General features: G+C 44.5%; 2 protein-coding genes across 3 annotated transcripts; one reads left to right on the plus strand and one right to left on the minus strand.

Annotated features, from left to right (window-relative positions):
* Nucleotides 1-17,115: 17,115 nt before the first annotated feature.
* On the minus strand, nucleotides 17,116-57,502 carry CSDC2 (cold shock domain containing C2). 2 transcript variants are annotated; one of them, XM_056523848.1, is made up of 4 exons: nucleotides 57,391-57,502; nucleotides 38,738-38,949; nucleotides 34,567-34,689; nucleotides 17,116-18,174 (listed from the first exon to the last, which is right to left on the minus strand). In XM_056523848.1, the coding sequence occupies exons 2-4, from the start codon at nucleotides 38,905-38,907 to the stop codon at nucleotides 18,012-18,014; spliced, it is 456 nt and encodes a 151-aa protein (XP_056379823.1). In that variant the 5' UTR covers nucleotides 38,908-38,949; nucleotides 57,391-57,502; the 3' UTR covers nucleotides 17,116-18,011. The 2 variants fall into 2 exon arrangements, with proteins under 2 accessions (XP_056379823.1, XP_056379824.1); XM_056523849.1 differs by lacking the exon at nucleotides 57,391-57,502 and adding an exon at nucleotides 57,221-57,369.
* A 12,842-nt stretch (nucleotides 57,503-70,344) lies between these two features.
* On the plus strand, nucleotides 70,345-100,853 carry POLR3H (RNA polymerase III subunit H). Its single transcript, XM_056523850.1, has 7 exons — nucleotides 70,345-70,440; nucleotides 75,646-75,774; nucleotides 78,736-78,832; nucleotides 91,799-91,885; nucleotides 96,256-96,319; nucleotides 97,882-98,089; nucleotides 100,556-100,853. The coding sequence occupies exons 2-7, from the start codon at nucleotides 75,664-75,666 to the stop codon at nucleotides 100,607-100,609; spliced, it is 621 nt and encodes a 206-aa protein (XP_056379825.1). The 5' UTR covers nucleotides 70,345-70,440; nucleotides 75,646-75,663; the 3' UTR covers nucleotides 100,610-100,853.
* Nucleotides 100,854-117,747: the final 16,894 nt, after the last annotated feature.

The raw sequence follows: 117,747 nt of genomic DNA on the forward strand, positions 1-117,747 counted from the left end.
CACAATCCAGAGAAGGAGAGTCACAAGTGTGAACTGATCCCATCGGAATCACGAAGCATGCGCCAAGCAGACATAAAGAAATGCCGGTATCACATATCCGCGGATCCCATCCTAATAAGGGTAAGTAAATGGGACAATCGCACAGGTAACTCACTTCACACAATGGGCGGTCTCTCTTACCTTCAAACAGCAAGTCAACCCCTACGCCGTTTCACACTTAATGCTTCATCATCATACTCCCTGATGAAGCATTAAAGGGATATTCCAGGAATTTTTTTTATTTGACTGTGCTACAGGGGCTGTAAAGTTAGTGTAGTTCATAATAATGTGTGTGACGGTTTTCTCACAATTCTTATGTGATCTTCACCCCCCATACAAAATGACTGCTGTCTCAGATTTTTCCCAGCTTGCAATGCGGCCGAGATCTGACTCACTAGTCATCTAATGACAGGGAGCCGGTCTGCTTCAATGGGTGGGGCGATCGCTTGGTGGGAGAGAGATCAATCTGCAACTAATGCAACAGCTGTAGGCACCCTGATTGAAAACCACAGGTCTTTTGAATGGATGCAGCTCATTTATGTTTCAATGGGTGGAGCGGCTGATGTGTGGGAGGGAGGAAAAGGGAATTGTGGGATTTGTAGTCAAAAAAAGAAAAGTCAAACAGGAAATACCACTAGTAGTGGAAGTCATCTTATAGACAGAATTCATTACTAAGCTGGGGCTTAGCGTTAACCCCCCGTACCCACCGCCACAAAGGTGTCGGAGAGAGAGCCGGTACCAACAGGCCCGGAGCATCAAATATGGCACTCCTGGGCCTAGGCGGTAACAGGCTGGCGTTATTTAGGCTGGGGAGCACCAGTAACAATGGTCCTCACCCACCCTAGTAATGTCAGGCTGTTGCTGCTTGGTTGGTATCTGGCTGTGAATAAAAATAAGGGGAACTCTATGCATTTTTCTTTTATTATTTAATTATTTATGGAAAAAAAAAACAACTCAAAGTGTTCCCCATAATTTTCATTCTCAGCCAAATATCAACCAAGCAGCAACAGCCTAACGTTACCAGGGTGGGCGAGGACCATTGTTACGGGCCCTCCCCAGCCTAAGTAACGACAGCCTGTTACCGCCTAGGCCCAGGAGCACCATATTTGACGCTCCAGACCTGTTGGTACCGGCTCTTCCCGGTACCCCTGTGGTGGTGGGTAACGGGGTAGTAATTGGGGGTTAGTGCTAGCTCTTCGTGGTTCTAACGCTAAGCCCTGGCTTAGTAATGGATTCTGTCCATAAGACTGCTTCCACTACTAAGCCTGTCAAGTAAATAAAATAAAAAAACATGTTTAAAAAACTTTTATTCCAAAAAATATTCCCTCACAAGCCCTCGTTGACCATTTTATTAAAATTTGAAAAAAATTAAATAAAACACTGGTCATCATCGTCGCCATCTAACACACTCCCCCCATGCCGTACAACTACAATTCCCAGCATGTGTAGAAGTGTTGTGTGGACAGGAGATGTGCGGGCGGATGACAAGCTTGTCACCCTCCTGTACATCTCCTACCTGCTTGTCCCACCATGCCTTTGAAAATGAAAGTTAAAAAAAAGTTGCACAAAAAGTCTCTCCAACGACTTTTTGCACAGCTTTGCTCCCCGACCACCCGCTCGCTAGTTGTTGCAGGAGTACAACTCCCAGCATACCCTTACAGTGAGGACATGCTGGGAGTTGTTGTCCAAACACCTTGCAGGCAGGTGGTAGAGGTGAGTGGGTGCCGGGGAGCGAAGCTGTGCAAAAAGTTTCACAAAAAAGTCTTACATGCGACTTTTTGTGTGACTTTTTGAAAATGCTGTCATAGGCAAGTTTGTAAGCCAGGTCTGACCTTGCTTACACTTGTGACTTTTTGAAGGGGGTTTGCGACTTTTATTTGCCTACGTGTGACAATCGGAATGATAAATCCTGGACCACTGCAAAGTAAAAACTGAAAAGTGCTTCAGTAGGGCAGATTGGTATTTTTTATTTTTTTTGCTTAACCACAAAAGTCGTACAAAAAATTGCTTAGGCGCACGTGCAACTTTTTGTGCAACCTTTGTAAGCAGAAAAAGCTGCTTAAATCCTTTTATAAACCTCCCTTGATGTCTTTGTATTGCAATAGATGTCTCAGTGTCCATTGTTAGGCTATTCGAACAGAGAGTAGGTAACCTTCTAAAACTAGTGAGACCTGCAGTATAAATGTGCCGCATATAGAGGCACAATCTGCCGATTTTACCTGTCACCATGAAAATGCTATCTAACATATTGACATCATGTTATAGAGCAGGAACAGATTGATATGTCTTTATGGGAAAAGATTTAACGTAGTAACATATTGATTAAAATCCCTGCTCCTTCTATTCTTAGGAGTCCAATGATAGTGTCACTCAATAATAGGACCGCCCTCTTGACTCCTACTTCCTAATGAGGTCGTACAGCCCTAATCTCCACCCAGGTCCCTGTTTATATGGACTCTGTGCCCTAGATAGGGGCCCCCAACTGGGTGATGGTCCCTTCCTACCTAAGTGCAAGGAAGAGGAATAGGAAAGAAAGAAGACTGAAGGTCAACAAAGCAGGGTCAGTACCAGAATGTCTTGTCATGGTCCAGCAAACAGAGGGATTGTATGAGTCAGTTTAATAAAAAAAATTTTTTTATATCGTCCCAGAGTGACAAAGAAGCGTAGCCCTGATTCTGCTATGCCCTGGGGGCCGCAATGTCTCTCTCCACTGAAGTCCCACCTGTTCCTCCTGGTGATTGACACACAGCACTTACCTGACTGCGGTAGACCCTAAGTAGTTTGCCCACACATGTACTGTCAATGTGTACAACAGCACACGTGGTTTTCCTGCAAGTTGTTCTGAACCTCTCAGACTCACTGCGCCTGCTTCACAGTAGCTAATGGCAGAAAGCTTGCTCGTAGCCTTTAGTTAACGCTCTTCTCTGTGTAATATACACTGCTCAAAAAAATAAAGGGAACACTTAATCAACACAATGTAACTCCAAGTCAATCACACTTCTGTGAAATCACACTGTCCACTCAGGAAGCAACACTGATTGACAATCAATTTCACATGATGTTGTGCAAATGGAACAGACAACAGGTGGAAATTATAGGCAATTACCAAGACCCCCCCCACAATAAAGGAGTGGTTCCACTAGTAAATCCTGTAGTATGAACCTAGCCTTACTATGATGTCAAGTGTTTGCCATAGTAATACAAAGAAATTAGTTTTATTGCATTTTTATTTATTGCCAACAATGAACAGTAAAACAGACAGACATGAGTTTAGATGCAAACATGTGGATTTAACCATTGTTTAAAAAAAAAAAAAAAAATAGCCATTTTACAAGAGACATCAGCATACGCCATCAGTATTTCAATTAGGATCTAGGACGGTTCTATTTCCTTGTTATAAGATGCAATTACTGTATATACTAACAATAACAAATAGAAACAAAAGTGCCTTAAAAAATTTGAAAATGTACTTTTAAACAAAAAAGACAAAACACAAAAAAAAACAGAAGTCAGATCCACAATTGGAGTTTGGTATTAGATATATATATATTTTGTTTATCTTTCAATTTTAAAAGATTTGACTTTTAATAGATTATATTTACAGAAAGTGCAGTCCTATTGGCCATTCCTTTTAGAATTTCACTAATGATGCCCCCTGAGGAAGCCATTTGATTTGTACGTAGGGGTAGGTGGTATGGTGTTCCCGATGACATGCATGATCCTGTTTTACTATTCTAATTTTCTTGCATGCCATGTTATCCTTTCTTTATGACCCTCTTATGTGTCCTTTTAGCCTTGTCAGTGTTTGGTATTGTCCACATGTTGCCAGGCCTTTATTCCTATTTAAACTCTGCTTGGATATGGACCTTACTGGTTCTTGTAAATGTATTGCATGTACCTCTGGGATGTAGACCCTTTTCTTTCTGCACCTCTGTATCCCTAGTGCCAAACTCTCCATGTTTGTATTCATTCTGTATGTTTTTAATGATCTATTTGCACAATAAAGTATTGACTATTTTCTATGGTAGCTGGTGCCTGATGTTTGGTGTTTATTTTAAACTGCCACTAAGCCCAAACACCCCAAAAACCGCCAAAGATGAGTGAAAAAACTCCAGAGGGAAAAACATCAAGTGGGTTTGGCGTTTCATTAACATCTGGCCAATGCGTTAATTTTTTTACCAAAAAATGCAGTGCAGTATTTGTGAAGTTTTTGGTGGCATTTTTTGCAAAACAAAAAGATAACAAGTGGAAACCTAGCCTAACAGTAGCATTCCAGTAGTACTTACTGCGTTTGGCCATCCACAACACAACCGCATTGTGTGTTTTCACTCTAAATAAGAATTAGGATTATAATATTTTATATACGATTTTGAAAGTTTGTGCTTTGTGAATTACTGGTAAAAAATACAACAGATGGCAACGTTTGCTGCAACAGAAATTGCATATGTGTTCTATATGTGTGTTCTATAAAGGGCTTTGTATTGACTTTTCTTTTTCTAAAATTTTTTTAGATTTTTTTTGTCTTTCAGTTTTTTTGTTCTTAGCTTTGGGCCACCCAAAGGGAGTAGGCTTCATTGTTGATTACAGTCACCCTATGGGCTCGTTCACACTGTTGTGCTCGGGTAAAAGGAGCTCCACCGGCCAGTCTGTCGGAAAGATAGGAGTTAAGCAGAGAAAAAAAAATACTTATTTTTCTATTATTTTTTTCCACTCATCTCCGGTAAAATACCCAATCCCTGACGGACCCCATTTTATCAATGGGATCTGTTGGGACCCGGTGGTGTCAGTTGTGGTGCTAGAACGGGAGGGTGCATAGTGGCAGTATGTATGTATGTATGTATGTATGTATGTATTTGCCAAGTCTGAAACTTGTGGGAAATTGAGAATGAATTAGATTTGTTTTCAATTGACTCACTCGTCTCTAATGGCAGCTTTATCGTCTCATGAAGTATATGATCAGTACACACTAATGTATTTTTGTGCATTATTCTTTCCTGTGCTTTTTGACAATTGTAGAACAAGAAAGCAAGAATAAGCAAATCTCTAAAATCTGATTTAAAGAGTACCCATCATCAACCAATATTTTCTAAAGTAACTCAGATTATATTCTCTAACTACTCCTAACACCCCTCTTTCCCTTAAGATTTAAAAAAAAAAAAAAAGCTTTAAAAAGCTGTGTATCATGTGTTTTCCTTTTCTCACATTGTGTGAGCTCCCGGCAGGAGAAAGTGGGCGTTCCCCAGCAGGCGCGACATCACTTAAGCCTGAGAGAGCTGTGCCTCGCCATGCCCTGCGCGCACTTCCTGAGTTTGGTCTCCTGCCAGGCCGTAAGGAGACCAAACTAACTGTTTGACTTGTGGCAGGAAACAGAACAGAGCCACCTAGTGGCCGTTTTTTCAATCACATGAAAAACATATAAAGGTTGAGAACTTCACAGCAAGTAAATATCAAAGTGTCTTATAATTACATAAGGAACAATATATTAAAAGTTTAGTTTGGTGACAGGTACTCTTTAATTTTAGGACTATAGTACAAACTACCCAGTCCAAAAACATGCAAAATGTCTACATATTACGGGGTGATAGTGATCATACTGTAATGTTGAGCCCTAAATTAGTGGCTAAGAATCACACCTGTACACAATACCCCTTTACTTGTAGAGTAGCCTAAATAATAGACTCCAGATAGATCAACTAGATACAAAACATGGAGCTATTCAAAAAATTGTGAATAAAAAATATATAAATCTTTATTGTATAAAAATCACAAAGTAAAAATGATACACAATTAAAAAAGGAGGAAATCGACACAGAAAGGCGGCAAACCTGGGACATATTTGTGCTTACAGCGTAAGTAACGTGCAAGAAGTGCTGGCACAGGGAGAGATGATGTGTGTAACTGCTGAGTTTGTACATTACTACAGGCTCAAGTCCAACCAAAGAGACAAAGAGCTGGGTAAGGTTGCAATATCTAATCTAAGGGTACGTTCAGACGAGCGGATTTTCCGTGCGTATTTCGCTGCAGATCCACCGCTGAAGGACCTCTATATGCTGCCTTTACATGTGCCTGCTCGGACAGGCAATACGTCACTACGAGCAGACACACTGCGATGTGAGAGTTGTCGCACGCATGACAGTATACTTGCACATCGCGGCAGCTCTCGGTCTAGCTTATAGAGCAGGGGGAGCGGCCGCGATGTGTGTGAGTACACCGCGCATACGCAGCGACTCGCACATCGCTTCAGTGTGTCTGCACGTAGCCGCGTATATTGCCACTCCGAGCAGGCTTATGTAAAGGCACCATACAGAGGTCCTTCAGCAGCGGATCCGCAGCGTGAAATAGGCTGTAAATCCGCTCGTCTGAACGTACCCTAAGGTAGAGAAACACAGCAGTGTGTAGTCAAACTACTGGATACATACCACAGTGCAGAGTAGCTACCACAAGTCCCAGGAAGCCGCCACCCCTACACGGGTTTCGATCTGCTGACCTTCTTCCGGGGGTCTTTTTTAATTGTGTGTAATTTTAACTTTGTGATTTTGTATACAATAAAGATTTATATATTTTTTATTCACAATTTTTTGAGAAGCTCTGTTTTTTGTATCTATGTTTTCTACTACAGTATGAATATGTGTAATACTTTGTATCTGGTTACTACTAAGTAGTTTTTAGGCTATGTTTACACAGTTTAAAATGAATAGAAAAATAGGTCTATAAATAGGAATAAAGTACATCCTTATTTTTTATCTAATAATGTGCACAATGAAAGCATATGGAAAAGTCAGTGCACACATCATTTGGAATCTAACTTTGGAATAATTTTTTTTAAATTTTTTTTTATAAACAGTGTGTGCACTGACAATCCCTTTCCCATAGTCTTTCATTGGGCACATTATAAGATATAAAAATACAGATGCATTTTATTCCTATTTTACGGATGTATTTTGCTATTTATTTTATGATGTGTGAACATAGCCTTAATGTACAGAGTTAGAATTTTTTGTTTTTGTTGTGTTTTAAAATTTTTTTTTAACTAAATAGTTTTAGAAATTTTAGTGTTATGCCTTCTGGTCAAGTTGATATAAACAATCTTTAGCGCTAAGGACTAATCAGTAAGATGATATTATAGGGGCTCTCCAGTCACTGTTTGGGTGCTTTCACACTACGATTGTAGTGTATGGTTGCTGGATCCGGTTGGGAGGGGCGAAAACCGTCCGCTCCCGTATCCCAGCCGGATCCATCCCGCACCCCTTTCATTTCAATGAGCCGACCGGAGTCAAACGCTGTCTCCAGTTGTCTCATTTTTGACCCGTATGCAGTTTTCTGACCGGACCTAAAACCGTGGCATACCACGGTTCTAGGTCCGGTCAGAAAACCGTGTTCGGGGAAAAATGAGACAACCGGAGACAGCGTTTGACTCCAGTTGGCTCATTGAAATGAATGGGGTTCGGGACGGATCCTGCTGGGATACGGGAGCGGACGGTTTTCCCCCCTCCCAACAGGATCCAGCAACCGTACACTACAATCGTAGTGTGAAAGCACCCTTATACGGGTTGTCATAGACTACAGAACCAGACTGGTGATAGGCTGCTCCAGAATACACCACCAGACTTCTGTTATGTAGGACTCTACATTCCGCACATTTGCTTGTTCCACCAGGCTAGGACATGCACAGTCTTCATACACAATGTATTTTCGAGTGGAATCTGCAGAAATCATGAAAACATTCATTGTTTCTGCGTATGCAGAAATTGGAATTTCCACAGCATGTGCACATGCAGCAGAATCCCATTGAATTCAATGAGACTCTGCTGCAGCGGAATTTCTGAGTGGAATAGTTCAGCAGAATTCCACTCAGAAATTCTGCCGTGTGAACATAGCCTTAAAGGGGTACTCCAGTGCCCCAGCATTCTGAAAATTTTGGTCATAAACTTCGGAGCTGGAGGCAGTGATCGTGACTTCATTGCCACGCCCCCTCGTGACACCACATCACGCCCCTTCTATTCATGCCTATGGGAGGGGGCGTGTTTACCGACACGCTCCCTCCCACAGACATGAATGGAGGGGGCATGATGTGACATCACAAGGGGAGTTTCCATGATGTCACGACCACTGCCGCAGGAACCCGGTGTTTGCTTACAACGGTGGGTGCTGTAAGAGATTGCGGGGAGCCTCAGCAGCGGGACCTCCACAATCAGACATCTTATCCACTATCATTTGGTTAGGGGATAAGATGTCTAGCAGCGGAGTACCCCTTTAAGCTGACTGAGCTGCTTCAACCTTTAAACAAAATAAACCTCTCCCATAATGAGGAATAAATGTATATGTCATATGACTTTTGCTATAGGTATTTTCTATTTTTATAAATGATGTAATATAACAGTGAGTAATGGAAAACCTCAGAGCCTTGCCACATGCAGAATATACAATATTCACTATCTATCCATGTAATGCATGCATAACACACGTACAATAGATGATTTAAAAAAAAAAAAAGAATTTCTGCATTCATATTTTTTGTTGCGCTTTTCATGGATTTCATAAAAGACTCCACAGAGAAAACACTCAAGCTAACAAACGGTGCTTATACCGTATATACTCGAGTAAAAGCCGACCCGAATATAAGTCAAGGCCCCTAATCTCACCCCAAAAACCCAGGAAAAGTTATTGACTTGACTATAAGCCTAGGGTGGAAAATACATCAACCCCCCCCCCCCCAATGTAATCATCAAGACCCCTGTCATTATCCCCCCCACCACCCTTAATCATCACTGCCTGTCAATCCCTTCATCAGTGGTCTTCAACCTGCGGACCTCTCGATGTTGCAAAACTACAACTCCCAGCATGCCCGGACAGCCATCGGCTGTCCGGGCATGCTGGGAGTTGTAGTTTTGAAACCTCTGGAGGTCAGCAGGTTGAAGACCACTGCGGCCTTCATCATCATCCAGACCCCCCTTTTGTTTTGTACTCACCTCCCCTCGGCGGGAAGGAAGGGTGAGCTGGTCCGGGCCATCTATGCTGCAGGGACCGTCCGGTGGGGATGGTTAGTCGTTCCGGGCTGTCCATTTTCACCGGGGGGCCTCTTCTCCGCGCTTCGGGCCTGCCCCGGACTAGTGACGTTGCCTTGACGATGATGTACAGGAACGTTCATGCGCAACGTCCCTGTGCGTCGTCGTCAAGGCAAGCCCGGGTCTACTAACCCTCCCCACCGGACGGTCCCAGCAGCATAGATGGCCCGGACCAGCTCACCCTTCATTCCCGCCGAGGGGAGGTGAGTAGAAAACTAAAGGGGGGGGGGGTCTGGATGATGAAGAAGGCCGCTGTGGTCTTCAACCTGCGGACCTCCAGAGGTTTAAAAACTACAACACCCAGCATGCCCGGACAGCCATCTGGGAGTTGTAAACCACGGGGAAGGGATTGACAGGCGGGGAGTTCACTCGAGTATAAGCCGAGGGGGGCTTATACTCGAGTATATACGGTAGGTGTTTATGATGTAAAAATTACCCTGGTGGTAACCTCACAAAACCCCAAATATCTTATCACTTCTTTGCTTTGCAGCAAAAAAAAACAAACACATAAAACCTCCCTGTTATGTGCTTAACAAATCTGACCTAAATGCAGCAGGAGTCCCCAGCCTTAAAGTGTCACTTCCACTCCACTTACTGATCTGACATGAGCCGGGGAGAGAGAAGCCGGGAGAACACTGTGTGGTACAGTTACCAACGCAACGATTCAATGCCTGAAGAGTCTCAGAATAGGACCCATACATAAAACTCCTTAAGTCTCCTTGAACTCTACCCCCTGCCACGTTCCTTGTGGAGAATGTTAGTGATAATGTCATTTCTGATCACAGTTCTGTTCTGACGTCCGCAACAGAATCAAACTGGCCCCACTGACTTTCAATGGGGTCTGCTTGGGTACTATTGTGGCTTCTATTGTATTGATATCACAAAAATCATTAAAGGGAACACTTAAATTTGGTGAAACGGGCAACAGAGGCCAACAATATACCTGCCGCAACACCCCATCCAACCACTGCTGTGGTCACCACAGTGGTCAGTGATTGGCAGAGCAGCTACTTCCTTGACATCACCAGGAGGTGGTGAGCAGCAGGGAGTGGGCACTATTACATTGTTAGTGATAGGGAATTAAGGAGGGTAAGAACAGGTATAAATATTTTTTTAGCCTGATTTAGAAGTAAAAAGATATCACCAGGCAACATGTTTATGCAGATCATACACAATAGATAAAAGTTGGCCAAACCCACCGATTTTGGTAGTACAGGCCAACCATTTAAAGGCGTGTATTCCAGCCCTTAAACCTTATCCACCAGATAGGGAATACGTGTCTGATCGGGAAGGGTCCAACCTCTGGGACCCCCCTGAGGTCTCCAGAATGAAGCTCCAATTCTCCATGCTGAATGGAATGGTCAATGGCACGCTCTTCGTTCATTGTCATTCGTTGTCAGAGTCAGAGTTCCTATATGTGTATATATCAGGCAATTAGATTTTAAATACCCAATCCTATTGTTCTTGCTGCCAGAGGTGTCTGGCAGTTGCTTTCTTCCATTCTTTTCTTTTATAGTGGTTATGTTACTGTTGAAAGTTATCCCACATCCACAGACAGGACATGGGCTAATTGTCCAATCATATTGGTCTTGATTCGACAATTGCACCACCTCCCATAGAGACAGGGCTGGTGCAAGGATTTTTGCCACCCTAGGCAAAAGCTAATTTTACCGCCACTTGACTCCGCCCATTGGCCCACCCTTTGATGCGCCCCACCTTACTACTGGGTACACAGACTGTAACAAGCCCCCTCCTCATGAAATTAGCTTACTACTTGGGTGAAACACTGTAACAAACCTCTTAATGCTGCTGGCTGAGCGGGTGGTTTGGATGCTGGTTGTCTAACTTTCTTGTGGCAGGCAGAGCGGCATCCCCCCCCCCCCCATTCGAGAGGGCGCTCTAGGTGGCTGCCTATTTTGCCTATAGGCAGAGCCAGCCCTGCATAGAGAATTAATAAAGCAGAGGTGCATACACATAACTGCTTTTCCGTTCTGACAAGAGACTTGGATCACTGGGGGTCCCAGAGGTCAGACCTCCTGCGATCACTTATCTCTTATCCTGTGGATATGGGACAACTTCTAATGGTGGGATAACCCTTCTAATGTTCACTTCTGATCAATAAGGCAAAGTTGTCCTAATTTCTGAATACAGTGGTCCCTCAACATACGATGGTAATCCGTTCCAAATGGACCATCCTTTGTTGAAACCATCGTATGTTGAGGGATCCGTGCAATGTAAAGTATAGGACAGTGGTCTACAACCTGCGGACCTCCAGATGTTGCAAAACTACAACACCCAGCCGTTGGCTGTCCGGGCATGTTGGGAGTTGTAGTTTTGCAACATCTGGAGGTCCGCAGGTTGAAGACCACTGGTATTAAAGGTTATACTGACGTGTCCCCGCCGCTCCGGACCGTCACCGCTGCTCTGGATGTCACCTTCCATCGCTGTCGCCGCGTCCCCGGGGTGTCCCCGATGCTCTGGCAAGGTCTCTGCTTCTCCGGCATCCTCGCTCTCCGTCGCCGCCATCACGTCGCTGCGCACGCCGCTCCTATTGGATGACGGGACGGCGTGCGCAGCGACGTGATGACGATGATGGAGAGCACCGACGATGCAGGGGATCCCGAAGAGGACGTGCCGGAGCCCGAGGACAGGTAAGTGATCGTCAGCGGACCACACGGGGCACCGTAAACGGCTATCCGGTGGCAGCTGAAGCAGTCTGTGCGATGGCCCCGACCTACAAAAGCATCGTATGTTGATGCTGCCTTCAACATGCGATGGCCTCGTATGTTGAGATGATCGTATGTCGGGGTCATCGTAGGACGGGGGGTCACTGTAATGGTAACATACATACATACATACATACCAACTAGAATGGCTTTTGGACAGTTAACAGAAGTGTATAGGGTTTTAGGAAGCCATAAGCAGATACAAGGAATTAGGAATGTATTTAGACCCTTTTAACTTATTTCACATTCTGTTATGTTTTGGTAATGTTTTGACCTTGTGCTAAAAGTCTTTGCTCTGGCTCCTCCCATTTCTCTTGATCATCTCTGAGATGCTTCTACACCTTGAATGGCGTCACCTGTGGTAAATTTAGATTATTGGACAGGATTTGGAAAAACACGCCCTGTCTATATAAGGTCTCACAGCTGACAATGTATATCAGAGCAAATACTAAGCCAAGGGGAAAGAACTGCATCAGAGACAGTATTGTGCAGAAGTGGTGCCCATACTTTTGTTGCTGTTCAGGATTATGTAGAAGCGCAGATCTGGAGATGGGTCTCTTCCTAGAGCTGGCTGCCCCACTAAATATGGTAATTGGGGGAGAAAAGCCATTGCAAGAGAAAGATGACCAACAACCTAATGGTCACTCTGATTTAGTTCCAAAGATCCTGTGTGCAAATGGGCAAAACTTTCAGAAAGTCAACCATCAATGCAGTCTCCACCAATCTGGGCTTTATGGCAGAGTGGCCAGCAAGAAGCCTTTCCTCGGTAAGAAACAGATGAACGCAGACTATAGTTTTTCAAAAAGAGGCACCACAACCACCACGCCCCCTCCCATAGGCTTGCATTTAGGGGGTGGGGTGTGACGGCACAAGGGGGCAGAGTTGTGATGTCACAATACTGCGGCCGTGTGGTCGTGAGGCTTCAGACACGGAACCTCCAACGCTGCGTGTAGCTGAGACAGGTGCGTGCTGCATGAGAGATGGTGGGGGATCTTTTGGATAGGGGATAAGATGTCTTAGGGCCGGAGTACCCCTTTAAGGAAAGTTGAATGGAGAGAGATAATTTTAATAAAAATGTCCACCTTCCAACAGAACAATGGCCCTAAGCAAACAACCGCAACAAGGCCGCAACATGTGAAGAGAGTGAAAGGGTCTGAAGACTTTCCAAATGCACCATATGAAGGTTGTAATAAGAAAGAATTGGATTACACCAGTTAGACATTTTTTTCAGTCCACCGGCCATTCGTGGGAACTAATTATATTCCTTATTATTATAGTCTTCTTTATCAGGTTCAAAACATTGGTATGTCCAATACAATAGTTCACATTTACGAATAAGCAATAAACAGCTACTGTGGAACAAATATGTAGAAACACATTAGGAATTGGTCGTAAGACTGCAGTATATTCACACAATGTTCTTGTGTATTTTTGGAGGGAATGTATTGTGAACTAAAATATGCATGAAATCTGTCCATAAACTGCTTCCAATTGATTTCAGTGGGAAAAAATGCAGCACAGTTCATACAGCAAATATTTTTATGCCACATAGGAAGTGAAAGATTCCTTCTTTGACACGTATTTTGTGGGGTATCCGTTATAAATATATGCCAAAATACACAAGCGTGTTGACAATATGGGAGATTTATCAAAACCTGTGTAGAGAAAGAGTTGTGGTGTCCCGGTACCGTATTGCATACCGTACCTAAAGTAGAGGTCCCCAAAGTCAGAGTAACTACGTTCAGGTAGGGTTCCTCAGGTGGGACGGCCCCTAGTCGCCTCTCCTAAAGTCTATCTTTAATAATAATAAATGTATATATTTAATAATTGTATATATTCTATAGTAAAGAATAGTACTTATCTTGTTTGGCGTTGCAGGACCTTCTGTCATGTGACCATGCTAGTAACCTCTATGGTATGTTGTAGGACCTTAGGAGGTACTCGGGTCACGTGTTACCCACAAATCTCTGTAATGGTGATTGACATCCGTTTGGACCAATTAGCGTTAGTCCAGCCCCTGCCCATATAAGGGAGCTGCGTCCAATTATCGCTCTCTTGGGTTGCTGCTCTCGTGGATGCCGGACTAACAGGATGGTGCTACACAACTTTCAAAGACACGCTAGGCCTCAAAACCTCCGGCCTCATCGGAACCAAAACCGTGAGTTCAAATCTAAATCCCCTCTATTGCTAGCGTGACTACTGGACTGCAACTAACCCCTAAATCCAGTGGAGCAAGGCATAGTACTAAAAGACTCTTAATGCTAAAGTCCCAACCTTTGTCAATCTCCAAGGAAAGCTGTTGTTATGCTCAGAGACTGTTGTGTTATTGAAGCTTGCAGAAAACCTTCAGTAAAAGTTAATGCTGTTTCAGAAACTCTCCAGTTGTGGACAAACTATTCTTCTTTTCTACCTCTCTATCGCTCTTGGGAAGGGTGGTCGGTAGGAAAAGCGTTATTGAGGAACCCACACCCTGGCGTCACGAATAGCGAGGGTTAACAAGCACCCTTTCATTACTGCACAGGTACACTCCCCATACCCTACACCCCCCAGGCTATCACAGAGTGGTGCAGTTGCCCATAGCAACCAATCAGATTTTAAAGAGGCCTGTGAAATATGAAAGAAGCCATCTGATTGGTTGCTATGGGCAACTGCAACACTGTTTCTCTATACAGGTTTTGATAAATCTCCCCCAAGATGCTCTAACACGTGTGGATTTTTGACACATTTTTCTTGAAACCAGCATTGTATTTTTAAAATACCTTTAGAGTAGGATCACATGTTGCGCATCCGCAACGTATTTGACCCTGCAGATGCACTTCTGATCTTCCCTAGACTGTGCCTCTTGCATTGCCTGTGTGGCCTGCATTGTCTGCTCGTAGCAGCAATGCGTTGCTACGAGCAGACACATAGGGATCTGCGAGTCACACGTGCATGCACAGTTTACTCACAGACATCGCGTTTAGAGTAGAGTTTAGAGAGCAGGGGGAGCGGCCGCGATGTCTGTGAGTAAACTGTACATGCACGTGTGACTCGCAGATCCCTGTGTGTCGGATTACTGCTATGTGCAGGGGTCAAGTCCTGGGAAATTTCCACTCAAGGGCTGGTCCTCCATAATGGAAACAGTGTTCCTGCTGTGGAAAAAGTGCAGGAACTCAGTTCCCACATGTTCCTGCAGGACTTGAGCCCTGGCTACGTGTGACCTTACCCTTAGAGCATGCTGTCCCTTTTAGTTTTAACTTTTTCTTGAATTATGTTATGTTAATTTATGTTGCATTATTCTTTTACCAATACTCAAGCATCATGTCCCTTTATGATGGTATCTTGTCCTTTTATCTCTACAGCATTATTTTCCAAAAAGAGTGCCTCCAGCTGTTGCAACTCTACAAATCTCAGCATGCCCAAACAGCCAAAGGCTGTCCGGGCATGCTGGGAGTTGTAGTTTTGCAAAAGCTGCTGGCACCCTGGTTGGGAACCACAGCTCTACGGTATGCAGTCTTGAGGCTCAAAAAACATGCTATCATCCCCTCCTACATGGAAGAAAGACAAGACCAGCATATGGGACTGCTTTATTGTATTTGTAGAAGGTTTTGACTTATATTGCTCATAGTGTTAGTAAAATAAGCATCAATTACTTCCATTTCATACACATAATTCATTTTACTTTTGCAAACAAACTTCAACTGATCTTCAACATCTTCAAGAAAAAAAATACATAGGGAAACATGGCAAGGGTGGCATGCATTTCATTATTGCAATGTCTGATAGAATTAAAGGCCATGGACACCTTTGAATGCTTTGTACTTATTATGATACAAAACCGTTTTCTCCATAGGTTTTTGTTAAAAATTTTGCTCAGTTTCTCTTCTACAGCTACTATGCTTTTACATATAGTGCTGGCTGCCGTGTCCTGCTGTCATTGAAATCCATCAGAAGAGTTACTTGATGGCTCAGACTCCAGCCCTTATCTCTCCTCTCCTGAACAACCTTCTAAGCTGTTTTATAACAGCATCAAACTTGTTCAGGAGAGTAAAGATAGGGGCTGGAGACTGAACCATTAAGTAGCTCTTCTGATACATTTTTACTAAAAACTCGGCATCCAGCACTATATGTAAAAAAACAAAGAAGCTGTAGAAAAGAAACAGAGCACAATTTTTAATAAAGACCTATAAAAAATGTTTTGTCCCATAATAAGTATAAAACAAAAATACAAAAAAAAGCTGCCAAAGATGCCCATATCCTTTAAATATTGTCTATCCATTTGCAAACATTTTGAAAACCTATTTGATGAATATTGTTTTATTTATACTGACTCCTGTGTTTTTGTATGAATTAACTGTTGTAGTAAAAAAGTGTTTTATGACAGGTTGCTATATATCATTGGTAGATCTCAATGGTTTTGTTTATTTTGTTCAATAAATCCACACCAGGGCTAGGACACTCAGTCTTTCTCAAGACCAACCAAAATAGCTAAAATTTAACAACTTTTATTATATCCAGTTAAAACCTATATTTACTATAAAATGGATACAGAGTCATCGGTCTACAATACATAAAGACTCAAAACAGGGTAGATTCCCTCCAGGGTCGATCCCCTATTAGGGGATCGACCCTGGAGGGAATCTACCCTGTTTTGAGTCTTTATGTATTGTAGACCGATGACTCTGTATCCATTTTATAGTAAATATAGGTTTTAACTGGATATAATAAAAGTTGTAAAATTTTAGCTATTTTGGTTGGTCTTGAGTTAGTAATTAGCTAAATTGGATTCATGTTCCATATATCAGTGATTTGTTGACACTCAGTCTTTCTATGGCCTTGTTCACACAATCGAATTTCTGAGCAGAATCCGGTGGAAAAATTCTGGAAACATTGTCATAGAAATTCAAATTCTGGCCTCCGCAGAAAGAATTGATATGTCAATTATTTCGGCGGAATCGGCACGGATATGCATTGCCATCTTTGAGGATGGCAGATTTCTAAGCAGTCCTAGTGCCGACGATGAGTCTGCGCCTGCCCGGATATTCCGCAAAAATTATGCGCTGTGAACATCGTTTATAGGTACAACAATGTACCCATAATATGCTCGAGTGAAACTGGCCCCAGGGAACATGTTGAACTAGGCTTTTTCTATAGAACTTGATGTTATATGCAGTATATCTCTAATAGGGCTACACTGGTGGTACGTCACAGATAGCAGTGCAGAACAGACCTGCTAAAACAACTGCACCATGGAAGTGACTGTGATGGATGAATTGCATTATTAATGAACATATACAAACCTCATATCAAGCAAAACAAATGTATTCAAATCTAATCGAGCTAGAATAATAAAAGATGGAAAAAAAATCATTGCTTTCAATACAAAACAGTGCACAATACTACAAGAATTAAGGCACTCACACACAAAAATTTATAAAAGAAAATCACAATAATATACTTTCAACAGTATTAAAACTGACAGGAATATACTGAAATCTGGAAGCAGGTCATATTCACATCAGCTATTAATATAAATGCTCAATTATCCCTCCACCAACATAGTCAAGGGTAGTGTGCATGAAGCCCAAAAATAATAAACAGATGTGGAACAGGTCATTTGTAGTTACAGCGATGCATTACGAAATCGTAAAATACAAATGTCAACATAGCAAGTGTGACTCAATGATACAAAATCTAGAAATGCAGCCATTGTTAAGGTTTTCAGACCAGAAGTCCTAAGAGCCATTGAAAGCTCTTAAAAAGCACAGAACCCCTATAAAGAGTGCGAAAAGACTGGCTCGGAATTAGAGTGAAAACTCAGATATTTAACATTTCACTGAAAGACAAAAATGGCCAAAAAAAGGTCACAAAAGAGTGAAAAACACATGACAACATGTCAGTCCTACTGCTATAGAATGCTATATGCGGAAAAACGGAAGAATCCTGATAATAAATCGGTGGAAATCCAACTCAATGACATGGATGTTAGTACAAGTGACAAGCCGGGGAATTTATAACAGATCTTAAGGACAGCTTGAGCCAGTGTGTAGTCCTCATCTTCATCAATAAAGAAAAATATCCCCGCAGGACTGGCTCAATCTTTCCAGAAGATCTGGACTCTTGGAGAAGTAGACTCCGGGTCAATATGGCAGTTTTATGTCTCTGTTTGGTCCCCACCACCTATAGAAAGCTTTGATAAATTCTAAGAGCTGATGATCTGTCCTGACCAGGTCTCATGTTTTGTGTGAGGAGAGAGGTGAGTCAGGATGACTTCCACGGCTTGAAATTTCTGGTTCTTGGGCGGGATCGGGCACATCTTGTACGTTACCTCATCTCCTTCTACAGGCACGTATTCCCCCTCAATGCTGTAATAAGTAAAAAAAAAAAAGTATTAAGATTACATAAGAGCCCATTTGATAAAATGCAATACTTGTCCTCAAGCTGTTTTTCACAACATAAAAAAGAGGAAAAAACACAGTTTGCCATGCTGTCTATTCTTTGTTTTTGGCTCCAAAGTAAGCTTTAAAGGGTACCTCTCATCAAAAAAACTTTTGATATATTATAGATTAATGTATGCAGAATAACTTCACAATTGCATGTTATTAAAAAATCTGCTTCGTTCTATTTAATTTTCCACTTTGAAGAAATGACCACTAGGGGTCTCCCTACCAGTCCTGGCAGCAAGCATTTCAGACTCATGCTGGAGTCCTAAACACTACGAGCTGCCAGTCTGCTTTGTTCACAAAGGAGAACACTCAGAGCTGCCAGCCTGCTTTGTTCACAGTCTGTTTGGCTGTGAACAAAGCAGGCTGGCAGCTCTGAGTGTTTAGGACTCCAGCATGAGTCAGAAATGCTTGCTGACAGGACTGATCGGGAAAAATACAATAGAAAGAAGCATATTTTTCATTAACATGCTATTGGAAAGTTATTCAACATTCATTCATCTAAAATATATCAAAAGTTTATTTGATGAGAGGTCCCCTTTAAATGGGGCATCTTCTGTTGGGATTCTGGTGAATAAAGCCCTTTATTGCACCAAGGCCTATGTCTACTGCTGGTATTTAGTTTGGCTAATATTATCTACTGTACCTTCCATCTCACCTCCATACTGGGGATATGGCTGAGGTATGTCCTTGTGCTATGCTATCTTGGGTTGAGCTGCTCGTATCTACAGATCTGGTATGTACCACAAAGTTAATGATTCGTTCTTGACTTTACTGATATCTCCTTTTATCTACATTCATGACATACTTTTTACAGACTACTTTCAATACTATATCACGTAATAACGGCTGCAGTGTTAAAGGGGTTTTTCCATGAAAAACCACTAGTTATCATGTGTCTCCCTAGGAATTAAAACAGCAAAAGCCGAATACTTATGTCCCCCCGCTGCAGCTATCATCTTCTGAGATCCGCTCCTGTGTTGTTCTTTCTTTTTCTGGATATGTCACGTTCCCCCACCAACTCTGCTCTGTGGTTGGCTGAGTAGAGAGTTGGTTGTCACCGGAAGAAGGAAGAACAAAACAAGAGCATAGACCGGAAGGTATGACGGCCACAGTGTTAGGGTATTGGGTGAGGTAAATATGCTCTAGGGAAGTGGTCTTCAACCTGCGCACCTCCAGATGTTGCAAAACTACAACTCCCAGCATGCCCGGACAGCCGTTGGCTGTCCGGGCATGCTGGGAGTTGAAGTTTTGCAACATCTGGAGGGCCACAGAATGAGACCACTGCTACATCTGGTGCTTGGTTCCAGTCTGGGATATCCAGTGGTTCTAATGTGAGTTTTTCACATTCTGTAAGCCGGAGCCATTGTGAAACACTTGCCAGTGAAAATAATCAATAACCTAAAAGGGTAGAGTAAGCATTAGGTAATGTGTTTATCTCTCAGAACATCCAAAAACAAGGTTTCAGTCTTCTGCATTTTTCAACATCTTGAGGAGGTATCTGGAAAGATTTTTATAGCTGTTCCTTCATACGTAAGAAATGAGGACTCTATATCTAGCCAATTGGCACATCACATCTTAGAATAGCAAATTGAAGACAGCTCACCCAGATAGGAACACCACCTGTGCGCGGACCCGCCGGGCCCGCCTCCGGCCTCTCAAGCAGCAATCTCGGAAAAAGGAAAATTGTCCAGCATTCGGGTGAAGTCCAACAGGGTATAACTTTATTTAGGTTTGCACATACACGATTAAAATACTCTGACGCGTTTCACGCTTTCGCTCTATGACTAAGCGCAAAAGCGTGAAACGCATCAGAGTATTTTAATCGTGTATGTGCAAGCCTAAATAAAGTTATACCCTGTTGGACTTCACCCGAATGCTGGACAATTTTCCTGTTTCCGAGAACACATCTTAGAATGGTTCATTTGGTTTGAATGGGAGCCAAAAAGATATGTAAATGAATCCAAGGTGATATCATTAGTTTTGTCAGCAAAGCATTGAGTAGAAAACCCCGATTCCACCAACATTAGAGCATCATAGGCCACAGATTGCTGCCGAATGGATTCTAGAACTTCCATTCTATGTCTCTTCCTGTCTCACATTCTGCTTGATCTCCCACAGGTTCTACAGCAAATGGTTGATGCTTCTGTGAGGATAGAGACTAATCTAAAGTATAAGAGACTGTCAATCCTCAGACATGACTTAAAGGGGTTATCCAGGAATAGAAAAACAGAGCTAACTTCTGTTAACCTCTTAAGGATGCAGGGCGTACCTGTACGCCCTGCTCCCGCGATATAACGGGTCGTCATATCAGGTCCTTCCCGACTGCTAAAGGTAGCCGGGACCCGTGGCTAATACCGAACATCACTGATCGCGGTGATGTCTGGTATTAACCCCTTAGTCGAAAATGTAAAAAAATACATTCCAGCAGCTCAGTCGGGCTGATTGGGAGCACTGCTTTGAAACCGTGGTGTCCCGATCAGCTGAGGACACACGAGGAGGGTACCTACCTTCCTCCTCGGCCTCCGATCAGCGATTGATTGCTACAAGCCTGAGATCCAGGCTTGAACAATCAACCGCCAATAACACTGATCAATCCAATGCTATGGCATAGCATTGATCAGTGCCTGCAGTCAGTAGTCCCCTATGGGGGCTATAACATTGCAAAAAAGGTGAAAAAAAAGATGATTTAACCCCCTTCCCTAATAAAAGTTTGAATCACCCCCCCTTTTCCCATTTAAAAAAAAAACTGTGTAAAAAAATAATAAATGTGGTTTGGGGTGTGAGATGCAGGGCAGATGGAATTACCCTAGGGGCAGATGGCATTCATCCCTTGTATTCGTGACACCAGGGCGTGGTTTATCCTCAATACCACCCGAAGGTATACTGCTGGATCCTGGGCTACGCACGGGGGCAATAATGACTCCGACGCCAAGTTAAGGACAACAGTAGCTTCACTGAGTGACAGATGGTACAGTCTATACAGTGTAGCCAGGCCCACGGAGGGGACCAGTGACTCAAGAGACCTTAAGGGCTTGCTGGGACTTGCAGTAGAACGGGACAATTTAGTGCAGGCCACACTAACTTGACAGATTACTTGGACTTGACTGACTTGTGACTGACAATGCTGTGACTGTGGCTTACTTGTAGCTTGTGGCTGCAGACTTGACTTGAGGCCTCCTATGACTCCAGACCCACTCTTAGACTTGACTGAACTGGACCTCAGCAACAAGCGCTCTAACCTCCAAAAGAGTGAGCAGAAGCTCCAACCAGGCCTTATATGGTGGAGGCTCTGATGGGGTCCCATTGGTCACCCCTAGGTCACCTGGTCACTGATACCTCCTGGGTAATAATCACATGACAACTCACATGTTAAACCGTCTTAAAGTAACAACACTTTCTTCACACATTACACAGTATAATACATGGTAAACATATGTATATGTGGGATCAAGTGCAAGGGGGGCCCAGGGGACACTGAAGGGAGGCTGCCTGACAGGGCAGCAAGGGTACGGAGTAAAATCTCCCGTACTGGGCCACCACAAACTGCCCCTCTTAAGCACAGCCCATCCTCAGCACCCAGTCCTGGAGGGCGGACGACCGGAAGCGGCCACTGAGGCCTAGTGACAACAGTTCCTGGGGCATATGTTCAAAATGTCCTCCACAGGTCTGATTATGGAAAACAAAACAGAAAAGAGTCCATGTAGCACTTTACAAAAAACGTCCATACATGCTCATGGCGATGTCAAAACTTAAACATGTGGGATTCATTACCCTTGTAACTGCAACTTCAACACAATTACAACACTTGAACACATTTGTGTGGATTGGGCTGCCGGAGGCTATCTACCCAATGCCTTAGCTGCTGGGGCCCCTCGGCACTAACCACTTCTCCCCAGAACTTGATAGGTAATTTTATACTATACAATGAATTCTACTATACTATTACCTTTCTATACTGTACTCTGTCACTATTCGTGTCTTATACCTCAGGGGAACCCTCTGGCCAGTAGAGTACCCTGCACACATGGACAGGAAGAAATGGTAGACATAGATACTGTCACGATGCCGGCTGGCAGGTAGTGGACCCTCTGTGCCAGAGAGGGATTGGCGTGGACCGTGCTAGTGGACCGGTTCTAAGCCACTACTGGTTTTCACCAGAGCCCGCCGCAAAGCGGGATGGTCTTGCTGCGGCGGTAGTGACCAGGTCGTATCCACTAGCAACGGCTCACCTCTCTGGCTGCTGAAGATAGGCGCGGTACAAGGGAGTAGGCAGAAGCAAGGTCGGACGTAGCAGAAGGTCGGGGCAGGCAGCAAGGATCGTAGTCAGGGGCAACGGCAGAAGGTCTGGAAACACAGGCAAGGAACACACAAGGAACGCTTTCACTGGCACTAAGGCAACAAGATCCGGCAAGGGAGTGCAAGGGAAGTGAGGTAATATAGGGAAGTGCACAGGTGAAAACCCTAATTGGAACCACTGCGCCAATCAGCGGCGCAGTGGCCCTTTAAATCGCAGAGACCCGGCGCGCGCGCGCCCTAGGGAGCGGGGCCGCGCGCGCCGGGACAGAACAGACGGGGAGCGAGTCAGGTAGGGGAGCCGGGGTGCGCATCGCGAGCGGGCGCTACCCGCATCGCGAATCGCATCCCGGCTGGCAGCGGGATCGCAGCGCCCCGGGTCAGAGGACGTGACCGGAGCGCTGCAGCGGAGGGAGTGAAGCGAGCGCTCCGGGGAGGAGCGGGGACCCGGAGCGCTCGGCGTAACAGTACCCCCCCCCTTGGGTCTCCCCCTCTTCTTGGAGCCTGAGAACCTGAGGAGCAGACTTTTGTCAAGGATGTTGTCCTCAGGTTCCCAGGATCTCTCTTCAGGACCACAACCCTCCCAGTCTACTAAAAAAAATTTTTTCCCTCTGACCTTTTTGGCAGCCAAAATTTCCTTGACCGAGAAGACGTCCGAGGAGCCGGAAACAGGAGTGGGAGGAACAGATTTGGGAGAAAAACGGTTGAGGATGAGTGGTTTGAGAAGAGAGACGTGAAAGGCATTAGGGATACGAAGAGAAGGAGGAAGAAGAAGTTTATAAGAGACAGGATTAATTTGACACAAAATTTTGAAAGGACCAAGATAGCGTGGTCCCAACTTGTAGCTAGGGACACGGAAGCGGACATATTTAGCGGAGAGCCATACCTTGTCTCCAGGGGAAAAAACGGGGGGAGCTCTTCTTTTCTTATCCGCGAACCTCTTCATGCGTGAAGAAGCCTGTAAGAGAGAATTTTGGGTCTCTCTCCATATAATGGAAAGGTCACGAGAAATTTCATCCACAGCGGGCAGACCAGAGGGCAAGGGGGTAGGGAGGGGGGGAAGAGGGTGACGGCCGTACACCACGAAAAATGGGGATTTGGAGGAAGATTCAGAGACCCTGAAGTTATACGAGAATTCGGCCCATGGAAGGAGATCTGCCCAGTCATCCTGGCGGGAGGAAACAAAATGTCGCAAATAATCACCCAGGATCTGGTTAATTCTTTCTACTTGTCCATTGGACTGGGGATGATATGCAGAGGAAAAATTTAATTTAATCTTGAGTTGTTTACAGAGAGCCCTCCAGAATTTAGACACGAATTGGACCCCTCTATCCGAGACAATCTGCGTAGGCAACCCGTGAAGACGAAAAATGTGTACAAAAAATTGTTTAGCCAACTGAGGCGCAGAAGGAAGACCAGGAAGAGGGATGAAATGTGCCATTTTGGAGAATCGATCAACGACCACCCAAATAACGGTGTTGCCACGGGAAGGGGGTAAATCAGTAATAAAATCCATACCAATCAGAGACCAAGGCTGTTCGGGGACAGGCAGAGGATGAAGAAAACCAGCGGGCTTCTGGCGAGGAGTCTTATCCCGGGCACAGATAGTGCAGGCTCGCACAAAGTCCCCAACATCCGTCTCCAGAGTCGGCCACCAATAGAAGCGGGAGATGAGTTGCACAGATTTCTTGATGCCCGCATGACCTGCGAGATGGGAGGAGTGACCCCATTTGAGGATTCCGAGGCGTTGGCGTGGAGAAACAAAGGTCTTTCCTGGAGGAGTCTGCCTGATGGAGGCAGGAGAAGTGGAGATCAGGCAGTCAGGTGGAATGATGTGTTGCGGAGGGAGATCAACTTCTGAGGCATCCGAGGAACGAGAGAGAGCATCGGCCCTAATGTTCTTATCGGCAGGACGAAAGTGAATCTCAAAATTAAATCGGGCAAAGAACAGAGACCACCGGGCCTGGCGAGGATTCAGCCGTTGGGCAGACTGGAGGTAGGAGAGGTTCTTGTGGTCGGTGTAGATAATAACAGGAAATCTTGATCCCTCCAGCAGATGCCTCCATTCCTCAAGTGCTAATTTAATGGCTAGAAGCTCTCGATCCCCGATGGAGTAGTTCCTCTCCGCTGGAGAGAAGGTCCTAGAGAAAAATCCACAAGTGACAGCATGCCCGGAAGAATTTTTTTGTAGAAGAACAGCTCCAGCTCCCACTGAGGAGGCATCAACCTCCAATAGGAAGGGTTTGGAAGGGTCAGGTCTGGAGAGCACGGGAGCCGAAGAAAAGGCAGACTTGAGTCGTTTAAAGGAGTCTTCTGCTTGAGGAGGCCAGGACTTGGGATCAGCATTTTTTTTGGTTAAAGCCACGATAGGAGCCACAATGGTAGAAAAATGTGGAATAAATTGCCTGTAATAATTGGCGAACCCCAAAAAGCGTTGGATAGCACGGAGTCCGGAGGGGCGTGGCCAATCTAAGACGGCAGAGAGTTTGTCTGGATCCATCTGTAGTCCCTGGCCAGAGACCAAATATCCTAGAAAAGGAAGAGATTGGCATTCAAACAGACATTTCTCAATTTTGGCATAGAGTTGGTTGTCACGAAGTCTCTGAAGAACCATACGGACATGCTGGCGGTGTTCTTCTAGATTGGCAGAAAAAATTAGGATATCGTCCAGATATACAACAACACAGGAGTATAACAGATCACGAAAAATTTCATTGACAAAGTCTTGGAAGACGGCAGGGGCATTGCACAGTCCAAAGGGCATGACCAGATACTCAAAGTGTCCATCTCTGGTGTTAAATGCCGTTTTCCACTCGTCCCCCTCTCTGATGCGGATGAGGTTATAGGCGCCTCTTAAGTCCAATTTAGTGAAGATGTGGGCACCTTGGAGGCGATCAAAGAGTTCAGAGATGAGGGGTAAGGGGTAGCGGTTCTTAACCGTGATTTTATTAAGACCGCGGTAGTCAATGCAAGGACGTAGGGAGCCATCTTTTTTGGACACAAAGAAAAATCCGGCTCCGGCAGGAGAGGAGGATTTACGGATAAAGCCCTTTTTTAGATTCTCCTGGACGTATTCGGACATGGCAAGAGTCTCTGGGGCAGAGAGAGGATAAATTCTGCCCCGGGGTGGAGTAGTACCCGGGAGGAGGTCGATAGGGCAATCATAAGGCCTGTGAGGAGGTAGAGTCTCAGCTTGTTTTTTGCAGAAAACATCCGCGAAGTCCATATAGGCCTTAGGGAGACCGGTTACTGGAGGAACCACAGAGTTACGGCAAGGGTTACTGGGAACCGGTTTTAGACAGTTCTTGGAACAAGAGGACCCCCAACTCTTGATCTCCCCAGTGGACCAATCCAGGGTTGGGGAATGAAGTTGAAGCCAGGGAAGTCCAAGGAGAATCTCCGAGGTGCAATTAGGGAGGACCAAAAGTTCAATCCTCTCATGATGAGATCCGATGCTCATAAGAAGGGGCTCCGTGCGGAAACGTATGGTACAGTCCAATCTTTCATTATTTACACAATTGATGTAGAGGGGTCTGGCGAGACTGGTCACCGGGATGTTGAACCTGTTGACGAGAGAGGCCAAAATAAAATTTCCTGCAGATCCAGAGTCCAAGAAGGCCACTGTAGAGAAGGAGAAGGCAGAGGCAGACATCCGCACAGGCACAGTAAGACGTGGAGAAGCAGAGTAGACATCAAGGACTGTCTCACCTTTGTGCGGAGTCAGCGTACGTCTTTCCAGGCGGGGAGGACGGATAGGACAATCCCTCAGGAAGTGTTCGGTACTAGCACAGTACAGGCAGAGGTTCTCCATACGGCGTCGTGTCCTCTCTTGAGGTGTCAGGCGAGACCGGTCGACCTGCATAGCCTCCACGGCGGGAGGCACAGGAACAGATTGCAGGGGACCAGAGGAGAGAGGAGCCGAGGAGACGAAACGCCTCGTGCGAACAGAGTCCATATCTTGGCGGAGTTCCTGACGCCTTTCAGAAAAACGCATGTCAATGCGAGTGGCTAGGTGAATAAGTTCATGTAGATTAGCAGGAATTTCTCGTGCGGCCAGAACATCTTTAATGTTGCTGGATAGGCCTTTTTTGAAGGTCGCGCAGAGGGCCTCATTATTCCAGGACAATTCTGAAGCAAGTGTACGGAATTGTACGGCATACTCGCCAACGGAAGAATTACCCTGGACCAGGTTCAACAGGGCAGTCTCAGCAGAAGAGGCTCGGGCAGGTTCCTCAAAGACACTTCGGATTTCCGAGAAGAAGGAGTGTACAGAGGCAGTGACGGGGTCATTGCGGTCCCAGAGCGGTGTGGCCCATGACAGGGCTTTTCCGGACAGAAGACTGACTACGAAAGCCACCTTAGACCTTTCAGTGGGAAACAGGTCCGACATCATCTCCAGATGCAGGGAACATTGGGAAAGAAAGCCACGGCAAAACTTAGAGTCCCCATCAAATTTATCCGGCAAGGATAAGCGTATCCCAGGAGCGGCCACTCGCTGCGGAGGAGGTGCAAGAGCTGGCGGAGGAGATGACTGCTGAAGCTGTGGTAGCAACTGTTGTAGCATAACGGTCAGTTGAGACAGCTGTTGGCCTTGTTGCGCTATCTGTTGTGACTGCTGGGCGACCACCGTGGTGAGGTCAGCGACAACTGGCAGAGGAACTTCAGCGGGATCCATGGCCGGATCTACTGTCACGATGCCGGCTGGCAGGTAGTGGACCCTCTGTGCCAGAGAGGGATTGGCGTGGACCGTGCTAGTGGACCGGTTCTAAGCCACTACTGGTTTTCACCAGAGCCCGCCGCAAAGCGGGATGGTCTTGCTGCGGCGGTAGTGACCAGGTCGTATCCACTAGCAACGGCTCACCTCTCTGGCTGCTGAAGATAGGCGCGGTACAAGGGAGTAGGCAGAAGCAAGGTCGGACGTAGCAGAAGGTCGGGGCAGGCAGCAAGGATCGTAGTCAGGGGCAACGGCAGAAGGTCTGGAAACACAGGCAAGGAACACACAAGGAACGCTTTCACTGGCACTAAGGCAACAAGATCCGGCAAGGGAGTGCAAGGGAAGTGAGGTAATATAGGGAAGTGCACAGGTGAAAACCCTAATTGGAACCACTGCGCCAATCAGCGGCGCAGTGGCCCTTTAAATCGCAGAGACCCGGCGCGCGCGCGCCCTAGGGAGCGGGGCCGCGCGCGCCGGGACAGAACAGACGGGGAGCGAGTCAGGTAGGGGAGCCGGGGTGCGCATCGCGAGCGGGCGCTACCCGCATCGCGAATCGCATCCCGGCTGGCAGCGGGATCGCAGCGCCCCGGGTCAGAGGACGTGACCGGAGCGCTGCAGCGGAGGGAGTGAAGCGAGCGCTCCGGGGAGGAGCGGGGACCCGGAGCGCTCGGCGTAACAGATACACTTGATGTTGGTGAACTGGGAGTATACATTTTGCTACAGTCCTAATCTAGACATTACATATGGCTAGACTAAATTAGTTATATTTAGACTGACTATGTGGTACAACTTTATACAATATACTGTGACTTACTCTTTGTACCTAGCTGGTATTTGTCCTTGTGTCGACCTTTGGGACCTGCGCAACACCACCTCTGGAGAGTCTGGAACTCTTGCGTCTTCTGGAGCTCTTGGAACTTCTGGAGCTCTGGCTGGCTCTTCCTCAGTGAACTCAGGAGCTGGTATGAGTTCAGGACTAAAGGAACCGGAGTCGCTGGCAGCTGTGCTGGAGAGGCTGGTGACAGAGTTTGTACTTGGGAGACTGGCGTATAGGCTAGAGCCAACGGTGACAAGACTGGGACTGGTGTAGAGACTAGTGTGGGTTGAATCAGCCCCGGGGTTGGTGAGACACAGAAGATCACAGGCTGACTTAGAAATAACATGGGGAAATCCATAGAGGGGTGGATTCCCTCACCTGGGATGTACTCCCTCGCCGGTCTAACAGCTGGAGGAGGTGGTGCTGGGAGCACTGGTAGATCTTCTTTCAGACATAACTTGATCCAGACATAACTTGCGGTTTATGCCCAGGCTTTTGTACCTCATATACATCAGATTCCGGATAAGGTACGGCCGTTACCGTGTGCGGTTCTGTCTCCTAAATAGAGTCTAACTTGTGGGTCCATGGAAACTTCCGCAGCCAGACTTTATCACCCAACTCAAGTTGTTTGGCAGAGGCATGACAGTTATAGTCCTCCTGTTGTCTCTGCTGGGCCTCGCCCATCTTCTTGCTGACAATTTCCTTGGCCTCTAGGATTCTTCTCTGGTGGTCGGAGACCCACTCCAGGTAGGCTTGCAGAGAGTTGTTGAATGGGCTTGGCGCCCAAATGTTTGGTCTTTAGGCAGCTGCCCATGTCACCCCATCATCATATAGAAAGGGGTGTACCCCGTAGAACTATTAGTGATCTCCAATAGTTCGGGCAGCAGTCAGGGCCACTCTTCTTGTCTCGTTTCAGAGGCTGCTCGCAACATGTGGATAAAGATTTGATTGATGCATTCTCAGAGCCCGTTCCCCTGGTGGTGGTAAGCAGTAGTCCGGAGTTTCTTGCAGGCAAGGAATTGACACAGCTCTTGGAAATGTGGGGCCTCGAAGGCCTTTCCACGGTCCGTTAGGACAGACTCCGGACACCCAAGGGTTTGCACCCGTATGCAATAGAACATCTGGGCTGATGTCTTGGCTATGAGGTCTTTAATGGGTACAACGACAACTCATTTGGAGTAGTGATCCCCCATGGTGAGAGCATAAGTGTACCCGGACCGGGTAGGAGATAATTTGACATGGTCTAGCGCAACCAACTGGTTAGGCCTTTCACTCTGGATGGAATGGAGGGGTGCTCTTGCGTCCTTCCGCACATTCTTGGTGACATTACAGACTGCACATTCACTGCATAACATTCCGATCCAATAGAATCGTCGCCTGACAGAAGCTTTGGTCTTGTGGACTCCAAAGTGTCCCGACTGATCATGGTATGCTGTAACATACTGCGCTCTGGCCACAGACGCCGGCCGTGAGCGCAGGGTCCCCGTGCCCCCGCCCGCATGCGAATCCCGGCCCGTCTCTTACATCACTCCACTCCTGCAGCTGCTTCCTCTCAGCCCCGGCGTGCGCGACCCCATCCCCTAGGGTGCGCGCGCCAGAGCTTTGAAATTTAAAGCACCAGTGTGCCCATAAATAGTGAATTCACCTGTCACCATGTTATAAGTTATTTGCACCTCCCACGCCCCCCTGCCGGATCTTCAGTGCTTATTGCCTAAGAGAAAGCGTTCCCATTGCCTGTTTTGCCTACCTGTGATTCCTGAACTTCCTGCTACGTTTTTTTACTCCGAACCTTTGCCGCCTGCCTAGACCTTCTGCTACATTGATTACGCCTCTGCCTCATCCTCCGGTACCCGGCTTTGCCCAGTTACCTGTGTGGTCGAGCCGTGTCGGGGGTAGCGACCTGGGTGTCGCCTGCCGCAGCAAATCCATCCTGCTTTGCGGCGGGCTCTGGTGAAGACCAGCGGCACCTTAGACTCTGCTCCCCAATACGGTCCGAGTCATCAGCCACACAGGTAGAGGATCCACAGCCAGTTTCGTGACAGCCCGCATTTCGGTACAACAGTCCTTTGTGCACAAACAGTCGCTTCCTCTGTCCTCTGTAGAAAATAAATCTTTCAAAATAACCCACAAAGAAACATACACAACACTCTTAGTAAATCAGGGCCAATGAATCACTTCTCAAAGGTGGGTAAATTAACACACATGACAGTCATTTCTGAAATTGCACCAAATTTATAGCCCGACTTGCGACTTTTTGAAAATTTGGTGCAGTTAAAAAGCCACCCATGAAAAAAAGGAGTAAAAAAAAAAACACATACCACAGCCATTAAAGGGGTACTCCACTGCCCCAGTGTCCGGAACATTTAGTTCTGAATGCTGGGTACGGGCTCCGGGGTCGTGACGTCACACCACGTCCCCTCAATGCAAGTCTATGGGAGGGGGCGTGGTGTGACGTCACGCCCCCTCCCATGGACTTGCATTGAGGGGGTGTGACATCATGGCCCCGCACCCAGCGTTCTGAACTAAACTTTCCGGACGCTGGGGCAGTGGAATACCCCTTTAATCGTAAATACCCCCCTGTGTCTCCACACAATCCTGTCTCTGTTTTTTATCTGATAGACATTGTCAGCTGTGGGACCTTATATAAACATGGTTGTCTCTTTCAAAATAATCTTAATTTAAAGGGGTACTCCGGTGAAAATCTTTTTTCTTTTAAATCAACTGGTGGCAGAAAGTTAAACATATTTGTAAATTACTTCTATTAAAAAAACTTAATCCTTACTGTACTTATTAGCTGCTGAATACTACAGAGGAAATTCTTTTTGGAATGCAATCTGATGACATCACGAGCACAGTTCTCTCTGCTGACGTTATTATAATAATAATAATACTTTATTTATTGTTGCCCTTAGTGGGATTTGAACCCAAGTCCCCAGCACTGCAAGGCAGCAGTGCTAACCACTGAGCCACCATGCTGCCCTTAGCATATATCCGCTATGCATGGACAGAGATGCATGGACAGAGATGTCAGCAGAGAGCACTGTGATGTCATCTGTGTTCCCAAAAGAAAGGAATTTCCTCTGTAGCATTTAGCAGCTAATAAGTACTGGAAGGATTAAGATTTTTTTAATAGAAATAATTTACAAATATTTTTAACTTTCTGCCACCAATTGATTTAAAAGAAAAAAGGTTTTCACCGGAGTACCCCTTTAACAAAGATGATCAAGAGTAATGAGAGTCCCCCAGAACGAAATTTCATGTGTCATAGCAAAAGGATCTGAAAACTTATGGAAATGCAAAATTTTCATTTTTCCTTTTTAATAAATTTGCCAAAAATTTTAGATTCCATTTTAACAATTAGTGCAGAATGATGGGGGAACACTTTTTTTTTGTTGTTTTAGCAGAAAACCTCTATGTTACAAAATGTAAGAAAAGGGAAAGAGTTTGTAGATTTTCTGAATGCATTTCATGCGCCTCAGTGAGATCTAGCAACAAATTTGCAAAGATTATTTTGGATTCTTACTAGATTTACATGTGAGATGCAGGTTTTTGCAAGCAGCTATTAAATGCCTGTGGGTCTTTTATTGATAATAAGCAGTTTGATTAGGTAATGAGTTATAAGTAGACAGCTACAAACCTAAAGAACATTTGAATGCGGTTTCCAATTTCCAATTACATGATGTTATTCTAGCTGCATGGCCTCATGAATTTTAATTTAAGGGGGTCCCAGGACCACTGGGATGTCAATATATTGGTGTTAAAGAGTACCTATCATAAAATAAACTTTCTCTACCCCCCCCCCCCCCCCAGCTGTCCCTGACACTCTCTGACACTATCCCTGGTTTTATTTTCGCTCCATACAGCTTAAAAATAATTTTAAAGGGGTACTCCGCTGCTCAGCATTTGGAACAAACTGTTCCGAACGCTGGAGCCGGCGCTGGGAGCTTGTGATGTCATAGCACCGCCCCTCAATGCAAATCTATGGGAGGGGGCGTGACGGCTCTTCTGCTCATGCTGCCTGCCGTCTGTGTGAGAGGAAGGGGGCGTGGCCCGGTAGACCTGACGTCACATGAATCCTCACTGGGCTAACTTACGCCCTTCTTCCTCTATGCTGCATTCCCTCTCGGGAGCGCGCATAGAGGCTTAGCAGAGGGCAGGCACGGCAGCTCTGAATCTCCTCCTCCCTGTTATGAGCTTCACATGCCATACACAAAGGAGAGAGATCGGAGAACAGAGCTGCCCTGCCCTGCAGCTATAAACCAATACAAGCAATGGTGGGTGCATTATCCAAATGCTTATTTAAATATAAGAAATACAAATTTTCATCACTCACTATATAAGTTACAAAATAGAAGGGGTGCAATATATAAAAGCAGCCCAGTATAAATGTGTATATGATAGAAACGCAGCTCTCTGTACGGGCCGCTCGTGCTGCACTGGGGTTGCATGCATCGGGATGGAGGAGAAGGGTAAAGCAGGAGAAGGGGGAGATACAGGGGGCGGCATATTTAAATTAGGCGCGCGCTGCGCATGCACGAGCACTGCACGTGCTCTCTGCCTGTTTCATATACAGGCAGAGACCAAGCAGCAGCGCGAACATGATTTCCTCTGATGGGACCACTGCCTGGCCTAGCAGTGGTCCGAACGGTGGTCCAAACATGCTGTATGTGAGGGGTCCAAAAGGCATCCTGGACCCAGTAGGGAGACACCTAGTGGCCAGGATTTCACAGGTGAAAAAAAAGTGTTACAACTACATTTTTTATGAAACAAATATATTAGAAACATTTTTAGTTTTTAGTAAACATATAAAAAGTTTACTTTAATGAGAGTGCCCATTTAAGGTACTAAGGCCCTTTATTGTCACTTTCAAAATTTCTTAAAACATATGGTTAACATAAAAACCTGATTTCAACAATAGCTCATTAATGAATGACACAATTCCGTTAACACACATTGGAGGCCAGTTCTGCCACTTAGATCAGGGGTGTGTAAAGCTTCGTTCACATGGCCGTTGTCTCCCGTCCCGATAATCTCCCGTCATTGCTGCTAAACGGACCATACTAACAAATAGATGCAAATTTGTGCAAAAGGATGCCATTAAGTGGCATCCTGTTGCATCAGTTTTTAATCAATTTATTTTCCGTTTTCATTATTGTCCGGCTACTTCCTGGTTCCTCACACCTCTTCTGAGCATGCTCAGAAGTAATAACAGACCAAAACGGATTGGTAAAAACGGGTGCAAACGGAGACATTGAAGGCTCATCCGTTTTCAATCCATTACCCATAGACTTCAATGTTAAATTTATAATATCAGTTTCTATTCCGTTATTTTTAACGGGAGAAAAGATACTACATGCAATGTATTTTCCCCATCAAAAAAAAAGAAGGGAACAGGAAGCAAATGGGTGCAAACAGGTGATAAAGGACTGTAAAAAAATCCCATTGACATCAATGGGATTCTTTTAAAGCCATTTGCAACCCGTTTGAAAAATTCAAACGGGTTGTAAACAGGCTTCTTTTAATGTCAATGTGAACGAGCCCTAAGCGGGTAAGATGGAGGATGGACTGGAAAACAAGGTAATACAATCATTGAGGGGAGGTAAAAATACTTATGGGGTTTTCCAGTGGAATACATTTTTTTTTTAAATGGTCCATACTGGACTACAAAACCTAAAAAAGCAGAACTCACGGCACTAATCCCTGCTGCTTCCATTCTGACAGAGTTGTGTCCTCTCTGATCTCACCTTGACACAATAAATGTATTTTCAGCCAGCAGGTCATCTCCATGGCCAGTGACTGACTGAGCATTTTCTTTGTGTCAAGACAGGGACCAGGAAGTGGGCATCAGTGTTGACCCAGGAACTTTTGGAACATTGGTAGCAGGGGGTTAGTGAGGTGGGTACTGGGTATTGTTTGTTTGTTTTTCTTAACCCATTTTGTCTCTTTTTTTTTTAATTATTCAACCGGCCGACCCTTGGCCATTGCTGAACTAAATTTAAAGGGGTACTCCGCCCCTAGACATCTTATCCCCTATCCAAAGGATAGAGGATAAGATGTCAGATCGCGGGGGTCCCGCCACTGGGGACCCCCGGGATCTTGGCTGCAGCACCCACCTGTTGCGGCTTCCGGAAACGCTGGAGGCTTCGGCTCCTGATCCCAGTGACGGGAGATAATGACGTCACAACTCCGCCCCCGTGGGACGTCACGCCCACCCCTCAATGCAAGTCTATGGGAGGGGGCGGAGTCGTGACGTCACGATCTCCCGTCACCGTGGTCGTGAGGCGTTAGGATGAGAGCCTCCAGCACTGCCGGAAGCCGCAACAGGTGGATGCTGCAGCCAAGATCCCGGGGGTCCCCAGTGGCAGGACCCCCGCGATCTGACATCATATCCCCTATCCTTTCGATAGGGGATAAGATGTCTAGGAGCGGAGTACCCCTTTAAGATATAATACATAGTGCTACGTTGCATAAATATGAGAGGACTTACTCCGAAATGTGTACAAATATATCTTCTGTTCCCGTCTCAGGAGTAATGAACCCATGACCCTGGGAGCGGGAGAACTGCTTGCAGACGCCCTTGTAGATCGGTCCTTGCGAAGCTCTTGCAGTGCTGATGAGAACAAAGGTATATAGGGTTAACACTGTCCTACTATTGGGATAGGCCAAAAGGACAAGCTCACAAGAAATTTTTGCCTTTCATATACTGGTCTTGTTTTCTCGTAGTTCTTTCCAGTCTGACCACAGTGCTCTCTGGTGACACCTCTGTCCATGTCAGGAACTGTCCAGAGCAGCAGAGGTTTTCTATGGGGATTCGCTTGTATTCTGGACAGTTCCCGACATGGACAGAAGTGTAAGCAGAGAGACTGAAAACAACCACTCAACTTCCTCTGAAGCATCCCGCAGCTGATAAGTACTGGAAGGATTAAGATTGTTTAATAGAAGTCGATTACAAATCTATTTAACTTTCTGGCACCAGTTGAAAAAAAATAGTTTTCAGTTGATATTCTGTACTGTTTTTATTTGTCTTGTTAGTTTTAAATTCTCAAAACATTAGCAAAAATGTAACTAAATATCAGCAAATCTCAATATTTTAAAATACAGATCCCCACGAGGATACCAACGTGACCTGAAGTTTGCTGAACTGATAAAATTTATGCTTTCCTTCCTTTTCAGTGTCAAGTAAAGAAATGTATGTTTACAAGTTTTAACCTGTTATTTGTACATCAGCATTCTGACATGATTTCACAATATCCTTGGAATCCAGGGGCAGCCGAGAGCTGGGGAAGCTTTGTGTCTGTTACACTCTGGGTACATGGACGATTTTTTATTTATAAAATGTTATAAATTATTTATTTATTTTATAATGTAGTTTGCATTCACATGTGGCAATATTCTGCGTTTTTCTTCTTTGGTAAATGACTTTGATAGCCGGATTTTACACTGTAATATTTAGGATTTCCAGTCTTATGTCTTTAGAAACATACAACAGTTTTGCAACCTAAGGCAACTTTCACACTATATACCGTATTTTTCGCCCTATAAGACGCTCCGGCATATAAGACGCACCCAATTTTAAATGAGGAAAATCTAGAATACAATGTAAAGTATAGGTCACAGTGATCTTCAACTAGCGGACCTCCAGATGTTGCAAAACTACAACTCCCAGCATGCCCGGACAGCCGTTGGCTGTCCGGGCATGCCGGGAGTTGTAGTTTTGCAACATCTGGTAGTCCGCAGGTTGAAGACCACTGGTATAGGAGGTAATACTCACGTGTCCCCGCCGCTCCGGACCCGTCACCGCTCGTCCCCGCTGCCCTGGATGTCGCCCTCCATCGCTGTCGCCGCGTCCCCGTCGCTCTGGAACGTCTCTGCTGCCCGGTATCCTCGCTCTCCATCGCCGTCATCACGTCGCTACGCACACCGCTCCTATTGGATGACGGGGCGGCGTGCGCGACGTCGTGATGATGACGAAGGAGAGCGCCGGCCATGAAGGGGATCCCGGCACGGAGCAGACACCGAGGAGGCAGGTAAGGTCCCTCCCGGTGCAGCCGGGTTAGTGTCACTTTCGCTTCAGACGCGGCGGTCAGCTTTGATCGCCGCGTCTGAAGGGTTAATACAGGGCATTACCACGATCGGTGATGTCCTGTATTAACCGCGGGTCCCGGCCGTTGATGGCCGCAGGGACCGCCGCCATAGGTGTGTATTCACTGTATAAAACGCACCAACTTTTCTCCCCCAGTTTTGGGGAAGAAAAAGTGCGTCTTATACGGCAAAAAATACGGTAAATATATAAAGCTCCGTTACAAACGGACGTTAAAGGGGTACTCCATTGGCCACCGTTCGGGAGTAAATTTTCTGAATGCTGCGGGGGTCGGCCACTCTCCTAGTGACATCACAGCCACACCCCCTCAATGCAAGTCTATGGGAGGGGGCTTGATGGCCACCACTCCCCCTCCCTTAGACTTGCATTGAGGGGGCGTGGCCGTGATATCACAAGGGGCTTGGCCAACCCCCGCAGCGCGAAAAAAGCATTCGGAACATTTACTTCCAAACGTTGGCCAGTGGAGTACCCCTTTAAGGCTCTCTTTTTTTTCCGGCCATTAACGTCCGTTATTGTAACGGAGCCTAACGGGCTTAGAGTATGGGAATCTCTAATGCCCGTTATTGTGCCTGTTATTCCGCCGGAGAATAGTGGGTGAAAAAAACATTCCAAGCACAATTTTTTCTTCCGCTATCTTCCAACAGATCCGCTACTGATGGGCAGTAGCAGGAACTTTTTATAGTGTGAAAGTAACCTTAGTCTGTTTTTGCCCATATAAACCAATCACAGCTCAGCTCTCATTGTTACGGAGCTTGTAAAGATTCATTAACATTTTATATTTATAGGTAGAGGGGTGAAAAAAACTGCAACTGTGCCATTTGGTTTAAGATATGCACTGTTCACTGTATGGCACTAATAACATATTAAAGGTGTACTCCACTGCTCAGCGATTGGAACGGCGGAGAACACCTTTAAAGGGGTATTCCAGGAAAAAACTTTTTTTATATATATATCATCTGGCTCCAGAAAGTTAAACAGATTTGTAAATTACTTCTATTAAAAAATCTTAATTCTTTCAGTACTTATGAGCTTCTGAAGTTAAGGTTGTTCTTTTCTGTCTAAATCCTCTCTGATGACACCTGTCTCGGGAAACGCCCAGTTTAGAAGCAAATCCCCATTGCAAACCTCTTCTAAACTGGGCGTTTCCCGAGACAGGTGTCATCAGAGAGCACTTAGACAGAAAAGAACAACCTTAATTTCAGAAGCTCATAAGTACTGAAAGGATTAAGATTTTTTAATAGAAGTAATTTACAAATCTGTTTAACTTTCTGGAGCCAGTTGATATACATATAGAAAAGTTTTTTCCTGGATAACCCCTTTAAGTTCATCCTACAGTTATAGTTTTTCATTACTTTTTTATACGTCTCACAAGGAGATTTGAACTTGTGACTACATTTATACTACACTGTATTACTACTCTATTACGTTATACAGATTTAGACATACACTAGGTGACGCTAGCCTAGGTGGCTTATAAAGTCAAATCTACTAATACCGTGCAATCACATCATGAGGATACAGTTGAGGCAAATGAGGAGACCACTTAGGCTACGTATGTATCTGCCGCTGCCCATAGGTTGGCCACACTTTGATTTTGGGGGATCATTGAACCATATATGGTGTATAGTGGCCTCCTGATTTTCCCAAGTCACAGTAGAGAAGGATCAGGTGTGTTGGATTTTAACTGCGCCATCCTTTTGTTCTCGAGTATATAAGTTGCCACCAGGGGAGTCTGACATTGGCACATCAGCATTGGCTAAGCAAAAAGTGCAAGTGTATGGGGGGGATCAAAAGAGAGTTAACTATCTTATGCAAATGTCCAGCTTATAGGGTTTAGCAGCTGGAATCAGAGTTATGGCTGATCCCTGCTGTTGCTGTAGATTGCTGACTGTATATTACATCCAACAACCAATAGTGATAGCAAAGGCACACTGATGCATGAAAAGATGTATTGGTCATAGTAGAACATTTTACTTTTCATGCATTTTGCATGTCTAATGGTTTTCAGTAATAAATTAAAGGGGTATTCCAGGAAAAAACTTTTTTTTTTATTTTTATATCAACTGGCTCGAGAAAGTTAAACAGATTTGTAAATTACTTCTACTAAAAAATCTTAAAATCTTAATCCTTCCAATAATTATGAGCTGCTGAAGTTGAGTTGTTGTTGCTTTCTGTCTGGCAACAGTGCTCTCTGCTGACATCTCTGTCTGTGAGAGCCTTTAGACAGAAAAGAACAACTCAACTCCAGCAGCTCATTAGTAGCATTAAGGATTAATATTTTTTAATAGAAGCAATTTATAAATCTGTTTACATTTCTGGAGCCAGTTGACATATATATATATATATATATATATATATATATATATATATATATATATATATATATATAAGGTTTTCCCTGGATAAACCACTTTAAGAGAGGGTAAGTGCTGGACTTTTCATTCTGGAAGTACTCTACTATGAGCAGTTGTTTTTTTACTTATCTGTATATACTGATTTTAGACAATGAGGGCCAAATAAACAAAATAGTTACAGCCATACACTACTGATTACTTACGCTGAATATGTACGAGTTCTCTTAGTTGGTAGAGGACTGGGCAGATCTCCAAGAAAAAGGTGACTCCTCTCCCAGAGTCGGCTCCCTTCTCTGTGAAATGGGTATGATGGAGTTACTGGTGACTTCGGGGATTGAATTGGTTGCGTTGGTGTAGTGGGGTCAGAAGACATGTCTGCGCCTATCAAGATGAATGACCGACTACTTGTCTGTATCTAAAAAAAAAAAAGAAATAATTAAGGTGAAATAAAATGTTACTATAATGTTACTATAAACACCATTGTATGTATGATATAGAGCAGTGGTCTTCAACCTGCGGACCTCCAGATGTTGCAAAACTACAACTCCCAGCATGCTCGGACAGCCAACGGCTGTCCGGGCATGCTGGGAGTTGTAGTTTTGTAACATCTGGAGGTCCGCAGGTTGAAGACCACTGATGTAGAGTATAATCAGCTGAGTCATAGTTCTGGTTTTTAAAGGGTACCTCTCATCAACAAAAAAACTTTTGATATATTATAGATTAATGTATGCAGAATAACTTTACAATTGCATGTTATTAAAAAATATGCTTCTTTCTATTTAATTTTCCACTTTGAAGAAATGACCACTAGGGGTCTCCCTACCAGTCCTGGCAGCAAGCATTTCTGACTCATGCTGGAGTCCTAAACACTACGAGCTGCCAGTCTGCTTTGTTCACAAAGGAGAACACTCAGAGCTGCCAGCCTGCTTTGTTCACAGCCTGTTTGGCTGTGAACAAAGCAGGCTGGCAGCTCTGAGTGTTTAGGACTCCAGCATGAGTCAGAAATGCTTGTTGACAGGACTGATCGGGAAAAATACAATAGAAAGAAGCATATTTTTCATTAACATGCTATTGGAAAGTTATTCAACATTCATTAATCTAAAATATATCCAAAGTTTATTTGATGAGAGGTACCCTTTAAAACATTGAGAGGTGAACACCGCCTGGCTTTAGGTTATACAGAAGCCTTTGAAAAGATATTAGCTGGATGATGATTTCACTCCCAGTCTCCAATCAGTTGGCCATTCAGTGTATATTGCTTATAAATAACATATTTCAACATATACAATTCTGAAAGCAATAAAAAAACAAATACCTTTTTGGAAAATCCCATAGTACAGAGATGAATTCCTTAAAGGGGTTGTGCAGCGAAAAGTAACTTATCCCCTTTCCATAGGATTCTCTATGTGAGCGCCAAAGAGACCCGGCACTCCCATAAAAATTAATGGAGCGAGTGCCGTCCCCAGCACGCGCTCTTCTCAGAAAGATGGGGCCCATTCAGGAGTTTGTGGAGGGTACCAGCGGTCGGACCCCCCTGCAATCAGACACTTATAAGTTACTTTTCGTTGCACATCCCCTTTAAAGGGGCATTCCAGCGTTTGGGGTTGGTAAGTATGTCTTTTTTATACTTTAAAAAGAAGCTTGAGATCCTTTATACATTACAGATTGGATCATTTACACAGTAAGTGGCCATGTAAAAATTTGGGAGAAATGTGTTAGGGTCTAGTAAACTACTAAAGCTAGGTCCTAACTCACGCACAGTGTGATTTTTATTTATCTATAAAAAATTTCTATATTGCATTCATTGTAAAGACATAGGCCCTCATTTACTATTGCAAACCCGACATGTCTTGTCGGGTTGTGCGCCAGTTTCGGGCCCATTGCGCCTGAAATTCTGTCTGCGCATGAATTTGCGCCTGAAATTGCGCCTGAATTGAAAAAACCCCAACTAACTCTCCATTTTGCTAAGAAAACCCGAAAAAGGGGCATGGTCGTCAGGAAATGGGGGTGTGGTCACAGAAAAGGGGCGTGTCCCCGACATTTTCACAAAAACCCAACATATTTACTAAGGTTTCCACATAAAATGTGGTGGATTTGAGCTGAGGAAAACCCGACAGATCAGAGCAGGTGTAAAAAAAAAGTGTAGGGAAAGTGGAAAATGTAGGGAAACCTTAGTAAATACCGTGGAAAATAAATTGTAGGGAATTAAAACCCACAAAGAAACCTACACAACACTCTTAGTAAATAAGGGCCATAACTATTTTACTATCATGTATTCTCCCCAGTAAGGCTCTGTCCTTTTCTGCATCACAGCTCAATTACAAACCTCCATCACAGATTCTGTTGTTTTCGATGGGAAAATAGCCCTGCAGTTAACTCTGTTTTTCCGTCAAAATGAAGGACACCTTGGCAGAACCCAACCAGTGCCCTACAACAGTGGCAACCACCCAATGACTTATAAAGTGATTGGGTGGTTTCCACTGTTGTACGTTGTGAGACACAATAAACACTGTGTAGTGGGTTCCAAACCACAACACTGATCTAAATTTTAGTTTCCATTACAGGACATATATATAAGCACATGGCAACACAAAAACCTTGACACATTGAATCAAAGAACTCCCATCTAATTTAGTTACATTGGTGGTGGTCCATTTGCTGGGACCTATGCTGATCCCAAGAATAGGGACATAATTGTCCCGAGAATAAATGATGAGGACTGCAACTGCGCAGCCACCAGGCCATTTATTCTCTATGGGACCATAGAGCATTTCCGAGCGGTAAATGTTCAGTGGCCCCATTCTTGGAGCAGTCATTTCAAAATTGGGTTGAATGCAGGGCTTGGGGATGAAGAAGCGGGGGGGGGGGGGGGGGCTTGGTGGAGTTAATATGAGGCTAAGGGGGTGTTAGGCTAAAAAAAAAAAGTGTGAATCAGGCTGGTGGGGGGTGAGGCTGAGGGGGTGTTGGGCTAAAAGAGGTGTGAATCAGGTTGGGGGTGAATATGAGGCTAGGAGGCTGATAGGCTCAAGGTGGTGTGAATAAGGTTGAGGGAGTGTTAGGCTAAAGGGATGTGAATCAGGCTGGGAGGGTGAGTATGAGGCTGAGAACGTGGTTAGCTTAAAGGGGTACTGCGGTGGAAAAAAATGTTTCATATCAACTGGTGCCATAAAGTTAACAGATTTAAATTATTACTTCTATTAAGAGATCTTAACCCTTCCAGTAATTATCAGCTGCTGTATACTACAGAGGAAGTTGAGTAATTCATTTCAGTCTGACCACAGTGCTCTCTGCTGACACCTCTGTTCATGTCAGGAACTGTACAAAGCAGAATAGGTTTGCTATGGTGATTTGCTCTGGACAGTTCCTGACATAGACAGAGGTGTCAGCAGAGGGCACTGTGGTCAAACTGAAAAGAACAACTCAACTTCCTGTGGAGCATACAGCAGCTGATAAGTACTGGAAGGATTAATATTTTTTAATAGAAGTCATTTACAAATCTGTTTAACTTTCTGGAACCAGTTAATTTGAAAAAAAATAAAAAAAATGGTTCTCCACCGGAGTACCCCTTTGAGGGGTGTGAATCAGGCTGGGGGCTGAATATGAGGCTAAAGAGGTATTAGGCTAAAGGGAGTGTGAATCAGGCTAGGAGGTAATTATCAGTCTGAGGAGGTGTTAGGCTAAAGGTGGTGTGAATTAGACTGAGGGAGTGTTACACTTAAGGGGGTGTAAATCAGGCTGGGTGGGTGAGTATGAGGCTGAGAGTGTGGAAAGCTTAAGGGGTGTAAATCAAACTGGGGGCTGAATATGAGGCTCAAGAGGTATTAGGCTAAAGGGGTGTGAATCATGCTGAGGGAGTGTTCCTCTAAAGGGGGTGTAAATGGGTGTAAATATGAGACTGAGAATGTGTTAGGCTAAAGGGGTGTGAATCAGGCTGGGAGGGTGAGTATGAGGCTGAGAATGTGGTAAGCTTAAGGGGTGTGAATCAGACTGGGAGCTCAATATGAGTCTGAGGGGGTGTTACATTAAAGGGGATGTTAGGCTAAAGTGGGTGTGAATCAAGCTGGGGGGTATCTATGAGACAGAGGAGGTGTTAGGCTAAAGATCAAGTTAAGGTGGTGTGAATATGAGGCTGAGAAGGCATAAATCAGCCACACCCTTCCAAGATCCCCAACCCCTTGCCCCCGAACCCCCGAGCCCCGCATTCCCAGTTTCTGCCCATTTGACTTTTTAAGAAAACTAGATAGTCAAGCAAGTAGTAACATTCCTATATCTCAAAACTATTGAATGGGGGGCATAGTAAGAAAATAAAAATAGCTGGGAATCATTAAACCCAAGACTTTATAATGACCACAAGTCCACTATATTACTATGCTATAAGAGCAACGATAAGAAAGAGTCTAAGCAGTCTTTTTTGTAGATACCCAATCTTCTGAAATGCTATTATCTGCTTACACTTCATTACCTTCCTAACCTTTTATATAGCATCTTCTCCAGGTTTCATAATCCAGTTTGTGCTGACCGTGTTTGTTTTTGCGCAGGGCTACACGATATGCTGTGTACGTAAAACCAAATCTTAAAGGTATGCATGTGTACACATATATATACAAAGGTCTTGCAGTTTCCATATGTATTTTGCCAAGTCCTTCTGGCAATGTACATATTACACTCCGATTTTTACATAAAAGGTTGTGTGAACACATAAGCTGCAAAGCTTAAGCAAGTTGCCACATGTGAGTCATTTCGGAATAATGTTTACTCTTCAAACCCTATAAGCATCCTATGTGAGATCTAGAATTCAAGAGTTACAAAATCCAGTAATATCATTCCAATATTACATACAAAGTAATGTGGTGTCCCGGTACCGTATTTTATAGGTTACCTGTATAGAGGTCCCCATAGTCAGAGTCCCTAGGACGTCGGGGTCCCTCTTTTGTATTTTTCCCCTTGTCACTTCACACTTAGTCGATGACTATATAGCAGTTCTTATCAATATAAATAGACGTATAAGTATAAATATGGATATATTTAGTTATCTACCTGTTCGGAGCGTAGCAGGACCTGTGATTAGGTTAGAACTCTATGGTTTTGCTTTAGGACCTTTGGAGGTTCCCGTGACGTATGCACCCACAATGCACTGTAACGGTGAGTGACAGTCGTTACAGACCAATCCAAAACGGCCGGCCCCTGCCCATATAAGGGACCTGCGCCATCTTGATCCCTCTCTTGAGTTGCTGACTCTGGAAGAGGTAGGACCTCCGCAGCTTACAAGACGATTTACTAGGCCAAAGCCTTGCGGCCTCGGCCTCTAACATAGCGGATAGACTAAGCAATTCCCCGCTACTCACCGCAAGATCACTGGACCTAATTACTCCCCTAAATCCAGCGGATCTCTGCTATACAATCCTTAAGAAGCTAAATTGAGCTTATCTGATCCCAACCGACTGTCAATCGCTGCTCAGCTATATCTATAGAGACTCTGTTATCTGGACTGTTACTATTACTTCATGTACAGAAATTCTTCAGTAAAAGTTCCAGCAAGTTTTCAGTTAACAGCGGTTGTGGACAATTCTTTATTTTCTGCATCACCTATTGCTCTTGGGAAGGGTGGCAATAGGCCTATCAAGAAACACAACATTTAACCCTCACCCTGGCGTCACGAGTGACAAGTGTTAACAGCGCCCTTAAAGGGGTATTCCAGGCAAAAACTTTTTTTTATATATCCACTGGCTCCGGAAAGTTAAACAGATTTGTAAATTACTTCTATTAAAAAATCTTAATCCTTCCAATACTTATTAGCTTCTGAAGTTTTCTGGCTAACTGCTCAATGATGATGTCACGTCCCGGGAGCTGTGCATGATGGGAGAATATCCCCATAGGAACTGCACAGCTCCCGGGACGTGAGTCATCAGAAAGCAGTTAGACAGGAAACAGCAACTCAACTTCAGAAGCTAATAACTATTGGAAGGATTAAGATTTTTTAATAGAAGTAATTTACAAATCTGTTTAACTTTCCGGAGCCAGTTGATATATAAAAAAAAGTTTTGCCCTGGAATACCCCTTTAACTATCCTGGACAGAAACACCCTAATTACCCTACACTCCCACAAGACAGACTCCTCTCATCCGCCACCACAGTAAGCTATGGGATGCATTTTAAAGAGCCTCTTGAAAGGCTATTCGCCAGTATTTCCACACCAGTGTGCCTCCAGCTGTTGCAAGACTACAACTCCCAGCATGCCTGGACAGCCTTTGGCTGTCCGGGCATGCTGGAAGTTGTAGTTTTGCAACAGCTGGAGGCCCACTGGTTGGGAACACTGTTATATACTATTGCATTGCATTTAGTATATCATATTACTGTTACTGTTTTGTGTCTATGGCCCCTATGGAGACCTATGTGTCTCCATGGTTACAGACTACAAAGTAAGTAGTCTGATCCTGCATACATAAGCCACTACTTTTTGCTAACCTACCAATGTATGTTAGTAAGTAGGGACAGACAGGAGGGGATATAAGTAGAGGATCAGAGTGCCCAGGTTTAGTTGGTAAGTCTGTAAACGCGACAAAGTATAGGCTCGCCTGAAGCTGTTAAATCTATCAGTAAAATTTTATTTTTAAAGGGTACCTCTCATCAAAAAAACTTTTGATATATTATAGATGAATGTATGCAGAATAACTTTACAATTGCATGTTATTAAAAAATATGCTTCTTTCTATTTAATTTTCCACTTTGAAGAAATGACCACTAGGGGTCTCCCTACCAGTCCTGGCAGCAAGCATTTCAGACTCATGCTGGAGTCCTAAACACTACGAGCTGCCAGTCTGCTTTGTTCACAAAGGAGAACACTCAGAGCTGCCAGCCTGCTTTGTTCACAGCCTGTTTGGCTGTGAACAAAGCAGGCTGGCAGCTCTGAGTGTTTAGGACTCCAGCATGAGTCAGAAATGCTTGCTGACAGGACTGATCGGGAAAAATACAATAGGAAGAAGCATATTTTTCATTAACATGCTATTGGAAAGTTATTCAACATTCATTCATCTAAAATATATCAAAAGTTTATTTGATGAGAGGTACCCTTTAATGAACAGAAAATGGCTGCAAAAGTCGATTCTTTAATAATCAATCTCAAACATCTCGATAAATTCATGTTACAAGATTTTTACTACTGGTTATGTATAGATAAAGCCTTAAAGGGGTACTCCGGTGGAAAACTTTTTTTATTTTTTTTTATTTTTTTTTCAAATCAACTGGTGCCAGAAAGTTAAACAGATTTGTAAATGACTTCTATTAAAAAAATCTTAATCCTTCCAGTACTTATTAGCGGTTGAATACTACAGAGGAAATTCTTTTCTTTTTGGAGCACAGAGCTCTCTGCTGACATCACGAGCACAGTGCTCTCTGCTGACACCTCTGTCCATTTTAAAAACTGTCCAGAGTAGGAGAAAATCCTCATAGCAAACATATGCTGCTCTGGACAGTTCCTAAAATGGACAGAGATGTCAGCAGAGAGCCCTGTGCTCATGATGTCAGCAGAGAGCTCTGTGTTAAAAAAAAAAAAAAAAAAAGAATTTCCTCTGTAATATTCAGCAGCTAATAAGTACTGGAAGGATTAAGATTTTTTTTTTAATAGAGGTAATTTACAAATCTGTTTAACTTTCTGGCACCAGTTGATTTAAAAAAAAAAAGAAGTTTTCCACTGGAGTACCCCTTTAACTAATCTTTCCTGATCTTCCTATACACATGTATGTTCGGCTTGGTCAAGCATGCACAGACCTCTGAACATGAAGAGAGGAACAACTGCAAGCATACAGCTTTATCAATGGAAAAATACAGATTTGTAAATTACTTCTATTTAAAAATCTTAATCCTTCTACTACTTATCAGCTGCTGTGTGCTCCAGAGGAAGTTGTGTAGTTTTTTCCAGTCTGAGCACAGTGCTCTCTGCTGCTACCTCTGTCCATGTCAGGAACTGTCCACAGCAGAAGATGTTCATTATGGGCATTTTCTCCTGTTCTGGACAGAGGTGGAAGCAGAGAGCACTGTGGTCAGACTGGAAAGAACTACACAACTACACAGCTGCTGTAGTGTACAGCAGCTGATAGGTACTGGAAGGATTAAGATTTTTAAATAGAAGTCATTCACAAATCTCTATAACTTTCTGGCACTAGTTGATTTGAAATTTTTTTTTTCCCACCGGAGTACCCCTTTAAAGCATTATCCCAAGATTAAAACTTATCCTAGGATAGGAGGTAAGCATCTGATGGGTTGTGGGTTTGACTGCTAAGATCCCAACTAGAGATGAGCGAACTTACAGTAAATTCAATTCGTCACAAACTTCTCGGCTCGGCAGTTGATGACTTATCCTGCATAAATTAGTTCAGCTTTCCGGTGCTCCCGTGGGCTGGAAAAGGTGGATACAGTCCTAGGAGACTCTTTCCGAGGACTGTATCCACCTTTTCCAGCCCACCAGAACACCTGAAAGCTGAACTAATTTATGCAGGAAAAGTCATCAACTGCCGAGCCGAGAAGTTCGTGACGAATCGAATTTACTGTAAATTCGCTCATCTCTAATCCCAAACGATCATGAGAATAGGTGTCCCTTATTCCCCAAATGAAGCAGCACTGCGCATGTTCCATTCAATCGCTAGGATCGCCGCGCAGAGCACTCTGTGGAGCTACAAGGGGAAGACCCACTTTCTGGCACCAGTTGATTTGAAAACATTTCTTTTCCTCTGGATTAACCCTTTAAGGTTCTTGGAATGTCTCAATAAAAAAAATTTAAAACAAAAGGGCTTAGTCCTTAGTAAAAAAAAAGATAAAAAATAAAAATAAAAACAAGCCGGTCTAGGCAGCACAAATTCTACAGGGAAAACAATTGCCATTGTTCCCAAATGAAACACAGCTAGCTATTCAATGCGACAGGGTATTTAATGTAAGCAAAACTCTGTCTTAATGTCATTATCATAACAATAACAGTAATATAGTTCTAAATATATCTGCAGATATACAGAAAATCTAAGAGAACCCCCTTGTTCATGTCTCTTATTGAGCCCATTGTGTAAACATCCACAGAAACAAATCACAGGGCTTCTTTGGCGGAATTATTTTTTTCCAATCAACCGGTGCCAGAAAGTTAAACAGAATTGTAAATGACACTAGACACACACTAGAGTACCCCTTAACTTGACCATGAGAGATGAGCGAACTTACAGTAAATTCGATTCGTCACGAACTTCTCGGCTCGGCAGTTGATGACTTTTCCTGCATAAATTAGTTCAGCTTTCCGGTGCTCCGGTGGGCTGGAAAAGGTGGATACAGTCCTAGGAGACTCTTTCCTAGGACTGTATCCACCTTTTCCAGCCCACCGGAGCACCTGAAGGCTGAACTAATTTACGCAGGAAAAGTCATCAACCGCCGAGCCGAGAAGTTCGTGACGAATCGAATTTACTGTAAGTTCGCTCATCTCTATTGACCATTTCAAAATACAAATCGTCAGCCATTCTTTAGTTGATTTACTTTAGTACATTGTGTCATTGTCTTCTTGCATCACACAATGTCTCTGAAGTTTGAGGTTAAAGGAGAACTTATCCTAAGGATAGGGTATAAATGTCAGATCACGCGGGGTTACGGTTGCCACCTGGCCGGTATTTTACTGGCATAGCCAGTATTTTGGCCACCCTAAATACAGGCAATGCAATGGCCGGCATTTTTCCAACCAATCCTCCAACTCCCGGAATGTTGCACCATAACCTATACCAGTGTTTCCCAAGCAGGAGTGCCTCCAGCTGTTGCAAAACTACAATTCTCAGCATGCCCGGACAGCCGTTGGCTCTCCGGGCATGCTGTGAGTTGTAGTTTTGCAACAGCTGGAGGCACCCCTGCTTGAAATACACTGACCTATACTATATGCCACTATGTTGTCCAACATGCTGGGAGTCGTAGTTTTGAAACAGCTGGAGGCACCCCTGCTTGAAATACACTGACCTATACTATATACTACTATGTTGTCCAACATGCTGGGAGTCGTAGTTTTGAAACAGCTGGAGGCACCCCTGGTTGGGAAACACTGACCTATACTATATACTACTATATAGTCCTACATGCTGGGAGTTGTAGTTTCCATTTGGGGCAGCTGCTCAGCCACAGGCTGTATCAGGGCATGCTGGGAGTTGTAGTTGGTAACTAACTGCAACTCCCGAATATGATATAAAAAAAAACAATTAAAAAGTCACATCAAAACAAAAATGGTTCTGTTAAAAACTACAGATCGGGGCGAAAAAAAAGAGCCCCATACAGGCCGTATACGGAGAAATAAAAAGGTTATAGGGGTCAGAATAGGACAAAGTTTCCCCCTGCATGTGTGTGTATCCTGTGATGTCACGCATATATAATTAATTATGCAAATTAGCATGGCCGTTATTTTTTGGCAAGAAAGGTGGCAACCCTACGTGTGGTCCGACCGGTCCCCCCCACACACACCTCCTGTACAGGGCCGAGGATCTCCTCCTGAATGAGGCGTTTTAACCACTGTATGAAGCAGCGGCTGACACGCTCAATGCAGCTCTATGGGAGAGCCGAAGATTTGCGAGGGCAGCACTCTGGCTCTCCCATAGAGATGCACCGAGGGGCTTGTCGGCCTTCACTTTGTGCGGTAGTCGAAACGCCTTATTTTGGAGGAGAGCCCGGGCCCCGTACAGGACATCGCAAGGGGTCCCACTGGTCGGACCCCGAGCAATCTGACACTTAGGATAGGGGATACGTTTTGCTATCCCAGAGTTCTCCTTTAAAGGAAATCTGTCACCAGTGTCACCAGCACTAACCTGTCGGTATGGTCAGGTAGTGCAGGTGACACTGATGACAACGGTACTTACCTTGTCCCGTTCCGTGCAGTCGTTCTTTGGTAATCTTCTCCGGTAGCTTCAGCTCCGGGCCCGGCTTGGAGCATGGGCGGAGCTTAGTGACGTCACCGCTGCTGCTCCCTGCTGGGTCCCGCTGCTAGAGAACAGCAGAGGTGACGTCACTACTCTCCGCCCGTTCCCCAAGCCGGGCCCGGAGCTGAAGATACCAGAGAAGATTACCGGAGATTCCCTGCACGGAACGGGACAAGGTAAGTACCGTTTTCATCAGTGTCACCTGCACGACCTGTCGGTACCAACAGGTTGATGCAGGTGACACTGGTGACAGATTTCCTTTAAATGAGTACTCCGGTGAAAACCTTTTTTCTTTTAAATCAACTGGTGCCAGAAAGTTAAACAGATTTGTAAATGACTTCTATTAAAAAAAATCTTAATCCTTCCTGTACTTATTAGCTGCTGAATACTACAGAGGAAATTATTTTCTTTTTGGAATTCTCTCTGATGACATCATGAGCACAGTGCTCTTTGCTGACGTCATTATAATAATAATAATAATAATAATAACTCTTTATTTATTGTTGTCCTTAGTGGGATTTGAACCCAAGTCCCCAGCACTGCAAGGCACTGAGCCACCATGCTGCCCTTAGCATTCATCTGCTATGCACAGTTGCTAAAATGGACAGAGATGTCAGCAGAGAGCACTGTGGTCGTGATGTCATCAGTGTTCCAAATAGAAAGGAATTTTCTCTGTAGCATTCAGCAGCTAATAAGTACTGGAAGGATTAAGATTTTTTAATAGAAGTCATTTACAAATAGGTTTAACTTTCTGGCACCAGTCGATTTAAAAGAAAAAAGGTTTTCCCCGGAGTACCCCTTTAAGGACTGCTGCTCTGACATTCTCCTATAATATGTTTTGATACACATTGGGGGACATGTATCAAAGATTTTACCCCTGTCTTGTGTGTATTTTTTTGCGCAAATTTTTGCGCAAGCCCTTTTTTTGCGCAATTTTTTTGCGCACGTTTTGGTAGAGCCTGTCCTCCAGATGTGGCTGAATCAGGGTACCTTGGAGTGACATCTATAGTACACATGGATTTATTAACTGCGTACTTTTTTTTTACACCAAAATTTTGCCGCAAGAGCTGTTTTTTTTGCGCAAATATAAACCATCTTGGACTAAATGTAGCAAAATGCTCTAAATCATTGATTCTATTTTCCAAAGAGTGGATTGAGGAGATTACTATATTTACCCGCAATTTATGAAGCTCATTGCGCTTGATTGATAAATTTAGCGCTTCTGCACATAATTTAGAATTTGGGAAAAGGGGTAAAATGCTTCTACCATACACAAATAATGATACATGTCCCCCATTGTTCTCTCAATGATCGCAAAGCATCCATCCTCTGAGGCAGCCAAGAAGCCCAAAACCACAATGCTTCCTCCATTATGCTTCACAGTCAGGATGACATAATGGTGTTGATGTTGGACTCCTCTCCCCAAACTCTGTACTACTGACAGGTCAGCTTTAGTCTGGTACCCTCTTCTGCGGTGGTAGGAACAGTCCAAATACACAATGGATTGATGTCCCCCAATCCTTTAGTTTTTCTTTTATTAGCCTTTTCCAGCTTCGTGTGCCTCTATGACATGTCTTCTAAGGTTGTTTGCATAAAGTCAAGACTCATACTGACCAGTCTTTTTTTTGTGAAGAATAGATTTGTCATTATTCGGGCTTTGTGTGCCTTTGGGCCAAGCACATGTAAACCCCCCATTTTACATCTCATCTCTTAACTGAAACATTTTGGCACAGGCGTAATGAGTGAGTGAGGCCGATGCCAAAGTAGGAACCCTCACCGTGCCTGCGCTGCAATGCAAATCAATGGCAAATGTGTGGTGTTTGAATAGGCCTTGGTGTTGTACACAGTCCTGCCTGTATTTCAACGAACAACTGAGGGGGGAATAAAAGAGGCGTTGAGTCTCCAACCTGCGGACCTCCAGATGTTGCAAAACTACAACTCCCAGCATGCCCGGACAGCCAACGGCTGTCCGGGCATGCTGGGAGTTGTAGTTTTGCCACATCTGGAGGTCCGCAGGTTGGAGACCACTGCTCTAGACCCCAGCAGACCCTATCCAACGCCTCTTTGACAATTGCACTCTATATATATATATATCTAAATGTGCATTAAAAAATAAAAAATTAAAGCCACAAATGCTCCATACAAAGGTATGGGTGGTATCATTTTATTGCAAACTGCTTAAAGGGGTTATCCAGGAAAAAACTTTTTTTTATATATCAACTGGCTCCAGAAAGTTAAACAGATTTGTAAATTACTTCTATTAAAAAATCTTAATCCTTTCAGTACTTCTGAGCTTCTGAAGTTAAGGTTGTTCTTTTCTGTCTAAGTGCTCTCTGATGACACGTGTCTCGGGAACCGCCCAGTTTAGAAGAGGTTTGCTATGGGAATTTGCTTCTAAACTGGGCGGTTCCCGAGACAGGTGTCATCAGAGAGCACTTAGACAGAAAAGAACAACCTTAACTTCAGAAGCTCATAAGTACTGAAAGGATTAAGATTTTTTAATAGAAGTAATTTACAAATCTGTTTAACTATCCGGAACCAGTTGATATATATATATATATAAAAAAAGTTTTTTCCTGGAATACCCCTTTAAAGTCATTGGCAGTTTTTCATGTGACAGATTCATTTTAAATGGGCACTGTCAGATTAAAAAACTTTTTATATGTTGTACATCTTGGCAAAATATTAGCTTCCTAGTATACTTATCTATAATAGAAAAAAAGAGCACTAGGGGTCCCCATACCATCCAGGACATAATCCTGTCCAGCTGAATCATCATCTTTGTCCAAGCTGAAGTGCAGGCTGGAAACCGAGATGAGGAGTTTACAGAGCAGCCTGCAGTGATTAAATGAAGAGACCAAGTACAGCAGACTCAGGGAGGAAGGGAATCTATGGTTAGAGAGGGTGGGCTTAGTGCCTGCCTCGGACATGCCCCTTCCTGAGCAGTGGATGTCAGAATGAATGAACAGCAGAACAGAGGGATTTGTGAGCCAAATACTGAAGATAGACACATAAAAAGACATGTAAAGAATCTGCATGACCTAGTGAGTAACATATAAAAGCATTAGGGTTGGGGTCCATTTGTTGGGATCCCCACCAATCATGAAATTGGAGATCCCTTGTCCTACACCAAGCTTTGTAGCACGGTACAGTCTATAGAGGATTCATTACAAGATGACTTGGATAGACTAAGTGTCTGGGCATCCACTTGGCAAATGAGGTTCAATGTGGATAAAAGTAAAGTTATGCATCTGGGTACTAAAAACCTGTGTGCACCCTATGTCTTAGGGGGGTTATGGGTTAGGAAAAGCAAAGAGAAATAAACACCAGACCTTTCTGTCCTGGGGGCAAAATAAGACGTTATTTGCTATGGGGTCCCCTTTATTCTATGTACACCACTATAGGATTCATTGCTATAATCACTCTTTAGGTCAGTGTTTCTCGACCAGGATGCCTCCAGCTGTTGCAAAACTACAACTCCCAGCATGCCCGGACAGCCGAAGGCTGTCCGGGCATGCTGGGAGTTGTAGTTTTGCAGCAGCTGGAGGCATCCTGGTTGAGAAACATTAACCTAAAGAGTGATTGAGGATTACACCCAGTATAGCCGTCGGCTGTCCGGGCATGCTGGGAGTTGTAGTTTAGCAACAGCTGGAGGCACCCTTGTTTGAAAAAACAGCTTCAGGTCCTAATGTGTAAGCACCATACATCATCTCTGTAAGAACAGCAGCACGTTTATCCATTACCAGCAGGATGCTCTTCTACACGTTATCATGTTGGGGACGTCCCTATAATTCAGTGAACACTATACACAGTTCTGCACAAGGTGTTTATCTTATTTATACCAAACTGTTGTTACATGAATCATCTGCCCTTCAAACAGGGGGCAAAGCATTAAAGGGGTATTCCAGTGAAAAACATTTTTTTTTCCATCAACTGTCTCCAGAAAGTTAAACAGATTTGTAAATTACTTCTATTAAAAAATCTTAATCCTTTCAGTACTTATGAGCTGCTGAAGTTGAGTTGTTATTTTCTGTCTAAGTGCTCTCTGCTGACACCTGTCTCGGGAACTGTCCAGAGTAAAAGCAAATCCCCATAGCAAACCTCTTCTACTCTGTGCAGTTCCCGAGATAAGCAGAGATGTCAGCAGAGAGCACTGTTGCCAGACAGAAAAGAACAACTCAACTTCAGCAGCTGATAATTATTGGAAGGATTACGATTTTTTAATAGAAGTAATTTACAAATCTGTTTAACTTTCTGGAGCCAGTTGATATATAAAAAAAAAGTTTTTGCATGGAATACCCCTTTAAAAGTAACCACAGCCCGCAGAACTAAATTTTGAGGCCTGCACCAGGGATGTGTAATTTGTATCGCCTGACGCCCAGGACATGCAGTTCCGGGCGTCCGGCAGGTGATTTCTTCAGGCATTTAGCCCTGCTTTGGGCAAGCAGATCTAAATGCCGGAAGACTTTACACAAGACTTCACTGGACGCATCTCCGTCCCCTGTGTGTGTATCTGGCCGGTCCTCATCTGCATATACACTGCCACCAGTACACACATAACCCCCCATCCCCCCTCCCTTCATCTGCACCCGCAATCAAAATCCCTCCGCCCCATATAATAGAGCCAATTACCTTCACTTACTCTGCCCTTGTGTGTCTGTGTGTGTGTCGGACGGGGGGGGGGGGGGGGGGGGGGCGACACAGTGATACCTAATGTGGGGAATCTGTGCTACCTAATGTGGGGAAACTACTACCTAACATGGGGAATCTATGTTGCCTAATTTGGGGAAATTGTGATACCTAATGTAAAGAAAGTATACTACCTAATGTGGGAATCTATGCTACCTAATGTGGGAATCTATGCTACCTAATGTGGGAATCTATGCTACCTAATGTGGGGAATCTATGCTACCTAATGTGGGGAATCTATGCTACCTAATGTGGGGAATATATGCTACCTAATGTGGGGAATCTGTGCTACCTAATGTGGGGAAACTACTACCTAACATGGGGAATCTATGTTGCCTAATTTGGGGAAATTGTGATACCTAATGTGAAGAAAGTATACTACCTAATGTGGGAATCTATGCTACCTAATGTGAGAATCTATGCTACCAAATGTGGGAATCTATGCTACCTAATGTGGGGAATCTATGCTACCTAATGTGGGGAATCTATGCTACCTAATGTGGGGAATCTATGCTACCTAATGTGGGGAAACTACTACCTAACATGGAGAATCTATGTTGCCTAATGTAGGGAATCTGTGATGCCTAATGTGAAGAAAGTATACTACCTAATGTGGGAATCTATGCTACCTAAAGTGGGGAATCTATGCTACCTAATGTGGGGAATCTATGCTACCTAATGTGGGGAATCTATGCTACCTAATGTAGGAAATTGATGCTACCTAATGTGGGGAATCTATGCTACCTAACGTGGGGAAACTATACTACCTAATGTGGGAATCTATGCTACCTAATGTGGGGAAACTATGCTACCTTCCTAATGTGGGGAAACTGCTACCTACCTAATGCCCCCCCCCCCAGCAGTAGCAACCCATCATCTCATGCTATTACCACAGGGGGGTACGGGGGAAAGGGGGGGGGGGTGTTGCTGCTGGATGATGCAGTGCTACTGATGGGGGGGGGTGTTGCTGGTGGATGATGAGGGGCGAATGATGGGGGCATAACATGTGAGGGGCGCATGCGGCCCAGCCGCTACTTCCAGTGGCCCCCAGATAATTTGAGTTTGAGACCCCTCTTCTACAATGTTCTTCAAACACCTTCCATGGTGGACTCCCCAGCCTATTCGTGCACCCCCCAGAAATGGCTACATCCATGCAGGCCAAGCTTTTAGGACTACGGCACAGATTGTGTAGTATTAGGCGAGTCATTCAGTTTATTTTAGAAATCAGAGTCATTTGTTCCCTGAGAATTGTTTTTAGACCTCTCCAATGTAGAGAACCCAAAGACATTATCTGTGCTCTGCACTGGGGAAGCTGCCAGCCATTTACTAAAGTATTGTTTAGGAGCCGCTGCCTTGCTCGGATCATTAGGACTGTCCCCGGGGATGTTATTGCGAAAGGATTTCTCAAGATTATTTTTAACGCCCTGTTCGACAAATGTCTGGATCTTCTTTGTGTCTCCTTTTTAGCAGCAGGTGCATTCTGCGTCTAACTACAGCTAGAGCCCAACGACATATTATTTTTTCTCCAACACCACACACGGCAGCTAAAAAAGCAATACTACTGCAGACTGTGATCTAAAGGGATTGTGACACATCAAAAAAAAATCCGCCCTTATTTGGCCAGCAGGAAGAAACAAAAATACTCGGCTTCGGAAAGGGCAGAACAAACCTGTCACAGTCTCTATGGATCTATGTGCGGAACAATCGCTATTTTGGTTGTGACAATTGACATAGACCTCAAAGCCTTTTATTCTAGGGCAGTGGTCTTCAACCTGCGCACCTCCAGATGTTGCAAAACTACAACTCTCAGCATTCTAGGGCAGTGGTCTTCAACCTGCGCACCTCCAGATGTTGCAAAACTACAACTCTCAGCATTCTAGGGCAGTGGTCTTCAACCTGCGCACCTCCAGATGTTGCAAAACTACAACTCTCAGCATTCTAGGGCAGTGGTCTCCAACCTGCGGACCTCCAGATGTTGCAAAACTACAACTCTCAGCATTCTAGGGCAGTGGTCTTCAACCTGCGCACCTCCAGATGTTGCAAAACTACAACTCCCAGCATTCTAGGGCAGTGGTCTTCAACCTGCGGACCTCCAGATGTTGCAAAACTACAACTCCCAGCATTCTAGGGCAGTGGTCTCCAACCTGCGGACCTCCAGATGTTGCAAAACTACAACTCTCAGCATTCTAGGGCAGTGGTCTTCAACCTATGCACCTCCAGATGTTGCAAAACTACAACTCTCAACATTCTAGGGCAGTGGTCTCCAACCTGCGGACCTCCAGATGTTGCAAAACTACAACTCCCAGCATTCTAGGGCAGTGGTCTTCAACCTGCGCACCTCCAGATGTTGCAAAACTACAACTCTCAGCATTCTAGGGCAGTGGTCTTCAACCTGCGCACCTCCAGATGTTGCAAAACTACAACTCCCAGCATTCTAGGGCAGTGGTCTCCAACCTGCGGACCTCCAGATGTTGCAAAACTACAACTCCCAGCATGCCCGGACAGCCGTTGGCTGTCCGGGCATGCTGGGAATTGTAGTTTTGCAACATCTGGAGGCCCGCAGGTTGGAGACCACTGTTCTAGGGGGTTGCATCACCTGATATGTAACATATTCTTGACATATTATGGTTGTAGTGGACGTTTATTTATCAATATTTACCTTTGCTATTTTGCTACTATCACAATATTATTTGTTATGGCATTTAAATGTAAACACCAGACTATAAGATCTTTCCAGATTTTGATCCGTCTATAATAGCTATGGATGGTCATTTTAGACGTATGCTGTCAGGTCACATGATCTCTTTTTTTTTTTTCTCATTGCAGGCATTGGGCATTGTACATGCAACTGAAATAAATAAATACGTAAATCCCTGCAAAAATGCGTTACATGACCCAATTACCACATTGGCGAAAGGCGAAACATAGAAGGTCTTTAAATCTTAAGATACATTCTGCTATGCATGCTTTACGTGGGGTGAAAACGTTACTGGAGTTAAAAAGATGTCGAGACACCCTTTGCATACCAGAGCGGTTTTTGCATGATAAGAAGATTAAAGGGGTCTTCCTTACCTTGTCTTCCCCACTCACAGATGACAGGCTCAGCTGTCATTCAGGTCTCCACCTCCCAAAACAGATATGAACACTGAATGTATGTATGTATGTATGTATGTGTATGTGTGTATGTATGTAGGATGCATGTGTGTATGTATTTATGTATGTAAATAAACCCTAGTCCTCACCTTCCAGAGACACTTAAAGGGCACCGTCCTCCCAGATCCAAATCTTCCTTGTTATTTTGCATCTAAATTCTCCTACACACCCCTCGGTGGTGACGTCTGTGACAGGAGGAAAAGGAGAAGGAGGGGTTTCTTGGGGCTGTCCCATTAAAGCCACAGACTGAATAGCAATTTGCCAGGCTGCAGAGATTACCTAGTCAGAGCGCCCGGCTGTGCCAGGAGGATAGGGCACATTATGCCATTGTCTGCCACATCTCATGAAATGGCTTCACTCGTAGCTCTCAGTTTTCTGTGTCTATATTGTCACATTCATTTGATTCGCTTTTACCTAAACGCACAGATGAATCTTTAGGCTGCGTTCACAATGCATGTTGAGACTCAAAAAATACCGGCCATGAAAAATTTGCATAATTCATTATATATGCGTAACATCACAGGATACACATATGTGGGGGGAAATTTTGTCCTATTCTGACCCCTATAACTTTTTTATTTCTCCTTATACGGGCCTGTACGAGGGCTCATTTTTTGCGCCCCGATCTGTAGTTTTTAACAGGACCATTTTTGTTTTGATGTGACTTTTTGATTGTTTTTTTTTTATTAAATTCAGCAGTTGCAGTTAGTTACTAACTACAACTCCCAGCATGCCCTGATACAGCCTGTGGCTCGGCAGCTGCCCCAAATGAAAACTACAACTCCCAGCATGTTGGACTATATAATAGTATATAGTATAGGTCAGTGTTTCCCAACCAGGGGTGCCTCCAGCTGTTGCAAAACTACAACTTCCAGCATGTTGAACTATATAGTAGTGTTTAGTATTGGTCAGTGTTTCCCAAGCAGGGGCACCTCCAGCTGTTGCAAAACTACAACTCCCAGCATGTTTGACTGTATAGTAGTATATAGTATAGGTCAGTGTTTCCCAACCAGGGGTGCCTCCAGCTGTTGCAAAACTACCACTCCAAGCATGTTGAACTATATAGTAGTGTTTAGTATTGGTCAGTGTTTCCCAACCAGGGGTGCCTCCAGCTGTTGCAAAACTACAACTCCCAGCATGTTGGACTATATAGTAGTGTATAGTTTAGGTCAGTGTTTCCCAACAAGGGGTGCCTCCAGCTGTTGCAAAACTACAACTCCCAGCATGTTGGACTATATAGTAGTGTATAGTTTAGGTCAGTGTTTCCCAACCAGGGGTGCCTCCAGCTGTTGTCAAAACTACAACTCCCAGCATGTTGGACTATATAGTAGTATATAGTATAGGTCATTGTTTCCCAACCAGGGGTGCCTCCAGCTGTTGGAAAACCACAACTTCCAGCATGTTGGACTATATAGTAGTATATAGTATAAGTCAGTGTTTCCCAACCAGGGGTGCCTCCAGCTGTTGTCAAAACTACAACTCCCAGCATGCCCGGACAGCCAACGGCTGTCCGGGCATTCTGGGAGTTGTGGTTTTGCAACAGCTGGAGGCACTCTGATTGGGAAACACTGGTATAGTATATGGTGCAACATTCCGAGATTCTGTGCCAGTGAAATACCAACCAGGTGGCAGCGCTAGACTCAACCCTGTGCTTGGGTTCCAAATGTATTGTTGCTTTTTTGAGCATTATTATGAACATTCTTTTTCTAGGGAGTGTTTCTTTTTGTCAAATTTGAAGGGTGTTTATGCATATCAGCTTGTTGCTTGCAATTTGTAAGTGTTTTCAAAAGGCACAAAAATGCCAAAAGTGTCAAATCATGCAAAATAAATACCACGCAGTTTTATGGCAATAAGGGTGTTTTCATACTGTGTTATGGGGATACTCCGGAAGTAAGCTTTTTTTTTTTTACAGAAACATGCCCAGGCTGATGGACTTAAAAAAACAAACATGCATATAGGTCCCTATGCTCCCCTGCTGCCTCAGTATTGTTGCTCCTCTTCCGGGTGCTAGATGTTGATTAGTCACAGTGCCACTCAGTGCAGCGGTGTCCTGCCTTAGCAAGGGATAGGCTGAGCGGCACTGTGACCAATCACTTTGCGCAATGGAGGCAGGGATGCTGGGTATGCCGGGCCCTGGCTTTATTGCGCAAAACCGGCAATTAACATATCAGCAATTTCGGATAATAACAAGTGTCTATCTCCCGAACCGGACTGCAGATCTGGGAAAGTAATACCTTATTATAATCCAGTTAAAGATATAAAATTGTAAGCATTATTAGGGGCTTTAAAGGGGTACTCCAGAGAGAAAAAAAATGTTAAATTAACTGGTGCCAGGTGCCAAAAAGTTAAACAGATTTGTAAATGACTTAATCTTATTGGCCCTCATTTACTATTCTAAACCCGACTTCTTTTGTCGGGTTTTTTTGTCGCATCTTTGTCTGCGCCATGTCGCAGACATCGTGCGCCAGTCTGCGACACTATGCAACATTTTTTCCCGACGGACCCGATGTGGATTCTCCCAAACCCGAAAAAGGGGCGTAACCCGACATTTCTGAGCTTTCCCACCTATTTATTAAGGTTTCCAACCCGAATTTGTTGAATTGTTGTGGATTTTTTCCCGACAGCTCAGAGGAGTTGGAAACCAAAACCTACAAAACCCACGTGCGACAAACAGGATGCAACATAATAATAAATACCAGGGGAAAAAAGCAGTCGGGTAAGAAAGCAAGATAGACTTACAACCCGATTTTCTTAGTAAATGAGGGCCATTATGTAAAAATCGCAATCCTTCCAGTACTTATCAGCTGCTCCAGAGGACGTTGTATAGTTCTTTCCAGTCTGACCACAGTGCTCTCTGCTGACACCTCTGTTCATGTCAGGAACTGTCCATAACAAACCTCTCCTGCTCTGGACAGTTCCTGACATAGACAGAGGTGTCAGCAGAGAGCCCTGTGGTCAGACAGAAAAGAACTATACAACTTTTTCTGGAGCATATAGCAGCTGATAAGTACTGCAAGGGTTATGATTTTTGAATAGAAGTAATTTACAAATCTGTAATATTATGTATATTTTTGGCACCAGTTTTTCCATCTGGAGTACCCCTTTAAAGGGAAACTATAAGCAGGGTATCCCATACTAAGCTGACAGTCCTCATTATGCTACCTTTCTTATGTCCCTCCATTGTACCATTTCTGTGATATCCTAATTATTATTTGGTTATTTGGTGCTCTGAAGGAATTAAACCCGTCAAAGAGCCCCTGTAACAATATCTACCCTGCAGTGACATCCGTAAAATGAGTGCGGAAATCCTGCACTTGCACAGTCACTTCTCCAGCGCTGCTGGTGCAGCAGACATAGATTGTAGTAAAAAATCGACACTACCTTGGAGCCTCATATGTGCCTCTCACTAAATCTGTCATGGATGAGAGGAACTTTACTTAAAGGGAACCAATCATCAGATTTTACCCTATATAATGCTTGGCAAAGCTTTATATAGGGTAAAATTGTTGTCCCCACCATCCCCGGGGGACGCTCCTGCCCCCAGGGATGGTGAAGATATGAAGTTATAAACTAGTCACCGCCGCCTTAAGTAGTCAACTGGGCGGGGAGCTCTTCTCCCCTACTCCCGTTCTTCGGCTGGCAGCGACGACCCCCCCCCCCGATTGATTGACGGGCCGCGTCATTGTTCCGCTCACTAAACAGACGGAGCAGAGTGATGACGCTGCCCATCAATCAAGCGGAGGGGGCGTCGCTGCCGGCCGAAGAACAGGAGTAGGTGAGAAGAGCTCCCCACCCAGGTGATTATTTACGGCCGCGGTGGTGACTAGTTTATAACTTCATATCTTCACCATCCCTGGGGGCAGGAGCATCCCCCGGGAATGGTGAAAATAAAGATTTTACCCTATATAACGCTTTGCCAAGCGTTATATAGGGTATAATCTGATGATTGGTTCCCTTTAAGACTGGCAGAATAATAATAATAATATGTTAGTACCTAATCCTGACCATGTAATTTTTATGCCTCTATCACCTATATTTATTATAAAAATCCCTCTTTTCATTAGCTCACGGTGTTAGAAATCCTCTCAGGCGAAAGGGGTGTGTCCCTTCCTGTGGTGGTGGGAAGTGATTGGTGTATGGTGGAAGGGGACGTGTCCCTCCTTTGTGGTGGTGGGAGGTGATTGGTGTGTGGTGGAAGGGCGCGTGTGTCCCTTGTGGTGGGGTGAGGTGATTGGTGTGTGGTGGAAGGGCGCGTGTGTCCCTCGTGGTGGGGTGAGATGATTGGTGTGTGTGCTTATGCAACCTTGTCCATGAATCATCTCTTGTCCATGATTCATGGACAGGCCTGATGCGGCTGCAGGACTGGTTAGTATTCCAGTAGGTATGAGGACCCCTAGTGGTGGAACTTTCAGGGTCTGTTTTCTTTATTAAATATACAAAAAAAAAAATATGTAAACAACCATATTACAAAAGGTCTTTAATTTTCATCATTAAAGACTTTGGAATTTTTTGGGATCTGACAGTGCCCATTTAAAGTAGTAGTCAGCTGGAAAACTATTTATTTCATATCAACTGGTGCCAAAAAAAAGTTAAACAGATTTGTAAATTACTTCTATTAAAAAATTGTAATCCTTCCAGTACTTATCAGCTGCTGTATGCCCCACAGGAAGTTGCGTAGTTCTTTTCTGTCTGACCACAGTGCTCTCTCCAGACACCTCTGTCCATGTCGGGAACTGTCCAGAGTAGGAGCAAATCCCCATTGCAAACCTCTCCTGCTCTGGACAGTTCCTGACATTGACAGAGGTGTCAGCAGAGAGCACTGTGATCAGACTGGAAAGAACAACCAACTTCATATGAAACTTCATATGAAAAACTACAAGCAGCAGAAAAATAGTCATGGCTCCCAGGAACATGGGATGTCGATGGAAGAATTTTTGGGGGAAACAACTGAGGAGGATCTAGGACAGTGTTTTGAAAACTGTGCATTTTAAGCTGTTGCAAAACTACAACTCCCAGCATTCCTGGACAGCCGAAGGCTGTCCAGGCATGCTGGTGTTGTAGTTTTGCAACAGCTGGAGACACACTGTTTGGAAAACACTGTTCCATGATAACAAAAGGAGTGAGACACATTTTGGATATGTTGCGGTACTGTCACTGTTTTACCACAATCTTTCAAAATGGCAGCAACATATCGTCACGTCACCACTGGAGCTGGGTTCATGTGCAGCAGTAGTTTATCGTGCGGCAAAACTGTATGTTTTACCACAATTTAACAAAGTAGATTTCACAAGTAAAGAAACACGTTAAAAAAAAAAAAACATTTAAAAAGCACACACAAAAAAAAACAGTAGAACAAATGTGGCTGTAAGCTGCGCAGCACTAGGTATGTGTGACCGCGGCCTAAGGTGAACCTTACTCTTTTGTTATTTTAGACTGCAAAACATTTTGAGAGGTTGGACAACCACTTTATTACTGGGTTAACAGGCCGGTGAGAAAGGGGACGTCTGTTTCCTTGGTGATGTACGCTGAGCAGAAAGGATGGTGATCTGCACAGTGCGCCATTACATTCCGCATCACACTATGTGCAAAAACACAAGCACTGCACATGACATACACAGCTCTGCAGCATACACATCAGCTCCATCACACAGCCCTGCACCATATGCATCAACTCCCACATGCACACAGCTCTGCACCGTGCACAGTCCACACAATGTAGATCTGTGTGTAACCTGCATGATGCAGAGCTGTGGAAGTTTATCACCTGCATGATGCAGAGCTGTTTGTGTATAAAACCAGCGTGAAGCAGAGCTGTGTATGTGTATAACCTGTATGATGCAGAGCTGTGTACGTGTATAACCTGTATGATGCAGAGCTGTGTACGTGTATAACCTGTATGATGCAGAGCTGTGTACGTGTATAACCTGTATGATGCAGAGCTGTGTACGTGTATAACCTGTATGATGCAGAGCTGTGTACGTGTATAACCTGTATGATGCAGAACTGTGTACGTGTATAACCTGTATGATGCAGAGCTGTGTACGTGTATAACCTGTATGATGCAGAACTGTGTACGTGTATAACCTGTATGATGCAGAGCTGTGTACGTGTATAACCTGTATGATGCACAGGCCCGTCGCTACAGGACAGGCAAACCAAGCAATTGCTTGGTGCTCAGAGCTTGCCCTGCAGTGGCGGATCTCCCATCACTATTAAGGACATCTCTGTGTCCTGTCAACTCTCTGCGGCCCCGCATTAAAGTGGTTCTCCGGTGCTTACACATCTTATCCCCTATCCTTTGGATAGGGGAAAAGATGTGTAAGCACCGGAGAACCCCTTTAAGTTTAAAAAAGCAGGGGCCGCCAGGAGATGACGTCACTGACGTCCGGTGCGTGTGCCCATAGCAACGGAGGAACGGAACATGGAGGTGGAAGACGCGCGTTGGCCAGCATGGTAAGTGACCAGCAGCACGTCAGCTTTGGTGCTCAGACCACCGCTCCTCCAGTCCCGGGACCTACTTCTATGGCTGGACTGGAGGAGCGGTGGTCGGAGCACTGAAGTGGGGCAGTACACAAGCATATAGCCTCCAGCCATACACTGTATATGGTAGAAGGCTGTATGTCTGTGGGGGAACTATACTGCACCTGATGTGGGGGGAACTGTACTGCACTTGATGAGGGGGGAACTGTACTGCACTTGATGTGGGGGGAACTGTACTGCACTTGATGAGGGGGGAACTGTACTGCACCTGATGTGGGGGGAACTGTACTGCACCCGATGTGGGGGGGAACTGTACTGCACCCGATGTGGGGGGGGGGGCGGGAACTGTACTGCACCCGATGTGGGGGGTAACTGTACTGCACCCGATGTGGGGGAGAACTGTACTGCACCCGATGTGGGGGGGAACTGTACTGCACCCGATGTGGGGGGGAACTGTACTGCACCCGATGTGGGGGGAACTGTAATGCACCTGATGTGGGGGGAACTGTACTGCACCTCATGTGGGGGCCTCGTATTGAAGTTTGCTCACATCATGCTCCCAGAATTCAATGTGGGGGGAACTGTACTGCACTTGATGTGGGGGGAACTGTACTACACCTGATGTGGGGGGAACTGTACTACACCTGATGTGGGGGGAACTGTACTGCACCCGATGTGGGGGGGAACTGTACTGCACCCGATGTGGGGGGGAACTGTACTGCACCCGATGTAGGGGGGGAACTGTACTGCACCAGATGTGGGGGGAACTGTAATGCACCTGATGTGGGGGGAACTGTACTGCACCTCATGTGGGGGCCTCGTATTGACGTTTGCTCACATCATGCTCCCAGAATTCAATGTGGGGGGAACTGTACTGCACTTGATGTGGGGGGAACTGTACTGCATCTGATGTGGGGGGAACTGTACTGCACCCGATGTGGGGGGAACTGTACTGCACCCGATGTGGGGGGAACTGTACTGCACCCGATGTGGGGGGAACTGTACTGCACCCGATGTGAGGGGGAACTGTACTGCACCCGATATGGGGGGAACTGTAATGCACCTGATGTGGGGGGAACTGTACTGCACCTGATGTGGGGGCCTTGTATTGACGTTCGCTCACATCATGCTCCCAGAATTCAAGGGCCGGCGTTACTACGTCCTGACGCCGGCCCTAGAGCATAACGTGTGTGAACATCAAGGAGGGGTGGGGGCCTCCAAGTCTATTTTGCTTGGGGCCCCCAAATTCTTCAAATGGCCCTGATGATACAGTGCTGAATATGTGTAACACTAGAGAGATGCAGAGCTGTATATGTGTATAACCAAAATGATGCTGAGCTGTATAAGTGTATCACCTGCATGATGCAGAGCTGTGTGTGCAACCAACATGGTGTGTAGCTCGGTATGCAACCTATATGATGCAGAGCTGTTTGTGTAACCTACAAAATGCATGGCTGTGCATGTGTATCATCTGCATGATGCAGAGCTGTGTAAGTGTATAACCAGCATGATGCAGAGCTGTATATGTGCATAACCTGCTTTATGAGCTATATGTGTATAACCAGCATGATGCAGAGCTGTGTGTGTAACCTACATGATGCAGAGATGTGTGTGTAACCTGGATGATGCAGAGCTGTGTGTAACCTACATGATGCAGAACTGTGTGTAACCTACATGATGCAGAGCTGTGTGTGTAACCTACATTATGCAGAGATGTGTGTGTAACCTACATGATGCAGAGCTGTGTGTGTGACCTACATGATACAGAGCTGTGTGTGTGTAACCTACATGATGCAGAGATGTGTGTGTAACCTACATGATGCAGAGCTGTGTGTGTGACCTACATGATACAGAGCTGTGTGTGTGTAACCTACATGATGCAGAGATGTGTGTGTAACCTACATGATGCAAAGATGTGTGTGTAACCTACATGATGCAGAGATGTGTGTAACCTACATGATGCAGAGATGTGTGTAACCTACATGATGCAGAGCTGTGTGTAACCTACATGATGCAGAGCTGTGTGTGTAACCTACATGATGCAGAGCTGTGTGTGTGTAGCCTACATGATGCAGAGCTGTGTGTGTGTTACCTACATGATACAGAGATGTGTGTGTAACCTACATGAGGCAGAGCTGTGTGTGTAACCTACATGATGCAGAGCTGTGTGTGTAACCTACATGATGCAGAGCTGTGTGTGTAACCTACATGATGCAGAGATGTGTGTGTAACCTACATGATGCAGAGCTGTGTGTGTAAACTACATGATGCAGAGCTGTGTGTAACCTACATGATGCAGAGATGTGTGTGTAACTGACATGATGCAGAGCTGTGTGTGTAAACTACATGATGCAGAGCTGTGTGTAACCTACATGATGCAGAGCTGTGTGTGTAAACTACATGATGCAGAGATGTGTGTGTAACCTACATGATGCAGAGCTGTGTGTGTAACATACATGATGCAGAGCTGTGTGTGTAACCTACATGATGCAGAGCTGTGTGTGTAACCTACATGATGCAGAGCTGTGTGTAACCTACATGATGCAGAGCTGTGTGTGTAACCTACATGATGCAGGGCTGTGTGTGTAACCTACATGATGCAGAGCTGTGTGTGTAACCTACATGATGCAGAGATGTGTGTGTAACCTACATGATGCAGAGATGTGTGTGTAACTGACATGATGCAGAGCTGTGTGTGTAAACTACATGATGCAGAGCTGTGTGTAACCTACATGATGCAGAGATGTGTGTGTAACCTACATGATGCAGAGCTGTGTGTGTAAACTACATGATGCAGAGATGTGTGTGTAACCTACATGATGCAGAGCTGTGTGTGTAACCTACATGATGCAGAGCTGTGTGTAACCTACATGATGCAGAGCTGTGTGTGTAACCTACATGATGCAGAGCTGTGTGTAACCTACATGATGCAGAGCTGTGTGTGTAACCTACATGATGCAGAGCTGTGTGTGTAACCTACATGATGCAGAGCTGTGTGTGTAACCTACATGATGCAGAGATGTGTGTGTAACCTACATGATGCAGAGATGTGTGTGTGTAACCTACATGATGCAGAGCTGTGTGTGTAACCTACATGATGCAGAGCTGTGTGTGTAACCTACATGATGCAGAGCTGTGTGTGTAACCTACATGATGCAGAGCTGTGTGTGTAACCTACATGATGCAGAGATGTGTGTGTAACCTACATGATGCAGAGCTGTGTGTGTAGCCTACATGATGCAGAGCTGTGTGTGTGTAACCTACATGATGCAGAGATGTGTGTGTAACCTACATGATGCAGAACTGTGTGTGTGTAACCTACACGATGCAGAGCTGTGTGTGTAGCCTACATGATGCAGAGCTGTGTGTGTAACCTACATGATGCAGAGCTGTGTGTAACCTACATGATGCAGAGCTGTGTGTGTAACCTACATGATGCAGAGCTGTGTGTGTAACCTACATGATGCAGAGCTGTGTGTGTGACCTACATGATGCAGAGCTGTGTGTGTAACCTACATGATGCAGAGATGTGTGTGTAACCTACATGATGCAGAGATGTGTGTGTAACCTACATGATGCAGAACTGTGTGTGTGTAACCTACATGATGCAGAGCTGTGTGTGTAACCTACATGATGCAGAGCTGTGTGTGTGTAACCTACATGATGCAGAGCTGTGTGTGTAACCTACATGATGCAGAGCTGTGTGTGTAACCTACATGATGCAGAGATGTGTGTGTAACCTACATGATGCAGAGCTGTGTGTGTGACCTACATGATGCAGAGCTGTGTGTGTAACCTACATGATGCAGAGCTGTGTGTGTGTAACCTACATTATGCAGAGATGTGTGTGTAACCTATATGATGCAGAGCTGTGTGTGTGACCTACATGATGCAGAGCTGTGTGTGTAACCTACATGATGCAGAGATGTGTGAGTAACCTACATGATGCAGAGATGTGTGTGTAACCTACATGATGCAGAGCTGTGTGTGTAACCTACATGATGCAGAGCTGTGTGTGTAACCTACATGATGCAGAGATGTGTGAGTAACCTACATGATGCAGAGCTGTGTGTGTAAACTACATGATGCAGAGCTGTGTGTGTAACCTGCATAATACAGAGCTGGGAGTGTGTAACCTGCATAAAGCAGAGCTGTGTATAACCAGCATGAAGCAAAGCTGTATATGTATATAACTAGCATGATGCAGAGCATTGTGTGCAACGTATAAGCTGCAGAGCCCTGTGTAACCTGAATAATAGAGAGCGGAATGTGTGTAACCCGCATAATGCAGAGCGGTGTAAGTGTATAACCAGCATGATGCAGAGCGGTGTAAGTGTATAACCAGCATAATGCAGAGCGGTGTAAGTGTATAACCAGCATAATGCAGAGCGGTGTAAGTGTATAACCAGCATAATGCAGAGCGGTGTAAGTGTATAACCAGCATAATGCAGAGCGGTGTAAGTGTATAACCAGCATAATGCAGAGCGGTGTAAGTGTATAACCAGCATAATGCAGAGCTGTGTAAGTGTATAACCAGCATAATGCAGAGCTGTGTAAGTGTATAACCAGCATAATGCAGAGCAGTGTAAGTGTATAACCAGCATAATGCAGAGCGGTGTAAGTGTATAACCAGCATAATGCAGAGCTGTGTAAGTGTATAACCAGCATAATGCAGAGCGGTGTAAGTGTATAACCAGCATAATGCAGAGCGGTGTAAGTGTATAACCAGCATAATGCAGAGCGGTGTAAGTGTATAACCAGCATAATGCAGAGCTGTGTAAGTGTATAACCAGCATAATGCAGAGCGGTGTAAGTGTATAACCAGCATAATGCAGAGCGGTGTAAGTGTATAACCAGCATAATGCAGAGCGGTGTAAGTGTATAACCAGCATAATGCAGAGCGGTGTAAGTGTATAACCAGCATAATGCAGAGCGGTGTAAGTGTATAACCAGCATAATGCAGAGCGGTGTAAGTGTATAACCAGCATAATGCAGAGCTGTGTAAGTGTATAACCAGCATAATGCAGAGCTGTGTAAGTGTATAACCAGCATAATGCAGAGCAGTGTAAGTGTATAACCAGCATAATGCAGAGCGGTGTAAGTGTATAACAAGCATAATGCAGAGCTGTGTAAGTGTATAACCAGCATAATGCAGAGCGGTGTAAGTGTATAACCAGCATAATGCAGAGCAGTGTAAGTGTATAAGTGTATAACCAGCATAATGCAGAGCGGTGTAAGTGTATAAGTGTATAACCAGCATAATGCAGAGCGGTGTAAGTGTATAACCAGCATAATGCAGAGCGGTGTAAGTGTATAACCAGCATAATGCAGAGCGGTGTAAGTGTATAACCAGCATAATGCAGAGCTGTGTAAGTGTATAACCAGCATAATGCAGAGCGGTGTAAGTGTATAACCAGCATAATGCAGAGCGGTGTAAGTCTATAACCAGCATAATGCAGAGCGGTGTAAGTGTATAACCAGCATAATGCAGAGCTGTGTAAGTGTATAACCAGCATAATGCAGAGCGGTGTAAGTGTAAGTGTATAACCAGCATAATGCAGAGCGGTGTAAGTGTATAACCAGCATAATGCAGAGCGGTGTAAGTGTATAACCAGCATAATGCAGAGCTGTGTAAGTGTATAACCAGCATAATGCAGAGCGGTGTAAGTGTATAACCAGCATAATGCAGAGCGGTGTAAGTGTATAACCAGCATAATGCAGAGCAGTGTAAGTGTATAACCAGCATAATGCAAAGCAGTGTAAGTGTATAACCAGCATAATGCAGAGCTGTGTAAGTGTATAACCAGCATAATGCAGAGCGGTGTAAGTGTATAACCAGCATAATGCAGAGCTGTGTAAGTGTATAACCAGCATAATGCAGAGCAGTGTAAGTGTATAACCAGCATAATGCAGAGCAGTGTAAGTGTATAACCAGCATAATGCAGAGCAGTGTAAGTGTATAACCAGCATAATGCAGAGCAGTGTAAGTATATAACCAGCATAATGCAGAGCTGTGTAAGTGTATAACCAGCATAATGCAGAGCTGTGTAAGTGTATAACCAGCATAATGCAGAGCAGTGTAAGTGTATAACCAGCATAATGCAGAGCAGTGTAAGTGTATAACCAGCATAATGCAGAGCTGTGTAAGTGTATAACCAGCATAATGCAGAGCGGTGTAAGTGTATAACCAGCATAATGCAGAGCGGTGTAAGTGTATAACCAGCATAATGCAGAGCGGTGTAAGTGTATAACCAGCATAATGCAGAGCAGTGTAAGTGTATAACCAGCATAATGCAGAGCAGTGTAAGTGTATAACCAGCATAATGCAGAGCTGTATGTGTGTAACCAGCATAATGCAGAGCGGTGTAAGTGTATAACCAGCATAATGCAGAGCAGTGTAAGTGTATAACCAGCATAATGCAGAGCGGTGTAAGTGTATAACCAGCATAATGCAGAGCAGTGTAAGTGTATAACCAGCATAATGCAGAGCTGTATGTGTGTAACCTGTGTGTGTACAGCAAAACACACTGCCCCCTGACTCCTCCCACTCCAGTCACTGATCACATGACCATGACATCATCACAGGTCCTTTCACTTCCTAGGACCTAGTGTCTACATGAAGCTTCTCTCACGTGTAGCTGGAGGCTGCGGTACCGCAGGTATGGAGGCGTTGTGTGCAGTCAGCTCTTGTCTGGGCTTCACTTCTTGTCAGGGTTTTTTTCCTCCATTGTCATTTTTGAGTTGCAGTTTTTTTTTGTTTTTTTTTTTGGAGAAGAGCAGAAGTTGCCCATGGCAACCAATTCATTTCCCAGTTCGCCTATGAAAGTGGAATTTGGTTGCCATGGGCAACAGAAAGCATCTCCTACAGCCTAGGCCACCAACTGTGTCGACCTTAAAGGGTTACACCAGTGTTTTCCAAAATGTGTGTCTCCAGCTGTTGCAAAACTACAACTCCCAGCATGCCTGGACAGCCAACGGCTGTCCGGGTATGCTGGGAGTTGTAGTTTTGCAACAGCTGGAGGCCCACATAGTTAGGAAACTATTGTCTTCTTCTGCGTTTTTATGGCATGTGGCGCACATCACTTTTGCGCCAATGACAGGACACCCCTGGCTAGTGCAAAAAATGGGTGATAAATTCGGTGCAGCGACAAGTCATTTGTGCGCCCCCCCCCCCCCCCCCCCCCCCCAGAGGCACAAAAGATGAAGCCAGTGCAGGTGATATGAAAATAGCGCAAAAATAGTAGATAATTTTGGCGCAATATAAAATCACTAGCTCCATCAAAAAATATATCTTCTAGCTCCTAAATTTGAGATTTAGGGTTTGTTCACACTGCGAAATGTCCGCCAGGAAAATTTTCTGACAGACCTTCCGCAAACAGCAGGTGCCGGCAGAACATGCCAGTGCCAGTGCAGCTTGGAATTGCGGCGTCTCCATAAACCGCGATGCTTTTCCGAGCAATTCCGCAGAAAGAATTAACATGTTGGAGGCCGGAATCAGAATATCTGCGGCAGATGTTTCTGCCGTGGAAATTTCACAGTGTGCACAGTGCAGCAGAATCCCTTTGAAAACAATGGGACTCTGCTGCTATGGAAATTTCCAAGCAGACTATTTCTGTCTGATTCCACAGTGTGAACATACCCTCAGGTGCCAAAGTGTTTTTTTGCTGTCAGGTTTGGAAATGTAAGAAACAGCGCCACCTTTGTCCATTGGTTGTGTGTGGTATTGCAGCTCAGCTCCTTTGCAGTGAATGTGGTTGTAATACCAGTCCAATCCGTGGGCAGGAGTGGTGCCATTTTTGACCTGCTACCTAGACATAGATTGAAAACAGTCACTCTGGCTGCCTGTCCCTGCCACTAGAGGGCGCTTACGTAACGCTAGGAGAGGTTTATGAAAATTATCAGGGGTCAGTTTTACAAGCGTAATATGGCTATGTTTTTGTGTTACGCAGGTGACAGCTGTCAAACTGGGACTTATGTCTGTTCTACAGATCCAGAAATAAAATGCCCAAGTGTAGGGCCCTTAAGACTATATGCAGATGGCAGAAATTCTGCATAGATGCGGAATTTCTGCAAAATAATTGCTGAATTTCACATGAATGCTTAGAGCACGGGGAAAAGGGATTTTAATTAATTCGCTTAAAGGGGTTCTCCGCTGCCCTGCCTTCCGGAGCTCCGTTTGCAGCGTCCGGAAGTTTATTACTCCGAACGCTGTGTGCGGGCTTCCGTGTTCGAGGTCACCCCCTCGTGACGTCACGCCCGCCCGCTCGTGACGTCACGCCCGCCCCCCTCAACGAAAGTCTATGGGAAGGGGGCGTGACAGCGGACGTACTTAATAAGTTATCCACATAAATTGTGGTGGATTTCAGCTGAGGAAAACCCTACAGATCAGAGCATGTGTAAAAAAAGCAAAGTGTAGGGAAATGGAAAATGTAGGGAAACCTTAGTAAATACCGTGGAAAATAAATTGTAGGGAATTAAATCCCACAAAGAAACCTACACAACACTCTTAGTAGTGCTTACAGCTTTTGCAAAACTACAGCTCCCAGCATGCCCACACATCCTTTGATTTGTGATTTTGCAACAGCTGGAGGCATATGGTTGGTAAAACTCTGATTTACAGCAGTGTTGCTCCTACTGTTGCAAAACTACAACTCCCAGCATGCCCACACATTATTTGACTCTGCAGGCATGCTGGGAGTTGTAGTTTTGCCACAGCTGGAAGCATATGATTGTAGTCCCCCTGTATTAGATATACACATAGACAGATTTACACACATACATATATATCCACACACATATATACATGCAGGGACACTTACTTTTTAAACAAAAAATCCTCAATTCAGTCCCCAGCTTCTTTCATCATCTGCTCACAGGCAGCAGTGTACTCCCGCCCCTTCTCACAGGCAGCAGTGTACTCCCGCCCCTTCTCACAGGCAGCAGTGTACTCCCGTCCCTTCTCACAGGCAGCAGTGTACTCCCACCCCTCCCCCTTCTCACACAGGAGACTGTGAAGTAAACACAGACAGTGAGGGAACCAATAACAGCAGCTTTAGATCTGCAGACCTGTCAATCATGAAGTGTGTCCATGACATAGGTGATGATGCATGGACACAGCAGGACTAGTATGTGCCCAAGCAGGCAGGGGGGGCAGTTGTTTGACTGGCTTATTCAGTATGAAATACTGAAAATGTTTTAGTGAAAGCAATTGCAAAACCTATTGGTTATACATGCTTTACAACATATGAAAAGTTTTTATCTCTGACAGTTTCCATTTAAATTTTGCGCAGAATCCCTGCAAAATTTACACAAAATCCGCATTTTGCTGTGAAAAACAAATTCATTCACTTTAATGGGCTTCTGCAGCGCAATTCCGTAAATTCATGCATGACTTATATTTTTGTGGAATTTTAGCTGCAGAATGTCTGCACCAAAAATTCTGCAAACATTTTTAGATGTAAGACAGCTGTTTTATGCCTTGAAACACGTCCATTGTACTTTTGCATGGTATTTGTTGTGGACGTAATATGGCTGTTTTATGTACATAGGGGGAGATTTATCAAAAGCGGTGCAGTTGCCGGTGGCATGCTGGGAGTTGTAGTTTTGCAACAGCTGGAGAGGCACTGTTTGGAAAACACTGGTGTAACCCTTGACACCATCTGTCGTACACGTGTACACTTGTTCACACTACGGAATTCACAGAAAAAATATTCTTCGCTCTTTCTGCGCCCTTTCTGGATCCACGTCCTTTCTTCTCTGTGGTGAATGAAGCAGAAATGATGCTGGTTGTTTTGGTGCTTATCTCTGTGGCGTTTAGCTGTAGAAACAAGTGTCAAAATTCCAATGACCATTGGGCTTTTTTTTGTCAGATTCTGTGAAGGATTGAATATGCTCTGTATTCTACCAGAACCCATGGAAGGAAATGGGAGTGTGCTGCAAGGCAGATTCCATGCGCAATTCCTTGTGGACAACCCTCGCGATAAAGTGTAATTGTTGTGAACTAAAACTTTTTATATAATGTAGATAATACCATTATATGTATATTTGTAATATTGTGTATATTTTTGGGTGAAAAAATTCTGTCCCTGCAGCTATTGCCTGTGTGTCTCTATGAGGAGTCCAAATATAGGAAGTGAGGGCGGGACAAGCAGGGATCTGTGCGGGCTCCTGGCTTGTCAATCAGCCTGCTGTATGAGCCAGGAGCATTTTATAGTGCCTCAGTGCGCATTGTCCTGTTTTATCTTAGTGTACAGAGCCCTGCTTGTCCTCAGTGTACAGAGCCCTGCTTGTCCTCAGTGTATAGAACCCTGCTTGTCCTCAGTGTACAGAGCCCTGCTTGTCCACCCTCATTTCCTGTATTTGGACTCATCATTCATTTCTGAGGGAGCGCCGATGATGCGTGAGTGATGGACTCTGGTTTCTTCAGAGCCCCCATAGAAATCAGTGGAGTGCATGCCGTCTATTGCATGCGCAACTCTCTGAGTGGCAGGTCCCATTCCAGAGATCGCAGGGGGACCTGGAGGGTGGTCGCGGTGCGGCGGGTCGGGGGTCGCGGTGCGGCGGTGGGGGGAGCGGTGGTGGTGATAAGACTCAGGACCCCCGGACAGGCAGGGGGAGAGAAGCGGGTGGCGGCGACGGCGGTCTATGGCACCGCAAAAGCCACTTCAGTGCATTGATTTAAAGCGCCCGCTTTAAATCAATGATCTGCATCGGTGTCGCGGGGGGATAAATAGCCGATAACTTATACAGATATTCCAGTATAAGTTATTGGCTATCGGCCCTAACCTCCACCGATTATCGGTATCGGGCCTAAAAAACTGATACTAAACATCTTATCCCATCTTAAAAAGATACCCCCACGATCTCTCCTGCAGCAGGATCGCTCTGTGGCTGATGACGGGCGGTGCAGGGGCCGTAGTATTGTGACGTCACGACTCCGCCCCCTCATGAACTTTCCCCTCCTCGCTCTGTACAGCTGAAAAACGGGGGTGCTGCAGGAGAGATCACAGGGGTCCCCAACGGCGGAATCCCCACGATATAACATCTCATCCCTATACTTTTGATAGGGGATAAGATGTTTAGCGCCGAGTACCCCTTTAATTTAAGCTGCAGTACCCCTTTAACAACAAAGGGGCCACTGTCAATAGTCACCCAACATATCCCTCTGTCACCCTATGGCCTGCCCTGGGATTTGATGGCGGGGTGACGATGGGTTGTCATGGCAGCCGAGGGCCTTATGAATCTGCCGTGTTACACGCTCTCGTTAAGCTAACAGAAAATATGTCCGCAGTTTCCTTCATAGTGTACTATTTCTTATTCCTATTTTTGCACTCCAAAGATGTTCTGTCCCAAAGTATTTTAGGAAACAGAAACGCCTCAAGGTTTCTAGTCTCTTCCTGTGTCCACGTATTTTTAATCAAAGAGAACAGATTACTGTTCTCTTTCCAACCGATGGAAAATATGGCCACTTGGCCACCATAGCCTGTTTGTGGCTGGCAGAGATTGTCAGGTGCCAAAAACAGCCGTATTGGTTTTTCTTCTGCAATGTTTGTAACTCACTGACATTAATAGGAGTTGCGCAAACAATGACCTGTTTATGTAACTTTCAGAGGTATGTGAACAGTGTAGCTCCCGGTGCTGCACCATTTGCGCACCTCCCATTAATGTCAGTTGGAGTTACGCAAATTGTGTTACACAGCTTTATGTCACTAACAGGATGTTTCACACTGCAGGTATATAGTTCTGCACCGTATTCGCCAACATCAGAAAAATGTGATGTGAATAGAAATTGAATAAATGTATTTCTGTGCCTAAATATTTTGACAGATGCCATTTTGTGTTATTTTTTTTTTCTTTATTTGCAGTACGCTTCGGCTTCCACTATGTTTGTCATAGTAGAGATGGTGGACACGGTGCGGACGACTCCATGGCAGTTTGAACGCAAATTAAATGACTCAATTGCTGAAGAACTAAACAAGAAATTGGCCAATAAGGTAAAAGATAAAAATAAAATGCTAAATAAATGGTGAAAATATCAAAATAAGAAAGCCTAATATCAGCAAGTGTCGACTTTGTGTTAAACTTGAAGCAGGTGTTACAAAGTAAACCGTAAAGGGGATAACGGGCTACTCCAGCGTTTTAACGCTGATCCTGTGCATAGGGGATATGTGTCTGATCGTGGAGGGTCCGAAGACAGCAGAGTACAGTGTTTGTGTAGCTCCGACACCCCCATAGAGATGCATGGGGAGGTCGTGTCATGCCAGGACGCCTTACAGGAGATTGGGGGTACCAGTAGTCAGACCCCCTGCCATGAGACATTTATTCCCTATTGTGTGGATACGAGAAGTGTCAAAATACTGTCACTTATCCCAATGAAAAATTCAGTATTTTGATTATCCTTAACCAAAATTGCTGCTGTTAGATACAAACAGATGACCCTCACCTGCAAATAAAATAAGGTTAAAAGTCTCTGAAAAGCCTCCTCCCTCCCCCTCTCATCCCTGATAGACAGTGAGATGGAAGCCAAGGCCTGTTTCCAAACCTCGTTCCTTTGCTGTACGTACAAATCGTGGGCAGGTGTGAGATGTAGAAAATGGGCCCAGTTTCAAGCTGGCTGTCAGTCAAGCAGGAACAGGGATGGAAGGAGGACCTGGGAGGCCTTACAGCCCTAGGCACTTAAGTGTGGGAACTAGGGATCGACCGATATCGTTTTTTTAGGGTCGATACCGATAATCGGTGGAGGTTAGGGCCGATAGCCGATAACTTATACCGATATTCCGGTATAAGTTATCGGCTGTTTATCCCCCTGCGACACCGCTGCAGATCATTGATTTAAAGCGGGCGCTTTAAATCAATGCACTGCAGTGGCTTTTACAGTGCCATAGACCGCACGCCGCCACCCGCTACTCTCCCCCTGCCGGTCCGGGGGTCCTCCTGAGTCCTATCACCGCCTCCGCCCCCCCCCCCCCACCGCCGCACTGCTGCACGCCCCCTACCGCCGCGCCGCACCCCCCACCGCACCGCCCTGGCCCCATTGCCTCCCCCATCCCCGATTTTATAATTACCTGTTCCCGGGGTCCACTCTACATCTGGCTCCGGTGGCGTCCTCCTGAGCTGTCACTGTGCGCACTGACGGTGACGTCGCGTCACTCGTCATTGCGCACAGCGTAACGCAGGGCGCAGTAGGAGCCAGAAGCGTGGGCCCCGGGAACAGGTAATTATAAAACCGGGGATGGGGGGAGGCAATGGGGCCGGGCCGGTGCGGTGGGGGGGTGCGACGCTGGTCGGGGGGGCGGTCGCGGTGGGGCGATCGCAGTGGGGGCGGGGCATTATCGGCTTATCGGCAAGGTCATTGCCGATACCGATAATGCCCAAAATCGTGATTATCGGCCGATAATATTGGCCAAACCGATAATCGGTCGATCCCTAGTGGGAACGCCTCTTTGACACTTGGCACCAGAGTTTAAAAGCATTTTTCTACATTAGGGAGGCACAGACAGATATATGAAAGATACCATGTGTCTTCTGGTCCTAACAGCGATCCAACAGTATCAGCAGCTTTGAACATGAATTGCAGCTGAAAATTTTCCTTTAAGGGTCTATGCACATGTACAGTATTCTGCGCAGATTTGATGCGCAGGATTTGAAGCTGTGTTCAGTCATTCAGTTTACATTGAAATCTGAAGCAGAAAATCATGTGCATCAAATCTGCGCAGGATACTGTACGTGTGAATAGACCATAAAAGGGGTTATCCAGGAATAGAAAAACAGAGACATTTCTCCCAAAAAGAGCACTACACCAGTCTTTAAGTTATTTGTGGTATTACAACTTGGTTCCATTCACTTTTTCAGTTTAACTGAACTGCAATATCGCACACAACACAAGGACAGGTGTGGTGCTGTTTTTGGTAGAAATCAACTGTTTATCTTTGCTTGTAAATGAAACAATATTTTCATCAAAGTATAATCCAGTTTTGATTTTCCGTTCGCACTGTCGAATTTTATACTAGACCCTAGGCCTCCACACTGTGGACCTTCAGCTGTTGGAAAATTACAACCAATATGTCTGGGCAGCCATTGGCTCGAGGCATCTCAAGGTCCACAGTTTGGAAACCACTGTCCTAAATAGCCCCATAGGTGGACATTCATCTTTGGGTCGTCTCAAAACACATAACAAAATCTTGTAGTGTAATAATGAATTTCGGTGGCTGGATTAACCAGGGCTATCCAATATTATGGTGGCAGTGTTAACCAATATTAGAAAAATATCAGATTTCTTCAAAAACAGCACCCCCTTCTCCTCAGGTTGTGTGTGGTATTGCAGCTCAATTCCATTGAAATAAATGGAGCTAAGTTGTAATACCACACACAACCTGAGGACGTGGGTGGTGCGGTCAACCCTTTTTTTTTTTTTTTTTTATTCCTGGATAATCCCTTTAAAGGAGATAAGAGATTAGATCACGGGGGGTCCAACCGCTGTCCCCCGCGATCTCCTGTACGGGGCCCCGGCAGCTCGCTGAACAGAGGGCGTGTTGTCCACCGCACGAAACGGCAGCTGACACGCCCCCTCAATACAACTCTATGGCAGAGCCGCAACGTGGCAATCTCCGGCTCTGCCATAGCGCTGTATTAAGGAGGCATGTTGGCCGCCACTTCATGCGGTGGTCGACACCCGCTGACTGGCCGGGGAGCCGGGGCCCTGTACGGGAGATCACGGGGGGTCCAAGAGGTCGCGATCTGAAACGTATCCTCTATCTTTAGGATAGGGGATTAGTTTTTCAATCCTGGATATCTCCTTTAATTTCCTCAGATTTTTCCTGTGTTAGCATGTTCAGCAGTTTTTTTTTATAGATATATTATTTTTTTTGTTTATAAACGTTCAGTGGTAAATTCTCATGCAGGAAGTGTGATCCTAGCAGAATCGTTTGTATTGATTACTTTCTTTCTTTGACCAGGTTGTGTATAATGTTGGCCTGTGCATTTGTCTGTATGACATCACTAAGCTGGAGGACTCCTACATTTTCCCTGGTGATGGAGCTTCTCACACCAAAGGTGAGTCCTGGATGATATAGGCGCCTTCTGTCCTTTCCAAGTGTTTGGATGTAGCACTGTGCTGTTATTCTGTAACATTAATACACTGCTCAAAAAAATAAAGGGAACTACTCACGCGCTGGTACAAGACCACTGAGCTCCTTCACCATTGGGGCCTGTCGCCCATTTCTAAATGCTGGAGATGTGGCACCGAACGTGGCTCCTTCTCACACATATGGTTGTTCTGCCCGAACATACTACCATTTTGGAGTGATATAGAGAGGCTTACTACTGATATCTTAGGCCGCACGGTTACTCTTACCCCGTCCTTAGTCCTTCTGGGCCTCCCTGACAAGGAGAACTCTCTGCATAAGCGATCCCTCCTCGCACACCTTATCTCAGCGGCCAAATGCCTGATTCCCCTTCACTGGAGGCAATCAGCCCCGCCTACTGCCACACACAGGTTACTTAAAGTTGCAAACATATGTCGGATGGAGGAAATCTCTAGCTGGAGTACACGCTCATACGACATTTATTACCCTAGCTTTATTTGAACACTGTACAGTCCTTCCATGTACTTTCCTGTGATTCAGAAGGGGGGGAAGGAAATGGTTCAGAGGGTGATGAAGGGGAAGGGGGGAAATGGCTCAGGGGAGGATGAAGAGGGAATGAAATGGGGGGCGTGGCCTGGTGCTTGGTATGAGCGGTCGCTTTATGTGAATGCTCCCGCTCTGAGCCTGCTAATTCCTCATCCTGGCTACACATCCTGGCTTACTGTACTACCAGAAATAGGGCCAAAGCACGGAAGATGGCCCTAAACTCGATCCAGCCCGAAAATCTTATAAATCTGCTGCGGAGAAGATTAGAGAGTTTGCGCGGGCCAACAAACAAAATGAACCAGAGGAGCTTACCCTCCAAGAAGTGAGTGAACTTCTCCTTTCTGCCATCCAAGCTTCTAATACCTCTCTCACGGGCAAACTGGAGGAACTTTAAGTCGATGTGGGACTGCTTCATGACCTTCAGACCCTGAGGGACCGGATCTCCACAGTTGAGGACAGGGTAGGCCCCGTACCTGAATCCCTGGCAGCCCTTAGGTCGCAGATGGAACTGGCTAAGCAAAAGAACGATGACCTCGAAAACTGGCTACGCTGGAATAACCTGCGGGTGATAGGTCTATCGGAGCGGGATGATGGCCAGAATCCTAGTGCCTTTATGGAACGGTGGCTTGGAGATCTCTTTCCTGATTCTCTCAACCACCTTTTGCAGTGGAAAGGGCCCACGGTGTCCCTGCTTGGCCTCCTATTTCTGGGGCCCCGCCGAGACCATTCATTTCCTGGCTCTTGAATGTGCTGTTGCGCAAAAGATTCCTGACCTTACCTTTGACAATGTTCGGGTGTCCATCTTCCCCGATTTCTCATCAGATTTTCCTAGATGGAGGGCCACCTTTGCTGCAGTGAAGGGCCGTCTTCGTGCCAAGGGAATCCTGTAATTCATGGCCTATCGCGCACACCGTAGATGGTGACCGGGCCCTGTTCTTCTCATCGCCACAGGAGACGGACGAGTGGCTGACTTGTCTCTGGAGGGGTGACTGACCCCCCAGCACGGTATCTTCCCTCGTTCAGTGACTCTACATCGGCTGCTTAATGCCTCCGCTACCCTGAACCAGAGTGTTGACTCCAGTGTGCTGTGGACCTAGTGATCGTGAGTGGGGCCCCCTCTTACTTTTTGTTACTTTTTCTGCATATTTTATTTTTGTTTTTGCCCCGTTGGAAACCCTCCGCTCCTGATTGCTGAGCCCATACCCACTTCTCCTAGTTCGCATGGACGGATCTGCCCCTTCCCCCTCCTCCATTACCCTTCCTGTGTATATGCTGGATCTGATTCTCCAGTCCTCCTTTCTTCCTTTTCCTCTCGCCTCGATTTTCTTCTCCTTCTAGGTTCCCCTAAGAAGATGGTTCCTGTGTTTAATCAAATACGTGCCTCTAACCCACATATTATATCTCACCCCTGTTAAGAAACACCTGGTTTCTCGCCCCTGGGTACAATGGTCTCTGCAATCCTTCCACACCTCCTTTTCCCGGGGAGTGTCTGTTCCAGTGCACAGATCTTAGATGGTATCCCACAGCAACCCGTAAAGATCCACATGGTAGATACAGTGATCCCTCAACTTACAATGGCCTCAACATACAATAGTTTCAACATACAATGGTCTTTTCTGGACCAATGTAACTAGAAACCAAACTCAACATACAATGCTATGGACAGTCCTGATCTGTGAAACGTGTCAATGGCTGGAAAAATCGACCAATCATAATGGGCATTTCACTGGTAAAACCCCTGTATTCCTGAAGTGCATGCACTGAATTCCTGTCTGGTAGTGCCCCCTACAGTACAGGGAGGTATTACATGTTCTGTACTTTTTACCTGTGCCGGGGTTAGCTTCTCCTTTGGACACAAGGTGAGGGCGGCTCCATTTTACTTTTTTAGGACACTGTGTACTGTACAGGACCCTGAAGAAGCTCCTGTCCTCTACATAGACAGTGATTTACAGCTTCCAGCAGATCTTTCTTACTTTTATATGTGGGACTTGCTTTATCTGTATTAGTTATCTACTTGTTTTTCTTTAATTCTCACTTTTTCCTGTGATTTGCCAATTACCAGGTTTCCATAGAGTTATGGTTTCAACATACAATAGTTTCAACGTACAATGGTTGTCCTGGAACCAATTAATATTGTAACTTGAGGGACTACTGTATATCTTTATACATCATGTCCCCTATGTTTTACTATTCTTATATGTGCCACCCCCAGCCACATTATACATATAGCAATTGTATTTGCTACTGACTACCCCAATGCTAAAACTATTTGTCTTGGTGATTTTAATCTACTTATAGACCCCGTAGAGACCTCTCCCCTCTATTACTGTCTGTATCTCTAGGCCCTGCCCCTGGCCCCTCCAGATGGAAAATACACCCTTTTTGGCTAGACCTTATTGGATCTTCTGATCGTATTCTTGATCAGATACAGGTGTTTTTACATGCTAATGTTGATGATACCCACCCTCCTCTTGTGTGGGAAACTCTGAAAGCCTATCTGAAAGGATGTCTCCGCTCTTCCATTTCTTCTATTAAAAGAGATAGTCCTAGAAAGGAAGTTGAGCTGTTCAGTTGAGGTGTTCAGAACTGTATGTGGCACATCCATCTGAGGCCAATAAGGTGGCCTGGCTCACGGCAGGTCACCATTATATGATTCATTTAAATGAAAAGATGAATAGAAAGTTGTTGTTTTTTTTTTACCAAGAAACACTACTTTGAACATGGTAACCAATCTAGTATACTTTTAGCTCATTTAGTTTGCCAAAACTCTGCTACAACGGTGATTCTGAATTTTTGGGCCTCGGATGGATCCACAATTATTGACAATGCCGATAGTGCCCTCCAGTTTTCTTCCTTTTATGTTGACTTATATAGTTATAAAGTGCAATATGATCCCATTCAGTTACATGCCTACAAATAGAATTCCCCAAATTATCTGAGGTGCATCGTAAATTCTTGGACGCCCCAAGCTTCCTTTTGGAGCTGCAGCAGGCTGTTAAGGATATGGCCACGGGAAAAGCGGGTGGTGGAGCGTGAAAAGCGATAGAGGTTTATCTTAGATACTCCTGGTACTGAATGATATGTATACAGCTGCTTTTCGTATAGGCTCCCCCTCCCCCCTATATGATGCCACCATAGGGGTCATCTTGAAGTCAGACAGAGACCCCATGGAATGCTGGTCCTATCGACCCATATCCCTTTTGGACCTTGACTATAAAATTCTCACTAAAGTATTAGCCAATAGGTTAAATCTAGTAATTCTTACTATCATCCATCCCAACCAATCAGGCTTCATGCCCGGCAAATCTACCTCAGATAACATCAGGCGGGTACTGTGCTGAGGGGAGACTTGGCCTTTGACTCCATCGAGTGGGGGTACTTACAGGTGGTATTGTGTAGATTTGGTTTACGGACCAGTGTTTCGGAAATGGATTTCTATCCTTTACAAGTCTCCCATGGCTCAGGTTTTGGTTAATGGTGTCTGCTCCCTTCCCTTTTCCCTGGCAGAGGTGTCCGCTGTCGCCGCTTTTGTTTGCGGTGGCGGTGGAGCCCATGTCGCTTCTCATCCGACAGGAAACTGTTTATGTGGGTATGAATATTTGGGGGTGGGGACGAACGTATTGGCCTGTATGCCGATGACCTGGTTCTATTCATGTCCCGGCCAAAGACCTAGACCGGTTTGATGGACCAGTTCGGGGTTTTCTCCGGCCTGTGCATTAACTGGACGAAATCTGCATTCATACCTCTGCTGGAGGGAGCGTGGCCTTCGGTAGTATGTGGCCTGCCAGTTGTCCAGTCCTTTAAATACCTCGGTATTTACAGTAATAGGGACCCCTCCATGGATTTCCAATCTAATATACTCCCCTTACTCCCCTATATTTGAGCCAAATTTAAAATCTGGAGCTCCCTTCCCTTTGCTGTGGCAGGTCACATCAACTTAATTAAATTAATTATTCTCCCTAAATGCCTTTACAGTCTAGAACATGCTGCTTGCCCTGTACCTAAATGGCCAAAATTTACCAAAATCCTTTACCAGCTGAAAGGCGCTGGCGGCATCATATCCCTGAGATGTCTGCTGAACAGTGGGAGGAGGTTCAGGCATCTCGCACCATGGTTTCTCCAGCGGTCAACAATAAGTTGATCCAATTATATATTATCCATTATAGCTACATTACCCCGGTTAGATTGTTATCAATGGGTCGTTCAGACTCGGCGGCATGCCCTTGTTGTCATGCACCTAGAGCGGACTTCTGGCACCTTATGTGGGACTGCGCTTATATTATGCAGTTCTGGACAGAAGTCTTACAGCTCTTAGCCACTTTTGTACAACCTGCACCCCTTGTGACCCTTTCCTATGCTTATTTGGTGTCCTGGATGAGGAGGTATGGCCTCATCATGTCCATGTTCTACTAAGAGAATCTCTCTTTATGGCTCGCAAAACAGTGGCTCTTTGATGGATGGACCCCAGACCCCTGAGGTGCTCAAAATGGAAGAAGCTGATTAACGCAACTCTCCAGTTCATTCAAATTGCCTACAAAAATAGGAAATGTCTGGATAAATTGTATAGGGTGTGGGGTGATTGGTGCTATTCTCCCCTTACCCAGTGTACTCCTCCTGCTGAAATACGGAGCCTACTCTCCTTGATCCCTTAGGTACCCATCCCCATGATCAATGTATGATTTGTGGTTTCTCCCCCTTTTATTTGATGATTTTCTTTTCTATATCTTCCCCGGGCAGCTTGGACTACTACTTTTTGTTTAAGTTACCAAGTACTGGGATGTTGGCGGGTCAGGGCGGACGGAGGTTTTGGTTTTATGTACCTATACATGATATGTTTGGTATGTTCTTTGTTTTTATGCCACTGTTACCAGTCTCATCTGTGTAGTATCTGCACCTCTACGGTCAGATTGACCATTCTTTTCATGATGGTACATACAGTCCAATGCCTTATATTGATGCCTTAATTTTTTTTCTCCTTCTGTATTACTGATCTGACCATGTAACCAGTGTTTTTTTTATTGTTTCAATAAAACAAATGGGGAAAAAAAGAGGGGATGAAATGGCACAGGGGGGTAGCAGCCACTTTTGTAGTGCTGATACTAGTATCACGTTGTGTGTTGCGGGATGCGATACTTGCAATTGGCGGAACGGCGAGGAGTGTGTCACCAAATTATGCATGTCTAAAAAGGGTGTCACCAACATGAAAGGGGAGATTTATCAAAACCTGTCCAGAAGAAAAGTTGCTGAGTTGCCCATAGCAACCAATCAGAATGCTTCTTTAAATTTTTAAAAGGCCTCTGAAAAATGAAAGAAGCGATCTGATTGGTTGCTATGGGCAACTGGGCAACTTTTCCTTTGCACAGGTCTTGATTAATCTCCGCCGAAAAGTTTAGAAAGCTCTTACCTAGACATTTAGGAAAGAGGAAAAAAATATAAATGCATTCCTATTTGTTTATCTGCAAGGGGCTTGCATGCAGTTTATAGGAATCCAGCAGAAAAGATGGACACTTTTGGTGTTCTCTGTGAGTTAGAAGGCAGTGGACTAGCTTTGCTTGGTATCAGGCCACAGTCTGAGCAGCAGGGGGCAGCTTTTTACTACAGTAGAATCTCCCAATAGCGGACACTCACGGGGAATAGAAAAGTGTCCGCTATTGAGAGATGTAGAATCTCCCAGTGCCATTAAATTTATCCCTTATTAAAGGAGAACTCCGGAACATAAAAATTGTCCCCCATACTGCCGGCAGTAAAAAAAATAAAGATGTACATACCTTCCTCCGCTCCCCCGGGGCCTTCGGTAACCGACTCCGGTCACCACCGTGATCCTCTTCCTGGTTGCCGGTGGTCGGAGAGTCATACTGTGCTCAGCCAATCACCGGCCGCAGTGAAGTCTCGACTCGGCCGGCGATAGGCTGAGCGGCAGTGTGACATTTTCGGCCCAGGCCGCAGGTACCGGTGTAGTGAAGAATTTTGTGTCCTGAAGCATTTTCACACTGCCGCTCAGCCTATCGCCGGCCGAGTCGGACTTCGCTGCGGCTGGTGATTGGCAGAGCGCAGTATGATTCATCCGACCACCGGCAACCAGGAAGTGGATCGCGGCGGAGACTGGAGCCGGTTACCGGAGGCCCCGGGGGAGCGGAGGAAGGTATGTACATCTTTATTTTTTTTACTGCCGACAGTATGGGTGACAATTTTTATATTCCAGAGTTCTCCTTTAATCCCCTGTACGATGTCATCCCCCTTTATATCCTGTGCCACTTTATTTCCCCTGTGCCAAATCACCCCCCCCCCCCCCCTTACCCCCTGTGCCACATAATTTCCTTTTGATCCCATCTGTGCCAGAAGGGGATTATTTGGCACAGGGGGATAAAGGGGATGAAATGTCACAGGTGGGATGTAATGGCACAGGGGGTGGTAAAGAGGGGGGATATGATTTTTGCACCAAGGGTAATTAAAGGGGGAATGAAATAGCACAGGGGAGGTTTAAGGGGAAATTATATGGCACAGGGGGGTTATTAAGGAGGGGGATGATTTAGCACAGGAGGAATAAAGTGGCACGGGGGGGGGCGGCGAATTATGTGGCCGGTGGAAAAAAAGAAGCAGGACACCACTGTTTAAGCAGTGGTCTTCTGCTTCTGTGCAGGGGGGTGCAACAAGGGACTGGGCCCCTGGGAGCCTGGGCCCCTTACTGATGTATTTGCTGTATCCCACTGTGTACAAGGTAGGGCTGGCAGGTAGGCCTTGTTGTCCCCTATTGGGAGCATTTTGTCCCCTATTGGGAATGTTTTGTCCCCTATTGGGAGTGTTTTGTCCCCTATTGGGAGTGTTTTGTCCCCTATTGGGAGTGTTTTGTCCCCTAAGTTGTGTCCGCGTCCGCTATTGGGATTGTCCCCTATTCGGAAGGTGCAAATACATTGTCTTATGGGACTCTGCTGGGGAATTAAAAGCTGTCCGCTTTTGGGAGATATCTCCTATTGGGAGGTGTCCACTAAGGGAGATTCTACTGTACCTTATCACTTGCCTGCAGAAGTCATATAAGCATACAAATTGTCTGTGTTTTTTGAGAACTTTTAATGAATTATATTTCATAAAACTTTTGAGGGGGTTGGCATCAGCAGGGGGAAAGAGAGATATTTTTTTCAGGGGTTTGGTTTTACAGAGTTCACCATGTGGTATAAATGAAATATTTTTATTTTCAGGGTTGTAATCCTTCTCATATTTACTCATTTTGAATTTGGTGGCAGAATAGTTTTCGGAGCGCCCGTTCTCCGCACTCCCCATGGAATATGCATTATGAGATGGATCTTCCTGCTTTGACTCCATGGCACCCATGTCTAGTGCAATACCCATCACAATGGGATTTTATGGCGCCGGGTCTTGCTCTGCAGACGGATACTCCTCTGTGGGGACTTAGAATATGGTTACAGTCAAATTTGTACTTTTTTTTTCTTTTTTTACATTTTAAGAGCCATAACTTTTTTTTTTTTTTCTATTTAGAGCTTGTTTTTGCGGGATGTTCTATATGTTTCATTGGTACCATTTCTTTTTAGGTGGGGGGGGCGCATTTTGATCTCCCTGTATTGCAGAACCATGTGTCTTTTTCCACATCATCTTGCAGACTGCAGTGGGTACAGGTTGGTTATATGCTTAGTTTCCTTATTGGGCACATTCTAGCTTTGCCCCTAATGGCAGATTGCAGTTGCTCAGAAGCCTCTTCTTTAGTCCATCTTTTAGAGATCCGCCCTGATGGCAAAATCAGGAGCAAGTTATATTTTCCAGGAGGGTATAAATCCTGGTCATCCTGAATAAAAACACTAGCTTCAGGGAAAGTATACAATCTAAATTGGCTAAATAGACTTTTGCACTAGCATCTAATATTTTGTTAGCACGATCTGTCACGATTTTTCATCAGTTGCTAGGAAACAGATAAAAGAATGTACAAGGAAGGTATGTTTACACGTTGGATTAAAATCCATGGTGTATTTTCACACCGTAAATCCAAGGTTGACCTGCGGATGCCACAGATTTGGAGTGTGAACTGATGTAGATCTGAACATTCAGTGAAACTATCCTCAGCTTTTCTGTAAAAAAATTCCACAGTAAAAAGTAGTTTCACTCTTTGAAATTTATGTTTCAAAGAGTGAAGCTTTATATACCGAAACATATATATATATATATATATATATATAATACACAAGGTAAAACCAATAACAGGGTCCAGTACAAGAAAAATAAAAGAACAGCAATCACAATAAGGCACAATCCCAAGGAGCCCCTGAAACATAGAGTGGCCAACATTTAGACAGTATAAGGCCATGTTCACACTGCGGAATTCCACGAGCGGAACTCCGCGAGCATTAGTGTGAATGGGTCTCCGTGAGACCCGTTCACACTGCAGAATTTCCGCTGCGGACAATTCTGCCGCTGAAATTGTTCCGCGCAAAGAAAGAACATGTTCATTCTTTGCACGTATTCCGCGAGCACTGCATAGCCGTCAATAGTGACAGCTCAGTGCCCCGCGGCCCTAGCGCCGAAGCAACTACGCTCGCGGAATTCAGCCCGCGAGAATTCCATAGTTTGAACATGGCCTAAAGAAGACATCCAAGGATTCCATACTCGCTCAATAGTGTCTTTCACTTTGAAAGTTTATGTATTGCTGTATCCCCAATCTTGATCTCACTAAGTGGATTACCAATGGGATCACACATGTACAACATCTTTGTGATGACTCCTAAATAGTCCCCTTTTATCCACTTATCATATAGATAAACAGAAATTTTTTAAATACTTACAAATCCGCAGTTTCCTCCAAAGTTTGGTGGGCCGGACGACCCCTCTGGATAACACAGGGATCAAGCTAATCTCATCAACCCCGAAAGGCTTAAAATCATATTACCAAAGACTGCTTCAGGTGGAGACATTCTCAAGGTCCTACCCTTTAAGACTCTGGGAACAAGAGCTTGGTTACACTTGTTCTCTAGAAGATTGGCAGGGAGCGTTTAAGATTATTAATAGGGCTTTTCAGTAAAATATATCCTGATACCTCGAACCGCTGTTGGTGGGGCTGCGGTTCCCAAGGCACCCTGGCCCACATTTTATGGTTTTGCCCATTAATACAGCCCTTTTGGTCGTCCTGTAAACAGCTGCTATAAGATCTTTTTGGGAGACAAGTCCCCTGGTCTCCCCAATCAGTTTTACTCTTCCTTAATTTAGGCAGCCTGTCAAGAGACTGTCAAGATTTATTCTGTATTATATGTATATTAGCAAAAATTGTCATAGTGAGCAAATGGAAAAACATAACTCTTCCCAACCTAGACACACCATTGCTCAAAATTCACATAACCTTCGCCTATGAACAGATTATAGCAAGGGGAGCGGGTAGACTTTTTCTTCTTTTGCCACGAGATGGCGTCAATGAGATGGCGTCAATGGTCCCTGTCTTCATACTGCATAGACAGCGGGTAATTATTGGTTTTACTTTCTCTCAGGCACAGCTTTAGGAACTTCCTCGGACCCCGAGAGAGGAAGCCCATTCACCACCAAATAGTATTTTAGCTATGACTGTTCTTTCATCAGAACTTCCTTACAATCGCAAATAATATTCTATAGACATTTCTTGCATATAGTAGACTACTATTTCCCTCTAATTTGCGATAATGTTATCATGGTTTTACCGTGTTTGATTGTTTGATTTATTATTTGTACGCTGTTGTCGTTGTTGAAGGATTATATAGGGCCTTCGCCCATGGTTGAATGCCTTTTTAAAAAAAAAAAAAAAGAATGTACATGTCCTGCATAATTATAATCCTTTGTTTATTTGTTGTAAAATTGTTAAACATTTAATAAAAAAAACTATTTTGGAAAAAAAAAAAGTTTATATATTGCATGTCAATGGATAAGTGATATTGTCATACATGCAGATGTCATTTAATTTTCTTTATGTTGTTTATTGTATAAATATCTCCCTTTTTTATTTTTTTAAGTCACTTGTTTCTATGTTTCTAAAGTTCTTTTGGAAACAAATTATTTTAAATTAGATATTGGATAATACACTGGATATTTAGTAAATCTTTACTCTTCTGGAGGCACACAGGGCACAGGGATTTATTAAACCAAATGCTAAAAGTGGCGCACATGCCCACGGTAATCGGGAAGAAGTGGAAAATCCAGCGCAATAGATTTCTTTCAGTTTCTTCTTTATAAAAGAGCGGAAAAAAATGGCATTTTCCATAAATATCTCAGGGCTCCCTGATCACACACTTTTTACAGTTTTTGATACGCCATTCCATTCCTGAGATATGGGGGTTTATAGTTTGTCTGACAATTCAGGGAATCCGTCAGATGGACGTGAACTTAATTTTAATAATGAGCGTGCCTATTAAGTGATGGGCGGGGTTATACAGTTAGGGGATGTGTATGTTGTACATTGAGGGGCGTGTATGCCTAATACACACCCCCTGACTGTATAATCCCACCCCTCACCAGATACAGTTGTCCTTGAAGTTACAATATTAATTAATTCCAGGACGACCATTGTATGTTAAATCCATTGTATGTTGAGACCATAACTCTATGGAAACCTGGTAATTGGTTCTGAAGCCACCAAAATGTCATCCAAAAATAGAAAAAAGTGAGGATTAAAGAAAAATAAGTAGATAAATAATAGAGATAAAGCAAATCCTTACATATAAAAATAAGAAAGATCTGCTGGGAGCTGTAAATCACTGTCTATGTAGAGGGCAGGAGCTTCTTCAGGGTCCTGTACAGTACACGCAATGTCCTAAAAAAGTAACATGAAGCCGTCCTCACCTGCTATCCCTGGCACAGGTAAAGAGTATTACAAAACATTTAATACCACCCTGTACTGTAGGGAGGCACTACCAGACATCCAGTCAGTGCATGCACTTCAGTAATACAGGGGTTTTACCAGTGAAATGCCCATTCTGATTGGTGAGTTCTTCTGGGTATTGACACGTTTTTGCAGATCTGGACTGTCTGTAGCATTGTATATTGAGTCTGATTTTAAGTTACAATGGTCCAGAAAAATATTGAAAATATTGTTAGTTGAGGGATCAGGGTAGTTACCTTGACTAAAATTAAGTTCCCGTCAATCTAACTGATTGTCAGACAAACTATAAACCCTCTTATCTCAGGAACAGGAGGGCGTATCAAGAAACTATTAAAAGGTGTGTGACCAGGGCACCCTAAGAGATTTAATGATAATGTAATCTCATTTTTTTTATTTTATTTTTTATTATGCTGAGAAGCAAGTAGATCAAAATACAAATGGTGGGTGTGCGGCTTTGTTTCTCTATTTTTGTTGTACATTGTAGTCTCTCCCTTCTTCCATGGCCAGCACTCCACTCCACCCATTCGGCCCAGGCCTTTTTAATTACCAGGAGACTGCATAAGGTTTTCCTCCTTACATTCCCCTAGCCCTCTGGCAGGGAGCACATGGTAAGTGTTCACACTGGTGTGGTTCTCTGTGGCGGCCATTGTTTCTGTGATGCTTTGTCTGTGGGGTGGTGTGACCCGGAGCCAGGGGCTTTGTCAGGCGGCAGTGGGGCTGCCTGGCCACTGGGTCGTTCCCACTGTGGGCATGGTGTCTCTGAGGCAGTGGTCGCTGCCCGGCGCAATGCCAGTGTTAGGGACCCACTCTGACTAGGTGGCCTTGACGTGGCGAGTGGGCTTGTATTTTTTGATCAAAATGTATACTAACAACTTGTTAGTTTTTTTTTTTTTTTATTATGCTGAGAAGCAAGTAGATCAAATTACAAATGGTGGATGTGTGGCTATGTTTCTCTTTTTGTGTTGAAAATATTGTTGGTTGAGGGATCAGTGTAGTTACCTTGACTAAAATTAAGTTCCCACCCATCTGACTGATAACCTGAATTGTCAGACAAACTATAAACCCTCTTACCTAAGGAACAGGAGGGCGAATCAAGAAACTATAAAAAGATGTGTGATCAGGGCACCCTAAGATATTTAATCATAATGCAATATCATTTTATGGGGGGGTCGGCGCAGGTCGAGTTGCATAAAACAGCTTACATCCACATCGGAACACAAGAGTAAGACTGACGGGTTTTGGCTGTTACACCTTAGTCATAGGGTATCTTCCTGATTGCTTTTGTAGATGAGGCCTCACAGCCGTCCGTGCACTTTGTAGTACTTGTGTAGGTAAGCCTGCTATTTTATATAACTCATATTTCCACAGTAACCAATCAGATTCCAGCTCTAATTTTTTCAGGAGTCCTTTTTTATGACAGCTGCAACGTAATTGGTTGCTATGGGCATTGCTTCTCCTTTCCTTTGCAGTCATTTTGACAAATCTCTATTGTATTTGTAATAGTCAAGTATTTGACGCCTTGGTCTTGCCTTTCCCTTGTAGTCCATTTCCGCTATGTTGTCTTCCATCCCTTCCTTGACGAGATCCTTATGGGGAAAATCAAAGGCTGCAGCCCTGAAGGAGTTCACGGTGAGTGTGACAAGTTATTACCATGAAGCAAGACACATATAAAGGATCCATAAGTGACCTTCCTATTGCATGGAACAATGTTTCCCAACCAGAGTGCCTTCTGGAGGCATCCTGGTTGGGAAACATTGGCCTGCAACATAAATTTTTACAGCGATGGATAGTTGTGACCTGATGCTTAGCAACAACAAATGTTCTAAAATCTCCTCTTCATACCAATATGTATATAGTGACACTCAGCCAGGGTTGCAGAATTCCCCACCTGGTGTTTTAAAGGGGTACTCTACCGGAAAACATCTTATCCCCTATTCAAAGTCTAATCGCAGGGGACCCCTCGATCTCTGCTGCGGCACTCATATGGGTGCAAAGAGCGAACTTCACTCTGTGCCGGATGACTGGCGACTACAGCCGCCACGCCTCCTCCATTGACATGAATGGAGGGGGCATGACGTCACGAACACAGAAGCCCCAAGCTTCCATATTCCGGACACCACTGCCAGCCCGGTGGAGATCACGGGGGTCCCCATGATTAGACATCTTATCCCCTATCCTTTAGATAGGGGATAAGATGTTTTCTGGCAGAGTACCCCTTTAAGGAAGCCAGTGAGCCAGTTTAGCTGCTCTCCCCTAGATTGCAGATTGATGCAAGGGGGAAGACACTGTGTCCCTTTGCCAGATGGGCACACAGCAGGTGGCTGGGGTGGACACACCGAGTACAGAGTGGCACCATTGTGGATGGTGAAATTATCATGGAAAACAAGAGGAGTGTTTGTTCCCCAGGAGAGAGACTATCAGATGAGCTGGCTGAGGAAATAAAGCTAAGTGTGAACAGTGTGTTAAAAGGTTGCAGGGTATATGTGTTTTACACTGGCTGGGATAAGCCCTCCCGTGGCATAGATAGGGCAAGCTATAAATGTGTAGTTAGTGGCCCAAGTGCCAAGGGATTTGTTTGGCTTTATTTTGTTTGGTTAAACCTGCAACCTAATAAACTTCTTCACAAGGCAGCTGCTGTGGCCTGGTTACTACTGTATGAAAAATGTGTCCTGTGATGTTAGAGGGATAATCCCTGAGCTAATTCCCCTGGGATATCTCACTATACATATATACAGTCATGGCCGTAAATGTTGGCACCCCTGAAATTTTCAAGAAAATGAAGAATTTCTCACAGAGAAGGATTGCAGTAACACATGTTTTGCTATACACGTTTATTCCCTTTGTGTGTATTGGAACTAAACCAAAAAAGGAGGTAAAAAAGCAAATTGGACATAATGTCACACCAAACTCCAAAAATGGGCTGGACAAAATTATTTGCACACTTAACTTAATATTTGGTTGCACACCCTTTGTAAAAAATTACTGAAATCAGTCGCTTCCTATAACCATCAATAAGCTTCTTACACCTCTTAGCCGGAATGTTAGACCACTCTTCCTTTGCAAACTTCTCCAGGTCTCTCTTATAAGAATGACTCCTTTTCCCAACAGCAAATTTCAAAATTTCTCAACAGGTGTTTAATGGGATTTAGATCTGGACTCATTGCTGGTGCAAACCCAGCTTTCTGACACTGGGCTGTACAGTGCGACCCAAAATCTGTTGGTAATCCTCAGATTTCTGATGCCTTGTACACATTCAAGGCACCCAGTGCCAGAGGAAGCAAAACAACCCCAAAACATCATTGACCCTCCACCATATTTCACTGTAGGTACTGTGTTCTTTTCTTTGTAGGCCTTATTCCGTTTTTGGTAAACAGTAGAATGATGTGCTTTACCAAAAAGCTCTATGTTGGTCTCATCTGTCCACAAGATGTTTTCCCAGAAGGATTTTGTCTTACTCTAGTTCATTTTGGCAAAATGTCGTCTTGCTTTTTTATGTCTCTGTGTCGGCAGTGGAGTCCTCCTGGGTCTCCTGCCATAGCGTTTAATTTCATTTAAATGTCGCCGGATAGTTCGTGCTGACACTGATGCTCCTTCAGCCTGCAGGACAGCTTGAATATCTTTGGAACTTGTTTGGGGCTGCTTATCCATTATACAGACAATCTTGCGTTGACACCTTTCAGCAATTTTTCTCTACTGTCTATGCCCAGGGAGATTAGCTACAGTGCCACGGGTTGCAAACTTCTTGATAATGTTGCGCACTGTGGGCAAAGGCAAATCTAGATCTTTGGAGATGGACTTGTAACCTTGAGATTGTTGATATTTTTCCACAATTTTGGTTCTACAGTTCTCTTCTCCTCTTTCTGTTGAGGAGTGTGGCACACACACACACACACACAATGCAAAAACTGAGTGAACTTCTCTCCTTTTTATCTGCTTTCAGGTATGATTTTTATACTGCCCACACCTGTTTCTTGCTCCAGGTGAGTTTAAAGGGTACCTTTCATCAAAAAAACTTTTGATATCTTATAGATTAATGTATGCAGAATAACTTTCCAATAGCATGTTATTAAAAAATATGCTTCTTTCTATTTAAGTTTTAGAGTCCTAAATCTCAGACTGCAGCCGGGACAAAGACAAACTCAGCACTGCTCCATGCCAGGGAGTTTGTCTGTGTCCTGGCTGTAGTCTGAGATTTAGGACTCAAGCATGAGTCTGAAATCTATAATAAAAAAAAAAAAAAAAAAAAAAAGGACTGGTAGGGAGACCCCAAGTGGTCATTTTTTCAAAGTGGAAAATTAAATAGAAAGAATCATATTTTTTAATAACATGCTATTGGAAAGTTATTCTGCATACATTAATCTATAAGATATCAAAAGTTTTTTTTTGATGAAAGGTACTCTTTAAAGGAGCATCACATGCTTGAAACAATCTTATTTCTCCACAATTTTGAAAGGGTGCCAATAAATTTGTCCAGCCCATTTTTGGAGTTTGGTGTAACATTATGTCCAATTTTCTTTTTTTCCTCCCTTTTTTGGTTTAGTTCCAATACACACAAAGGGAATAAACATGTGTATAGCAAAACATGTGTTACTGCAATCCTTTTCTGTGAGAAATTCTTAATTTTCTAGAAAAATTTCATGGGTGTCAACATTTACATATATATATATAGACACCGTGCTGGCATGTGATTGAATAAACGCTACGCTACTTGTGAGTGCTGCAGTGATTCTTCATTTTGTGTGTGTAACATATACATATGTATATGGCCGTAAAGGGGTGCCACCATTTACGGCCATATACCGTATTTTTTAGGCTAAAATTTTTACCCTAAAGTCTGTGTGCGTGTTATACGCCGATACACCCCCAGGAAAGGCAGGGGGAGAGAGGCCGGCGCTGCCTGCTTCTCTCCCCCTGCTTTTCCTGGGGTCTAGAGCGCTGCTGCCGGCACTTCTCTCCCCCTAGCTATCGGCGCCACTGCCAGTTCTGTCCCTCTGACTATCGGTGCCGGAGCCCCATTGCCGGCACCGATGGCCAGGGGGAGAGAAGGGGCAGTGGCACCCATTGCCGGCGCCGCTGCCCCGTTGCATCCCCCCATCCCCGGTGGCATAATTACCTGGGTCGGGTCCGCGCTGCTGCAGGCCTCCGGCGTGCGTCCCCGGCGTCGTTGCTATGCGCTGCGCGGCGCATGACGTCAGTGCGCCGCGCCGTGCATAGCAACGACGCAGGGGACGCGCGCCGGAGGCCTGCAGCAGTGCGGACCCGACCCAGGTAATTATGCCACCGGGGATGGGGGGAGGCAACGGGGCACCGATAGTCAGGGGGACAGAACGGGCAGCGGCGCCGATAGCCAGGGGGAGAGAAGGGCTGGCAGCAGCGCTCTAGACCCCAGGAAAGGCAGGGGGAGAGAAGCGGGCAGCGACGGCCTCTCTCCCCCTGCCTTTCCTGGGGGTGTATCGGGGTATACACGCGCACACACGCACCCTCATTTTACCATGGATATTTGGGTAAAAAACTTTTTTTACGCAAATATCCTTGGTAAAATGAGGGTGCGTGTTATAGGCCGGTGCATGGTATACCCCGATAAATACGGTAATTCATAATTTATATTTGCTATGTGTGCACAGATTATAATCTTAGAGTTTTTTTTTTCGATTTAAATAACATGATAGTGGATAAATGAGAGATCACAGGGGGTCCGACTGCTGGGATAGAGGATAAGTTAATTTTAGTCGGAATACCCCTTACATTTAAACGTAATACGACCAATGAAACCTTAGAACGATAAATAGACCTTTAAAATATAATGTATTTGACATCCCAGCTTCAGACATCCTGTGATCTTGTTTTTTATGCATCTGGCAGCATTATCATTCTGTTCCTTGAAGAAATGTATTTATCTTAGGAGGAAGTAGCTGTGCGCTTGTTATTTCACTTGACATCTGTCTTATTTTGTGTCTTTCCAGACAAGGCAGTGTAATAATTCTCCCTTTATTCCTCAGTATCTCTCGGATTCTTCGATGATATTGTTATACCCCCGGAGTCCTTGCAGCAGCCGGCTAAATTGTATCCTTTCCAAAGCATCCATGCTGTGTATAGATAGTAATGTTATTGTAGCCAGGATTGATTTGTAACAGTTCCTGAATGGGGCAATTGCTTCAGCATTGATAAAATACATTATAGACATTTATAGTCAGGCTGTACTAGAGGATCGCCCATAGTACTGATCACTACTCTAGTATAACATAGTACTGAATAGTACATTGTAATCAAATGATTGCTATTAATAGTCTCCTATAGGGACATAAAAAGTGTAAAATAAATCTAAAGAAAGTTTTAAAAAATTATATAAAAGCCCCACCCCTTAATAATTAATTATAAATCACCCCCTTTGCCATTTAAAAAAAAGAAAAAACACAGCATATACAGTATCGCCTTGTGCAGAAATGTCCAAATGATTTGTTTATGATGCTGCACAGTGAACTGCATAAATTTGGAAAAAATATACCAAGCACCAGAATTTATCATATTTTGGTCTTTGTCAGAAAGCAAAAGAATAAAAAGTGATCCAAAAATTCCATCAAAACAATAATACCAATAAAAACTACAGATCATGGCACAAATTTGTCTTAATACAGCCCAGTATACGGGGAAAAAAAGTTATAGGGGTCAGAATAGGACAATTTTTAACATACTTATTATTTTGTCCAAAAAGTTAGCCTGTTTTTAAAAGCAGTAGAAGTTGATGGGTCTTTTGATTCAATTTTACCCTCACCATATATTCTAAAGAAAGGTGTTATTGCAAAGTACAATTAGTCCCCCAAAAAACAAGCCCTAAGCCCTCGCGATCTCCTGAACAGGGCCCCGGCAGTCTGCTGGAAGGGGGCGTGCCAACCCACGCATGGAGCGCAGGCCGACACGCCCCCTCCATGTATTTCATAGATATGCGGGGGGCAGACTGCGGTGGGTCCCAGCGCTCAGACCTCCCGCGATCTATAACTTATCCCTTAGATTCATTTTTCACTGCACTACTCCTTTTTAAGAGGTTAAATACATGTGTTTAAAATCTCCCAGTTCTGACCCAATGCATTGCATTGATCAGTTGAATTGGCGCTATGCAAGCAGGTCTACCATGGCAGGCACAGAGACCTTGAGAGGGCATCTGGCTGCCATGGAAACAATTGACCTCTGTGATCACATTTTGAGGGGTGCCATTTGGGGTTCGGACACATGCATCACAGGTCATTTATGCTTACAAATGTTGCACTTGCTAATAATCACGGTATTCAAGGGGTTAAATGACCAACACCATGTGTGATGGCCGCTCTTGGTGATCAATGGTGAGTGTAAGCTGTTGGCACCTGCTGTCTTTGAAGCCAGCTCAGCCCCTCCTCTCCCACCTCTCCCCAAATCCCTCTCTTGCTGACAGAAATGTTGCAGTACCACACCGAAACTGTGGACAGCAGTGGTGCCGTTTTTATGTTTAAAAAAAAATAAAAAAATTAAAAAAAAAGGCTGCCATGTCTCTCTAAAACTGTACGATCCCTTTAATTCTTGTAACCAACCACCCCCCCCTTTTGAAATGTTCACAAGTTGGCTTGTATTTTTCCTTTAAACATTTATTCCAGTGATGAGGCGGAACAAGTTTGGGTTTGGGAGTATGAAACAGAGGAAGGCGCTCATGACCTCTACATGGATATCGGTGAAGATATCCGATTCCGCGTTGTAGATGAGACCTTTATAGATACTTCTCCAACTGGACCGAGTGCTTCCGAGTCATCCTCCTCCACCGCTGCAGAAGAGACGCAACGTAAAGAGGCACCGTACACATTAGTGGTAAGAGGCTAGATCAAGTATACATAATATTAAAGGGGTTATCCAGAATCCAAAAACAGAGATTATTACAACTTGGCTCCATTCACTTCAATGGAATTGAGCTGCAAAACCACACCCAACCTGGAGACAGATGGGGAGCGGTATTGAAAGAAACTGGCTCTGTTTTTTGATTCCTTGATAACCCCTTCAAAAGGGAGAGGAAAAATAATCGATGTCATTGTTAGTGTTTTCCAAACAGTGTGTCCCCAAGCTTTGTAGCACGGTACAGTCTATAGAGGATGTGCATAAGTTACAACATGACTTGGATAGACTAAGTGTCTGGGCATCCACTTGGCAAATGAGGTTTAATGTGGTTAAAAGTAAAGTTATGCATCTGTGTACTAATAACCTGCATGCGTCGTATGTCGTATGGGGTTAAACTGGGAGAGTCACTGGTAGAGAAGGATCTGGGTGTACTTGTAGATCATAGACTACAGAACAGCATGCAGTGTCAGGCAGCTGCTTCTAAGGCCAGCAGAATATTGTCATCATTGTTATCAAAAGAGGCATGGACTCAAGGACATAATACTACCCCTCTATAAAGCATTGGTATGGCCTCACCTGGAATATGCTGTTCAGTTTTGGGCACCAGTTCATAAAAGGGATGTTGTGGAGCTGGAGAAGGTGCAGAGACGCGCAACTAAACTAATAACTGTACTATAAGAACTGTGAATTTATAGAACAGTCTACCTCAGGAACTGGTCACAGCAGAAACAGTTGAAAGCTTTAAAACAGGGTTAGAGACATTTGTAGAACAAAATAACCTTTAATGCTTTTGCAGAAATCTAATCACACCCCTTCCCTTCAATCCCCTGGTTGAACTTGATGGACTTTTATCTTTTTTCGATCATACTAACTATGTTGCAAAACTACAACCAGCATGCTGGGAGTTGTAGTTTTGTATCAGCTAGAGACACACTGTTTGGAAAACACCGTTCTAGACAATGGCAATGTTACAGGGGTCCACACTGGAGACGCAGATATGACTAAATGTGTTTGCTTGGATGATGAAGACACTGAAGCCATATATAAAGTGGTACTCTAGGGTAGTCCTTTTCCAGCCATTTGTGTAATACACAGATTACATAGCCTATAAAAAGGGGAGGGGTGTGATGTGATTGGCTACAAGGTATGATAGGTGCTCCAGAATACAAAAGAGAGTATCCTGCATAGTACAGTCACTCTGCCTAGGGAGAGGGTAATGTGACTATTGATGAGCAATGACCATGAGGAGCACACCATGTAAGAAAAGCATAAATGCCACATATATTCCAACATGGAAGGAGGAGATCAGAGGGACCACACGGCAAGGACACAATCTCCAAAAGGCAAGGCAGGAGACATTACAAGCCCAATTATTTTGCCTATGAAAGCAGCACTTTGGGACCGACTCCTAGCGAGACAGTTGTTCCCATATAGTAGCCGAGAGTATTTTGTAGAGCACAATAAGTCCACCTATGGAACGGAGGGGTAATGTAACAGGTGTTGTTGTGGGACAGATGCCCCATATGACAGATGTCCCATATAGCAGTTGAGGGTAGAAATCTGATCAAAGAGGGTATGCCACCACAGTAAGGCCATGGCGTATAATGTGCTGAATGTCCACACGGAAAACCTGTTCAGACATTCCCGACATTTCAATAATCTGGCGGCAATGCCTTTCCGAGAAAATCCACAAAGAGAATAAACAAGTCTATTCCTTCTGCGGATGCCGGGATCGGAAATTCTACCGTGTACACAGTGTAGCAGAATCCCATTGAAATCAATTGGACTCTGCTGTAATATTCCGCTGTGTGAACATACCCTTACTTTGACTACAGGAGGAGGTAATGTGACTGACCATGCTGCAGGAGAGGGGGAAATGTGGCTGTGTAAATGGTCAGGACCACCTCCTCAGTGTACCCCCCCCCCCCCCCTTTGAGAAGGTGCTAGACAGGAATTGAAAGCAGAGGGTGACCCCCAACTGCACTATACTCACCTGTTCGGCACATTCCTGTGCATGCAGGGTCGCTCCTTTGACAACCTTGCACTCTGAGTGGGGTACCGGCACTTCAGACTGCAGCGGCAGACAAGGGGATTGGTGAGAAGTGGCACAGGAAAGAACGAGGCACCATGCTGCCTGATCTTATGCTCTGGCACCCTCAGGGCATAATACATCTTGTGTGGCCACACTGACCACCCACCTAAATATAGTGAGAGGATAAACCTCAGTAATCAGTTAAAAGGGGAAGAGCAGACGAGGTCTGCCTCCTACAGACACTAAGCTAAAACAGATTAGCTCATTGTCTGCAAGATGGGCTAATGCTTGGTGTAGCCTCCTAGTGTCACCACCCTATACCCACAGTTTCTTGTCTGCCCCAATAAAACAGGTGAGAAACGTATAGAATTGAAATAATAAATCTTGGCCCTTGTTTCCATTTCTGTTAGGGGTCCATAAGTGAGCCTGGACTGGGTCTTCTTTCCTGGTGGACGAACAATTGAAGATCAAGGAATTTAACACCGTTCACATTTCTCCAACAAAACTTTTGTTAAACAAATGGAGCCAACCTGAAGTTACCAGGATGATGTAACAAAAAGGAGTGAAGATTTGTGAATAATATGCTCACGAGACGTGTGGACTCTCCATAGAAGTGTTTTAATTTACCTTTTTTGTACAGTTTAAGAAAAGTGATGGAACTTGTAAATGAATATGTCTTATGGCATAAAATGATGTAATGCTTTCCTATGTTTTAGGTATATTTACCTCTATTAGGACACTTTCTGGTGTCTGTTGGTACATAGACCAATTATTGATATAGTTTAGATTTTTTTTTTTGTTTTACCTTAAAAAAACACTAAACGAAGAAAAGAAGGACAACAGTAAATTGGATGTAAACTTTGCCCACAGCGTTTACCAGGGTGCAGGATTTTCCGCACCTTCAGAAATCTTGTAGGAGTGTGGCCGTTCAGCGCCTGTTTATCTGTTTATTCTTCAGCTGGTACAGTGCCTTGCAAAATTATTCACCCCCGTGACTTTTTTCATATTTTGGTGCCTCACAACCTGGAATTAACAACCTGGATTGTTTGAGGATTTTGATCATTTAATTCACAAAACATACCCACAACTTTTGAAGTTGTTTTTTTTTATTTATTTATTGTGAAGCAAACAATAGGACAAAATAACAGAAAAAGTCAATGTGCATAACTATTCCCCCCCCCCCCCCCCTAAAGTCAATACTTTGTAGAACCTTCTGCGGCAATCACAGCTCCAAGTCTCTTTGGATAAGTCTCTCTGAGCTTGCCACATGGGATTACCAGTGGGATTTTGCCCATTCCTCCCTGCAAAACTGCTTCAGCTCCTTTAAAGGGGTATTCCGCCCCTAGACATTTTATCCCCTATCCAAAGATGTCAGATCGCCGCGGTGCCGCTGCTGGGGACCCCTGGGATCGCCGCTGCGGCACCCCGCTATCATTACAGCACAGAGCGAGTTCGCTCTGCACGTAATGATGGGCGGTACAGGGGCCGGAGCATCGTTACGTCACGGCTCCGCCCCTCGTGATGTTACAGCCCACCCATTTCAATACAAGTCTATGGGAGGGGGCGTGGCGGTCGTCACGCCCCCCTCCCATAGACTTGCATTAAGGGGACAGGCTGTAATGTCACGAGGGGCGGAGCCATGACGTCACGCTGCTCCGTCCCCCGTATCGCCCGTCATTACGCACAGAGCGAACTCGCTCTGTGCTGTAATGAAAGCGCGGTGCCGCAGCGGGGATCCCGGGGGTCCCCAGCAGTGGGACCACGGCGATCTGACATTTTATCCCCTATCCTTTGGGTAGGGGATAAAATGTCTAGGGGCGGAATACCCCTTTAAGTTGGATGGTTTGCGCTTGTGAACAGTAATCTTTAAGTCTGACCACAGATTTTTGATTGGATTTTGGGCTTTGATTGGCCATTCAAACACATTTACATGTTTCCCCTTAAACCACTACAGTGTTGCTTTAGCAGTGTGTTTGGGGTCATTGTCCTGCTGGAAGGTGAACCTCTGTCCTAGCCTCAAACCATGCACAGAGTGGTACAGGTTTTGCTCAAGAATATCCTTGTATTTAGCACCATCCATCTTTCCCTCAACTCTGACCAGTTTCCCAGTCCCGGCTGCTGAAAAACATGGTGTTCTTCGGATGAAGTAATGTGTTGGGTTTGTGCCAGACATAGCGTTTTCTTTGATGGGTGAAAAGTTCCATTTTAGTCTCATCAGACCAGACACCTTCCTCTATACATTTTGGGAGTCTCCCACATGCCTTTTCACAAACTCAAAACTTGCCTTTTTGTTTTTAGCTGGAAATAATGGCTTCTGGCCACTCTGCCATAAAGCCCAACTTTATGGAGTGTACGGCTTATTGTCGTCCTATCTACAGATACTCCAGTCTCTGCTGTGGAACTCTGCAGCTCCTCAGGGTTACCTTAGGTCTCTGTGCTGCCTCTCTGATTAATACCCTCCTTGCCTGCTCCTTGAGTTTTAGTGGGCGGCCGTCTCTTGGTTTGCTGTTGTGCCATGTTCTTTCCATTTGGTTATGATAGACTTGATGGTGCTCCTGGGGATCATCAAAGATTGGGATATTTTTGTATAACCTAACGCTGACTTGTACTTCTCAACAACAATATCCCTTACTTGGAGAGTTCCTTGGTCTTCATGGCAGTGTTTGGTTACTGATGCCTCTTGCTTAGGTGTTTCAGCCTCTGTGGCCTTTAAAAAAAGGTGTGTATGTAATGACAGATCATGTGACACTTAGATTGCACACAGGTGGACATAATTTCACTAATTATGTGACTTCTGAATGTAATTGGTTGCACCAGAGCTTTTTATGGGCTTCCTAACAAACGGGGTGAATACATACGCACATGCCAATTTTATGTTTTCTATTTCTAATCAATAGTTTTATCTATATATATTTCTCATTTCACTTCACCAACTAAGTCTATTGTGTTCTGATCCATCACATAAAATTCAGATTAACAAAACATTGAACTTAAGGCTGTAATGTACCAAAATAAGAAAAAAGTCAAGGGGAGGTACTGGCAAGGCTGATGCAAAATGGTGATTTTGGCCTTGACAGATGTCACCAAGTTAATAGAGTTGCACTGCAACCCAAAAGTGGCAGCGAACATGACCTGACAGTCACAAGAAATCGCTTAGAGATGGATTTCTTGTGATTGTTGGGTTGTGTTTACCTTCCGGGTTGCACTGTGACCCCATTCACTGACCTAAGGGGCGATGCAGTGAATTTTGATTGTGTGACCCTTTTGGCGAATTCACTATGAAGCCCCAGGCTTAGACAGCTTCAATGTAGGAAGAATCCTGCTGCAGACAGTTCCTTTATAGCTAGTCACAGAATTATGAGAGGGAGAAACTGCCTGGTCTCCAGGGACTAACCAAGGTTCCATTATATATTTTTACGTTGTTGAGACAAAGTAGGATAAAAGTTAAGGTGAAGATTTCAGGGGTAATTTTTGTGTATAAGTGATGTATATATGGATAGATATACAAAAAAAATTAGAAAAAAAATGTATCTGGACAGCACATTCATGTCCTACGTTACTGCCAATTGAATTGAATGGAAGCTTGGCATGTGTGCTGCCACTTTAACTCTGTGGGCCTGATAAACATAACCAAGCACTGTACCACCACTATCCTATCCAAGTTCCATAGAGTTGAATGGAACAACACCACACATTTCCAAACACTGCTCCGTTTAATCAGGAGGGCACAGGACCCCTGTTTTTTTAATTGGTGGGGGTTCCAGCAGTTGGGACTTCTACAGGTAGGTGATGAGTGCAAATTGGAAAATCAGTAAATTACATGCACTATTGTGTAGGCAGGATGTCAATCTCTCCTGGGTGGCAGATATCAATATTACAGGATGACATCGCTTATAAAATAAATCCTGGCAACTCTTAGACCCACCTCCTTCATCTGCATGTACATAGTCTGCTAAAGAGATCTTTAGGACTAGGAGTGCAGTGATATAGTAGGAGACATTATATAAATGATGAGCTGCAGAGTGATACAACTCCCATGACTCATTCTGCTTTTACTGGGTGAAGAATCTCCAGTATATTCCTACAAGATACACTGCTAACCCTGCTGCCTGCTTGCTCCATGCTAAACCCAGCCCCTCCCTAGAGGGGTTATCTATAGCCAGGAATAGAAAAAGGTGGAATTATGATTTACCAATAGCGCCAACAATGAGATTGCCCCCATAGGCCTCTATAGAAACAGGAAATACAGAGAGGTTAAAAGGGCCCCTCTCCTTCAGCCCCTCAGTGTTTATAAATTACTGAAAGAGAGCAACAACATATATACAGTCATGGCCGTAAATGTTGGCACCCCTGAAATTTTTCAAGAAAATTAAGTATTTCTCACAGAAAAGGATTTCAGTAACACATGTTTTGTTTTACACGTTTATTCCCTTTGTGTGTATTGGAACTAAACCAAAAAAGGGAGGAAAAAAAGCAAATTGGACATAATGTCACACCAAACTCCAAAAATGGGGTGGACAAAATTATTGGCACCCTTTCACAATTGTGGAAAAATAAGATGGTTTCAAGCATGTGATGCTCTTTTAAACTCACCTGGGGCAAGTAACAGGTGTGGGCAAAAAATCACACCTGAAAGATAAAAAGGAGAGAAGTTCACTTAGTCTTTGCATTGTGTGTCTGTGTGTGCCACACTAAGCATGGACAACAGAAAGAGGAGAAGACAACTGTCTGAGGACTTGAGAACCAAAATTGTGGAAAAATATCAACAATCTCAAGGTTACAAGTCCATCTCCAGAGATCTAGATTTGCCTTTGTCCACAGTGCGCAACATTATCAAGAAGTTTTCAACCCATGGCACTGTAGCTAATCTCCCTGGGCATGGACGGAAGAGGACAATTGAAGAAATATGTCAACGCAGGATCGTCCGGATGGTGGATAAGCAGCCCCAAACAAGTTCCAATGATATTCAAGCTGTCCTGCAGGCTCAGGGAGCATCAGTGTCAGCGCAAACTATCCGTCGACATTTAAATGAAATGAAACGCTATGGCAGGAGACCCAGGAGGACCCCACTGCTGACACAGAGACATAAAAAAGTAAGAATACATTGTGCCAAAATGAACTTGAGTAAGCCAAAATCCTTCTGGGAAAACGTCTTGTGGACAGATGAGACCAAGATAAAGCTTTTTAGTTAAGCATATCATTCTACTGTTTACCGAAAACTAAATGAAGCCTACAAAGAAAACAACACAGTACCTACAGTGAAATATGGTGGAGGTTCAATTATGTTTTGGGGTTGTTTTGCAGCCTCTGGCACTGGGTGCCTTGAATGTGTGCAAGGCATCATGAAATCTGAGGATTACCAACGGATTTTGGGTCGCACTGTACAGCCCAGTGTCAGAAAGCTGGGTTTGTGTCCGAGATCTTGGGTCTTCCAGCAGGACAATGACCCCAAAAATATGTCAAAAAGCACCCAGAAATGGATGGCAAAGCGCTGGAGAGTTCTGAAGTGGCAGCAATGAGTCCAGGTCTAAATCCCTTTGAACACCTGTGGAGAGATCTTAAAATTGTTGTTGGGAAAAGGCGCCTTCCAATAAGAGAGACCTGGAGCAGTTTGCAAAGGAAGAGTGGTCCAACATTCCGGCTGAGAGGTGTAAGAAGCTTATTGATGGTTAAAGGATGTGACTGATTTCAGTTATTTTTTCCAAAGGGTTTGCAACCAAATATTGAGTTAAGGGTACCAATAATTTTGTCCAGACCATTTTTGGAGTTTGGTGTGACATTATGTTCAATTTGCTTTTTGTCCTCCCTTTTTTGGTTTAGTTCCAATACACACAAAGGTAATAAACATGTGTATAGAAAAACATGTGTTACTGCAATCCTTTTCTGTGTGAAATCCTTAATTTTCTTCAGGAATTTCAGGGGTGCCAACATTTACGGCCATGACTGTATATATAATAATGTACATAGTAAGGGTGGGATTTAACCCCTTAACGACCACTGATGTAAATGTACATCCTGGTGCGGCAGTACTTAGCGCACCAGGACGTGCATTTACGTCCTGTGTATGACCGCGAGCATCGGCTAGCAGCAGCGAGGGACCCGCCGGTAATGGCCGACATCCGCGATCGCACGGATGTCTGCCATTATCACCTCAGATGCTGTGATCAATACAGATTGTGGCAGTGCGCATGTTGAAATAGAGGATTGGATCGCCCGCAGCGCTGCCGCAGGGATCCGATCATCTGTCATGGCGGACGGAGGTCTCCCCACCTGCCTCCGTCCGTCTCCTGCTCTGGTCCGAGATCAAGCAGACCAGAGCAGAAGATCACCGATAACACTGATCAGTGCTATGCCCTATGCATAGTACTGAACAGTATTAGCAATCGATTGCTATAGATAGTCTCCTATGGGGACATAAAAAGTGTAAACAAAAGTTGACAAAAGTTAAAAAAAAGTGAAAAATCCCCTCCCCCAATAAAAATTGTCAGTTTTTCCCATTTTACCCCCTAATTTTTTTTTATATAAACATATTTGGTATCTCCGCGTATGTAAATGTCTGAACTATCAAAATATAATGTTAATAATCCCATACGGTGGACGGCGTAAACATAAAAAATAAAGTTAAAAAAAACTGCTTTTTCTTCACATTTTATTCTCCAAAAAATTTATTAAAAATTAGCGAAAAGTTTTATATATGCAAATGTGGTATCGATAAAAAGTACAGATGATGGCGCAAAAAATGAGCCCTCATACCACCCTATATACGGAAAAATGAAAAAGTTATAGGGGGTCAAATTAGGGCAATTTTAGATTACTGATTTTGTACAAAAAGTTAGATTTTTTTTTAAGCAGTACAAAAATATAAAAATAACTAGCCATGGGTATCATTTAATCGTATTGACTCACAGAATAAAGAACACATCATTTTTACTGTAAAGTGTACAGTGTGAAAACAAAACCCTCCAAAATGTGCAAAATTGTTGTTTTCATTTAAATTTCCTCCCTAAAAAAAAAAAGAATTGGGGGGTTCACCGTACATTTTATGGTAAAATGAGAGGTTGCATTATAAAGTAAAATTGGTCACGCAAAAAACAAGCCCTTATATGGGTCTGTAGATGGAAATATAAAAGAGTTATGGATTTTAGAAGTTGAGGAGGAAAAAACGCAAAAGTAAAATTGGCCTGGTCCTTAAGGTTAAAATGGGCTTGGTCCTTAAGGGGTTAATGGGTGCTGTCGTGATGGACTCATGAAAACAGAATTATCGGTAAGTCATAATTCCACCTTTTCATATAATCCCCACGACAGCACCAACAATGAGACATACCAGATAAATGGTGATTAGGGAGGGACCACAGCCTACAGCACTTTTCTACCAAAACTGGGGTCTTGAGAAGAGGCCACATCCAGCTTGAAGAACATGTGAGGGTAGACCACGTGGCCGCTCTGCAAATCTGATCAAGGTAAGCGGAAGCTTTCTCTGCCCAGGAGACAGCCATTGCCCTGGTGGAATGTGCTTTAAGGGTGCGTTCACACGCTATTTTTGTGGGTTTTCGCTGCGTATTTGAAAGGGGCGGGCTCTTCTCGGCTGTCCATAGCAGATTTTCCACGGAGGAATTTACGCTGCGGGAAATCCGCCGCAGTCCCTACTGACTTCAATGGGGCTTGCGGCGAATTTTCTGCAGCGTAAATTCCTCAGTGGAAAATCTGCTGTGCATAGCAGTGTAGAGCCCGCACCCTTTCAAATACGCAGCGGAAAACCCGCAAAAATAAAGAGCTTGTGAACGCACCTTAAGTCGCCTGAAGATTTGGATGCTTCTCTGATAGCTGATTTGAGCCATCTAGAGAGAGTATTTATTGACACTTTTTTTCCCCTTTGTTCGGTCCTTGGAACTGGATAAATAAGTTCAGATCTTTACGCCAAAACCTTGTAACCTCAAGATGATGCAGCAAAGATCTTCTTACATCTAGGGAATGCAATTCCTCCTTCTTGTTCTTGGGGTTTTTACAGAAAGTAGGAAGAAGTATATCTTGTGACCTGTGAAAGTCTGTAAATACCTTGGGAAGGAAGGCAGGGTTTAACTTAAGGATGATTTTATCTTCCAAACCATGAAGTAAGTGCTTTCTATGGACAAGGCTTGTATTTCACAGACTCTTCTGGCCAAGGTGATTGCCACTAAGAATACCGTTTTCCATGTAAGGAGATTGATGAAGACTCCTGTAGAGGTTCAAAGGGCTTCTGGGTTAGAGCTGAAAGAACTAAGTTTAGATTCCACAGGGATCAAGGTTAGATATTTTTGGTTTCAAGCTAGAGATTGCTCTAAAAACCTTTTAACCCGCTTATGCTCTGCAATAGGGAAATAAGGCTGCTGTTCGAACAAGAATTTTTGGAATATCCGGGTTAAGTATACCAGGAGGGGAGTTACCACACCATGATAGAAATTTTTTCCATTGCCTCAAATAAATGGAAGTGTTAGAGTCCTTCTTCCTTTTTAGTAAAGTGTTTATAACCTTTTTTTGACAGTTACTTCTGTTCTAAAGCGTACCTTTCAGAAGCCATGCCACTAGTTGCAGCTTCCCTGGATCCTTGTATTGAAGAGGGTCCTGACTTTGGCAGGAAGAAGAATAGGATTTGTTAGAGACAGTTCTTACAACACACTGAACCAGCTCCTCTTTGGCCACATTGGGGCTATAAAGATGACCAAGCACTCCCCGACCGAATCTTTTGCAGAGATCTTATTATGAGAGGTAGATGGAGAAAAGCATGTCAGACGAAATTACCAAGTTTGCTGAAGGGCGTCTATTGCTTCTGGCTTGTCTGAGGATTCAGGGAGAAAAAGCGAGAAACTTTCCTGTTCTGACGATTGGCAAACAGATCTATTACTGGGAGACCCCAGATGTTTACTAAGGACTGGAATACTAGAGGATTTAGCTCCTATTCACCCAGATCTACTGTTGCCTGCTCAGGAAATCTGCTGTGTTGTCTACACCTTTTCAGATGAACTGCAGATAGAGAGGTTACATTTTGTTCCGCCCAGAAGAGAATTTTTTCTGCCAGGGATTTCAGGGGAGAATGTCTTGTCCCTCCCTGATGGTTTATGAAGGTTACCATGGTTACATTGTCTGAGTAGACTTTTATATGGCAATTGCTTATGATATCCTTTGAAGCTTTTAATGCTTTTTGGACCACCTTCAATTCCCAATAATTCGAGGAACGATTCCTTATGTCCTAGGACCAAACACCCTGTAACTGAAGGTCTCCAACATGAGCTCCCCAACCCCTTAGACTGGCATCCGTTGTTATAGATATTGATGGCTGCAGAATCCAAGGAACCCCGCTGTTCAGGTTTTCCTTTTTTAACCACCATTTTAGTGACTGTCTTACCTGGCGTGAAAATGTCATTTTGTTCTCCAGAGAGAACTGAGAGCCATTCTATCTCTTCAGAATTTGAGTCTGAAGGGTCCTGGAATGGCTCTGACACCAAGGCACCACTGGGATACAAGCAGTCATGGACCCTAACACAGACATTGCCTACCTTATGGTAACTGTCTTGTTAGAAAGAGCTTTTTTATTTTTAGTTGGAGAGAGGAAATCTTTTCTGGGGGAAGGAAGGTTCTTTGAACCCCTGGATCTAGGATCATGCCCAGAAATTTTTGGGACTTTGATGGAGTGAGATCCGATTTTTGGAAATTTACAATCCAACCTAGATCCTGAAGACAGTCTAATGTCTGACAGACATGCTGGGATAGGAGATGGTGGAAACTGGTGATGTTCAGGAGATCGACCAAATAAGGGATTATAGTAATCCCCTTCAACCTTAGAAAAGCTACCACCTCCACCATCACCTTTGTGAAAATCCTTGGGGCTGAGAAGATCCCAAAGGGTAGAGCTCTGAATGGATAGTGGATGATCTACTTGTTCAGACGGATTGCAAACCGTAAATACTTGTGGTGTGACAGATGTATGGGTAGGTGAAAATAGGCATCTTTTAACCCCTTAAGGACTGAGCGTTTTTCCACTTTCATTTTTTCCTCCTTACCTTTAAAAAAAATCATAACCCTTTCAATTTTGCGCCTAAAAATCCATATGGTTTATTTTTTGCGCCACCAATTCTGCTTTGTAATGAAATCAGTCATTTTACCCAAAAATCTACAGCGAAATGAAAAAAAAATCATTGTGCGCCAAAATTGAAGAAAAAAAACCATTGTGTAGATTTTGGGGGCTTCTGTTTCTACGCAGTAAATTTTTCAGTAAAAATGACACCTTATCTTAATTCTGTAGGTCCATACGGTTAAAATGATACCCTACTTATATAGGTTTGATTTCGTCGTACTTCTGGAAAAAATAACTACATTTAGGAAAATTTATACGTTTAAACTGGTCATCTTCTGACCCCTATAACTTTTTTATTTTTCCGTGAACGAGGTGGAATGAGGGCTCATTTTTTGCGCCGTGATCTAACGGTTTTAACTGTAGCATTTTTATATTGGTCTGACTTTTTGATCACTTTTTAATTATTTTTTCATGATATAAAAAGTGACCAAAAATACACTATTTTTGACTTGACTTTTTTTGCGCGCACGCCATTGACCGTGCCATTTAATTAACAATATATTTTTATAATTCAGATTAATGGGAAAAGGGGGGTGATTCAAACTTTTATTAGGGAAGGGGTTAAATGATCCTTATTCACTTTTCTTTTGCAATGTTATAGCTCCTATAGGGGACTATAACACTGCACACACTGATCTTTTACAATGATCAATGGTTTCTCATAGGAAACCATTGATCAATGATTGTGCCGCTTGACTGCTCATGTTTGGATCTCAGGCAATGAGCAGTCATTCAGCGATCGGAGACACAGGCGGCAGGTAAGGGGACCCTCCTGCAGTCCTACAGCTGTTCGGGATGCCGCGATTTCGCCGTGGCGATCCCGAACAGCCCCCTGAGCTAACCGGTCTTGTATTACTTTCACTTTAGACACCGCGTTCAACTTTGAATGCCGCTTCTTAAGGGTAAATAGCACGCGGCACCGTGATCAGTGCCATGTGCTATTAGCCATGGGTCCCGGCTGGGCCCTCCCCGCGTTATAGAACGGGAGCAGACTCAGGATGTACAGGTACACCCTCAGTCCTTAAGGGTTTAAATCTATAGTGGCCATCCAGGCATCTTTTTGAATGAGGGGAATGACAGCGTTTGGGGTTTTCATTTTGAATTTTATACTCTTGTTTAAGTTCTTTAGATTTATGATGGTTCTGAAGGTGCCATTTGGTTTTGGAACCAGAAAAAGACTGGAATAATGGTCCTGACCCTGTTTAGACTGGGAAACCTGGACTTAGAATCCCACCTAGAATCTTCCCTCCCACCTAGAATCTTTGAGGTGGGAGGGAGGCGAACTCTTTTCTGTAACCAAACTCCAAGGTGTTCAGAATAAATTGATTTGTGGTTACATTCGCCCATTGGCGACAGAATAGAGAAAGCCTCCCCTCCCCCCCCCCCCCCCCCAACCTGAAGAACCACATTGTTTAGTGTTTGAGCAGGAGGAAGCGGAAGAGGGGTTAAGAAGGAAGTCCCTGCCTTTGCCTCCCTTTGAATAGCTCCATCTACCCGCTTTAACTTTTCCTCTATATTGTTTATTTCTGGGAAAGGGACGAAAATTACTTTTAGGTTTAGGATTTTTATCCTCCAGAAAACATTTCTTTTTAATCAGCAGCCTGTTCTAGAATCCTCCAGTCCTGGCGCATCTCCCAATAAAATGGTATTCTTTATTCCTTCATCATTCATACAAACAGTGGTAGCAGTATTCAACGCATTTCTAGCTCAGACAGAGCTCTTTATCAAGACTTGTATAGTGTATAACATAACATGAACTCACTATATACAAGCATACGAATAAAACTTCTGTAATATGGCAGCTTCGTTCTTCCTGCAACATGAACATGATCTGGGTAAATAAGTATGAGTTTCTTTAAAAATGCAATTAAGATGCGATAAAAATAGATGGCATTAATATAAAAACCCTTAAAATTATGTTATGATAGAGAAACGTAAATTCCCGTATTCATACTATATATCTAATGCAGTGGGAATCAGTGTATGGTATCGCTGCAGTTTCTTGTTATACGTCCTGACAATCACTACTGCCACCGGCTTCCCGGTGTCAGACAGGTCTCTCTGCATGTTGTATACCTGGAATATGCATCCTGGCGATATACAGCAGTGAGAGTGCCGCGGGTATTACATTGTGTTAAGGGAGGCTTCACTGCGCCCGTACTGGTCTGGCAATACGAAGATGATGAGAGAAAACGCTGCGCTGATCGCTGGTATTAATAGCAACGTATATCTGATTATGTCAGAAGTGTGGAACCTAGGGATGGAGGGTAATGTACTTGTTACATACATAAATTTCAAATGCCTTGACGTGTCTATATGTATTTGTCTGGCCATACTTCTATTACAAGAGAATGGCCTGACTGTGCAGCAGGATTACCCCTCTGCTGTTTAATTAGTATATTTATTTATTTAGCAAAGTTGCTGGTTCGAAGAAGCATGTTCTTAAATTAGATTGTTGTTCATTCTGAGAATTAGTGATACCAGGATGGTGGTTGATTGTCTCCGACTAGGTATCATATGCCATAGTGATGTTAGCTAGCTGTTGGCCACTGAGATGCATGTGACCCCAACATCATTCTGTAGCATAAACTAGTCGTTTGTCTGTCGCCAGAGATCAGGAGACAACAGGCGTAAGTAATTAAGTTTCCTCTTTGGCTGGTATATTGTTCTATGCATATTGGTGCACGGTGGGTTTTATAGGTTGTAATCTTCAAATCCATGCAGAGTTTGTGAAGTCATAGGACCTGGATGTTGAGCATTAGGACTATGCATGTTGAGGAAGAGGTCTGAAGCATTATGTCAGAGACAGTTATGCTTCTATGTTTAACTATATTGTGTTTTTATTCTACTTTTTTTTTTTAGACAGCCAGGAGGAGTATCCATGTTTTAATTTGATGATGGTTTCAGTAATCTCATTCAAACTCAGGCGACAGTTACCATTTTTGTATATCCAGAAAACTTCTCACGATGTTTATTGATTCTGCACGTAAGTGCTTGCACCATTCTTCCGATGTATTGATGACCACAACAACAATCCAAAAGATAGATCACATAGAACAGGGCACAAGTTAGACAGTGTTTGATGGGAAAAATATTCCCATTAGTCTGGGAGGAAAACAGTGATTCTATTCTGTATACAGGAAATAGGTCTCCCTGCTGGTTCCGTCAGGGATGCTAAAATAGAAATATGGTTTCACAGGGAATGATGACTACAGATAAGCGAACTTACAGTAAATTCGATTAGTCAAACTTCTCGGCTCGGCAGTTGATGACTTATCCTGCGTAAATTAGTTCAGCTTTCAGGTGCTCCGGTGGGCTGGAAAAGGTGGATACAGTCATGGGAAAGAGTCTCCTAGAACTGTATCCACCTTTTCCAGCCCACGGGAACACCGGAAAGCTGAACTAATTTACGCAGGATAAATCCTCAACTGCAGAGCCGAGAAATTCGTGACAAATCAAATTTACTGTAAGTTCGCTCATCTCTAATGAGGACGTAAGAAATTTTTGCTCATCTTTATTCAATGTTATGTTATCTGCAGCTGTGGTGATTCCGTTTAGTTCCTTTCCTGTTCCCGGAAAGGAATCTTCTTGTATAAGTTTACCGTCATGGCTGTAAATGTTGGCCCCCCTGAAATTTTTTCTAGAAAATGAAATATTTTTCACAGAAAAGGATTGCAGTAACATGTTTTGCTATACACATTGAATCCCTTTGTGTGTATTAGAACTAAACCAGAAAAAAGGGAGAGAAAAAAAAATCTAATAGGACATAATAAAGGAAGAGAAGGGGGGGGGGGAAAAAAAAAAAAAAAAAAAAAGGAGGACAGCGCCTCGTGTAATCCTGCAAGTAAAGAGGAGGGGTGACAGTCTAAAACAAATGGACTCTCACCTGTTACATCTCTTGGTTTTGTGCATATCACCCCAAATTCTGGGGTACCAGAGAAGTGCAAGCCGAAGGAGTAAATGCTGGATACAGAGTAACCGGGTCCAGAACTAGGCAAATTCAGAAAACAAAAAAAACTCCAAGATTGGCGCTGTTCCAGTGAAGGCAAGGTTCTGTTCTTATTCAAGTAAAACCATATTTATTGAAGACAGTTTTACAAGCACGGCAAGATGCGTTTCGGGTCACTGCGTACCCTTTCTCAATTGCAGATGTACCGGAGCGCCAGCCGCAGATGCGGCAGTTGTAAAATGAGTGACAGGAGAGACTACTGTCTGGCATAATGTCTGGTCCAATCCATGCTCCCACAGGAAAATCCCCAAGGAGACTGTGTTGGATGGGGTGAACCAAAGCACTAGCCTGGCAATAACCCGCTAAGGTGCTCACTGTTGCGGAGCATATGCAAACCAACAATGCAGGAGAAGGTATCAGAGGGAAACCCTAAGCGGCGCTTGTGAATAGCAGGTCACCTTTTCGCCAGGGTGACAAACAAAAAGCAACCCCCAAGAACAGATAAGGGTCCACCAAGGCTGCAATAGAAATCAAAGTGTAATACAAGTATTGGCCACCAGAGAGTGCCAGACCAAGGAGAATATATATATATATATATATATATATATATATATATATATATATTTTTTTTTATTTTTTTATTTAAAACATTATACAAGTATGTGGCCGGAAGGGAGCATGGGGCGCAGGCCGCCCTGCAAAGTGCTGCCCGCAGAAACTATGACGTTTATGCGGCAGACAGAAGCCCCTGGAGCAGCGATGGTTCATAGCAGTGTGCTATATAAGTGCCTGCCAAGCCACCACACAGCTCCGGGGTAGGGGACTACTAACAGCCGGATAACGAGCTTCCGCCGGGCTGCTGCCCAAGTAGCAATAGAACTTTTAGCCACTCAAACCTCTGCAACGAAGGAGGAGCTGTCAGACCTCCCAGCTCACACATTAATCTGGGGAAGAAGGGCGGAGATACCACCTGCCATAGTCCCCAGAAAGAAAAGGAGGCGGCACAGTCTAGTCCCCCAGAGCGCACTGGTTCAGGGCCAGAAGTCCGGTCATGTGCCGCCAGGGCCCTGAACTCCCAACACGCTGCAGTGGTAGCCGGCAGAAAGAGGAGAGCCGGAAAGAACTCCTGTGGAGGGAGCTGCTGCAAAATGCTGATGCCTGTCCTCCACAGGACCTAGTATGCATTAAAACAACAACATTTTCCATCTTCTTGTCAGCAGGATCCTTAAGGGACGCTGCATCTGCAAGAGGAAGAGTAGTGGACTTTCCAGGCGAGAGACCAGAGGATCCACCTTAGGTTGCACCGTCCACTTGGAAACTAGGTCCTGCAGGAAGGGAAATCAGGCTTGAACCTTCTTGATTCCCTGAAATCTTACCGGATGTTTCCAAGCAGCGTCCAGCACGCCACGAGCGGCGAAAGGAGACTTCTGGATCCGAAGCTCCAGGGTCCTCCAGCTAAAAGGTGTCCCGGATGGCTGACACTAATCTGTCCACCATTTTGGACTTTGCTGAGTAGTCTTCATGATCTGAAGCGGAATCTGACCCGTCGTCCGCTGCTTCCCCTGGGGAACGGGAACCTGCGGAGGCAACCCTAGACAGAGAGGGAGACCTAGAGTGAGAGGACGGGGACCTTGAACGATGACCCGGAGAACTGCCCCTGGAGCTCCGCCTGTGAGCCTGAGAGCAAGCGCGAGACTGGCGAGAAGAGGGGCCACCACGGGCGTGCTCCAGAGAAGAGCCAGAGGTAATGACCTTAGAGCGCTTAGAAGCGGAGGAAAAGCAGGTCCAGGGACACGGAGCGTGAGTCCCTCAGGGAAGTCTGCTCCAAGGCGGAGGCCACTGACTTTGAGGCCCTAGCCAATTCAGAAATCAACTAGTTAAGCGACGATACCCACTCTGGAGGACGGATGGGCACTACACATTCCGCCGGAACATTAGGGGCCACAGAAACCAATGGCGAGGTCAGCTTGGAGGAGCAGGAGGATTCAATAGAACCCCCAGGGATTTTGGATTTACAGCCCACACATGCATAGTAGGTAACCATAGCCGTAGCCTGTCTGGGGGGGTGGGGGATTCGGGTTGGACATAGCTGGTAGGCCAAAAGACAGTAATCCTGCTGCTGTCAGAGGCTGTAAAGCAGGGCTGAGAGAGAGAGGAGCTTAGCCACACATAGGGCAGGCCGCCTCCCTGGACCGATCCTCATTGGTTAACAATGACCCCCCAAGCACGCGCACCAGCTGATTTATCACTGTTTATCAGTGACCCCTGGGTGTGTGCGCTGTAATCCTATAAGGCAACGTCAGAGGTGGGCGGAGCTGCAGCAGGAGCTCCGGTACACAAACCACCATGACACATTAACCCCTTCCAGAAGCTACGGTGTATTGCCGGGAGAAGCCAGCCGCGTGATCCCTGCAGCGGCCGAAATGCCTGCCTGCAGAGAGATGCCGGCTGTAATAGCAGCCACGCGCGGGTCCCGAAGTAAAAGTAAAAACTCTGCCGGCCGCAGCGCAACTGGAGGAGCTGCGGCCGGCGAAGCATTCCCCCGCTAAAGTGAAGAGCAGTGCCGGGGAGGGAACAACTGTCCCGGAGCCCCGGCACTGAGAGCGAGCACTAAAGACAGATCAGGTCCCCATACCCAGAATAAAAAAGGAAATAAGTCCTAAGGATAGAGAAGCCGGGGGGGGGGGTAGGGGAAATATACTCACCCTGTGACCACTCACCTGAAGATGTCTTCCACCCAAAGACGTCTTCAGCCAGACTTATGGATGCCTGCATCACGTCATGCTGCTACAGACCAGGACGAGCAGGAAATATAGGGGGACCTGGACCCTAGGTACTACCCCACGTGCTGGCCATTGGCGGTAATGGGTTAACGGTGCATTTGTGTCTTACGTCCCGTGCCCCTTAGCCGCATATGGGGGGGGGGGGGGACAGGTAGCGCCATGCTCCTGAACCCCCACCTGAAAACAGGAAAATAAAAGAATCTAAAAAAGACCCTAATTGGAAAAAAAAAAAAAAAAGACGACCAGGTCTGGAGAACACCAGACTTGTGCCTTGTCTCCTAAAACTGATTAGCTCAGGGTCAGTAGGCAGGGTATAGCCTGCCGGGAGGGGCCGACTTTTGTATGCCTAGTGTCATGGGGAATCCACCCCACTGGACCACCAGGGAGAAGTTAGAGGTACCTTTAGACGCAGCTGTCCGCCGTTAACGACACAGTATATATGTCCTTGGTCGTTAACCAGTTAACATTGATTTGCACCCCAGGAGTTTGTCTTCTCACCAGATACATTGGATTTAGTGGCACCAATAGAGTAGATCAGAGTGGCACCACTGCATGTATGGACACTGACAATACTAGTGGGATCGAAAAGGAGCCTCTGAGCACGCCAAGCATGTCTGCCAGTCTGATGGAGGACTCGTGAGAGGAGTCGGACTTTTAGTACCTAATCGGTGAGTGCAGGATTGAGTTTCCTTTTATATATTGCATAACATTGGATTTAGTGCTTTCCTACAGGTTTATGATGCATTAGTCCATTTTTCT

The sequence above is a fragment of the Hyla sarda genome, chromosome 6 (genome assembly GCF_029499605.1).
Source record: "Hyla sarda isolate aHylSar1 chromosome 6, aHylSar1.hap1, whole genome shotgun sequence".
NCBI classification, from domain to species: domain Eukaryota; kingdom Metazoa; phylum Chordata; class Amphibia; order Anura; family Hylidae; genus Hyla; species Hyla sarda.

Bases quoted from the DNA above. Each gene is read 5' to 3' on its own strand.
- CSDC2 (XM_056523848.1), bottom strand. From the start codon at position 38,907: ATGTCTTCTGACCCCACTACACCAACGCAACCAATTCAATCCCCGAAG. The intron at 34,690-38,737 runs GTAAGTAATCAG...TGTTCTCATCAG, and splicing joins AGAACTCGTACATATTCAGC to CACTGCAAGAGCTTCGCAAG. The intron at 18,175-34,566 runs GTAAGTCCTCTC...TACTTATTACAG, and splicing joins ATATTTGTACACATTTCGGA to CATTGAGGGGGAATACGTGC.
- POLR3H (XM_056523850.1), top strand. From the start codon at position 75,664: ATGTTTGTCATAGTAGAGATGGTGGACACGGTGCGGACGACTCCATGG. The intron at 75,775-78,735 runs GTAAAAGATAAA...TTCTTTGACCAG, and splicing joins ACAAGAAATTGGCCAATAAG to GTTGTGTATAATGTTGGCCT. The intron at 91,886-96,255 runs GTGAGTGTGACA...TTTATTCCTCAG, and splicing joins CAGCCCTGAAGGAGTTCACG to TATCTCTCGGATTCTTCGAT.